The 144179-nt window shown below is 40.4% G+C and overlaps 3 protein-coding genes and 6 non-coding genes across 9 annotated transcripts; 2 read left to right on the top strand and 7 right to left on the bottom strand.

Annotated features, from left to right (window-relative positions):
* Positions 1-11641: 11641 nt before the first annotated feature.
* On the bottom strand, positions 11642-13674 carry LOC132888879 (ladderlectin-like). Its single transcript, XM_060924975.1, has 9 exons — positions 13626-13674; positions 13183-13269; positions 13010-13054; positions 12795-12836; positions 12657-12695; positions 12444-12535; positions 12094-12219; positions 11801-11900; positions 11642-11712 (listed from the first exon to the last, which is right to left on the bottom strand). The coding sequence occupies exons 1-9, from the start codon at positions 13672-13674 to the stop codon at positions 11642-11644; spliced, it is 651 nt and encodes a 216-aa protein (XP_060780958.1).
* An 8831-nt stretch (positions 13675-22505) lies between these two features.
* On the bottom strand, positions 22506-24532 carry LOC132888878 (ladderlectin-like). The gene is made up of 8 exons (XM_060924973.1): positions 24484-24532; positions 23883-23912; positions 23662-23703; positions 23522-23560; positions 23309-23400; positions 22959-23084; positions 22666-22765; positions 22506-22576 (listed from the first exon to the last, which is right to left on the bottom strand). The coding sequence occupies exons 1-8, from the start codon at positions 24530-24532 to the stop codon at positions 22506-22508; spliced, it is 549 nt and encodes a 182-aa protein (XP_060780956.1).
* A 16204-nt stretch (positions 24533-40736) lies between these two features.
* Positions 40737-40823, bottom strand: trnay-gua (transfer RNA tyrosine (anticodon GUA)). The gene is given in 2 exon segments: positions 40737-40772; positions 40787-40823. It is a non-coding gene; the product is annotated as a tRNA-Tyr (tRNA).
* Positions 40824-72097: 31274 nt separating this feature from the next.
* On the bottom strand, positions 72098-72169 carry trnae-cuc (transfer RNA glutamic acid (anticodon CUC)). Its single transcript has one exon. It is a non-coding gene; the product is annotated as a tRNA-Glu (tRNA).
* Positions 72170-72494: 325 nt separating this feature from the next.
* Positions 72495-72567, bottom strand: trnak-cuu (transfer RNA lysine (anticodon CUU)). The gene has a single exon. It is a non-coding gene; the product is annotated as a tRNA-Lys (tRNA).
* Positions 72568-79835: 7268 nt separating this feature from the next.
* Positions 79836-126989, bottom strand: dtx4b (deltex 4, E3 ubiquitin ligase b). Its single transcript, XM_060926173.1, has 9 exons — positions 126562-126989; positions 126135-126349; positions 104654-105728; positions 90944-91005; positions 90223-90384; positions 88107-88168; positions 85725-86045; positions 85543-85632; positions 79836-83052 (listed from the first exon to the last, which is right to left on the bottom strand). Coding segments are annotated over exons 1-9 (2217 nt in total). The 5' UTR covers positions 126564-126989; the 3' UTR covers positions 79836-82824.
* A 7231-nt stretch (positions 126990-134220) lies between these two features.
* trnat-ugu (transfer RNA threonine (anticodon UGU)) lies at positions 134221-134293 on the top strand. Its single transcript has one exon. It is a non-coding gene; the product is annotated as a tRNA-Thr (tRNA).
* A 491-nt stretch (positions 134294-134784) lies between these two features.
* Positions 134785-134857, top strand: trnak-uuu (transfer RNA lysine (anticodon UUU)). Its single transcript has one exon. It is a non-coding gene; the product is annotated as a tRNA-Lys (tRNA).
* A 294-nt stretch (positions 134858-135151) lies between these two features.
* On the bottom strand, positions 135152-135224 carry trnak-cuu (transfer RNA lysine (anticodon CUU)). Its single transcript has one exon. It is a non-coding gene; the product is annotated as a tRNA-Lys (tRNA).
* Between the last annotated feature and the right edge of the window lie 8955 nt (positions 135225-144179).

Here is a 144179-nt window from a genome sequence, read left to right as displayed (position 1 = left end):
AAACAGAAAGCAGCGTGTTCCATGTCTAAACCAGCCAGGACGACAGTAGCCTGACTTATCTGTGGACAATAATACACATCTCTGTGATATACATACAGTGTTTCTACTGGTTTCATAGAATTTACAATTTTAAAAAATCTGTTTGATTGAGCAGTTTTTTCACTTGGTTATTCCAGTTACCTTCAGCAGCAATTAGTTGTCTGAGCGCTTCCTCCTTATCTTTAGCAGAAAAATGATAATATATTATTACAGTCTTATTTATGGTTTTCCAAGCAACACAGGTATGCTTATAGCAAGAACTAATATACCAGTATACTGACCTGCATCAACCAACTTATCAACAACCACCTCAGTAGTTTCCTCTGGAGAAAAGAGCCAGTTTAAGAATGAATGAATGAATGAATGAATGTGTATTTATTTGTATGGAACTACCAGGAACTACCTTTATCTTTTACATGATGATAATAGTAACACAGTCTAGAAAATATTTATTAGAGCATTTTATTTCATCCCAAACTGTTCACTGTTGATGGTCACTAACCTGCAAGTTTCTGATTCTGCTCAGGCTGAGCTACAGAAACAACATAAACAACAGTAACATTACCAACAACACTACACGAGTCACAATACAATTCACTGCATCACTGTTCCAGAGCAGCTGAAGTGTGTTATTCTCTGTAGTACTTCTTGCTGTCTCACCTGCAGCAGTCCTCAGTGTAAAGGCAGCACACAGCAGCACACACACAATCCAAACCTTCATGATGATGGTGATGGTGATCAGTGCAACTATAGAGAAAAGGACAAATAAATACATTTTTACGAATGTGATTCAAATCAAACAATTTCAGTTCATCATGTCCATCTTCCATCTCTCTTTATGATCATAGTATTAGAAGGTTCCATCTCATATTCATTTTCAATCCAAATAGAAGCTTCACAAGATAGTGTTTTTAGTTCCCAATGCAGCTTAGAATGAGTTGAAAATGTGTTTCAATCTCATTAAGAAAAAGAGAAAATGTACCGATTTTTTAGGTCTCAGGTTCTCAGGTTGTATCTCTGTGGCTGATTGAGGGTAATCTGTTGAATGAAGCTCCCAGAGTGCTATATATACCAGTCCATCTCATTAGTTGCACTCAGCTCACCAGGAAACTTTGCTGAACATCCAGGAATATTTACCGCCAATTCCTTCATGGTTAACTGTAAAATCCATTATCAAAGCCAGATCAGATATCTCTATGCCTACTCAAAAGTGATATCGACCCTGTTTTTCTGCGTTGACCTCTGTGCACTGGCAAACTAATTGAGATTGGGTCGCCAAAATAAAAACATTCAAGTGATAAGAAATGCTATGTGCTATTGATGTGCAAAAACACTGTCTTAAAATTGGATAGAGTTCAAACATAAATCACCTTCAGGAAGTTGTTGCACCAGTACAGTAGCAGTAATCCTGGAAGCTCTATAATATTCTGAGTAATCATCTTCACCTTATCTTTATTGTTCCCTTTCATGACAAGTTTTTCTCGACATTGTTATTAATTCAGGACACAAATATATTCTCAATAAACAAACTTTTTTTATATTTGTATGCCTTTAATAATTTGTTTTAATTGTTAAATGAATTGTTCAATTTTTTTCAAAGGATAAGACACTTTTAATATTTTACAGGGTTTATAATATCTAAAATATCAATGGTGATTTCTTTAAAAATATGTTGATTATTATTGAGGGGGTGGCATGGTGGTGTAGTGGTTAGCACTGTCGCCTCACAGCCAGAAGGTCCTGGGTTCAAGTCCAGTGGCCGATGAGGGCCTTTCTGTGTGGAGTTTGCATGCTCTCCCTGTGTCTGCGTGGGTTTGCTCTGGTTTTCCCTTAAGACATACAGATTAGGTTAGTTGGTGACTCTAAATTGACTGTAGGTGTGAATGGTTGTTTGTGTCAGCCCTGTGATGACCTGGTGACTTGTCCATGGTGTTCCCTGCCTCTTGCCCATAGTCAGCTGAGATGGGCTGCAACTTGTCTGCGACCCTTTACAGGATAAGCGGCTATGGATAATGGATGGATGGATGATATTATTGATAGAAAAAATGTTTCATGATCCACCAGCAACCAATTGTTGTTCGAGGGAAATAATCAATGCCATTGTGGTCTGCATAATAATATGGAACATCCATGAAAATGCTTTCCTGTTAAGTTGATTCACAAAGATTTTCATCAAACTGAATGAACTCATTCTTATTTCAGACTCAAAGTGAGCTGTTTATATGTCCCTAAACTGGACACTCTGTAGATAATCTTCATGTATATCCATGTTGCATGTAATTTGATCCAAAGTCATAGGCGTGAGGGGTTTAGTGCCAACCTTACCTTTAAAAGGAAATGCATGTGAGTCTGATCCCCACATTTAGAAATTTAATGGGATTGCTTGTGTTTTCTAACGAGCTTTAAATTATGTTCTTCACTGTAGAATATTATATAGGTGTCACTTGTAAATGGACAGCAAGAAGAAGACTTCCTGACATCAGTTAAGTGGCTCATCATTTCATAATGTCCCTGAACATGTTTCTGCTTGTTGAAAATTCCAAAAAATGCACACGTCATCCACTTGTAAAACAGATATATAATGTCTTCACTTGTCGTCAAATGCTAAATGGATGAAAGGCCATTGTTTCAGAATGAACCATAAAATAAAGCTTTTATCAATGTTTTACTTCAGTTTTTATTGTGTGATCTGCATCCTTGCTGAATTTCTCAGGTTGAATGAAGTAAGTCCACATCCTGTATCTGCCTCAGAATGTTAGTTTAATGTCAACCCTACTTCACAATCATTTTAAATAGGTTTATATGTGTAATATGAACTGTGTTTTCTTTCTGCACTGCAGAATCCCAAAGTCAAAGTCATCAGATATAAATGTTTATATGACTACCATTTTTATTTTTAATGGATTATATATAAATGAGCTTTAGGAAGGTGCTGCAACTTTACAATACCCACAAGCAGATTCCTTTAAGCTGTATAATAGTTTCAATGATGATCTTCACTCTATATTTATGGTTGGATTGAGTGATATCTACACAGTCTCCACTTCTCATCCCAATTGATCACTTAGAGGAGATTTAGGACTGATGTCACCATCACCAGAATGAAGACACAAACTGAGAGAATATCTTTAGGATGAATGGTGTTCATCTCTCCAGTACAATTCCAGAGACTTGTCAAATCTAAGGCAAGGCACACTGATGCTGTTGTGGTGGCTCATGGTGGCCCAGCACCTTAGTAAGGCACTTTATATTGGTTTTTATTTTAATTTGTCACCACTCATGCATTACGGTTGTCATTTGTTTGTTTTCAAAGTGCAATCAACTTAACCACTTTCTTCTAATTATTCATATATTTGAAATGTCTGTATTTAGTGCATGGAAACCCAGCATTTAGAAAGATCACAATCAGCATAATATAAATTTTTGATGCCATTGAACATTCTTGGTTGAATTTCTGTATTCTATGAATGCTGCTGTTGACTACTATCAGGAATGTTAAGTCTCAAGTGGGGGCAGTGATCAGGTTGCAGGAAGAAAAAATGAAATGAGTCTGAAATAACCTGGCAACTGTTTCTGATTTACTGCTTGGTAAAATCAATACCGGGTAACTGGTGCAGTTACGTTTATCCTGTGTTAGTTTCCCCACACTGTCTAATTCTATCTTGCATGTCTAGCGTTATTTATTTTACCTCCTAAAGTTTTCATGTGACATATAATTTTAGCCATAAAATCCTTCTCATGTGGGAACAAAAGACTCATTCAGCGCACTTTTCATTTCACACAAAATGGGCATTACACAGTTACTTCAAGTAGGAAAATGGTTATTTTATTCATTCAGCAACATATAGTGTTCATCAATCAAGTGTTCCCAAAACAAATAAAAAAATTATGTGTATGATAATGAAATCAAATGATTGTTGATCTTCCTATTACCATGTACTCATTAATGTACTTTAGCATTTGCTTGGGTCAGTAGAACAGAAGAATGGATATCTATTTGCACAGTTAGTGTTAGACCAGCCAGCTGGAAAAGAGAAAGCACAAACATTACAATCATGTTTAATCTGAATGAAAGCAGTCAACAACGTAAATCAAGTGAGGACAAACTTTACCATTGTTCCTCATGAAAACACACGGGTAGCTGGATGCACCGCTTAGTGAGTACCAGTTACTGTAGGAGAACTGAGTTCTGTCAATCCAGCGCCATGGTCCCTACAAAATACAAAATCACATGTATTACACACTCATAAAAACAACTGACATCAACATAAATGGCTTAAGTAGTGCCTTTTTGGTCATTTTTATATCATTTTAATAAAGGAACATTTTATCATTTCAGGCGTGTAAATTCTCTAGATTAATTCAGATGCCTTTCAGTGATCATTGTAATTTGTAAGTGTATTACCTGGATGTTGAAGGCACCAAGCCAAGCGTATGGCGTGTTTGTAAGTTGAAGCAAATTCTGCAGGAAGCTATGTTCATCCAGGTTGTGTACAGATGCCAAACTTGCCTGTTCAGCTACACACTGTGTCTAACGACATAATTGGAAAGATAGAAGAAGACAATCAGCACAGCCCTGAAGCTAATCAGACTTTGTCATAAACAAATGCTTCATTTTTAAAACTAGGTTTATTCATCAGTTCTTTCTTACTTTAATTCTACTGCACCTTTAGCTTTCTGTCCTTCATCCACCATCTTTCAAAGGTGTAAACATCTGCATTTTAAGATTTTGGTTATAGTTGTTCAGGTATTTACCTCAGCGTTGTTCCAGGACTGACTTGAACTCACAAACAGAAAGCAGCGTGTTCCATGTCTAAACCAGCCAGGATGACAGTAGCCTGACTTATCTGTGGACAATAATACACATCTCTGTGATATACATACAGTGTTTCTACTGGTTTCATAGAATTTACAATTTTAAAAAATCTGTTTGATTGAGCAGTTTTTTCACTTGGTTATTCCAGTTACCTTCAGCAGCAATTAGTTGTCTGAGCGCTTCCTCCTTATCTTTAGCAGAAAAATGATAATATATTATTACAGTCTTATTTATGGTTTTCCAAGCAACACAGGTATGCTTATAGCAAGAACTAATATACCAGTATACTGACCTGCATCAACCAACTTATCAACAACCAGCTCAGTAGTTTCCTCTGGAGAAAAGAGCCAGTTTAAGAATGAATGAATGTTTGTTTATTTGTATGGAACTACCAGGAACTACCTTTATCTTTAACATGATGATCATAGTAACACAGTCTAGAAAATATTTATTAGAGCATTTTATTTCATCCCAAACTGTTCACTGTTGATGGTCACTAACCTGCAAGTTTCTGATTCTGTTCAGGCTGAGCTACAGAAGCAACATAAACAACAGTAACATTATCAACAACACTACACGAGTCACAATACAATTCACTGCATCACTGTTCCAGAGCAGCTGAAGTGTGTTACTCTCTGTAGTACTTCTTGCTGTCTCACCTGCAGCAGTCCTCAGTGTAAAGGCAGCACACAGCAGCACACACACAATCCAAACCTTCATGATGATGATGATGGTGATCAGTGCAACTATAGAGAAAAGGACAAATAAATAAATTTTTACGAATGTGATTCAAATCAAACAATTTCAGTTCAACATGTCCATCTTCCATCTCTCTTTATGATCATAGTATTAGAAGGTTCCATCTCGTATTCATTTTCAATCCAAACAGAATCTTCACAAGATAGTGTTTTTAGTTCCCAATGCAGCTTAGAATGAGTTGAAAATGTGTTTCAATCTCATTAAGAAAAAGAGAAAATGTACCGATTTTTTAGGTCTCAGGTTCTCAGGTTGTATCTCTGTGGCTGATTGAGGGTAATCTGTTGAATGAGGCTCCCAGAGTGCTATATTGAGGTATTTCACCCACGTGACCAAGTCATGTGATGCTGCCATTTTGGACGGCACGGCTCGAATCAGTTTGAATGCGAGGAAGGCGACAAACGAAAAACATAAAAGAAAAAGGAGCGAGATGCAGAAAACACCTTCACTATCCAGCGAGGTAGGGCATTTACAGGGTGAGCAGAGGGAGAGGTATTTGCAAAAATTGAGGGTATCAGGCTTAGAGAACGACGTTTACCTGCTTCCACCAGGATTGTTCACTTACGTACGGAAGTACACGAAGCCCTCGTCTTTACCTGACTTCGGCCCACATGATCTGTATACCTATGTCGTTAAAAACCCATCGCCATACACAGGTATTGATCTGAAAGCGTATAAGAGTTTGGATACCTACAAATATTTTGTGTCAGGCTGGGTAACATGCCTACATCAGCGGGTCGTCCCTGGAGCCGGTGGTCGCCATCTTATTACAGCTAAGGTTTGTTCACATTTTCATTTACTTTCGGTCCTCAGGATAAACAAAATCTTATTAAATGTCATTGAAATAACTAATTAGTCTGTTGAGACATGGCCCGTTATAAATTTGCTGTTACCAGGAAATGACCAAGAACTGTATTATTAGGGTCGGTGTAGTTGTAGCAGTGTATTAGCAACTAGCTGTTAGCACTAGCTAATGTCAACAAAATCATAGCTGGTATGTTACTGTAGCAATGTTTACGTTCAGTCATTTGGATGACTGTTAAAACCTTTCAGTCTCAAGTTTTTCCTTTACTGGATTTACTAGTTTACTGAGCTAGCGCGCTCGGGCAAGCTGGGAGCTAGCGCGCGCTAGCCCGCCGGCGGCCGGCGCGCGCTAGCTCAGTAAACTAGTAAATCCAGTAAAGGAAAAACTTGAGACTGAAAGGTTTTAACAGTCATCCAAATGACTGAACGTAAACATTGCTACAGTAACATACCAGCTACTGTTGTTGACATTAGCTAGCTTGACGTGCAAAATGGCGGACACCGGGGCGTCATGTGACACTGTGACGTCAGGTGAAATACCTCAATATACCAGTCCATCTCATTAGTTGCACTCAGCTCACCAGGAAACTTTGCTGAACATCCAGGAATATTTACCACCAATTCCTTCATGATTAACTGTAAAATCCATTATCAAAGCCAGATCAGATATCTCTATGCCTATTCAAAAGTGATATCGACCCTGTTTTTCTGCGTTGACCTCTGTGCACTGGCAAACTAACTGAGATTGGGTCGCCAAAACAAAAACATTCAAGTGATAAGAAATGCTATGTGCTATTGATGTGCAATAACACTGTCTTAAAATTGGATAGAGTTCAAACATAAATCACCTTCAGGAAGTTGTTGCACCAGTACAGTAGCAGTAATCCTGGAAGCTCTATAATATTCTGAGTAATCATCTTCACCTTATCTTTATTGTTCCCTTTCATGACAAATTTTTCTCGACATTGTTATTAATTCAGGACACAAATATTTTCCCAATAAACAAACTTTTTTTTATATTTGTATGCCTTTAATAATTTATTTTAATTGTTAAATGAATTGTTCAATTTTTTTCAAAGGATAAGACACTTTTAATATTTTACAGGGTTTATAATATCTAAAATATCAATGGTGATTTCTTTAAAAATATGTTGATTATTATTGAGGGGGTGGCATGGTGGTGTAGTGGTTAGCACTGTCGCCTCACAGCCGGAAGGTCCTGGGTTCAAGTCAAGTGGCCGACGAGGGCCTTTCTGTGTGGAGTTTGCATGCTCTGTCTGTGTGGGTTTGCTCTGGTTTTCCCTGAAGACATACAGATTAGGTTAGTTGGTGACTCTAAATTGATTGTAGGTGTGAATGGTTGTTTGTGTCAGCCCTGTGATCAGGCCCGGCTCTAGGTCTTTGGCTGCCCTAGGCGAGATTGAGTTTTGGCGCCCCCCCCCCCCCCCCCCCCCCGAAAAAAACCCTCTAATAACATCTAAATAACATTTTAATTTAATCACTCTATTCTATTACTATTAAACAATGTATGGTGCATGGACAATAAACAAGAAGTCATTTTTATCTTTTTTCATTATTGTTATTATTGTTATCATTATTCACATAAAGTGTCACAAAGTAAAATGACCACACAAATTCAATACATAACTCCATATAATGGGCAAAAACTCTTCCGCACCCTGTTCAAAGTGTAGTGCATGGACAATAAACAAGAAATTATTTTTAGTTTCTTTTTTGCTATTAAAAGTTAAGTCATCTCTGAAGAATTAACAAATTAAATGAATAAAAAATTCTACAATTCTAAATTGTGCAAACTTAAGCACCCTGTTAGGACATCAATGGGCTGTATTTTCAAACAAAAGTGCTTTATGGGTACTTTGTTATTGAAGTAACATTACAATGGGACTCGTCTGGTCTTCCTAATGGCAAATTCCTTGATAATATCATCAAATGATATTTCTCTTGAGATCTCTTGGTTGATGCTCATCAGAGCAAGCCCATTCAGACGTTCTTGACTCATTGTTGACCTTAAGTATGTCTTCAGCAGTTTTAATTTTGAAAAGCTTCTTTCAGCAGAAGCTACTGTCACAGGTAGTGTAACAGCAGAGGTAAGGAGCGCGTATTTCTACATGCCCAGCCGCATCAGAGGTGTTGTAAAAAAGGTTTTCAACCTTTCATGAGCCAGGGCGCACTTTTTTCAATGAAAAGATCTCAAGGCACATCACCAATAGAAAATGTTGACTGAAACTAAAACGCTGTTGCCAATATTTACAATATACAGTCATTCTATAATTTTCCACGGTACACTTGGTGATCTCTCACGGCACACTAGCGTTCCGCGGTACTAGACTTCGGCAGCACAGTGGTTGAAAACACTGTACACCGCTGATGCACTTGGTAACATCTCCATTCAATAACTCCATCCCTCCTTTTTGGTGGGGTTTTGGTCACCCTTGGCACCCCTGGGCACACTTTGCGCTCTAGGCAATTGCCGGCGCTGCAAAGAGAACACATCTGAGTGCTTGTTTCATTTCCCTGCAGTCTTGACGCACTGAGATTGTTTCTTATTTTCAACGCGTTTATTATATTTTCCTCCAGGAAGCTCTTCGCAACATGGTTGCTTGAATGAGCTGCTAAACTGTCATTTTAATGAGAACACAGATCAACAAAGCAACTTTGTTTTATTTAAAAAAAAAAACGTGCCAGGCACCATTGGAATATCTCACTGCAAAACGTGTTCGGTGCATAAAAGACCTTTACTTCAGCCCAGACTGCTCAACGACACCGACAGACTGCTCCAAGTGCAGCCATATTCAAAACAAGCAACAGATCTATGTCAGTTATCTACGTTATGCAAAAACACTCTTTAGCCAACAACACTTAGGCTATTACATGGCCAAAACAGAGAATAGCCGCGGATGCGCACTTGAGCGCTTATTGTTTCATGATTAACAACCACCACCACACCCCACCCCACCCCACCCCGCTTTTTTTGACAAATCGCACCCTGACTACATGCTTTGCAGTACAATTAAATTAGGCTAAGACATTATAATGTTGACTCATTTTCAGAATAGTGGAAGTCATAATTTTTCTCCCCCCGTTTCTGCGCCCCTGGATGGACGCAGCGCCCTTAGCATTTGCCTATATTGCCTATGCCACGGGCCGGCTCTGCCTGTGATGACCTGGTGACTTGTCCATGGTGTTCCCTGCCTCTTGCCCATAGTCAGCTGAGATGGGCTGCAACTTGTCTGCGACCCTGTACAGGATAAGCGGCTACAGATAATGGATGGATGGATGATATTATTGATAGAAAAAATGTTTCATGATCCACCAGCAACCAATTGTTGTTCGAGGAAAATAATCAATGCCAGTGTGGTCTACATAATAATATGGAACATCCATGAAAATGATTTCCTGTTAAGTTGATTCACAAAGATTTTCATCAAACTGAATGAACTCATTCTTATTTCAGACTCAAAGTGAGCTGTTTATATGTCCCTAAACTGGACACTCTGTAGATAATCTTCATGTATATTCATGTTGCATGTAATTTGATCCAAAGTCATAGGCGTGAGGGGTTTAGTGCCAACCTTACCTTTAAAAGGAAATGCATGTGAGTCTGGTCCCTACATTTAGAAATTTAATGGGATTGCTTGTGTTTACTAACGAACTTTAAATTATGTTCTTCACTGTAGAATATTATATAGGTGTCACTTGTAAATGGACAGCAAGAAGAAGACTTCCTGACGTCAGTTAAGTGGCTCATCATTTCATAATTTCCCTGAACATGTTTCTGCTTGTTGAAAATTCCAAAAAATGCACACATCATCCACTTGTAAAACAGATATATAATGTCTTCACTTGTCGTCAAATGCTAAATGGATAAAAGGCCATTGTTTCAGAATGAACCATAAAATAAAGCTTTTATCAATGTTTTACTTCAGTTTTTATTGTGTGATCTGCATCCTTGCTGAATTTCTCAGGTTGAATGAAGTAAGTCCACATCCTGTATCTGCCTCAGAATGTTAGTTTAATGTCAACCCTACTTCACAATCATTTTAAATAGGTTTATATGTGTAATATGAACTGTGTTTTCTGTCTGCACTGCAGAATCCCAAAGTCAAAGTCATCAGATATAAATGTTTATATGACTACCATTTTTATTTTTAATGGATTATATATAAATGAGCTTTAGGAAGGTGCTGCAACTTTACAGTACCCACAAGCAGGTTCCTTTAAGCTGTATAATAGTTTCAATGATGATCTTCACTCTATATTTATGGTTGGATTGAGTGATATCTACACAGTCTCCACTTCTCATCCCAATTGATCACTTAGAGGAGATTTAGGACTGATGTCACCATCACCAGAATGAAGACACAAACTGAGAGAATATCTTTAGGATGAATGGTGTTCATCTCTCCAGTACAATTCCAGAGACTTGTCAAATCTAAGGCAAGGCACACTGACGCTGTTGTGGTGGCTCATGGTGGCCCAACACCTTAGTAAGGCACTTTATGTTGGTGTTTATTTTAATTTGTCACCACTCATGCATTACGGTTGTCATTTGTTTGTTTTCAAAGTGCAATCAACTTAACCACTTTCTTCTAATTATTCATATATTTGAAATGTCTGTATTTAGTGCATGGAAACCCAGCATTTAGAAAGATCACAATCAGCATAATATACATTTTTGATGCCACCGAACATTGTAGGTTGAATTTCTGTATTCTATGAATGCTGCTGTTGACTACTATCAGGAATATTAAGTCTCAAGTGGGGGCAGTGATCAGGTTGCAGGAAGAAAAAATGAAATGAGTCTGAAATAACCTGGCAACTGTTTCTGATTTACTGCTTGGTAAAATCAATACCGGGTAACTGGTGCAGTTACGTTTATCCTGTGTTAGTTTCCCCACACTGTCTAATTCTATCTTGCATGTCTAGCGTTATTTATTTTACCTCCTAAAGTTTTCATGTGAAATATAATTTTAGCCATAAAATCCTTCTCATGTGGGAACAAAAGACTCATTCAGCGCACTTTTCATTTCACACAAAATGGGTATTACACAGTTACTTCAAGTAGGAAAATGGTTATTTTATTCATTCAGCAACATATAGTGTTCATCAATCAAGTGTTCCCAAAACAAATAAAAAAATTATGTGTATGATAATGAAATCAAATGATTGTTGATCTTCCTATATCCATGTACTCATTAATGTACTTTAGCATTTGCTTGGGTCAGTAGAACAGAAGAATGGATATATATATGCACAGTTAGTGTTAGACCAGCCAGCTGGAAAAGAGAAAGCACAAACATTACAGCCATGTTTAATCTGAATGAAAGCAGTCAACAACGTGAATCAAGTGAGGACAAACTTTACCATTGTTCCACATGATAACACACGGGTAGCTGGATGCACCGCTTAGTGAGTACCAGTTACTGTAGGAGAACTGAGTTCTGTCAATCCAGCGCCATGTTCCCTACAAAATACAAAATCACATGTATTACACACTCATAAAAACAACTGACATCAACATAAATGGCTTAACTAGAGCCTTTTTGGTCATTTTTATATCATTTTAATAAAGGAACATTTTATCATTTCAGGCGTGTAAATTCTCTAGATTAATTCAGATGCCTTTCAGTGATCATTGTAATTTGTAAGTGTATCACCTGGATGTTGAAGGCACCAAGCCAAGCGTTTGACGTGCTTGTAAGTCGAAGCAAATTCTGCAGGAAGCTATATTCACCCAGGTCGTGTACAGATGCCAAACTTGCCTGTTCAGCTACACAGTGTGTCTAACGACATAATTGGAAAGATAGAAGAAGACAATCAGCACAGCCCTGAAGCTAATCAGACTTTGTCATAAACAAATGCTTCATTTTTAAAACTAGGTTTATTCATCAGTTCTTTCTTACTTTAATTCTACTGCACATTTAACTTTCTGTCCTTCATCCACTATCTTTCAAAGGTGTAAACTTCTGCATTTTAAGATTTTGGTTATAGTTGTTCAGGTATTTACCTCAGCGTTGTTCCAGGACTGACTTGACCTCACAAACAGAAAGCAGCGTGTTCCATGTCTAAACCAGCCAGGACGACAGTAGCCTGACTTATCTGTGGACAATAATACACATCTCTGTTCCATGCATACAGTATATCTAATGGTTTTAGAGAATTTACAATTTTTAAAAATCTGTTTGATTGAGTAGTTTTTTCACTTGGTTATTCCAGTTACCTTCAGCAGCAAGTAGTTGTCTGAGCGCTTCCTCCTTATCTTCAGCAGAAAAATGATAATATTATTACAGTCTTATTTATGGTTTTCAAAGCAACACAGGTGTGCTTATAGCAAGAACTAATATACCAGTATACTGACCTGCATCAACCAACTTATCAACAACCAGCTCAGTAGGTTCCTCTGGAGAAATAAGAATGAATGAATGAATGAATGAATGAATGAGTATTTATTTGTATGGAACTACCAGGAACTACCTTTATCTTTAACATGATGATAATAGTAACACAGTCTAGAAAATATTTATTAGAGGATTTTGTTTTATCCCAAACTGTTCACTGTTAATGTTCACTTACCTGGAAGTTTCTGATTCTGCTCAGGCTGAGTCTCATTTGCTGCAGCTACAGAAACAACATAAACACCAGTAACATTACCAACAACACTACACGAGTCACAATACAATTCACTGCATCACTGTTCCAGAGCAGCTGAAGTGTGTTACTCTCTGTAGTACTTCTTGCTGTCTCACCTGCAGCAGTCCTCAGTGTAAAGGCAGCACACAGCAGCACACACACGATCCAAACCTTCATGATGATGGTGATGGTGATCAGTGTAACTATAGAGAAAAGGACAAATAAATACATTTTTACGAATGTGATTCAAATCAAACAATTTCAGTTCAACATGTCCATCTTCCATCTCTCTTTATGATCATAGTATTAGAAGGTTCCATCTCGTATTCATTTTCAATCCAAACAGAAGCTTCACAAGATAGTGTTTTTAGTTCCCAATGCAGCTTAGAATGAGTTGAAAATGTGTTTCAATCTCATTAAGAAAAAGAGAAAATGTACCGATTTTTTAGGTCTCAGGTTCTCAGGTTGTATCTCTGTGGCTGATTGAGGGTAATCTGTTGAATGAAGCTCCCAGAGTGCTATATATACCAGTCCATCTCATTAGTTGCACTCCGCTCACCAGGAAACTTTGCTGAACATCCTGGAATATTTACCGCCAATTCCTTCATGGTTAACTGTAAAATCCATTACCAAAGCCAGATCAGATATCTCTATGCCTACTCAAAAGTGATATCGACCCTGTTTTTCTGCGTTGACCTCTGTGCACTGGCGAACTAATTGAGATTGCGTCGCCAAAAAAAACACTCAAATGATAAGAAATGCTATTTGCTATTGATGTGCAATAACACTGTCTTAAAATTGGATAGAGTTCAAACATAAATCACCTTCAGGAAGTTGTTGCACCAGTACAGTAGCAGTAATCCTGGAAGCTCTATAATATTCTGAGTAATCATCTTCACCTTATCTTTACTGTTCCCTTTCATGACAAGTTTTTCTCGACATTGTTATTAATTCAGGACACAAATATATTCCCAATAAACAAACTTTTTTTATATTTGTATGCCTTTAATAATTTGTTTTAATTGTTAAATGAATTGTTCAATTTTTTTCAAAGGATAAGACACTTTTAATATTTTACAGGGTTTATAATATCTAAAATGTCAAAGGTGATTTCTTTAAAAATAGGTTGATTATTATTGAGGGGGTGGCATGGTGGTGTAGTGGTTAGCACTGTCGCCTCACAGCCGGAAGGTCCTGGGTTCAAGTCCAATGGCCGACGAGGGCCTTTCTGTGTGAAGTTTGCATGCTCTCCCTGTGTCTGCGTGGGTTTGCTCTGGTTTCCACTGAAGACATAGAGGTTAGGTTAGTTGGTGACTCTAAGTTGACTGTAGGTGTGAATGGTTGTTTGTGTCAGCCCTGTGATGACCTGGTGACTTGTCCATGGTGTTCCCTGCCTCTTGCCCATAGTTAGCTGAGATGGGCTGCAACTTGTCTGCGACCCTTTACACGATAAGCGGCTACGGATAATGGATGGATGGATGATATTATTGATAGAAAAAATGTTTCATGATCCAACAGCGACCAACTGTTGTTCGAGGAAAATAATCAATGCCAGTGTGGTCTACATAATAATATGGAACATCCATGAAAATTATTTCCTGTTAAGTTGATTCACAAAGATTTTCATCAAACCGAATGAACTCATTCTTATTTCAGACTCAAAGTGAGCTGTTTATATGTCCCTAAACTGGACACTCTGTAGATAATCTTCATGTATATCCATGTTGCATGTAATTTGATCCAACGTCATAGGCGTGAGGGGTTTAGTGCCAACCTTACCTTTAAAAGGAAATGCATGTGAGTCTGATCCCCACATTTAGAAATTTAATGGGATTGCTTGTGTTTTCTAACGAGCTTTAAATTATGTTCTTCATTGTAGAATATTATATAGGTGTCACTTGTAAATGGACAGCAAGAAGAAGACTTCCTGACGTCAGTTAAGTGGCTCATCATTTCATAATTTCCCTGAACATGTTTCTGTTTGTTGAAAATTCCAAAAAATGCACACGTCATCCACTTGTAAAACAGATATATAATGTCTTCACTTGTCTTCAAATGCTAAATGGATGAAAGGCCATTGTTTTGGAATGAACCATAAAATAAAGCTTTTATCAATGTTTTACTTCAGAATCAGAAACACTTTTATTGCCAGGTATGTGGACACACACGAGGAATTTGACTCCGGTTCACTTAGCTCTCATAGTACAAAACAGATAAAAAAAAGCGTATACGCAAAACAAACAAACAAGCAAACAACAACAACAAAATACGTGCATAGTGCAAAGTAATGCAGGTAAGTCAAGTATGGAATAGTTAAATAAATATAAAGTATACAGTGTGCACAGAATGACGGTGTAAGTGTTCAGATATTTTACGAGTGATATTACTGATACCGTATATGAATCTGGATTTTAGCTGTTCATCACAGAAAGGATTTCCCTTTTGGTGCAATATGGTGCATAGTGCAAAGATGAACAGTAAATTTAAATAAGTATAAATATAAGTAACAGTGAGCACAGAATGACAGTATGAGTGTGCAGATATTTTGCAAGTGATATTACTGATATATGAATCTGGATTTTAGCTGTTCAACACAGAGACAGCCTGAGGGAAGAAACTGTTCTTGTGTCTGGTTGTTTTTGTATAGACCCCTTTCACATGACGTCACCGCGCCGCGAGATTTTGTTAGGCGCCATATTGGAAGACCAAGTACATGCACTCACAATATAAAACAAAGTACGAGCGAGAGTAAAGTGACACGATGGATGATAATTCTGGTTATGTGAGTGCATTACCAGTTGCAGAAAGGGCACGGTATGTGGAGAAACTGGCTGTGATTGATGGGTTTGACCCATATGATAAGACTCGGGGCAAGGGAGAATGGAAACATAAGGAGGACCTGACACCAATTCTGCCATCTGTTTGCTACCCAGACATTGTAAACTATTTGTTGTTTACACCCAGTGCCTACACTCAGTGTTCGAACTATGCCGATATTTTCGGGGGGGCCCCTTTTTTTCCCTTGGGGGTGTGTGTGCTTGCGCTTGTCTCGGAGCGCGGATCTCCAAACACATGAGAAGCCTATCTTACGCACATATCACGCGGACTCCACACCTCCACACGCATTGCGTCTGAAGTCATAACTCATCAGGGGAAATCGTGTCCGCATTGGCATGTTCAAAAAAAAACCTCGCATCAACAATGATACCACACGCAAGAAAAAAAAAAACAACAACAGTCAGGCTACTCAACAACCAACCTGGCAGCAGCAAGCAAGCCCCAAACCATCCTAAATTATTATTATTATTATTATTATTAAATTGTAGAAGTCTGGGAGGCTTGCTCCTCATACAGTTATCAACTTGGGGCCAATTTAGCATGTTTTAAATCTGAATTTCTTGCGTTTGCTTACCTCAAAGTGTCCGCAGATCATGCACAGACTTATCCATTATATCCACAGTTTTTTGCCAAGTCTCACACAGGTTTCTTTCAAGTCTACTGTTGGGCCAATAAATCATAAATAAAACAGCTCAGATTTGTTTGTTTAAGTTGTTTGCCACTCCACTTTATTCTCGTGGGTTCACATACCGCTGCCGTTATTATCCCCTTATCACGAGTTTGTTGGTCTTCCAAAATGGCGCAGGGTCTGTTTACTTCCGGTTTCGGGTGACGTCAGTGAAAGGGGTCTATACAGTGATCTATATCGCCTCCCTGAGGGGAGAAGATTAAACAGATTGTGACCAGGGTGTGATGGGTCCGCAGAGATGTTACCTGCCCATTTCCTGACTCTGGACAAGTATAAGTCTTGGATGGAGGGCAGACTGACGCCAGTAATTTTCTCTGCAGACCTTATTGTCCGTTGCAGTCTGTTCTTCTCCTGTTTGGTGACTGATCCAAACTAAACAGTGATGGAAGAGCAAAGAACAGACTGAATGATGGCAGAGTAGAATTGTGTCAGCAGCTCCTTAGGCAGGTTGAGTTTCCTGAGCTGGCGCAGAAAGTACAATCTCTGCTGAGCCTTTTTGATGATAGTGACTGTGTTTGTCTCCCACTTCAAGTCCTGAGAGATTGTGGAACCCAGAAACCTGAAGCTTTCAACGGCAGTCACAGTGTTGTTGGTGATGGTGATGGGCAGCAGAGTGGGGGGGCTCCTCCTAAAGTCCACTGTCATCTCCATAGTTTTGAGCATGTTCAGCTCCAGATTGTTCTGACCGCACCACCAGACCAGCCGTTCAACCTCCCGTCTGTATGCAGACTCGTCACCGTCCCGGATGAGGCCGATGACCGTTGTATCGTCTGCAAATTTCAGGAGTTTAACAGACGGGTCTCTTGAGGTGCAGTCGTTGGTATAAAGGGAGAAGAGCAATGGGGAGAGCACACACCCTTGGGGGGCACCAGTGCTGACAGTCCGAGTGCTGGATATGATGCTCTCCATCCTCACCTGCTGCTTCCTGTCAGTCAGGAAGTTTGTAATCCACTGACAGGTGGAGGAGGGCACAGTGAGCTGGGTGAGCTTGGTGTGGAGGATGTCTGGAACAATGGTGTTGAATGCCGAACTGAAGTCCACGAACAGAATCCTGGCGTACGTCCCTGAAGAGTCAAGGTGTTGCAGAATGTAGTGCAGTCCCATATTGATTGCATCATCCGCTGACCTGTTTGCCCGGTAGGCAAACTGCAGGGGGTCCAGCAGGGGGTCTGTGATGTCCTTCAGGTGTCTCTCGAAGGACTTCATGACTACAGATGTGAGAGCTACAGGCCTGTAGTCATTCAGTCCTGTGATGGTGGTTTTCTTGGGAACCGGGATTATTGTGGAGCATTTGAAGCATGAGGGGACTTCACACAGCTCCAGGGATCTATTGAAGATCTGGGTGAAGATGGGAGCCAGCTGATCAGCACAGACCTTCAGACAGGAGGGTGACACACCATCTGGGCCAGGTGCCTTCCTGATCTTCTGTCTGCGAAAAAGCTGACACACATCCTCTTCACAGATCTTGAGTGCTGGTGTGGGGTCAGAGGCGAGAGGAGGCAGAATAGCAGGGGGTGTGAATGGGTCTTTAATGTCTGAGGGGGGAGAGGTGTGAATTTGTCGAATCTGGAGTAGAACACATTCAACTCGTCAGCCAGTTGATGGTTCATTGCAGTGTTGGGGGATGGTCTCCTGTAGTTAGTGATATTCTTCAGGCCTGTCCACACTGATGCCAGATCGTTGGCTGAAAGGCTGTTTTTGATCCTTTCAGCGTAGCTCCTCTTAGCTGATTTCATCTCTTTCATCAGTGTGTTTCTGGCCTGTTTGTACAGGACTCTGTCCCCACTTCTGTAGGCCTCCTCCTTGGCCTGGCAAAGCTGTCTGAGTTTTGCGTTGAACCAGGGTTTGTTGTTATTGTATGTGCGGAAGGTCTTGGTCGGCACACACATATCCTCACAAAAACTGATGTAAGATGTCACAGTATCAGTCAGTTCATGAAGGTCTGAAGCTGCAGCCTCAAAAATACTCCAATCAGTGCAGTCAAAGCAGGCTTGTAGTTCCACTTTGGCCTCATCAGACCATCTCCTCACCGTCTTAACTACAGGCTTAGCAGATTTCAGCTTCTGCCTGTAGGTCAGGATAAGATGAACCATACAGTGATCAGATAGTCCCAAGGCTGCACGGGGGACAGAGTGGTATGAGTCCTTTAAAACAGTGTAACAGTGGTCCAGAGTGTTAGTGTCCCTGGTGGGACACTTAATGTGCTGTTTATATTTTGGCAATTCGTGGCTGAGGTTTGCTCTGTTAAAGTCCCCCAAAACAATGAGCAAAGAGTCCGGGTGTTTTTTCTCCACGTTGTTTATCTAGTCAGCCAGGTGTTGCAACGCCTCATTGACACACGCCTGAGGGGGGATGTAAACTCCAACCAGAATAAACGAGGAAAACTCTCGCGGAGCATAAAACGGTTTGCAGTTTATGAATAATGTCTCCAGATGAGGACTGCATGATTTATTTAGAACTGTGACATCAGTACACCAACCTTCGTTAATATAAAAGCAGATTCCGCCTCCCCTCGTTTCCCCCGTGAGCTCCGTTTCGCGGTCCGCTGGGTGCAGGTGAAATCCAGGCAGGTGGAGAGAAGAGTCTGGGATGTGCTCACCGAGCCAGGTTTCAGTGAAGCACAAGGCAGCAGATCTGTTAAAATCTGTGTTGATTGTGTTGAGGAGCAGCAGTTCGTCCATCTTATTGGCCAGAGAGTGGACGTTAGCCAGGTGAATAGACGGGAGCGCAGTGCGAAACCCCCGCTGCTTCTGTCTGACGAGCGCGCCGGCTCGCTTCCCCCGGTGTCTCCGGCGTCCTCGGCGTAATCCATAGAGAGCTGCTGCTCCCCCGACAAGTAACTCTGAAAAACTTTCCGGATTGATGAAAGCCGATGAAAGAATTTTACTGGTGGTTAATCCAATGTTTATGAGTTCTTCTCTAGAGTATGTGACAAGCGAAGAAACGCAAGAAACACAACAAATACACAAAAATGTAGAAAGTACGAGAGAGCGAAGTACGGAGGCAACCGTCCGCGGCGCCATCACTTTTTATTGTGTGATCTGCATCCTTGCTGAATTTCTCAGGTTGAATGAAGTAAGTCCACATCCTGTATCTGCCTCAGAATGTTAGTTTAATGTCAACCCTACTTCACAATCATTTTAAATAGGTTTATATGTGTAATATGAACTGCTTTCTTTCTGCACTGCAGAATCCCAAAGTCAAAGTCATCAGATATAAATGTTTATATGACTACCATTTTTATTTTTAATGGATTATATATAAATGAGCTTTAGGAAGGTGCTGCAACTTTACAATACCCACAAGCAGGTTCCTTTAAGCTGTGTAATAGTTTCAATGATGATCTTCACTCTATATTTATGGTGTGACTGAGTGATATCTACACAGTCTCCACTTCTCATCCCAACTGATCACCTAGAGGAGATTTAGGACTGATGTCACCATCACCAGAATGAAGACACAAACTGAGAGAATATCTTTAGGATGAATGGTGTTCATCTCTCCAGTACAATTCCAGAGACTTGTCAAATCTAAGGCAAGGCGCACTGATGCTGTTGTGGTGGCTCATGGTGGCCCAACACCTTAGTAAGGCACTTTATGTTGGTTTTTATTTTAATTTGTCACCACTAATGCATTATGGTTGTCATTTGTTTGTTTTCAAAGTGCAATCAACTTAACCACTTTCTTCTAATTATTCATATATTTGAAATGTCTGTATTTAGTGCATGGAAACCCAGCATTTAGAAAGATCACAATCAGCATAATATACATTTTTGATGCCATTGAACATTCTTGGTTGAATTTCTGTATTCTATGAATGCTGCTGTTGACTACTATCAGGAATGTTAAGTCTCAAGTGGGGGCAGTGAACAGGTTGCAGGAAGAAAAAATGAAATGAGTCTGAAATAACCTGGCAACTGTTTCTGATTTACTGCTTGGTAAAATCAATACCGGGTAACTGGTGCAGTTACGTTTATCCTGTGTTTAGTTTCCCTACACTGTCTAATTCTATCTTGCATGTCTAGCGTTATTTATTTTACCTCCTAAAGTTTTCATGTGACATATAATTTTAGCCATAAAATCCTTCTCATGTGGGAACAAAAGTCTCATTCAGCGCACTTTTCATTTCACACAAAATGAGCATTACACATCAGTGGCGGCTGGTAGTCTTTCAAACAGGGGAGGCTGGTCGGTTACGATATTTCCAGATTTTAAAAGAAAAAACATCAATTTTGCCCATACTCTTGCCTCTGATCTGGCTGATTGTTGGCAGTGTCACAAACTGTGAAATAACAGGTTCTTTTGGCCCATTAGCCTACTGTCCAATATACATGATGGTGGTGTTGGGGGGGAGGGGTATATTTTAACATTTTATATTTTAAAATTTTGGCATATTGTTTAAAAATTAATCATTATTGAAAGCAGCTCTTTGTCAGGAACCTCAGCAGTAGAGCTGGGTGCCACACATTTCATTCAATGACACTTTCCCTATATTTTACTTATTTTGACTGAGAAAGGTTTTATTGACAGTTTTGATAACCCGTCACTTTTAATCCAGGTCTGTAGTGTGAAATGTTCTCGGCTGTGTTTTTGTTTAAAAATGTTTTCCAAATTGTAGCTGTGTTTAATTCATATCCAGAAAAATATATATCAATATAATATACTCAGCATAAACATTTTAAATAGATTCTATATTTTTGGTCCATCCATGACATATTACTAAAGTAGCCTATTTACTGTTGTTGATGTGGGTCACTTGCTGTTAGTCAATTCACTTTCTCGTACCAGGAGAGCTGAAAGGAACGAGTATTATTCCCTACCTTTTTCACCAAGTCAATTTGAGGTGTTGGTCTACTCTGCTCTTTAATTTTAATTTTTTCCTTGAAAGGAAAACTGGCAAATGGCTTCGCCAAAATTAAATCAGCAATGCTTGGCATCCGTGCGCAGCTTTCTTGCTAGCTGACTAGCCCCCTCAAGTTCAAGTTCAGTCACTCAAATAAACGAAATTTCTGGAACTAAGATAGCAAACTTGACAACACTATATTTACACTTTATTTACAATGAAAATATATACAAACTAAAAAAGCTGGTAGAAACTGTATGTAATGAATGAAATCGAAATGTAAGCTGATCTCTTACAATACACCACAGCACTTGCGAATCCGCATGGGACTGAACTGAAATTCACCGCTGCCTGTCTATATTTGAAACGAGCTGTCAATCAAAGAAAATATCCGGCCGCTTTCACCAATCACCAGTCTCCTCGCGGAAACTGCCATGTCCCTCCCATGTGAGGCTGGGAGTCCGTAGGCGGGCATTTTCTCAGTATTTGTCCAATAACCGTCTTGCATTTTGAGATTGAAAAGCACATAGCTCCCAAATGCCATTGAAGTCCACTGAGGCTGGGAGTCCGTGAGACTCCGTGGGTGGGCATTTTCGCAGTATTTGTCCAATAACCATCTTGCATTTTGAGATTGAAAAGTGCATAGCTCCCAAATGCCATTGAAGTCCACTGAGGCTGGGCTGCATCGCGCTGTCACGAGGGGGAAAAACTAACGCACACATTAAAGTTATAAGGGAATGATTTCGCACTGTAGTGGGTTGAGCACATATATTTCTATGATTCTGGATCTGAAATAGCAATGTTATAAGGTCGGCTACAACATAAGCCTAGCGCAATTCATCCTACACGATGTTCATCATTTTTAGAGGAGGCTGAGCCTCCCTCGTTGTCTTAGAGCAATCGCCCGTGTTACACACTTACTTCAAGTAGAAAAATGATTATTTTATTCATTCAGCAAAATATAGTGTTCATCAATCAAGTGTTCTCAAAACAAATAAAAAAATTATGTGTCTGATAATGAAATCAAATGATTGTTGATCTTCCTATATCCATGTATTCATTCATGTACTTTAGCATTTGCTTGGGTCAGTAGAACAGAAGAATGGATATCCATTTGCACAGTTAGTGTTAGACCAGCCAGCTGGAAAAAGAGAAAGCACAAACATTACAACCATGTTTAATCTGAATGAAAGCAGTCAACAACGTAAATCAAGTGAGGACAAACTTTACCATTGTTCCTCATGAAAACACACGGGTAGCTGGATGCACCGCTTAGTGAGTACCAGTTACTGTAGGAGAACCTAGTTCTGTCAATCCAGCGCCATGTTCCCTACAAAATACAAAATCACATGTATTACATACTCATAAAAACAACCGACATCAACATAAATGGCTTAAGTAGTGCCTTTTTGGTCATTTTTATATCATTTTAATAAAGGAACGTTTTATCATTTCAGGCGTGTAAATTCTCTAGATTAATTCAGATGCCTTTCAGTGATCATTGTAATTTGTAAGTGTATTACCTGGATGTTGAAGGCACCAAGCCAAGCATACGATATGCCCGTGACTTGAAGCAAATTCTGCAGGAAGCTATGTTCATCCAGGTTGTGTACAGATGCCAAACTTGCCTGTTCAGCTACACACTGTGTCTAACGACATAATTGGAAAGATAGAAGAAGCCAATCAGCACAGCCCTGAAGCTAATCAGACTTTGTCATAAACAAATGCTTCATTTTTAAAACTAGATTTATTCATCAGTTCTTTCTTACTTTAATTCTACTGCACCTTTAACTTTCTGTCCTTCATCCACCATCTTTCAAAGGTGTAAACGTCTGCATTTTAAGATTTTGGTTATAGTTGTTCAGGTATTTACCTCAGCGTTGTTCCAGGACTGACTTGACCTCACAAACAGAAAGCAGCGTGTTCCATGTCTAAACCAGCCAGGACGACAGTAGCCTGACTTATCTGTGGACAATAATACACATCTCTGTTCCATGCATACAGTATTTCTACTGGTTTTATAGAATTTACAATTTAAAAAAATCTGTTTGATTGAGCAGTTTTTTCACTTGGTTATTCCAGTTACCTTCAGCAGCAAGTAGTTGTCTGAGCGCTTCCTCCTTATCTTCAGCAGAAAAATGATAATATATTATTACAGTCTTATTTATGGTTTTCCAAGCAACACAGGTATGCTTATAGCAAGAACTAATATACCAGTATACTGACCTGCATCAACCAACTTATCAACAACCAGCTCAGTAGTTTCCTCTGGAGAAAAGAGCCAGTTTAAGAATGAATGAATGAATGAATGAATGTGTATTTATTTGTATGGAACTACCAGGAACTACCTTTATCTTTCACATGATGATAATAGTAACACAGTCTAGAAAATATTTATTAGAGGATTTTGTTTTATCCCAAACTGTTCACTGTTGATGGTCACTAACCTGCAAGTTTCTGATTCTGCTCAGGCTGAGCTACAGAAACAACATAAACAACAGTGACATTACCAACAACACTACACGAGTCACAATACAATTCACTGCATCACTGTTCCAGAGCAACTGAAGTGTGTTACTCTCTGTAGTACTTCTTGCTGTCTCACCTGCAGCAGTCCTCAGTGTAAAGGCAGCACACAGCAGCACACACACAATCCAAACCTTCATGATGATGGTGATGGTGATCAGTGCAACTATAGAGAAAAGGACAAATAAATACATTTTTACGAATGTGATTCAAATCAAACAATTTCAGTTCAACATGTCCATCTTCCATCTCTCTTTATGATCATAGTATTAGAAGGTTCCATCTCGTATTCATTTTCAATCCAAATAGAAGCTTCACAAGATAGTGTTTTTCGTTCCCAATGCAGCTTAGAATAAGTTGAAAAGGTGTTTCAATCTCATTAAGAAAAAGAGAAAATGTACCGATTTTTTAGGTCTCAGGTTCTCAGGTTGTATCTCTGTTGCTGATTGAGGGTAATCTGTTGAATGAGGCTCCCAGAGTGCTATATATACCAGTCCATCTCATTAGTTGCACTCAGCTCACCAGGAAACTTTGCTGAACATCCAGGAATATTTACCGCCAATTCCTTCATGGTTAACTCTAAAATCCATTATCAAAGCCAGATCAGATATCTCTATGCCTACTCAAAAGTGATATCGACCCTGTTTTTCTGCGTTGACCTCTGTGCACTGGCAAACTAATTGAGATTGGGTTGCCAAAACAAAAACACTCAAGCAATAAGAAATGCTATGTGCTATTGATGTGCAAAAACACTGTCTTAAAATTGGATAGAGTTCAAATATAAATCACCTTCAGGAAGTTGTTGCACCAGTACAGTAGCAGTAATCCTGAAAGCTCTATAATATTCTGAGTAATCATCTTCACCTTATCTTTATCGTCCCCTTTCATGACAAGTTTTTCTCGACATTTTTATTAATTCAGGACACATATATTTTCCCAATCAACAAACTTTTTTTATATTTGTATGCCTTTAATAATTGTTTTAATTGTTAAATGAATTGTTCAATTTTTTTCAAAGGATAAGACACTTTTAATATTTTACAGGGTTTATAATATCTAAAATGTCAAAGGTGATTTCTTTAAAAATATGTTGATTATTATTGAGGAGGTGGCATGGTGGTGTAGTGGTTAGCACTGTCGCCTCACAGCCGGAAGGTCCTGGGTTCAAGTCCAGTGGCTGACGAGGGCCTTTCTGTGTGGTGTTTGCATGCTCTCCCTGTGTCTGCGTGGGTTTGCTCTGGTTTCCACTGAAGACATAGAGGTTAGGTTAGTTGGTGACTCTAAATTGACTGTAGGTGTGAATGGTTGTTTGTGTCAGCCCTGTGATGACCTGGTGACTTGTCCATGGTGTTCCCTGCCTCTTGCCCATAGTCAGCTGAGATTCATTCTTATTTCAGACTCAAAGTGAGCTGTTTATATGTCCCTAAACTGGACACTCTGTAGATAATCTTCACGTATATCCATGTTGCATGTAATTTGATCCAAAGTCATAGGTGTGAGGGGTTTAGTGCCAACCTTACCTTTACAAGGAAATGCGTGTGAGTCTGATCCTCACATTTAGAACTTTAATGGGATTGCTTGTGTTTTCTAAAGAGCTTTAAATTATGTTCTTCACTGTAGAATATTATATAGGTGTCACTTGTAAATGGACAGCAAGAAGAAGACTTCCTGACGTCAGTTAAGTGGCTCATCATTTCATAATTTCCCTGAACATGTTTCTGCTTGTTGAAAATTATAAAAAAAAATACACACACCATCCACTTGTAAAACAGATATATAATGTCTTCAAATGCTAAATGAATAAAATGCCATTGTTTCATAATGAACCATAAAATAAAGCTTTTATCAATGTTTTACTTCAGTTTTTATTGTGTGATCTGCATCCTCGCTCAATTTCTCAGGTTGAATGAAGCAAGTCCACATCCTGTATCTGCCTCAGAATGTTATTTTAATGTTTTTTCTTTTTTTTTTCTTCTTATTGCTTTATTGGGCATGACTTCTCACATCAAATTACAAAAATACAAAAATAAATGAGCAAAATAAATAAATAAATAAATAACTGACAAGAAAGCCACCCAAAGGGGTCGGCACGAACGGGACCCGAAAGTACCCATGCGAGGCACCGCCCAAATAATTAAAACTATGTATAAATGAATAAACACAAGGTAAGCTAAAAAAGGACAATTAACATGATACAGATATTAAACTCTAACGATGACAAGGGCACGATCTCACAAACGACCAAGTGCACGGCCGATCGACATCGAAAGTGTTTTCCAGAAGGTGGAACAAGGTTTGCCTGACGTAGGTTTGAAAAGAGGTCGGAGTAGAAAAACAGATTTTAGGGGCATAGTTACAAGTAGAGTTCCACAGTTTGACAATTCTATTAAAATAGGAAGCCTGAAAAGTAGACGTTTTGCAGGAAGGAGTCTTCAAATTTAGCGAGTTGCTCTGTCTTGTACGGCCATGTGACACAAATGATACAAAGTTATGTACATTTAGATTGGTATGTCCGTACAAACATTTGTAAAAAAATACAAGGTCTTTCAGTTCCCTATCATACGCTAATGGTAGAAGATCAAGCTTAAAAAGCCTGTCCTTGTAGGACATCTCACCTACACGAGATCTTAAAATCCAACGCGTGGCCCGCCTTTGCACCCGCTCTATTTTGGCCATCAGATAGAACTGGCTGGGCGACCAAACCTGGGTCCCAAAATTGAGTTGTGACTTGACGTATCCAAGATAGAGTGTCCTTCTAGCTGACATGTCCGTTAACAACGGGCAGGTGCGCTTTAGGAGCCCAAGCAGTTTATTCGCTTTTGCAACGACAGCATGAACGTGGTTTTCCCATGACAGTTTGCAATTAACTATCACACCAAGATCTTTCTCTTCAATAACGCGCTTGAGCGGAGCATCGTTAAGAGTATATACGTGGTTGATAGGCTGCTTTTTTCGTGTGATTGTTAATACCTTGCACTTTAAAGTGTTAAACTGGATATTATTGCGTCTCGACCAGTCGTCCAAGTTAGATAGACTGTCTTGTATGACCGCGCAATCTCCAGCAGATTTCACAGCAGCGAAGATTTTTGTGTCATCGGCGTTAAGTGCAGAATGAACGCCGGCCTTTATTACATCTGGTAAGTCATTAATAAATATCACGAAAAGTAAAGGTCCAAGCAGACTCCCTTGGGGCACCCCAGACGTGACGGGAGCCCATTGTGAAAAAGCACCCTGAAGTACGACCCGTTGCACTCGGCCTGTTAGATAGTCCTACAGCCACGATAAAAAACGACCGGAAACCCCGTACGCGCGTAGCTTAGCTAGAAGGATTTTATGGTTCACGCTATCAAATGCTTTTGCAAAGTCAAGATAAAGTACATCCGTTTGGATGTTCTTGTCTAAATTCATGTCAACCCTACTTCACAATCATTTAAATAGGTTTATATGTGTAATATGAACTGTGTTTTCTTTCTGCACTGCAGAATCCCAAAGTCATCAGATATAAATGTTTATATGACTACCATTTTTATTTTTCATGGATTATATATAAATGAGCTTTAGGAAGGTGCTGCAACTTTACAATACCCACAAGCAGATTCCTGTAAGCTATATAATAATGAGATGAGATCATCTTCACTCTATGTTTATGGTTCACTAGAGTGATATCTACACAGTCACCAAATAACAGTCCAATAAATATATGTTATTTACCAGCTGGGAGGTCCGTATCGTGAAATACCGTGACCAAGGTCTTATTCAAGGCCGAGGTCACAGTATTTCACCATACGGACCGACCTTAAGCTGCTAAATAATATATTTATTTTTTTCTTTACCAAATTCTAACAGAAAACGAGAGCGCCCGAAAGGGAAAACCAAGCCGAGGCGAGCCACCATTTTGAATCCTCATTCACGGCTGTAATGCAAATTGCTTCCTGCTCGGTATACAAGTGCACTTCCATGGCAGGAAAAAAACTACATTTTGCCGCCTATCTAGTCCCCTATGTAAAACCCCGATTCCAAAAAAGTTGGGACAAAGTACAAATTGTAAATAAAAACGGAATGCAATGATGTGGAAGTTTCAAAATTCTATATTTTATTCAGAATAGAACATTGATGACATATCAAATGTTTAAACTGAGAAAATGTATCTTTTAATGAGAAAAATTAGGTGATTTTAAATTTCATGACAACACATCTCAAAAAAGTTGGGACAAGGCCATGTTTACCACTGTGAGACATCCCCTTTTCTCTTTACAACAGTCTGTAAACGTCTGGGGACTGAGGAGACAAGTTGCTCAAGTTTAGGGATAGGAATATTAACCCATTCTTGTCTAATGTAGGATTCTAGCTGCTCAACTGTCTTAGGTCTTTTTTGTTGTATCTTCCGTTTTATGATCCACCAAATGTTTTCTATGGGTGAAAGATCTGGACCGCAGGCTGGCCAGTTCAGTACCCGGACCCTTCTTCTACGCAGCCATGATGCTGTAATTGATGCAGTATATGGTTTGGCATTGTCATGTTGGAAAATGCAAGGTCTTCCCTGAAAGAGACGTCGTCTGGATGGGAGCATATGTTGCTCTAGAACCTGGATATACCTTTCAGCATTGATGGTGTCTTTCCAGATGTGTAAGCTGCCCATGCCACACGCACTAATGCAACCCCATACCATCAGAGATGCAGGCTTCTGAACTGAGCGCTGATAACAACTTGGGTCGTCCTTCTCCTCTTTAGTCCGAATGACATGGCGTCCCTGATTTCCATAAAGAACTTCAAATTTTGATTCGTCTGACCACAGAACAGTTTTCCACTTTGCCACAGTCCATTTTAAATGAGCCTTGGCCCAGAGAAGACATCTGCGCTTCTGGATCATGTACGGCTTCTTCTTTGAACTATAGAGTTTTAGCTGGCAATGGCGGATGGCACGTTGAATTGTGTTCACAGATAATGTTCTCTGGAAATATTCCTGAGCCCATTTTGTGATTTCCAATACAGAAGCATGCCTGTATGTGATGCAGTACCATGTAAGGGCGCAAAGATCACAGGCACCCAGTATGGTTTTCCGGCCTTGACCCTTACGCACAGAGATTCTTCCAGATTCTCTGAATCTTTTGATGATGATATGCACTGTAGATGATGATATGTTCAAACTCTTTGCAATTTTACACTGTCAAACTCCTTTCTGATATTGCTCCACTATTTGTCGGCACAGAATTAGGGGGATTGGTGATCCTCTTCCCATCTTTACTTCCGAGAGCCGTTGCCACTCCAAGATGCTCTTTTTATACCCAGTCATGTTAATGACCTATTGCCAATTGACCTAATGAGTTGCAATTTGGTCCTCCAGCTGTTCCTTTTTTGTACCTTTAACTTTTCCAGCCTCTTATTGCCCCTGTCCCAACTTTTTTGAGATGTGTTGCTGTCATGAAATTTCAAATGAGCCAATATTTGGCATGAAATTTCAAAATATCTCACTTTCGACATTTGATATGTTGTCTATGTTCTATTGTGAATACAATATCAGTTTTTGAGATTTGTAAATTATTGCATTCCGTTTTTATTTACAATTTGTACTTTGTCCCAACTTTTTTGGAATCGGGGTTGTATACAAAATTGAGTCATTCAGGATTCAGCCATGTTTTTGCTTGGCATTAGCAAATTACAGGTTTTTAGCTTTCTCCTGAAATGTTTTCTTTTATTTCTTCTTCCTCAGAGTAGTAAAACTCGCTTTTGCTGTGAACACTGTCGTTATCACTATCCATGCTGTAAAATTAATGCTATTTTGAATTCTCATTCATGGCTGTAATGCAAATTGCTTCCTCCTCAGTATACAAGTGCACTTCCATGGCAGGAAAAATACATTTTGCCGCCTATGTAGTTCCCTATTTATACAAATAGGAGTTATTCAGGATTCAGCCATGTTTTTGCCTGGCATTAGCAAATTACAGGTTTTTATCTTTCTCCTGAAATGTTTTCTTTTATTTCTTCTTCCTCAGGGTAGTAAAACTCGCTTTTGCTGTGAACACCGTCGTTATCACTATCCATGCTGTAAAATTAATTCTCTTCTCCTGAGAAATGCTGGAAAAATGTATAAGATTTTTGATAATCTTTTAAATAAATCTTATAAAAAAAAGATAAATGTTGACAAAAAATGCAACTATGTTTGTTGTTGTTGTGAATGAGCGAGTCGCCAGAGGTCCGTAACTGGGGTCCGTAACTGAGGTCCATACCGTAGGATACGGACCCGCTCGCCAGCCAATCAGAGTGCAGGATTTGGACCGCGAAAAAAATATGTATTATTTAATATATACATAACCAAGGTACTATTATATTACTCTTAAATATATGATTAATAACTGAAACACAGACTATAATATATGTACAGTGGTGCTTGAAAGTTTGTGAACACTTTAGAATTTTCTATATTTCTGCATAAATAGATTTTCACACAAGTCCTAAAAGTAGATAAAGAGAACCCAGTTAAATAAATGAGACAAAAATATTATAGTCATTTATTTCTTGAGGAAAATGATCCAATATTACATATCTGTGAGTGGCAAAAGTATGTGAACCTCTAGGATTAGCAGTTAATTTGAAGGTGAAATTAGAGTCAGGTGTTTTCAATCAATGGGACAACAATCAGGTGTGAGTGGGCACCCTGTTTTATTTAAAGAACAGGGATCTATCAAAGTCTGATCTTCACAACACATGTTTGTGGAAGTGTATCATGGCACAAACAAAGATTTCTGAGAACTTCAGAAAAAGCGTTGTTGATGCTCATAAGGCTGGAAAAGGTTACAAAATCATATCTAAAGAGTTTGGACTCCACCAATCCACAGTCAGACACAGGGGCGTTAGAAGCATTTTTAATGAAGGGACACACTGGTGGGGGGTCTGGGGGTCCTCCCCCAGAAAATATTTTATTAATTAGATGCCATTTCCTGCATTCTGGTGTATTTTTAACAGGTTGTTAAACACCTAATTTTACCTACAAAAGTCACTTAATTCAATGACTATTTTAGAGACTCAACAATAAGTCCTCATTCAACTATCCATATATTAATCAGCCTGTTTTTAAACCTACTGCTATGCCTAAGATAAGGGCAATTCCATGTAAATGTCAACCTCACCATGCAAAATTAAAGCAACATGTAATACATCAAAACCACTCCCAGAGATATCACCTAGGCCTGTATTTTACAGATGTGAATAAGTTGAACCAATTTGTAACCAACCTAATATGTCACTGTCAGTCTTTCTTTCTTATAATGTAAAACCCAAGCTAAAATCAACTTTGATCATGTACAATTCTATATTATTGCCACAAGCCACAGAAATGTATGCTAAAATCCACAAAACAGCAAAACAATAGCCATCCTAAATATTATTTAAGAACTTTGATAGTTTTAGCTGATATTTAGAGAGTTTTTCAAAGGGTTATGGTGGTTAAATTGCTGATTTTCTAAACATATGCCATATCTATTTCAGACGCGTCACATCCATAATGGAATTTCGTCACATCCATAACGCTGACTTTTCCTTCCGAAACTCTGCATGAAATACAAAATATTTTAAACAAAGATTTTTTTAATATTCACCTTGGACCCCTCTATCAAATGGATATCTCCATTTCGACATTAGGTTTACGATTTCACAGAGTTTGATAAAAATGTACAGTCACCCAAGAAAAGTGATACTTTTTCTGTCACATCCATAACGCATCTTTTATTGGCATTTTCTGGCATGCCCTAGATGTACTATGGGAATTGTTCTTGTTCTATCACTTCTCCAGTATGGTACAGCCTTAAAATATGCAACACCTGTTTAAATACTGGGAGACAATAAAACATGCACTGGGTCATTTGTTGCCATTTTGAGTTCAAGTGTCACGTCCATAACGCTGGAATTGCTCATAACGAGATGAATGTGACACAATTTATCACCAACAATGATTTTATGGGTGCATTTTACTTTTTACTTTGTGTTTCCTTTTTTTATTTAGTTTTAGATGTAACACAACATGCCACTGTGCCAAGCAATAGTGACACTCAACTGTATGTTTAAAAATAAGAATATTCATAATTTCACACGGGGTGGCACGGTGGTGTAGTGGTTAGCGCTGTCACCTCACAGCAAGAAGGTCCTGGGTTCGAGCCCCGGGGCCGGCGAGGGCCTTTCTGTGTGGAGTCTGCATGTTCTCCCCGTGTCTGCGTGGGTTTCCTCCGGGTGCTCCGGTTTCCCCCACAGTCCAAAGACATGCAGGTTAGGTTAACTGGTGACTCTAAATTGACCGTAGGTGTGAATGTGAGTGTGAATGGTCGTCTGTGTCTATGTGTCAGCCCTGTGATGACCTGGCGACTTGTCCAGGGTGTACCCCGCCTTTCGCCCATAGTCAGCTGGGATAGGCTCCAGCTTGCCTGCGACCCTGTAGAAGGATAAAGCGGCTAGAGATAATGAGATGAGATAATTTCACACAATGAACAGGCATGACATGGCATCATGCAAACTTCATAACACAAAATCACAGTGTCAAGCAACGGTGACACATAAAAAATAACTTCACACAATGAACAGGTGCAATTTTGTTAACCACCAACAGTGACTTTAGTGGGTGCATTTTACTTTTTTCCGATTTAGTGATACTCATAACAAAAATGACACGGCATCATGCAGTCTTCATAACACAAAATTACACTGTGTCAAGCAATGACACATAAAAGAGAACTTCACACAATGAGCAAGTGCAGTTTTGTCAATAAGGTAGGCCTACTGGGTTTGAGTTAAATGATAGCTAACATTAAGCTAGCTGATACATCTCCTAACATTGACTAGCCAGCTAACTGCACTAACATTTCCATTGGGACCAAAAAACCCCTGTCCTGTGGGGAAATTTTGACTTACTTTCCGCTTCTTTGTAAAGAATTTCCTTCATGTCACCCTCACAGTTCCCCCCCCAACACACACACACACACACACACACACATACTCTCAACATTCATTCGCATACTGAACTCAGGGACTGCACATTTCACTTTACCTCGCTCATTTGCACTATTCCGCACTACCTCACCTTAACAGCTATTAGTTTATTGTTTATACTGTTTATTTCATGTTTACCTCTTATACCTCAAGTGCCCTTAACTGTTTATTTTATGTCCTTTTGCTCCAATTTATGTGTGTATATGTGTGCCTATAAAAAAAAAAAAATCCTTCTCACCCCCGGCTTTGGGGGGGGGTGGTATCCATGTCATCCTCAAGCTCGGGTCCTCTACCAGAGGCCTGGGAGTTTGAGGGTTCTGCGCAGTATCTTCGATGTTCCTAGGACTGCGCTCTTCTGGACTGAGGCTTCAGATGTTGTTCCTGGGATTTGCTGGAGCCACTCTCCCAGTTTGGGGGTTACTGCCCCAAGTGCCCCCACTACCACGGGGACCACGCAACCCTTGACCTTCCACATCCGTTCCAGCTGTTCTTTCAACCCTTGATACTTCTCAAGTTTCTCATGTTCCTTCTTCCTGATGTTGGCGTCAGCTGGGATCGCCACATCTATCACCACCACCCTCTTCTGCTCTTTGTCCACCACCACTATGTCCGGTTGGTTAGCCAGGATCTGTTTGTCAGTCTGGAAGCTGAAGTCCCACAGAACCTTGGCCCTGTTGTTCTCAGCCACCTTCTGTGGTATGGCCCATTGGGACTTGGGTACTTCTATTCCATACTGGTTGCAGATGTTCCTGTATACTATCCCAGCCACTTGGTTGTGCCTCTCCATGTACGCTGATCCAGCTAGCATCTTACACCCTGCTACTATGTGCTGGACTGTTTCAGGGGCTTCTTTGCACAGTCTGCATCTTGGGTCTGATCTACTCTGGTAGATCCTGGCCTCTATGGCTCTTGTGCTTATGGCCTGTTCTTGTGCTGCCATGATTAGTGCCTCTGTGCTGTCTGCCAGTCCTGCATTATCCAGCCACTGGTAGGATTTCTTGATATCAGCCACTTCCTCTATCTGACGGTGGTACATGCCATGTAGGGGTTTGTCCCTCCAGGTTGTCTGTTCCTCCTCCTCCTCTGCACTCTATCCCATATATATATATATATATATATATATATATATATATATATATATATATATATATATATACAGTTAGGTCCATAAATATTTGGACAGAGACAACATTTTTCTAATTTTGGTATTTTGGTTCTGTACATTACCACAATGAATTTTGAACAAAACAATTCAGATGCAGTTGAAGTTCAGACTTTTAGCTTTAATTCAGTGGGTTGAACAAAATGATTGCATAAAAATGTGAGGAACTAAAGCATTTTTTAAACACAATCCCTTCATTTCAGGAGCTCAAAAGTAATTGGACAAATTAAATAATTGTAAATAAAATGTTCATTTCTAATACTTGGTTGAAAACCCTTTGTTGGCAATGACTGCCTGAAGTCTTGAACTCATGGACATCACCAGACGCTGTGTTTCCTCCTTTTTAATGCTCTGCCAGGCCTTTACTGCAGCGGTTTTCAGTTGCTGTTTGTTTGTGGGCCTTTCTGTCTGAAGTTTAGTCTTTAACAAGTGAAATGCATGCTCAATTGGGTTGAGATCAGGTGACTGACTTGGCCATTCAAGAATATTCCACTTCTTTGCTTTAATAAACTCCTGGGTTGCTTTGGCTTTATGTTCTGGGTCATTGTCCATCTGTATTATGAAACGCCGACCAATCAGTTTGGCTGCATTTGGCTGGATTTGAGCACACAGTATGTCTCTGAATACCTCAGAATTCATCCGGCTGCTTCTGTCCTGTGTCACATCATCAATAAACACTAGTGACCCAGTGACACTGGCAGCCATGCATGCCCAAGCCACCACACTGCCTCCGCTGTGTTTTACAGATGATGTGGTATGCTTTGGATCATGAGCTGTACCACGCCTTCGCCATACTTTTTTCTTTCCATCATTCTGGTAGAGGTTGATCTTGGTTTCATCTGTCCAAAGAATGTTCTTCCAGAACTGTGCTGGCTTTTTTAGATGTTTTTTTAGCAAAGTCCAATCTAGCCTTTTTATTCTTGAGGCTTATGAGTGGCTTGCACCGTGCAGTGAACCCTCTGTATTTACTTTCATGCAGTCTTCTCTTTATGGTAGATTTGGATATTGATACGCCTACCTCCTGGAGAGTGTTGTTCACTGGGTTGGCTGTTGTGAAGGGGTTTCTCTTCACCGTGGAAATTATTCTGCGATCGTCCACCACTGTTGACTTCTGTTGGTGTCCAGGTCTTTTTGCATTGATGAGTTCACCAGTGCTTTCTTTCTTTCTCAGGATGTACCAAACTGTAGATTTTGCCACTCCTAATATTGTAGCAATTTCTCAGATGTTTTTTTTTTCTGTTTTCGCAGCTTAAGGATGGCTTGTTTCACCTGCATGGACAGCTCCTTTGACCGCATGTTTTCTTCACAGCAAAATCTTCCAAATGCCAGCACCACACCTCAAATCAACTCCAGGCCTTTTATCTGCTTAATTGAGAATGACATAATGAAGGAATTGCCCACATCTGCCCATGAAATATCCTTTGAGTCAATTGTCCAATTACTTTTGGTCCCTTTAAAACAGGGTGGCACATGTCGAGGAGCTGAAACTCCTAAACCCTTCATCCAATTTTAATGTGGATACCCTCAAATGAAAGCTGAAAGTCTGGACTTCATGTCCATGTCCATTATATAACTATAACTTGAATATGTTTCAGTAAACAGGTAAAAAAAAAAAAAATTGTGTCAGTGTCCAAATATATATGGACCTAACTGTGTATATATAAAACCCCGATTCCAAAAAAGTTGGGACAAAGTACAAATTGTAAATAAAAACAGAATGCAATAATTTACAAATCTCAAAAACTGATACTGTATTCACAATAGAACATAGACAACATATCAAATGTCAAAAGTGAGACATTTTGAAATTTCATGCCAAATATTGGCTCATTTGAAATTTTATGACAGCAACACATCTCAAAAAAGTTGGGAAAGGGGCAATAAGAGGCTGGAAAAGTTAAAGGTACAAAAAAGGAACAGCTGGAGGACCAAATTGCAACTCATTAGGTCAATTGGCAATAGGCAGGGGTGATAGCGTTCCGGCGCGCCGTGGCTGGGGGAAAAAAAAAAAATCTAGTTCGCCCAGTGTCCTGTGTCATTCTGAGATGCACAGATAGACAGTAAAGGGAATTCGGAATTCCCTTTACTGTCTATCTGCGCATCTCAGAATGACACAGGACAATGGGCGAACTAGATTTTTTTTTTTTTCCCCAGCCACAGTACGCCGGAAATCCGGCGCGGCACCGGAACGCTATCACCCCTGAATAGGTCATTAACATGACTGGGTATAAAAAGAGCATCTCGGAGTGGGAGCGGCTCTCAGAAGTAAAGATGGGAAGAGGATCACCAATCCCCCTAATTTTGCACCAACAAAAAGTGGAGCAATATCAGAAAAGAGTTTGAACATATCATTATCTACGGTGCATAATATCATCAAAAGATTCAGAGAATCTGGAAGAATCTCTGTGTGTAAGGGTCAAGGCCGTAAAACCATACTGGGTGCCCGTGATCTTCAGGCCCTTAGACAGCACTGCATCATATACGGGCATGCTTCTGTATTGGAAATCACAAAATGGGCCCAGGAATATTTCCAGGGAACATTATCTGTGAACACAATTCACCGTGCCATCCGCCATTGCCAGCTAAAACTCTATAGTTCAAAGAAGAAGCTGTATCTAAACATGATCCAGAAGCGCAGACGTCTTCTCTGGGCCAAGGCTCATTTAAAATGGACTGTGGCAAAGAGGAAAACTGTTCTGTGGTCAGACGAATCAAAATTTGAAGTTCTTTATGGAAATCTGGGACGCCGTGTCATTCGAACTAAAGAGGAGAAGGACAACCCGAGTTGTTATCAGTGCTCAGTTCAGAACCCTGCATCTCTGATGGCATGGGGTTGCATTAGTGCGTGTGGCATGGGCAGCTTACACATCTGGAAAGACACCATCAATGCTGAAAGGTATATCCAGGTTTTAGAGCAACATATGCTCCCATCCAGACGATGTCTCTTTCAGGGAAGACCTTGCATTTTCCAACATGACAATGCCAAACCACATACTGCATCAATTACAGCATCATGGCTGCGTAGAAGGAGGGTCCGGGTACTGAACTGGCCAGCCTGCAGTCCAGATCTTTCACCCATAGAAAACATTTGGCGCATCATAAAACGGAAGATACGACAAAAAAGACCTAAGACAGTTGAGCAACTAGAATCCTACATTATAATAATAATAATAATAATAATAATAATAAGTTAAATTTATATAGCACCTTTCAAGAAACCCAAGGATGCTTTACAATAATAGACAAAGAAAGAAAAATAAAAAAATAAAAAATATATATATAATAAAAAAAATAATAAAAAATGAATAAATAAAAATATAATAAAAAATAAAAAGTAAAAAGTCCACCAAGTAGGGGTCAGGATGTAATTCCCGTGGTGTAGCAGCCACAGTCCCACCAAAAGGCGCACAAAAACAAGTCCCACATCTCCAGCACCGCCGCCGCGACGCCGTCAACAGCATCGCTCGAACACCACGCCATGGACCCACAAAGCGAGCAGAGAAGCTCCGCCACACAGAGCGCTGATGTGTCCCAAACCGCCTGCACAGCCGCCGTGACACCACCAAGCAACATCGCTCGGAACATCACGCCAAGCGTTAAAGCGCAGAGCGCTGGACAACCATGATGTAAATTGAGCAACGAACTCACTGCAGTCCAGAGCTGGGAGCGCAGGCATCGCCCACGGCGAACCAAGGCCTGGAGGGAACCGACGCCCAAAACTAGGTCCGGAGCTACACCACCACCGGTGGAGAAAACACTCAAACAAACATCAAACTACACAAACACACAGAAAAAAAAAATAGAAAAAGAAATAAAATAAAACAGAAAAGCTCCAGTATATATATATATATATATATATATATATATATATATATATATATATATATATATATATATATATGTGTGTATATATATATATATATATATATATATATATATATATACACACACACACATTAGACAAGAATGGGTTAACATTCCTATCCCTAAACTTGAGCAACTTGTCTCCTCAGTCCCCAGACGTTTACAGACTGTTGTAAAGAGAAAAGGGGATGTCTCACAGTGGTAAACATGCCGTTGTCCCAACTTTTTTGAGATGTGTTGTTGTCATGAAATTTAAAATCACCTAATTTTTCTTTTTAAATGATACATTTTCTCAGTTTAAACATCTGATATGTCATCTATGTTCTATTCTGAATAAAATATGGAATTTTGAAACTTCCACATCATTGCATTCCGTTTTTATTTACAATTTGTACTTTGTCCCAACTTTTTTGGAATTGGGGTTGTATATTATATGTATATATGTATATATACCTGCGAGTGTTTAGTCTATGTCTCAGTGGCGGCTGGTAGTCTTTCAAACAAGGGAGGCTGGTCGGTTACGATATTTCCAGATTTTAAAAGAAAAAACACATCAATTTTGCCCATACTCTTGCGTCTGATCTGGCTGATTGTTGGCAGAGTCACAAACTGTCAAATAACAGGTTCTTTTGGCCCATTAGCCTACTGTCCAATATACATGATGGTGGTGTTGGGGGGGGGGGGGGGTATATTTTAACATTTTATATTTTAAAATTGTGGCATGTGGCATGTTGTTTAAAAATTGATCATTATTGAAAGCAGCTCTTTGTCAGGAACCTCAGCAGTAACAGCAGAGTGTTCTGGAATAGACACAAGCACTGACCTTGGGGAGCCAAACACAGAGCTGGGTGCCACACATTTCATTCAATGACACTTTCCCTATATTTTACTTATTTTGACTGAGAAATGTTTTATTGACAATTTTGATAACCCTTCACTTTTAATCCAGGTCTGTAGTGTGAAATGTTCTTGGCTGTGTTTTTGTTTAAAAATGTTTTCCAAATTGTAGCTGGATTCATATCCAGAGAAATATATATTCCAATATAATACTCAGCATAAACATTTTAAATAGATTCTATATTTTTGGTCCATCTATGGCATATTACTAAAGTAGCCTATTTACTGTTGTTGATGTGGGTCGCGTATTATTCCCTACCTTTTTCACCAAGTCAATTTGAGGTGTTGGTCTACCCTGCTCTTTAATTTTAATTTTTTCCTCGAAAGGAAGACTGGCAAATGGCTTCGCCAAAATTAAATCAACAATGCTTGGCATCCGTGCGCAGCTTTCTTGCTAGCTGACTAGCGCCCTCAAATTCAAGTTCAGTCACTCAAATAAACAAAATTTCTGGAACTAAGATAGCAAACTTGACAACACTATATTTACACTTTATTTACAATGAAAATATATACAAACTAAAAAAGCTGGTAGAAACCGTATGTAATGAATGAAATCGAAATGTAAGCTGATCTCTTACAATACACCACACCACTTGCGGATCCGCATGGGACTGAACTGAAATTCACCGCTGCCTGTCTATATTTGAAACGAGCTCCTCGCGGAAAGCTCTGCCATGTCCCTCCCACTGTGAGGCTGGGAGTCCGTGGGAGTCCGGTGGGCAGGCGTTTTCGCAGTATTTGTCCAATAATCGTCTTGCATTTTGATATTGAAAAGCGCATAGCTCCCAAATGCCATTAAAGTCCACTGAGGCTGGGCTGCATCGCGCTGTCACGAGGGGGAAAAACTCACGCACACATTAGGCGAACTGGGGAAAGTTATAACGGAATGATTTCGCACTGTAGTTGGGTTGAGCACATATATTTCTATGATTCTGGATCTGAAATAGCAATGTTATGAGGTCGGCTATAACATAAGCCTAGCGCAATTCATCCTACACGATGTTCGTCATTTTTAGAGGAGGCTGAGCCTCCCTCGTTGTCTTAGAGCAATCGCCCATGCTATGTCTATTTTTTTTCTAGAGTGTTTATACTGTTTATATTGTTTATTTCAGTTATTCTATTTTTATTTATTCTATTGCCTGTTTGCACCGTGGGTCAGAGAGGACTGAAATTTCCTCTGTGCTGTATGTCGAGCATGTATAGCATATTTGACAATAAAGTTGACTTGACTTATGTCCATTGTGTCTGGGGAGGGAGCAAATATTGCAAACAATTCATCATCAACCAAGAATACCCCATTAGGCTAAGTGACAATGGAGTTTCATTGTTTAGTTGAACATTAATTTAACGTGGCCTAGGGTCAATTTTGAGGGCATATAACAAAAGAATAAGGTTTTAGCAAAAGCTAGACATTGTGAGGTGGCAATGGGGCTGACGTCACCTCCTCCACTTCCGAGCAGCTGCACCAAAATGTCTCTGCTCGCACTGAGATTCACTTCACTTGTGTGCGGTGAGTTGCTGTAGGTAACGCCCGGAAAACCCGGAGTGGATTTTCAGTGGTATGTGTATTCTCTTATCAATCAAGTGGAATGGATTCTTTCACGAAGCAATAGAAACGGCGCTGAGTGAACTAATATTTTATGTTAAATGGGGGGTCCAAACGAAGAATTATGAAATGTAAAGGGGACAAACGGAGGAAATTCAAGACCATTTTAAAAATGTAATTTCGTCGCGCAGTTTGTAAAACGTAAGCAAAAACGTCACAACTCTTCAACTCGCGGAAGTCAGCCCGTTCAGAAAACTTCCACTTCCAAAGTGTGTTCCTGTTTATATCGTAAACACGTCCCTATTTAAAGGCAACACAAAACATGTAGACTCCTTCGAGCCGGATTCGAACCAGCGACCTAAGGATCTCCGTGCAAACCTCTACAGTCCTCCGCTCTACCAACTGAGCTATCGAAGGGCTATGGTAAGCAGCTCTTGTCATGATATATGAAGACACTTATGAATAATGTCGGTTAGATTAGAAAATTCTCAGGGCGATAAATATGCACGTTTGTTGCAAAATTGTCTATACATCATTGTGTACAAACCCACCATGGGAACTACGATTAAGGTTCACCCAATTAGATGAGCCTTTCAGCAAAGAGCAGCAAACTTTACTGCGCGAAGCATGCCATAAGACATTTGGCTAGTTAAAATATTTCGCCGACTAGTGGTCGAAAGGGGGATTTGAGTTGACTTGAAATCAATAAACTATGAAGTTCACGCCCTCTAGCGGATAAAGTCATACATTAAAACAGATTGAGTGAAAGTAAGCTCCGTCCTCAACTAAAAAGTTAAGTTTTGAACTTTTGACGCGCGTCATCCAATATGGATGACGGAGAACTGTGGCCTTTCTTCTAGGATGATATATCCTAGAAAAGATATATATATATATGGCGGCACGGTGGTGTAGTGGTTAGCGCTGTCGCCTCACAGCAAGAAGGTCCTGGGTTCGAGCCCCGGGGCCGGCGAGGGCCTTTCTGTGTGGAGTTTGCATGTTCTCCCCGTGTCCGCGTGGGTTTCCTCCGGTTTCCCCCACAGTCCAAAGACATGCAGGTTAGGTTAACTGGTGACTCTAAATTGACTGTAGGTGTGAGTGTGAATGGTTGTCTGTGTCTATGTGTCAGCCCTGTGATGACCTGGCGACTTGTCCAGGGTGTACCCCGCCTTTCGCCCATAGTCAGCTGGGATAGGCTCCAGCTTGCCTGCGACCCTGTAGAAGGATAAAGCGGCTAGAGATAATGAGATGAGATATATATATATATATATCCTAGAAGATATATATATACTCTCAGTTCATATCATATTAATTAATCTGAGCTGCAAGTTATATTAGTTTAATAATTATTTTCCGAATCACGAAACATTGATGTTTCGCAATTTCTTCACTTTTATACTTGGCTTTGATTAAATGAGCCAAGAGAAATTACAAACACAAAAAAAGATCTATCACAACACACCACTACGCAATACAATTCTAAATGACTAAAACGGTTCATTAAACATGGAAGGGGCATCAGAAGCATTTTTAATGTGGGGGAGACACACTGGTGGGGGATCTGGGGGTCCTCCCCCAGAACATTTTTTATTAATTAGATGCCATTTCCTGCATTCTGGTGCATTTTTAACAGGTTGTTAAACACCTAATTTTACCTACAAAAGTCCCATAATTCAATGTAGAGACTCAACAATAAATCTCATTCAACTAGTCCATATATTAATCAGCCTGTTTTTAAACCCACCGCTATGCCTAAGATAATGAGATGAATGTGACACAATTTATCACCAACAATGACTTTATGGGTGCATTTTACTTTTTATTTTGTGTTTCCTTTTTTTATTTAGTTTTAGATGTAACATGCCACTGTGCCAAGAAATAGTGACACTCAACTGTATGTTTAAAAATAAGAATATTCATAATTTCACACAATGAACAGGCATGACATGGCATCATGCAAACTTCATAACACAAAATCACACTGTGTCAAGCAATGACACATAAAAGAGAACTTCACACAATGAACAAGTGCAGTTTTGTCAACCTACATGCAATGGTGGTACTACAGTAACATTTACAGATTAGTATAACAAATAGATTTATAGATATAACTCCTTCTTACAGGATAAAGCGGCTAGAGATAACGAGAATGAGATGAACTCCTTCTTACATTGGTGCCACCACAATTTCTACCACTTCATAACTTTTATCCCCCTTTCCTTCACAGTCCACCTGGAATAACATCCATCTCTCTCCATTGCTTTCCTTTCTACTATTCCTTTCTACTATTCCTTCCCCATGCACTGATTTCCCATGTTACTTTCCAGAAAACTGGCAAAGACCAGACAAAACAAATTCTTCAAATCACAACAGGGAATCAATAAATATCACCAGAGTAGACTTGACATCATTCTTGGCATTACAATAAGGTAGGCCTACTGGGTTTGAATTAAATGATAGCTAACATTAAGCTAGTTGATACATCGCCTAACATTGACTAGCCAGCTAACTACACTAACATTTCCATTGGGACAAAAAAAAACCCTGTCCTGTGGGGAAATTTTGACTTACTTTCCGCTTCTTTGTAAAAAATTTCCTTATGTCCATTGTGTCTGGGGAGGGAGCAAATATTGCAAACAATTCATCATCAACCAAGAATACCCCATTAGGCTAAGTGACAATGGAGTTTCATTGTTTAGTTGAACATTAATTTAACGTGGCCTAGGGTTAATTTTGAGGGCATATAACAAAAGAATAAGGTTTTAGCAAAAGCTAGACATTGTGAGGTGGCAATGGGGCTGACGTCACCTCCTCCACTTTCGAGCAGCTGCACCAAAATGTCTCTGCTCGCACTGAGATTCACTTCACTTGTGTGCGGTGAGTTGCTGTAGGTAACGCCCGGAAAACCCGGAGTGGATTTTCAGTGGTATGTGTATTCTCTTAATCGATCAAGTGGAATGGATTCTTTCACGAAGCAATAGAAAAGGCGCTGGGTGAACTAATACCTGTATTTTATGTTAAATGGGGGGTCCAAACGAAGAATTATGAAATGTGAAGGGAACACGTCCCCTTCACATTCAGTGGTGGTGACGCCCATGAAACATGGTAACACAAAATAATACATTTATTATACATTTACAATAAATACATTTATTGTAGTGGTTAACGCTGTCGCCTCACAGCAAGAAGGTCCGGGTTCGTGGCCGGCGAGGGCCTTTGTGTGCGGAGTTTGCATGTTCTCCCCGTGGGTTTCCTCCGGGTGCGCCGGTTTCCCCCAAAGACATGCAGGTTAGGTTAACTGGTGACTCTAAATTGACCATGAGTGTGAATGGTTGTCCTGACAGGGCTGACACATAGAATTGCATGTGCAGTATGATGACAATATAGCCTACATGCCATTATGCACAATTTATCAAACTTTCGGAAAAGAAACCAAATGAACCTACAACCTCCTTGGCTAATTCTAAGCATAAGACACCCCAAAAGACTCAATATATTACAAAACATACAACATATCGTCTTTTAAGCTCAGGACTTAGTCAAGACAATCACAGAAAACTTTTCTGATGTCACCTCAATGAAAATTAACCAAATGAATAATGTACTAGTTAGTTTGTAATCGTTTTGCTGCAGGCTACACACATTATCATGATGAAATTGTGTGAAATTATATTGTGTTATGTAAGCTAGTTGGACAGAAACCAGAATATTGTCACCATATGTGTAATAGCATAGCAAGCAACACAGGCTAACAAACATAAGTATTATACTGGCCTATAGACCCCTATATTGAAGATGTCAGAAGTCTCTAGTTTGAAGAAAGCTACAACTAAAAAAGTTTTACTACTGGTTTACTTGGATAATCTAAATCAGAAAGAAGCAAAGGGTAGATATACAACCCCGATTCCAAAAAAGTTGGGACAAAGTACAAATTGTAAATAAAAATGGAATGCAATGATGTGGAAGTTTCAAAATTCCATATTTTATTCAGAGTAGAACATAGATGACATTCACAAATTGATTACTTATTTACGTCTAAATCAGACTGGCACAGAGTCAGGGACTGTAAGATAGGGATCAGAGATGTATCTGACCACTCGGGGGTGTACCTAACCCTGCAACTAACTAATCAACGGAAAAATACACTTTGGAGACTTAATACGAGCATCTTAAATGACAAAGCAGTACAGAAACAGATTCAACAGTAATCTCATCTCATCATCTCTAGCCGCTTTATCCTGTTCTACAGGGTCGCAGGCAAGCTGGAGCCTATCCCAGCTGACTACGGGCGAAAGGCGGGGTACACCCTGGACAAGTTGCCAGGTAGATTCAACATTAATTTGAAACATATTTATAAAATAATGATAATGGAGAGATGTCTCCAAATACTTTATGGGATGCAGCGAAGGCAGTCGTTCAAGGTAAAATTATTGCCCTCACAGCCTCTTGGAAAAAGGAAAAACAGAGAAGACTTATTGAACTACAAGAGGAAATGAAATCATTAGAAATTAGACACACTGAACAAAAAGATCCTCAGACACTAAATAGAATAAACAAAATTAAACAATATATAAATGGTATATATGATGAGGCACGGGCGCAGACAGAGGGGGGGACGGGGGGGATTCGTCCCACCCAGATTTAAATTCACCTTGTTCAGTCCCCCCCCCCCCCCCCCACTTATAGGGAGGAAAAAACGTCTATGCTGTCTTTCTTTGCATAAGGCAAACCTCACGGAAAAATCAAAAGACTAATTACCATTCGGTTTATTGAGGTGCACAGCAGTACAGACGTAGTTGCAACTGCGCAGACTGCACAGGTTGCGAGCTCGAGCTTGGTTGCTATGGTTACCCACAACAAGTTTGACAGGCATATCGGGGACAGCGCCTCCTAGTTCAGGACCCCAACACGGCATGATGAAGGGTGCCAAAAGGCAGAAAACGATTGCATCGTTTTTTCAAAAAAAAAAAAAAAGACTGTAAGTAAACTGTGCCTTACTTTATCATATCACCTTGCAATTTTTTGATAGTCTGTTCAAAGTAATGTCGTAGTGAAAGTAAAATCGTACAGAGTAGAGATGCCTTTCTGGTAGCCTCCTTCTTTCGGTGGCAGCCTGTAGATACAGTGCTCAGAAGGCAGTTTTAATGTTTAATCTGGCGTTCCCTGCCATAATTTCAGCGAGCATATTGTTTCATAAGGAAACTTTGCGAAGAGTTGTTGACTGACTGCCGCTCACGCAACACACAGGCATAGTTAGAAAGTCAGGATGCACTGGTTTACACTTTACACACACACACGTAGCCCAGCCTCTCGCTATGTTTAACAGTTGGAACTTAGCGGTTTTAAAACTAGTTTTGCAGTTTTGCAATTTCTGTGCGTGATGATAATGTGTAAACTTTGGATTTCCATAGGCTATGTTAAAATGTTATCATTGTCCTGGCCTGCAGGTAGTTCCTGGTGATGGCAGTGAGGGAGGTGAAATAACATGTATACACACTACCGTTCAAAAGTTTGGGGTCACCCAGACAATTTTGTGTTTTCCATGAAAAGTCACACTTTTATTTACCACCATAAGTTGTAAAATGAATAGAAAATATAGTCAAGACATTTTTCTGGCCATTTTGAGCATTTAATCGACCCCACAAATGTGATGCTCCAGAAACTCAATCTGCTCAAAGGAAGGTCAGTTTTATAGCTTCTCTAAAGAGCTCAACTGTTTTCAGCTGTGCTAACATGATTGTACAAGGGTTTTCTAATCATCCATTAGCCTTCTGAGGCAATGAGCAAACACATTGTACCATTAGAACACTGGAGTGAGAGTTGCTGGAAATGGGCCTCTATACACCTATGGAGATATTGCACCAAAAACCAGACATTTGCAGCTAGAATAGTCATTTACCACATTAGCAATGTATAGAGTGTATTTCTGATTAGTTTAAAGTGATCTTCATTGAAAGGAACAGTGCTTTTCTTTCAAAAATAAGGAAATTTCAAAGTGACCCCAAACTTTTGAACGGTAGTGTGTGTGTGTGTGTGTGTGTGTATATATATATATATATATATATATATATATATATATATACACGCACACATACATGCATACACAAAATGGAATCATTTGCTGACAGCTCAGCCCCCCCCCCCCCCCCCAGTTCAAAAATCCTATCTGCGCCCCTGTGATGAGGAAATTGAAAAACAACTCAAATTTACCAAACAAAGGTATTATGAGACGGGGTCTAGGGCGATGAAACTACTTTCCTGGAGGATACAAAACCAACAGGGAAAGAATACGATTTATAAAATTAGGAACCCCAAGACACAAAAGGTATGCAGTAAATCAGAGGATATCCAACATGCTTTTGAACTATTATAAAGACCTGTATACCCAACCGATCATGGCAACAATAGAGACTTTCCTAAGTTCACTAGACCTACCATTTATAGGAGAACAACAGAATAAATAAATTATTGCTGAGATAACAGCAGAAGAACTGAATAAGGCCATCTCAAGATTGAAAGCAAATAAGGCTCCGGGCTCAGACGGATATCCGTCCGAATGGTATAAAACATTTAAACTTCAAATTACACCTGTGCTGCTTAACTGTTTTAATCATACGTTGAGAACAGGGGAAGCCCCCCATTCATGGAAGGAAGCAGTTATCTCTATCATCCCAATGCAGCTCATACAGACCAATATCAGTCTTGAATGTAGACTATAAATTATTCGCTTCAATTCTATCTAAGAGACTGGAAACTATTGTTCCGGAGCTGGTAGATTTAGATCAAACAGGCTTTGTGTTAAATAGACAGACACAGGATAATTTAAGCAGAACATTACAAGTGGTGAGTCATATTACATCAGAAAACATCAGTGCAATGTTGGTCAGCCTAGACGCCGAAAAGGCATTTGACTCGGTGGGATGGGAATATCTATACAGGGTACTTGCAAGATTCGGCTTCAAAGATGGCTTTATTAAATGTATTAGAGCGTTCTTCTTGCCAACAGCCAGGATTAGAGTTAATGGACACCTGTCGCAAACTATTTATTTAGAAAGAGGGACACGCCAGGGCTGTCCCCTGAGTCCGACCCTATTCGCATTATTTATTGAACCCTTGGCTCAAGCAGTTAGAGAGGACTCCGAGATAAAGGGGATTACAATTAAAGGAGAAGAACATAAGACGTCTATGTTTGTAGATGATGTTCTGCTTTTCAAGATTCAAGATTCTTTTTATTCATCCCGAGGGAAATTTGTCTTGGACATACACATAGCTGCCGCATAACACACAACACATGACGGCACAAAAAAAAAAAAAAAACAATACAGACATAAAGTGCCATCGCAGAGATGTATAAAGTGCGTACTTAAAGTGCATACCTAGTGCGGCCCCATACATACATACATAGCATTACAAGACTGATAGTTTGTTAACGACATGAATTCAATAAGTTCACAGACATTGGAATAAAAGAGAACTTATACCTGTTCAAAAACCTTTTTTTGTTTTTAACTGGGACTCTGTATCGCCTGCTAGAGGGTAGCAGCTCATACTCTGGGTTCAAAACGTGATGGGTCCTCAATTATTTTCCTGGCCTGCCTGAGTACAGATTCTTCATATGTTGCTTGGAGGGTGGGGTAATCCCTCACCCCCACTACTTTCAGTGCAGAGCGGGTCAGTCTGTTGATTTGGGACTTTACTCTTACTGTTAGATTTCCAAACCAAACAGTGATTGCATAGCGTAGTACACTCTCAACAACAGCACGATAAAAAAGTAACATTATCCTCTGTTGAACACCAAACACCCTGAGTCTACGTAAAAAGTGTAATCTCTGCTGGATCCTAGTACACACATTATTAACATGAACATTCCAGGACAGATTGTTATCAAAGTAAACACCCAAATATTTGTAAGAGTCAACCTGAGCAATATTGGTATCAAAAATGAGTAATGGAGTGTGGTCTCCTACATGACTGGGGTCAAAGACCATTTCTTCTGTTTTTTTCACATTTACAGTGAGGTGGTGCTCCTCACACCACTGCACGAACCTATGTACCTCTTGCTTACAGACAGAGGTGTTTAGATCCCCATCTAACAGACACAAGATGGCGGTGTCATCAGAACATTTAACAAATGAAACAGTAGGGTGTCTGCTAATGCAATCATTTGTGTATGCTATGAACAAGGGGGGAGAACTCACGCAACCTTGAGGAACTCCTGTACTTATTGTTTTTAACTGAGATATTGTTTGGTTCACTCTGACCTGTTGTGTCCTGTTTGTTAAAAAGGAGTGGTACCACCTGATGATATATGGATTAACAGACATGTGTTGAAGTTTACTAAGAAGGATGTGTGGCTGCACGGTGTTAAATGCAGAGCTGAAATCAACAAACAGTAGTCTGGCATAAGTCTTAGGATTTTCAAGATGTTGCAGGATTGAATGTGTTATGGTCAGAATTGCATCATCAGTGCCACGGTTGTCTCTATAGGCAAACTGATATGGATCTAGTTGACCTTATAGGTTTGATTTCAGCTTCCCCACCATCAACTTCTCTAGACACTTAACTACAATAGAAGTCAAGGCTACTGGTCTGTAGTCGTTGTTCTCTTGAGGGACCGCTTTTTTGGGGAGAGGGATGATAGTCGCCCTCTTCCACAGAGATGGAACTGTATGTGAGTCCACTGACCTTTGATAGACAGGAGCCCAAGCTGGTGTCAGTTCTTCTGCACATGTCTTTAATAGGAATGGCGAGACACCATCTGGGCCGGCTGCTTTGTTTGTATCTAATTTTTTAAACAATTTTGTAACAGCCAAGTAATCTATGTCTATTTTTGGAACACCACCGTGTAATGATATGGTGCTAATGACCTTATCACATTCTGAGGTATGATCTTGTGTATCAAACCTGAGGTAAAAGTTGTTCAAGTCATTTGCCATAGCACTATCATTAGTTGTGTGCAATGGTTTCCTGGTAGGGGTCATATTTGTGATCGATTTCATAGTGTCCCACATTTTTTTGGTGTTATTTGCATTAAAGTCCTTTTCAATGATCTCCTTATATCGTCACTTTGCTGAGGTTATTTTCTGATTTAGTTCCTTTTGTACTAGTCTTTGTTGTAGTAAGTCCTTGTTTTTGAAGGCAATCCTTTTGCGTCTGATGCAGTCTTTAATGTCCTTGTTAATGTATGGCTTGTTGTTTGGGTATATCTTTATTGTCCTGTGCGGTATTTACCACCTCCACACAGAAGCTGATGTATGAAGTGATGACATCTGTGGATGTATTCAGGTCAGGTTCATGAAAGATATCCCAGTCTGTGCTTAGAAAGCACCCTTTGAGGGTTTCAATACTGTCCATTGACCAGTTTTTAACAGTTTTCACCAAAGGTTTGCACCTCTTTAGTGCAGAGCGGTAAATGGGAATAAGATGTATAATGTTGTGGTCTGAATTGGACAGTGGTGCCTTGGCTATGGCTGTATATGCATTTTGAATATTCCCATAACATTTGTCCAGTATTTTATTAACCCTGGTGTGACATGTAATGTACTGTTCAAACCCAGGTAGAGTCATTTCCAGTTTGCAATGATTGACATCCCCCAAGATGAGTATGGGAGCATCAGGTGTACACTGTAGCTGTCTGTGTACGCAGTCAGCTACAATGCCTGCAGCTCTCCCTGCGTTGGCACTAGGTGGTACGTAGACAGCACAAATTAAGATGTTTCCAAACTCTCTTGGAAGGAAGAATGGTCTGAGGCTCAGGCTCAGCAGTTCAATGTCCGGGTTGCAGACCGACTCTTGTGTTGTATACTGCCTGCACCACTTATCATTTATATAAACACATAGTCCACATAGTTTTTATCACGAGCCCAGACTCAAGCATCCCTAAATTGATGTCCCTGCTAAATAAATATAATTCATATTCTGGATATAAGCTAAATATTCAAAAACGCAAACCCTCACATTTAATTATACTCCTCACCCAGATACAAAAGGGAAATACAATTTCAAATGGGACTTGTAATGATATGAACAATTTGATTGGTCATCCTGAGTGATGTGATTCCCTATGAGCTAGATAGGTGGCGCATGCGCATATAGAAGCTTAGTGTTAGAACATGTAGATTCAGTGGTGAATACAGTTCTGAGTGTATGCCTGTAATATGAGTGTGCAACCAGTTAATAGATAAAGCTCGTTCTCTTCAAGTACCCGTGTGTTTATTGAAGAACCCACAACACAAACAAAACATGGTGTCAGAAGATGGACTTGAGGAGAAACTTCGACATTAAGAGTGAATTGGAAAGGATTGACTGAAAACGTCCGATGCTAGTCTGGTGAGAACATAGCAAGCTAAATCAACCGAGGATTGTTAGCCTGTTTTCCGCGGGAGAAAAAGAGCATAACAAAGATGCAAGTGCTACAACCACCACCCAGTCTACAGCTGACAGGTAATGTGGCTGAGAATTGGAGGAAGTTTAAGCAACGTTTTCAATTGTACTTATCAGCTATTGGTGCCAACGATAAGAGTGCAAAGATGAAAGCATCAGTGTTCTTACATGTAGTGGGCGAAGATGCGCTAGAAGTCTATAACAACTTTCAGATTGACGCAGAAGATGACAAAATGAAATTGGATAAAATACTGAAGAAGTTCGAGGAGTACTGTATTCCGAAAAGAAACGTCACGTTTGAGAGGCACAGATTCTTTACATGTGTTCAGAAAACGGGAGAGTCAATTGATCAGTATGTAACCGAGTTGAGGAACAGAAGCAAGACGTGTGAATTTGGAGGACTGACAGACTCGTTGATAAAAGAAAGACTTGTTTGCGGAATTCCAGATAATAGTCTATGAGAAAGGCTACTGAGAGAAGAAAAATTGGGCTTAGAGAAAGCAATTACTATGTGCAGAGCGGCGGAAACAGTCAGAACGCAAGCAAAAGAACTGGTCGGTGCGAGTTGCAACGTCGATGCAGTGAGAAGAGAAGAACGAGGAGCAGTCAGGAAGAAAAGCGGCGCTCCCGACGTCAAGAGTGAAACGAAACCAGCGCACAGAGACGTGCAAGGAAAGGCATGCAGTCGATGTGGCACGCAGCATCCTCCCAAAAAATGCCCTGCGTATGGTAAAGTGTGTAATAATTGCAACAAAAAGAACCATTATGCAAGACAATGCAAGAGTCAGGCACAACAGAGCAAAGTGCATACAGTGAATGAGAGTGACTCTAAGGAATTCTATGTGGATGTAGTAACAGAAGAAAATACAGACAAGAAAGATTGGATGCTGAACCTGAAAGTGAATGACGCAAACATTGTGATGAAATTAGACACTGGAGCTCAAGCAAATGTGATTTCAGAGACTGTGTTTAACAAAATCAGACCCAGACCTAAATTACATGCAACAAAAGTGAAAGTGAGTGGATATTCCGGAGCAGCAATACCTGTTAAAGGAAAATGCATGGTCAAAGTGACACACAAAGACAAAGAGCATACACCGGCGTTCATAGTAGCGACCGGGAATGTGCAGACCATATTAGGATTAGCTGCTTGTGAGAGACTGAATCTAGTAAGAAGAGTGCTAACAGTGGAAAATGCAGATACAGAGTATGACGAACTGATGGAAGAGTACAAGGACCTGTTTCAGGGTCTAGGCTGTCTTCCTGGAGAGCACACGATCCAAGTTGACAAGACAGTGCCACCAGTCATCAATCCATGCCGAAAAGTGCCATTTGCTCTTCAAAAGCCCATGAAAGAAGAATTGGACAGGATGGAAAGACTGGGAGTGATCGAGAGAATAGACGAACCAACCGACTGGGTGAGTTCTCTGGTCACTGTGAACAAAAAGAATGGCAAGCCTAGAATATGTATGGACCCAAGAAATTTGAACAGAGCTATAAAGCGAGAACATTTCAAATTACCCACGAGAGAGGAAATAATGTCACAGTTCGCCAACGCAAAGTACTTTAGCAAACTGGATGCGTCTTCTGGATTTTGGCAACTCAAATTGGACAGTGCAAGCTCAAAATTGTCACGTTTAACAGTCCTTTTGGCAGATACCGATTTTTGAGATTACCATTCAGCATAGCCTCAGCACCTGAGGTGTACCATAAGACAATTCATATGATCTATGAGCATCTGGAAGGTGTAGACACATCAATGGACGACATAATCATATGGGGAAGTACGAAAGCTGAACACGACAAGAGACTGAAAGGTGTCCTAGAAGCGACAAGAAAAGCAAACTTAAAACTGAACAAAGAGAAATGCCAGCTGCGCTTGAAAGAACTGACATTTGTTGGAGACATACTGAGCAGCGAGGGGGTTAGGCCTGGTCCCAGAAAAGTGTCAGCAATAGAAAACATGCCAAGGCCACAATGCAAGAAAGATGTGCAGCGGTTCAATAGAATGATAAACTACAAGGGAAAGTTTATACCCAATCTCTCTGAACGCATTGAGACAACTAACCGAAATGAAAACAGAATGGGAGTGGAGTCATGAACATGAAAAAGCATGGAAAGACCTGAAGACACAGCTTACACTTGAACCGGTACTGAGATTCTATGATCCAGCCAAACCCATCAAGATCTCATCCGATGCATCACAGAGTGGACTAGGAGCTGTTCTTCTGCAGCTGTACGATGAATGGCAGCCAATTGCATATGCATCACGCTCAATGACAAACGCGGAGACGCGTTATGCACAAATCGAAAAAGAGCTGTTGAGTATAACTTATGCCTGTGAGAGATTTCACCAGTTTGTGTCAGGACAGGAAATTAGTGTGGAAACTGATCATAAACCATTGATCGCACTGTTTCAAAAGCCACTCAATGACTGTCCACTGAGAATCCAGAGAATGATGATTCGCCTTCAACGCTACTCTTTGACAGTGACATATACACCAGGGAAGTTGATGTACACAGCCGACACCTTGTCAAGAGCAGTTGACCCAAAGGAACCGGTGAGCAGTAACATAAATGATGATGTGAATGTTTATGTGGACATGATCACAAGTGCCTTACCTGTTTCTGATGTCAAGATGGAACTGATAAAGACAGAGACAAACAAAGATCAAACTTTGAAAAGACTACGTCAAATCTTCAAAGATGGATGGCCCAACACAAAGCAAGATTGTTCACCTGATATAACAGAATACTGGAATTGCAGAGCAGAGTTGTCCGTAGTTGACGACATCATCTACAAGGGCAGTAAGATCGTCATTTCAAAGAGTCTACGACATGACATGCTTAAGAAGATTCATGCAGGGCATCTTGGAATTGAAAAGTGTCGTAAAAGAGCTCGCGAGGTGATGTACTGGCCGCGGATAAATCAAGACATCGCAAATGAAGTGTCTGATTGCTCAACATGTCTGAGATATCAATCAAGCAATCCAGCTGAACCACTCAAACCGCACACAGACCATACCAAAAAGTGGGTGCTGACCTGTTTGAATGTACTGGAAGAGACTACATTGTCGTGACAGATTACTACTCGTTATACCCAGAGGTTAATAGACTGAACACTACAACAGCAGAGGCAGTAATAACAGCCATGAAAGCCATTTTTGCGAGACATGGAGTGCCAAGTGAGGTCTTCTCAGATAATGGACCGCAATTTTCCAGTGAGAGCTTCAAACGCTTTGCTGAGGAATGGAACTTTGTGCACACAACATCGAGTCCGCATTACCCACAGTCGAATGGACTAGTCGAAAAATCAGTTCAGACTGTGAAGAGACTGCTGTACAAAGCCATGGACAGTGGAACAGACTACTACCAAAGCCTGCTCGTGTACCGCACAACACCGCTGGAGTGTGGTATGTCACCTGAAAGACTACTCATGGGACGCAGACTGAGATCAAACCTGCCTATTCAGGAAAAGCTGCTGAAAACAAAGGAGGGAGGAAAGGTGAAGAGGTACAAAGAACAGCAGAAAGCAAAACAAAAGTTCTACTACGACAGAGGGACACAGAACTTACCTGAACTGCATACTGGCGACAAGGTGCGACTCAAAGACAAAACCAACACATGGGCACAGAAAGCAACTGTCCTGAAAGAGATTCAACCAAGATCATACAACATTCAGACAGAAGATGGTGCTGTGCTGAGGAGGAATCGCCATGACATCCTGGGGCCAGCCAAAGCAGATCAGCCGTCTGATGAAGCAACCGAGCAACGTCAGCATCCAGAGAATCCATCATCCGAGGCAACAGTTCCGGCTCCGTGTCCAGATCCTGCTCCGAGTCCAGAACAACCCCTCAAGAGATCTTCAAGGATTATAAGACCACCTGAGAGACTGATTGAACAGATTTAGTATAGTAGTTCAGTCAGGATGTGGTAACATTTTTGAAATTTAGTTTTACATAGTTTGATGGATTTTCAGATTAAAGTAAGTAAATTACAATAGAGTAACTGTAAGGTTAAAGTAAGTTCAAAGGTTTAAAGGTGCATGAGCTATCATTTTAAAAGCATAATACTTTTACTTAAGGGCGGCACGGTGGTGTAGTGGTTAGCGCTGTTGCCTCACAGCAAGAAGGTCCTGGGTTTGAGCCCCGGGGCCGGCGAGGGCCTTTCTGTGTGGAGTTTGCATGTTCTCCCCGTGTCCGCGTGGGTTTCCTCCGGGTGCTCCGGTTTCCCCCACAGTCCAAAGACATGCAGGTTAGGTTAACTGGTGACTCTAAATTGACCGTAGGTGTGAATGTGAGTGTGAATGGTTGTCTGTGTCTATGTGTCAGCCCTGTGATGACCTGGCGACTTGTCCAGGGTGTACCCCGCCTTTCGCCCGTAGTCAGCTGGGATAGGCTCCAGCTTGCCTGCGACCCTGCAGAAGGATAAAGCGGCTAGAGATAATGAGATGAGATGAGATGAGAATACTTTCACTTAAAGAAGGGAGATGTAATGATATGAACAATTTGATTGGTCATCCTGAGTGATGTGATTCCCTATGAGCTAGATAGGTGGTGCATGCGCATATAGAAGCCTAGTGTTAGTGTTAGAACATGTAGATTCAGTGGTGAATACAGTTCTGAGTGTACGCCTGTAATATGAGTGTGCAACCAGTTAATAGATAAAGCTCGTTCTCTTCAAGTACCCGTGTGTTTATTGAAGAACCCACAAGACAAACAAAACAGGACTCGCCCAAATTAAAATATTTAGGAATAAAGATATGTCAAAACTTTTTGAAAACAATTACGGCCTCATTAATAAAGAGATCAAATCGGACATCTCTAGATGGACCCTCCTCCCACTAGATATGAGTAATAGAATAGAAATAATTAAAACGAATGTGTTGCCACGGCTTTTTTATCTCTTCCAGTCATTGCCTTTGGAGGTACCCCAAAAACAATTTGATGAGTGGAATGCCTGGATCTCAAGGTTCGTTTGGAACAGTAGAAGACCTAGGGTTCAGTTCAAGACACTGCAGCTGAAAAAAGAGAAGGGAGGAAGAGCTTTACCATGCTTACAGGATTATTATTACGCTGCGCAGTTGAAACCTTTGGTATACTGGCGTGCTCCAAATTATGAATCCAAATGGAAATACTTGGAAATTAAGCAGATAAAAATTCCAATACAATCTATCATAGGAAATAAAAGCCAAGCTGAAAAACATTATAACAGCTTGAATCAATGGACTTTATTTACTCTTAAGCTATGGTTTAAGGTTTTGAGGAAGTTACAAATAGAGAAACAGGCTAGGGTCTTGAATTGGGTAGCATATGATCCAGAATTTGAACCTGCTAGATTGGACAGTGGGTTGGAAGAGGTATCACTTCTTTTTGTTCCCTCACCTCAAACAGTAAATTTCAGAGCTATGAATTAATTTCAGATACATTTGGACTGGAAAAGCAGGTCTTCCACAGATATCTGCAAGTTAGAGACTATTATAATAAAAAATTACGAATCAAAGAGGAGAGGAAATACAATCTGATTTCTATATTTCATGATGTATACCAAAAAAAAGACAATAAAAAGTTGGTCTCAAGAATATATGGAAGTATACAAGCCTCTAAAAAACACTCTACGATATCCATTAAACAAAAATGGGAGAGGGAGTCAGAAACACAAATATCAGAAGAGATCTGGATGGAAATATGTGAGACACAAGCGACCACCGCAAACTCGAGATTGTCAAGAGAGTTCTGCTGGAAGAATGTAGTGAGATTTTTTTTATAACTCCTAAATTAACAGCACTGCAAACAGGCACACAGAGCAGAGGCTTCTGTTAGAGACAATGTGGAACCTCTATGGCTAATCACTTCCATGTTTTTTGGGCCTGTCCGAAAATCCAGTCATACTGGAGGGAGGTGGCTACCGAGATAAATAAAATAATGGGGTGGATTTAGACTTCTCTGGCAAGTAGTAGGAAAGCTATAACCAGAAAATGGTTGCAACCTGATCCTCCAACATTGGACCAGTGGTGCAGGATCATTAAAGAAATTTACTGTATGGAGAGACTTACCTTTGTTTTAAGACTTCAGTTGGAGAAATATACAGAACGCTGGGAAAAATGGATTGTGTATGCATCTTGAAAAGTATGACATTACACCATGATGTACGTGTAAAGTAATATTTTGTTTTTAACTGTAACACCCATGATGAACTCATGTTCTTTGTATATGTAAATAAATAAATTTTAAAAAAGTTTAAATTCAATATGACATATCTGTGAGTGGCAAAAGTATGTGAATCTCTAGGATTAGCAGTTCATTTGAAGGTGAAATTAGAGTCAGGTGTTTTCAATCAATGGGATGACAGTCAGATGTGAGTGGGCAACCTGTTTTATTTAAAGAACAGGGATCTATCAAAGTCTGATCTTCACAACACATGTTTGTGGAAGTGTATCATGGCACGAACAAAGGAGATTTCTGAGGACCTCAGAAAAATGATTGTTGATGCTCATCAGGCTGGAAAAGGTTACAAAACCATCTCTAAAGAGTTTGGACTTCATCAATCCACAGTCAGACAGATTGTGGACAAATGGAGGAAATTCAAGACCATTGTTACCCTCCCCAGGAGTGGTCGACCAACAAAGATCACTCCAAGAGCAAGGCATGTAATAGTCAGTGAGGTCACAAAGGACCCCAGGGTAACTTCTAAGCAACTGAAGGCCTTTCTCACATTGGCTAATGTTAATGTTCATGAGTCCACCATCAGGAGAACACTGAACAACAATGGTGTCTATGGCAGGGTTGCAAGGAGAAAGCCACTGCTCTCCAAAAAGAACATTGCTGCTCGTCTGCAGTTTGCTAAAGGTCATGTGGACAAGTCAGAAGGCTACTGGAAAAATGTTTTGTGGACAGATGAGACCAAAATGGAAATTTTGGTTTAAATGAGAAGCGTTATGTTTGGAGGAAGGAAAACACTGCATTCCAGCATAAGAACCTTATCCTATCTGTGAAACATGGTGGTGGTAGTGTCATGGTTTGGGCCTGTTTTGCTGCATCTGGGCCAGGACGGCTTGCCATCATTGATGGAACAATGAATTCTGAATGATACCAGCGAATTCTAAAGGAAAATATCAGGACATCTGTCTATGAACTGAATCTCAAGAGAAGGTGGATCATGCAGCAAGACAACGACCCTAAGCACACAAGTCATTCTACCAAAGAATGGTTAAAGAAGAATAAAGTTAATGTTTTGGAATGGCCAAGTCAAAGTCCTGACCTTAATCCAATCAAAATGTTGTGGAAGGACCTGAAGTGAGCAGTTCATGTGAGGAAACACACCAACATCCCAGAGTTGAAGCTGTTCTGTATGGAGGAACGGGCTAACATTCCTCCAAGCCGGTGTGCAGGACCGATCAACAGTTACCGGAAACGTTTAGTTGCAGTTATTGCTGCACAAGGGGGTCACACCAGATACTGAAAGCAAAGGTTCACATACTTTTGCCACTTACAGATATGTAATATTGGATCATTTTCCTCAATAAATAAATAACCAAGTATAATATGTTTGTCTCATTTGTATAACTGGGTTCTCTTTATTTACTTTTAGGACTTGTGTGAAAATCTGATGATGTTTTAGGTCATATTTATGCAGAAATATAGAAAATTCTAAAGGGTTCACAAACTTTCAAGCACCACTGTAGATGACATATCAAATGTTTAAACTGAGAAAATTTATCATTTAAAGAGAAAAATTAGGTGATTTTAAATTTCATGACAACAACACATCTCAAAAAAGTTGGAACAAGGCCATGTTTACCACTGTGAGACATCCGCTTTTCTTTTTACAACAGTCTGTAAATGTCTGGGGACTGAGGAGACAAGTTGCTCAAGTTTAGGGATAGGAATGTTAACCCATTCTTGTCTAATGTAGGATTCTAGTTGCTCAACCGTCTTAGGTCTTTTTTTGTCGTATTTTCGTTTTATGATGCACCAAATGTTTTCTATGGGTGAAAGCTCTGGACTGCAGGCTGGCCAGTTCAGTACCCGGACCCTTCTTCTACGCAGCCATGATGCTGTAATTGATGCAGTATGTGGTTTGGCATTGTCATGTTGGAAAATGCAAGGTCTTCCCTGAAAGAGACGTCGTCTGGATGGGAGCATATGTTGCTCTAGAACCTGGATATACCTTTCAGCATTGATGGTGTCTTTCCAGATGTGTAAGCTGCCCATGCCACACGCACTAATGCAACCCCATACCATCAGAGATGCAGGCTTCTGAACTGAGCGCTGATAACAACTTGGGTCGTCCTTCTCCTCTTTAGTCTGAATGACACGGCGTCCCTGGTTTCCATAAAAAACTTCAAATTTTGATTCATCTGACCACAGAACAGTTTTCCTCTTTGCCACAGTCCATTTTAAATGATCCTTGGCCCAGAGAAGACGTCTGCGCTTCTGGATCATGTTTAGATACAGCTTCTTCTTTGAACTATAGAGTTTTAGCTGGTAACGGTGGATGGCATGGTGAATTGTGTTCACAGATAATCTCATCTCATTCTCTCTAGCCACTTTATCCTTCTACAGAGTCGCAGGCAAGCTGGAGCCTATCCCAGCCGACTACAGGCGAAAGTCAGGGTACACCCTGGACAAGTCGCCAGGTCATCACAGGGCTGACACATAGACACAGACAACCATTCACACCTACGGTCAATTTAGAGTCACCAGTTAACCTAACCTGCATATCTTTGGACTGTGGGGGAAACCGGAGCACCCGGAGGAAACCCACGCGGACAACATGCAAACTCCACACAGAAAGGCCCTCGCCAGCCACGGGGCTCGAACCCAGGACCTTCTTGCTGTGAGGCGACAGTGCTAACCACTATGCCCACGTTCACAGATAATGTTCTCTGGAAATATTCCTGAGCCCATTTTGTGATTTCCAATACAGAAGCATGCCTGTATGTGATGCAGTGCCGTCTAAGGGCCCGAAGATCATGGGCACCCAGTATGGTTTTCCAGCCTTGACCCTTACGCACAGAGATTCTTCCAGATTCTCTGAATCTTTTGATGATATTATGCACTGCAGAAGATGATATGTTCAAACTCATTACAATTTTACACTATCAAACTCCTTTCTGATATTGCTGCACTATTTGTCGGCGCAGAATTAGGGGGATTGGTGATCCTCTTCCCATCTTTACTTCCGAGAGCCGCTGCCACTCCAAGATGCTCTTTTTATACCTAGTTATGTTAATGACCTATTGCCAATTGACCTAATGAGTTGCAATTTGGTCCTCCAGCTGTTCCTTTTTTTATACCTTTAACTTTTCCAGCCTCTTATTGCCCCTGTCCCAACTTTTTTGAGATGTGTTGCTGTCATGAAATTTCAAATGAGCCAATATTTGGCATGAAATTTCAAAATATCTCACTTTCGACATTTGATATGTTGTCTATGTTCTATTGTGAATACAATATCAGTTTTTGAGATTTGTAAATTATTGCATTCCATTTTTATTTACAATTTGTACTTTGTCCCAACTTTTTTGGAATCGGGGTTGTACATGGAAATTAAAGTTTATTAATGGTTATGTCTCGTCTCGTCTTCTTCCGCTTATCCGGGACCGGGTCACAGAGGCAGCAGTCTGAGCATGGAAGCCCAAACTTCCCTTTCCTCAGACACCTCGGCCAGCTCTTCAGGAAGAACACCGAAACGTTCCCAGGCCAGCCGAGAGACATAGTCCCTCCAGCGTGTCCTGGGTCTTCCCCGGGGCCTCCTCCCGGGGGGACATGCCTGGAACACCTCCCCAGGGAGGCGTCCAGGAGGCATCCGAAAGAGATGCCCGAGCCACCTCAGCTGATTCCTCTCAATGTGGAGGAGCAGCAGCTCTACTCCGAGCTCCTCCCGAGTGACTGTTCTTCTCACCCTATCTCTAAGGGAGCGCCCAGCCACCCTGCGAAGGAAACTCATTTTGGCTGCTTGTATCCGCGATCTTGTTCTTTCGGTCATTACCCAAAGCTCATGACCATAGAAGAGAGTCGGAATGTAGATCGACCAGTAAATCGAGAGCTTCGCCTTTTGGCTCAGCTCCTTCTTCACCACGACGGACCGGTAAAGTGATCACATCACTGCAGAGGCTGCACCGATCCGCCTGTTGATCTCATGCTCTATCCTTCCCTCACTCGTGAACAAGATCCCGAGATACTTAAACTCCCCCACTTGAGGCAGGACTTCTCCACCAACCTGGAGAGGGCAAGCCACCCTTTTCCGGTTGAGAACCATGGCCTTGGACTTGGAGGTGCTGATTCTCATCCCAGCCACTTCACACTCGACTGCAAACCACCCCAGTGCATGCTGAAGGTCCTGGTTTGAAGAAGCCAACAGGACAACATCATCTGCAAAAAGCAGAGATGAAATCCTGTGGTTCCCAAACAGGATGCCTTCCGGCCCCTGGCTGCGCCTAGAAATTCTGTCCATAAAGATTATGAACAGAACCGGTGACAAAGGGCAGCCCTGCCGGAGTCCAACATGCACTGGGAACAGGTCTGACTTACTGCCGGCAATGCGAACCAGACTCCTGCTCCATTCGTACAGGGACCGGACAGCCCTTTGCAAAGAGCCCCGAACCCCATACTCCCGAAGCACCCCCCACAGAATACCACGAGGGACATGGTCGAATGCCTTCTTCAGATCCACAAAGCACATGTGGACTGGTTGGGCAAACTCCCATGAACCCTCGAGCACCCTATGAAGGGTATAGAGCTGGCCCAGTGTTCCGCGACCAGGACGAAAACCGCATTGTTCCTCCTGGATCTGAGGTTCAACTATTGGCCGAATTCTCCTCTCCAGTACCCTGGAGTAAACCTTCCCTGGGAGGCTGAGAACTGTGATTCCCCTATAATTGGAGCACACTCTCCGGTCCCCTTTCTTAAAAAGAGGGACCACCACCCCAGTCTGCCACTCCAGAGGCACTGTCCCCGACCACCACGTGATGTTGCAGAGGCGTGTCAGCCAAGACAGCCCCACAACATCCAGAGACTTGAGCTACTCGGGGCGGATCTCATTCACCCCTGGTGCCTTGCCACCGAGGAGCTTGCTAACCACCTCAGTGGCTTCGGCTTGGGTAAGGGATGAGTCCACCTCTGAGTCATCAGCCTCCACTTCCTCAATGGAAGACGTGACGGTGGGATTGAGGAGATCCTCGAAGTATTCCTTCCACCGCCCAACAATGTCCCCAGTCGAGGTCAACAGCTCCCCACCCGCACTGGAAACAGTGTTGGCAGAGTACTGCTTACCCCTCCTGAGGCGCCAGACAGTTTGCCAGAATTTCTTCGAGGCCGACTGATAGTCCTCCATGGCCTCACCGAACTCCTCCCAGTTCCGGGTTTTTGCCTCCGCAACTGCCCAAGCTGCGGCACGCCTGGCCTGCCGATACCCTTCAGCTGCCTCAGGAGTCCTGGAGGCCAACATGGCCCGATAGGACTCCTTCTTCGGCTTGACGGAGTCCCTTACTTCCAGTGTCCACCATCGGGTTCGGGGATTGCCGCCATGACAGGCACCGGAGACCTTGCGGCCACTGCTCCGAACAGCCACGTCGACAATGGAGGCAGGGAACATGGTCCACTCAGACTCAATGTCCCCCGCCTCCCTCGGAAGCTGGGAGAAGCTCTCCCGGAGGTGGGAGTTAAAGACCTCCCCGACAGAGTACTCAGCCAGATGTTCCCAGCAGACCCTCACCATACGTTTGGGTCTGCCAGGTCTGTCCGGCTTCCTCCTCCACCAGTGGATCCAACTCACCACCAGGTGGTGATCAGTTGACAGCTCAGCCCCTTTCTTCACCCGAGTGTCCAAGACATAGGGCCGGAGATCCGATGAAACGACAACAAAGTCGATCATCGACCTCCGACCTAAGGTGTCCTGGTGCCACGTGCACTTATGGACACCCCTATGCTCGAACATGGTGTTCGTTATGGACAAACCGTGACTAGCACAGAAGTCCAATAACAAAACACCACTCGGGTTCAGATCGGGGAGGCCATTCCTCCCAATCATGCCCCTCCAGGTATCACTGTCGTCGCCCAGGTGAGCGTTGAAGTCCCCCAGTACAGCAATGGAGTCCCCAGTCTGAGCACCTCTCAGTACCCCTCCCAGGGACTCCAAGAAGGCTGGATACTCTATACTGCTATTCGACCCGTAGGCACAAACAACAGCAAGAGCCCTCTCCCCAATCCAAAGGCACAGAGAGGCGACCCTCTCATTCACTGGGGTAAACTCCAACACATGGCAGCTGAGCTGGGGAGCTATAAGCAAGCCCACACCAGCCCGCTGCCGTTCACCATGGGCGACTCCAGAGAAGTGGAGAGTCCAGTCCCTCTCGAGGACCTGGGTTCCGGAGCCCAAGCTGTGCGTGGAGGTGAGCCCGACTACCTCTAGCTGGTACCTCTCAACCTCCCACACAAGCTCAGGCTCTTTCCCCCCCAGTGAAGTGACATTCCATGTCCCAACAGCTAGCTGCTGTGTTCAAGGATCAGGTCGTCGAGGCCCCTGCCTTCGACTGCCGCCCAATCCACACTGCACCAATCCCCTATGGCTACCTCTGTGGGTGGTGAACCCACAGGAGGTCGGGCCCACATCACCGCTTCGGGCTGAGCCCGGCCGGGCCCCGTGGGCAAAGGCCCGGCCACCAAGCTCTTGCATATGAGCCCCAACCCTGGGCCTAACTCCAGGGTGGAGCCCCGGCTGTGCCATACCGGGGTGACGTCACGGTCCTTGATCGATTGTTATCCATAAGGGGTTTTGGTGAATTTAGTGGTTATGAGCCATCCAAAATTCCTTGAAATGATTGGAGTGAAAATGTAGATTTGTGGCCTTGCGTTACCTACATAGATGTTGGAATGTACCTTCTCATTGCAGTTTCTCTGTTTTAATCAAAAGCAAACTCATCATTTGCTGGTGGTGTAGTGGTTAGCACTGTCACCTCATAGCAAGAAGGTTCTGGGTTTGAACCCAGTGGTGGCCTTCATGTGTGGAGTTTGCATGTTCTCCCTGTGTCAGCATGGGTTTCCTCTGGGTGCACCGGTTTCCCCCACAGTTCAAAGACATGCAGTTAGGTTAACATGGGGTGCCCTTGGGCAAGGTACTTATCCCCTGACTGCTCTCTGGGTGCTGTAGTGTGGCTGCCCACTGCTCTGGGTGTGTGTTCACTGCTTCAGCTGGGTTAAATGCAGAGGATGATGCTGCGTTCATGTGCTATGGGAAGATGATATTTTCCAGTTGGGAAGTGGTATTTACCAGTGTGTTGTGTTCACATGCTTTTGTTGTTGTTGACAAATTAAAGATGGTGGACCAGATTCAGAATCAGGCCTGTTATTTGGCTAAAACAATTATAGATTGCCTTGTTCATCAGCTGCAGCAGGAATATGAGTTATCAAAAGTCAAAAGGTAAATAATGCTGAATATTTCCTGATCATGACAAGTAGAGATTTTCTTAACACATTGAATAACTAGAACCAAACAAAGGGAACTCGCACACCTGTATGCCGATATAATAATGCACTTTTATTGCATATTAAAACAAACAAAAAGTGCTACCCAAGTGAAAAGTGCAAATGTTTCGGTCACAATCAGACCATCCTCAGTGCAAACAATAAAAAAAAAAGTACATAAACCTTTTAATACATTTCCCATATGTCGTCCAATTGTGTCGAGCATAGGCTCACTAACTGAACCCCTCTCGAAGTTTGTTGATGCGCATTTAAGACCCCTTGTGGAAGCTTTACCCTCCTATGTCAGAGACACTGGGGATTTCATTGAAACACTGACACAAGTTGATTTAGGGGAAAGTGAAACATTTTTAATCACCATGGACGTTACTAGCCTTTATACCAATATCCCTCATGATATTGGTCTTGCGGCGCTGCAGTTTTTTTTAAATACTCGCCCTCAATGTTCCCCGCCAACTGATTTTCTAACTGAAATGGCAAAATTGGTTTTAACCAAGAATTATTTCTTGTTCAATAATGACTTTTTTCTTCAGGTGAGGGGGACAGTGATGGGCGCAACATTTGCTCCTGATTACGCTAATTTGTTTATGGGTTTCTTGGAATACAAACATGTACACACAAATAACCCATTTATTGATAATATATTGATGTTTAAATGCTATATTGATGATCTTTTTGTCATCTGGAAAGGCACAGAAGAACAATTAATAGAATTCCACTGTTAGATGAACAGCTTAGTGGACACCATTACATTTAGCCTGGAATATGATAAAAGTCAGATACATTTCCTTGATACTTGGGTTAAACGTAAAGATGGGAAATTGTTTACGACACTGTATAAAAAACCCACGGATAAAAATAGCTGTTTGCATGCCTCTAGTTTTCATCCTGAGCCCACCAAACGTGGGCTCCCCGATAGTCAATTTTTACGTGTAAGGCGGATTTGCCAGAGGGACGAGGATTTCCTGATAGAGGCAGACAAAATGTATGAACAGTTTATCCAGCGTGGTTATGCCACTGATGTCCTTGATTCTGCCTTGGGCCGGGTGAAATCTGAGGGCAATTCAGGTCGCACTTGTTCAGGTGCAAAACCACTGCGCAAAGATCCTCCTCTCGTCTGCTGCACCACGTACACACCTTTTAGTCATCAGATAAAAAATATTGTTAAACAACACTGGCATGTTCTTCAAACTGATGTTGTATGTTCTGAACTTTTTCCCCAGCCGCCCCTTTTTACATACTTTAGGTCTTCGAACCTTAAAGATAGGCTGGTACATTCAGATACTTTTGATCATTCCAAACGCCCGTGCGCACGACTGGATGACATTACTGTTTTTTTCCCCTGCCGTAATTGTGTGTCTTGCAGTAATATTCATAAAACGGATTATTTTATCAGTTTCAAAACAGGAAGACGCTATAATATCAGAAAATTTATAACATGTAATTCTGTCAATGTGATCTACCTCCTAAGTTGTCCCTGTGGTCTACAATATGTGGGGTGTACCCGCAGACCGTTGAGAATCCGTCTCAATGAGCATCGGAGCACGATATATAGAGAGCTTGCATGTGACGTCACAGCCGATCCAGATTGTGACAGACGCCATCTTGTAGGTCAAACGCCATATTCCGCCTTCTACTTCTGGGTCTACTTCTGCTTTTACTTCTACCTTTTCTTCTGGAAAACCCTACTATATACAATTCTACTACAACGGCTGCGGCTACAAGCTCTCCCTACCTGTGCACGGTTTTTATGTTTTTTGTGTGTATTTTTGCGTGTTGTTCGTCTGTACCGGACTTCAATATCCACTACAACCGTATGGACTTACTGGACATTGGTTTCCAGCAGAAAATGACGGTTTGTAGCGATTTCCATCGCATGCACAACATTCCGGACGAGAAAAAAAAAACATTCCGGACGAGACCAGATTGCGAGACCAGCAGGGTCTCCGTGGATTGTATGAGGTAATCATACACGTCCGGGTATTCCGCTGGCAGTTCAAAATCCGGTCGTGAAAACTCCGTCCGGAAAGCCATAAGGGTCACAAATCTGTAGATCGTTTATTTTAGACATGTATCTAGTTATCTGTTCATTAGAAAAATGAGCCGTGTAGTCCGTCGGTTGAAATTGATCCATTCTGTACATGAGTGCAGCAGTATTCAGCGGTGTTTTTGACCGACACGATGGCGGTTGTGTACTTTCCGGTCACGTGACTGCAAGATCTCTATAGGGGGGGACTTTAAATCGCCAGTTGCAAGACACTTCAATGAAGCTAAACATTCGGCTAATTTTCTCAAGTTTGTTGGCATTGACCTCCCTAATCGTCGTAGTAGCTGTACTAGTCAGTTTTTACTTAGATGTGAGGCCAGATGGATTTTTTATTTAAAAACATTGCAACCGAATGGATTGAATGATGATTTTGACTTGACTTGTTTTCTATGAATAGTTTGTACACTTAGTCTTATGTTTATTGTCTGATGGGGTTTTTTTTTCTGCGTTTATTTTATTTTTTTTAAATTTAATTATTTTTTTCTTTTTTTATTTATTTGTTTATTTTTTCATCTCATCTCATTATCTCTAGCCGCTTTTATCCTTCTACAGGGTCGCAGGCAAGCTGGAGCCTATCCCAGCTGACTACGGGCGAAAGGCAGGGTACACCCTGGACAAGTCGCCAGGTCATCACAGGGCTGACACATAGACACAGACAACCATTCACACTCACGGTCAATTTAGAGTCACCAGTTAACCTAACCTGCATGTCTTTGGACTGTGGGGGAAACCGGAGCACCCAGAGGAAACCCACGCGGACACGGGGAGAACATGCAAACTCCACACAGAAAGGCCCTCGCCGGCCCCGGGGCTCGAACCCAGGACCTTCTTGCTGTGAGGCGACAACGCTAACCACTTCACCACTGTGCCGCCTGTTTATTTTTTTATTTTATTTATTTGTTTTTTTATTATTTTATTTTATTTATTTATTTTATTTTATTTCCTTATGACATTTGTTATGACTATAAATTATGTCATTAGTTAAAGGGCTGATGACACGAACATGACTCTATGCAATTTCTTAAATAAACTATACAACATGGCAAACATGTTAGATTTCTGTTATAATTACGTGAAAAGAAGCTGTTGTTACGCGAATATCCAACTTTTAATTGCACAGCGCAAGAAAACTGGGTCCGTGGCTCGCGGCCATATTGTGACGTCAGCGGAAGAACACGCTGCACTTCACTGGCTGTCTACTCAGTGGAAATGGCGCATGAAAACGCCGGTGAACTCTCTAGCTCTTCCTCTTCTGGGAGTCTAGAATTGTGTTGTGAGTGGGATAGATCGGAAGAATCAAGTGATGACGAACACGGCTGCATCGAACCGTACAGGTTTGAACCTGTTACTGTGCAATCTGAGAGCGACTCCGACCCCGAGGCAGACAGCCCAGCATTGAACACCACAAGGTTGGATAACAAGGATTGGTAGGTCAACCCGTATTTGTTCAAAATGTTACGGAATCAATATTTTAATATTGTGTATTGTTGTCTTGCATGTGTAAACACTGCTTATATCATGTAAGCCGTATGCTACACTGAATACATAGTTTCTAATGGAGCATGCAAACGGCTAACATAATAAGCTTACGACTATGCCTGATCCGTGATACATTTAGGATAATATTGGCAGGCACGTCTTCTAGTTTATGGCTTCTTAGTTTTATCCTTGAATGAAGCAAAATATTTGATAACCTACATCGGCGTAAGCAAATGACAATCTGTAGCCTACTTGTCTGGCTAAGTTAGCTTTCCCTCAGTGTTTGCTTTGAGAAACAAGCTTTCACAAGCAAATGCATGACTGATATCACGCCGACTTTATGATTACATTTATGATTATCATGAATGTGTACTCTATGAGCGCTCTGGAGCAAGTCACTTCCAAGATGGCCGCGCAGACCGCATGGTTACTATTTTTAGCATCATGTCGGAGCACTCTATAGCTCTACGTACCTTTATCTTATGTCGTTTCTCAACACATGTTCTGACAGTTGAACTGTCTTTGGAGGAGTCACCTTGTCCCAGGCGACTGCTGGATCCGGCATAGCTACTAGGAGACCCCCTCCGGAATACTGTAGGCACTGCTGATGGTAGCAGCACACGTTTGTGCTGAACTGAACACCCAAGAGATTCCTTTAAGCTGGGAAGGGTGTCAAAACAATCCAAATCGAAGTGTTCAGAGCACAGGACGGATGTTGGTGAGGGCTCCCACTTGTCACGAGTGCGCCTGACTTGCTTCACCCACTTCACATGCAGCTCGGGATCTCTGGGAAACTTGAATAAACTTACCCCATCCTTGTGGGTTTTGGAGCAAAAGCCGGCAACACAACGCGAAGGCATAATAACTATATATAACTATATATATAATAATGTATAATAATAATACTAATAATGATAAACTGAACACCTGTCGCATCAACAACAAACTGGTAAGTGAGAAGGAAGATTCTTTTGCTGACGTCATATAGCCCCTCCTCCTCTTTCGTCTCCTGGGTGCTGCAGCCCCGTCAAATTTGCTCAAATAGCCGCGTTTTTTATCATAACTTGTAAAATAGGCGCCTTCGTGAATTAATATATGGATCATCGGGAATTACTTTTTATGTTATAAAACATCGCCAAAGATGTCAAAAACGTGTCATCAGCCCTTTAAATCATAACAGGAATGGTACTGATGATAGGATGTCTTTATCCATGCACCTTAACCTGTATTCAAGCTTGGTTGTAGGCCTATTACCTGTTTTCTGTGTACGTGGCCTTGTCTATATATGGGTGTGTCTTTATTTTTAATTGTTTGCACTGAGGATGGTCTGATTGTGACCGAAATGTTTGCACTTTTCACTTGGGTAGCACTTTTTGTTTTAATATGCAATAAAAGTGCATTATTATATCAGCATACAGGTGTGCGAGTTCCCTTTGTTTGGTTCTAGTTATTCTATTGGAACTTACGCACCCACCAGGTATCAATTTTAAGGCGCGGTACCTTCATTGGAAAGCACTTAACACATTGAATCCCATGCAGTTTTTGGAAATTTGGCTGTAGCCACAATGAGAGTAGCCAGTATCTAGATCACTGTTGGCGTTGTTTGGACAGCCACAGAATATTTTGTATTAGGCTATAATATACATATTATACATAACATGACTCGTTTAAAAGGTGAGAGTCAGCTTTCCGTAGGTGAAAACCACTTCCTTCTTGGTTCATAAGCTAGTCTTGTACCGCTCGCCGCCATGTTGAAAAGGTTAAAGTTCATCTCATCTCGGCAACTCGTATATCAAAATTTTCTACGAGTTGCCCAGTGGAAAATACCACAAGAGGGGGCGTTCATGTGTGCTTTCCATGTCGGCGTTTGGTATTTACCATAATTCCCATAGCACATGAACGCACCATGAGTCTCACTTTGCTTGAAGTGTGCATGTGACAAATAAAGGTTTCTTCTTCAAAAGAGAAGAGCAGGGAGGATTGAGAATTGTATGACTGTGGTTTCCCAGATAGCAGAGGGTCGTTGATTCGACGTGGAATCATCGGCATGTTCTTCGACCTATACGCCGTCGAATCACCGTCGATCACCGACGTTGATTCAACACCGCTTTGCTCATACGAGTTTCCGTTGAAACGACGTTGAAAAGTGGCTGGTGGTCGACAGAGAATAGACCCCCTTTCACCCTTTATTCAACTACGTATTTCGGTTGATTTATAGTTGAATTTTCGGCGATGATTCATCCAACTTTACTTCCTGTTTTATGTACAACAGTAAGGCTACAAATTAAGCAAAACAGGCTAAATTAAACTAGCTAACAATAAAGCATCGGGGCTCTTGCCTAGGATGAACACACACATGCATACTTCAACCATGAAAGTGAAACTTAATTTATATCAATGTGCGTAGGCTACGTCCTGTTTAATGTACAACAGGATATAAAAATGCATGCAACAATGCACCTCTCCTAATGTTTGTCAAGCTATCTAATGAGGCATAACTTTTAACATTTATAAGGAACAGAACACACTTGAACAAGTTCTTAGAAACATTTTATGATTTATTTATAATTGTGGCCTATTCCTCCTGCGGCGCAGACACCTGTACATGGAAACAGAAAAACATAACCAAAATTAATTTGATGCAGCATTGATAAAGAAAGTCAGCAGTAGGCTATGGGTTTCTAAATGCCACCCTACCTCATTATTTGGACATGGGGAAAACTATATTTAAAATCCAAAGAGGGATGGAGGGAGGAAAATTAAAACAAAAGAAATAAATGAAGAGTAGAGAATATTTGATAAAATTAAGGATGTTTTTTATTCAGTAAACATTTAAAAAAATGTTCTACAACACTCTAGCCTAGTGACTTACCAGTAACAAAATAGACTAGAAGTATTCAGATCCGCTCTGCATAAAGCAGCTAAATCCTCTCTCTGTCTCCTGGCAGAAAGCTCCTTGGTTTACTTGTTGTCTCAATCACAGCTGGTATTCTGTAGAAAGACTTCTTTTCACCTTTCCCATCAGCTTTGTTAGAACCCTAACACAGCACAAAAGTTTACCATTGTAGGTTTTTGATGAACCAAGTGCCTCGTGGGTTCACATACCGCGCGCTGCCTTTATTTCCCCCAAATCACGAGTTTGTTGGTCTTCCAATGTGGCGCAGGGTTTGTTTACTTCCGGTTTCGGGTGACGTCAGTGAAAGGGGTCTAATGGGGGCATTACCGCCACCCACTGGATTGGGGTGTAAAGCAGTCTGAACAAAACGTGTAAACATAAACATAGGAGAAATGAACCCGTTTTTCTAACTCGTCCTCACTTAGTCTACTTTTCTTTTTTGATTAGTCTGGATTTGATATTGTAAATTTAAATGTGAATCAATGTATATTCATCGGACATGAACAAATGAATAAATCTTCAGTAATCGCTCTTGAGGGGCGTGTGTGTCCGGGGCGCGGTGTCGCGGGGGGGATCGAACGAACCCTCCGATCCCCCCTGGCTACGGGCCAAATTAGTTGCTCATCCTACCAATGTTGAAAACTGGCCGGCAAAAGTGACGATGGTTCAACGTCGTATATTCAACCTTCTCTGACGGTCGACAGATCAACCTTTACCCACGTTGATTCAACGGTGATAAATCGACCCTCTCAGACGGCGGAGAAATCGACGTTTCACGGCGCCGTTTCAACGTTGATTTTCTGACGTACAACGGAAACCGACCATTCTGACCAAAACTCTACGTCGTTTCAACGACCCTCTGCTATCGGGGTTGTTTACACTTGATACTAATTCTTGTAGCGTCCTTGCAACCACTGCAAAGACACATACAAAAAGTCCAAAATGCGACTTACCTGGGCAAAAATGATACAGGATTTTTCTTATGGTGTCTTGATCCCCAGATCTTTAACCCAGCCACATATAAACAGTTGCTCGCCTCTGTACTCTTCCAAGTTTCATCTGTTTTTCAATGTAACATATCTGCAGCACCAGGTAGTTTGAGATGTCAGGGAACTCAACAGATGGATTATTTTTCAAATTATGGTCCTTTGATACTTCTCTATAAGCCCAACCCTGGAAACCTTCCATGGAAGTGGCTTTTAAACTGAGAGAGACCATGTGAAGAGAGATTGCGTTTAGAAACAGGTCAGTATCCTTGCGTCTTTGTAGACAGTCTTAATGAATCATATAAACTGTGTAGCACGTTTTCAATTGTAACACTGTGGAAAATAAAAATATATACCAAAATGTATGTGTTTTCAAGAGGAAAAACTTGACTTCACTTATTTTGAGAGCAGTAAAAACAACATTCCCTGACCGGGAATCGAACCCGGGCCGCGGCGGTGAGAGCGCCGAATCCTAACCACTAGACCACCAGGGATAAAAGTTACGGTCTTCACGTAACATGATCTAGGTAAGTCAAGTAGGTGCTGGTGTTTGTTTATGAATATTTTCTTTTTTTTGCTATTATCATTGTAAAATATAACGGTCTAGGTTGTATTTGCTGATATTATGACAAACTGATGTTTCTCACGGTATCGTTACTCTTTTGTTCATGACTAAAGTTTACACAGATTTATTTAGCACAATGTTACCCAGTATCATAACGTCGCGACCAACACAGTGTACATGTGTACAAATGGGAAGTAACAACCTTGACAAGTAATGCATATTTTATATATATATATATAAAAAAAAAGACAACTCGCCCAACGTGGGGCTCGAACCCACGACCCTGAGATTAAGAGTCTCATGCTCTACCGACTGAGCTAGCCGGGCTAGTGCCTAAGCACCTCATAAGTCATATAAATGAAATACAGCCAGTTTGTGGTCGTATTAGCAGCACGGTAAATGAAGCTAATAAGGCTAACAATTTTATGATGGTGACGCCACGGCGTTCTGTTGCGTTTTTCACTGAGCATGAGGCGAGAATACACCCTGTTTGTCTTCTCTCACACGCACGTGCACATACACACACCCAGAGGCAAGTAGAGCTGACAATATATCTACTGGTTTTTGTTTTGTTTTTTTAAGTGGATGGAAAGCAAGTTTACCCAGAGGAACCCACAGGGACATTGAAAGAACATTAAAAAAAACTATGAATAGACAATAACCCAAGGCTTGAAGCAGGGACTTTGGCGTTGTAGTAGTGGGGACTGCTGTACTGCCTTGAGAGAAAATACCATTTTACAGTGGTGCTCGAAAATGTTTGAACCAGTGGTGTCGTCTATGTGATATGCAGGTACACTAGGAAAGGTCAATGACTTCCGTATACCCTCTTAAAAATGCGCAAGGATACGTAACAACATCATTTTGTGACAGAACTTTCACACTTTCATTCATTAAAATCATCGTCTGTCAGCACTAACCTCTTGGACCTCTGGGGCTTCCATCACCTGTGATCTGTTGCCATGCAACAATAACGCACTTGTTTGGTGGTCAATCTCATTTGAACACATAAAGTTAACGAATGCGAATCACAGAACTGAATGATGAAACGAAAACAAAGTCAAACGACACTCTTTGAGTGTTTTCGAAAGCTTGCCCGTGAAGCAACTGCTGCTTCGAGTGACACGAACTTTAAGGTTGGAGAAGAAAAAGAGCCAGATGAGCTTGAGGACGTCCTATATCGTACTACAGAGAACGAGCCTGACGCTAACGTTACCTGTTAAGTGAAATTAGCATACCGTCGCTGTCAGGTCAAAACTTGCTATGTGACATTTTTCCTTTTTTACAGGAGACGTAAAAAACTGAATAAAACTCTGAAATAACAAGCTGAGAAGCCAGTAAAAGTTTACTTGTTCTATTATTTGCTTGGTCAGTTAAATATCCATCAAAATAGCTAATTGCAGCATTATATTAGCGTAAATTGCAAAAAAAAAAATCATCCTTGAGAATAAGAGGTTCTGCATGGCAGATATTTGCGCACACACAAGGTTTTAGACATGCAAAACCTCCCATGTGCAATCTGAGTGACATATACACTACGTTCAGACTGCAACCTGTTTGACTTCAAACGTGTCAAAATAAGTTAATTCGTGTTGTATTAAAACTCCATCCTCGTACCCACATTACTCCTGCCCACTTAATTCAACTTAATTGGTTACCAATAGAAAAACGTGTTGTCCAACTAAAGCTAAATCATGTTCATCAAATTGTAAATAATACCTCCCCTTCTTATCTCTCTTCGTTTTGTACCAATGTCAGCCAAGTCCATAACATCCGAACTCGAGCAAGTGTCGGTTCACTGGCCTTACCCAGATTTAAGACCACACTGGGTAAGAGTACATTCAGGTACACGGGAGCTGCAGACTGGAACAGCCTACCCGCAAGTGTTCAAACGCTCACCAATAAACAAACGTTTAAGAAACAAGTCAAAAGGTTTTTATTAGAATCATTAAAAATGGACTCTCTCGTGTACTTTTAATGTTTGTAAATTGTTATTCAGTTTCTGTGATAACAATTGTGATATTTTGTGATATATAAAATGTGATAGTTATATTTCTTAAATTTATTTATTAATAATATTATTAATGTTATTTTTATACACTTTGTTTACTTATACATTTTTGTAATTTTTGTCCTCTATCATATTGTCACCATTTTGTAATTTTTTATGAGGACCACAATGGAAATAAGTCATTTTATTAGACTTTTTTGTGTCATCCTCGTTTTTTTTTACGTCTTTACAATAATTAAATGTGTACTTTATTGTAAATGTACATGTGGAAAACCTAAATCAAATCAAATCAACCTGAAACGACCCATATCCGATTTGTTGTGAAATCCGATTTTTTTGTTAGGCCGTTCACATTACCAATTATATGAGACTTGTATGCGATCTCCAATATGAACGGAAAACGACCCAAAAGTGTCCCGCATGCGCAAATTGACACGTATAAGCACATCTACGTAATACATAAACAAAAAAAAGCGCACTCTTCAAGTTTGCAAGTAAAGCATGGAGATGAGGCGAGACCTGGCGATGTGGTTTTTGTGGCAGCGGCGGAACTCACACAATAATCTGATTAATGTGGGCAGCAGACTAATGAGACCGAAGGTGTCAAATTACTGGAAATTTCCAGAACAATCTTATAATCTTGTAATACAGGATGATTTAACATCCAGGTCCCTACCAAATCCACCATTAGCTTCAGTGCTTAATTTGTAAAGTGGGAGGTCCCGGAGCGCAGAGGATGAGTGGCTCTGGTGCGGAAAAAAAAGAAGAGGGGGGGCTTCTGGGCATGTATTGTAATAACACTGCAAATTAAGTTCATCTGCGAAAAACCCCGCTCACACTCTGCACTTGAGATAGGGACAGTGTTGATCGCGGCCAAGAGGCCCTTCAGTTCATCTGGGATGAATTCTCCATTACTTTCCCTGAATTCCCTGAATGCCCTGATGACATGTCGTGGGTCATTGATGCAAAACTGCTGGCAGAGCGCTTCCACTTCTTTTTCCCCGAACAGCGCGTCTTCCTCCCACGGCCACGGAAGTGTGCACCCTCCTCTTCCGTAATATACAAACAGATATTTTGTGGATGTCGTTTCATGAGAGAAATCACCAACAAGACAGATATCAAAATCAGACATTAACACTAAATAAACTTGCATTTATTTATTTATTTATTTAATTTTTTGCTTTTGTTTTTATTTTGTTACATAGTCAAGAGAGGTGGCGGATCACCGGATCCAGTGTAAATAGCTGCCGGAGCCAACGTCCGAGGTTCCGGAGCGCGCTCCGGCTTGCTCCCCCTCAAATTAAGCCCTGATTAGCTTGATCAATTCTATAAAAGTTTATTTAAATTCTGAAAACTGTACAAATGTTGTTGTTTTCCACCAAAGAGGTGGGATTAGCCAACGCAGAACAGTGACGTTTGTCTCTTGTTGATGACGTGTAGGTCGCATGAATGCGACCTGTCCGGTCAGACTGCAGTCGCATGTGAAAATAACGGATATGCATCGGAATTAGGACCACATATCCAAGCGGCCTGGGTCGCATGTGAAAAAATCGGATCTGTGTCGTTCAGATTGTCAATAACAAATCGGATACAGATCGCATATGGGCAAAAAAATCGGATATGGGTCGTTTCAGGGTGCAGTCTGAATTGTGTGCAGAATCTGCTATGTGTGCACATAGTTGATATTGCACACAGTTTATTTGGACCCATCACATGAAAGGGATTGAATCTAGTCTCTTCTGGATTATCCATTGGTCCTTCCATTTTCTAATTAGCATAAATGGAAGCACGAGGTCAAAATTGACCAATCAGCATAGAGAACCCAATTTGACCTAAATTGTCACATAGCAGGTTTTGAACTGACAGCAATGAACGTTATCATTAATGTAACTGTAATAGCAGGAGATTGTTGGTATATTTAAATGTATCTAGAACAGCTAACTTGAATAACGTTAGTGAGTACAACCCTGATTCCAAAAAAGTTGGGACAAAGTACAAATTGTAAATAAAAACTTAATGCAATAATTTACAAATCTCAAAAACTGATATTGTATTCACAATAGAACATAGACAACATATCAAATGTCGAAAGTGAGACATTTTGAAATTTCATGCCAAATATTGGCTCATTTGAAATTTCATGACAGCAACACATGTCAAAAAAGTTGGGACAGGGGCAATAAGAGGCTGGAAAAGTTAAAGGTACAAAAAAGGAACAGCTGGAGGACCAAATTGCAACTCATTAGGTCAATTGGCAATAGGTCATTAACGTGACTGGGTATAAAAAGAGCACCTTGGAGTGGCAGCGGCTCTCAGAAGTAAAGATGGGAAGAGGATCACCAATCCCCCTAATTCTGCGCCAATAAATAGTGGAGCAATATCAGAAAGGAGTTTGACAGTGTAAAATTGCAAAGAGTTTGAACATATCATCATCTACAGTGCATAATATCATCAAAAGATTCAGAGAATCTGGAAGAATCTCTGTGTGTAAGAGTCAAGGCCGGAAAACCATACTGGGTGCCTGTGACTTTCGGGCCCTTAGACAGCAATGCATTACACACAGGCATGCTTCTGTATTGGAAATCACAAAATGGGCTCAGGAATATTTCCAGAGAACATTATCTGTGAACACAATTCACCGTGCCATCCGCCGTTGCCAGCTAAAACTCTATAGTTCAAAGAAGAAGCCGTATCTAAACATGATCCAGAAGCGCAGACGTCTTCTCTGGGCCAAGGCTCATTTAAAATGGACTGTGGCAAAGTGGAAAACTGTTCTGTGGTCAGACGAATCAAAATTTGAAGTTCTTTATGGAAATCAGGGACGCCGTGTCATTCGGACTAAAGAGGTGAAGGACGACCCAAGTTGTTATCAGCGCTCAGTTCAGAAGCCTGCATCTCTGATGGTATGGGGTCGCATTAGTGCGTGTGGCATGGGCAGCTTACACATCTGGAAAGACACCATCAATGCTGAAAGGTATATCCAGGTTCTAGAGCAACATATGCTCCCATCCAGACGACGTCTCTTTCAGGGAAGACCTTGCATTTTCCAACATGACAATGCCAAACCACATACTGCATCAATTACAGCATCATGGCTGCGTAGAAGAAGGGTCCAGGTACTGAACTGGCCAGCCTGCAGTCCAGATCTTTCACCCATAGAAAACATTTCGCGCATCATAAAATGGAAGATACGACAAAAAAGACCTAAGACAGTTGAGCAACTAGAATCCTACATTAGACAAGAATGGGTTAACATTCCTATCCCTAAACTTGAGCAACTTGTCTCCTCAGTCCCCAGACGTTTACAGACTGTTGTAAAGAGAAAAGGGGATGTCTCACAGTGGTAAACATGGCCTTGTCCCAACTTTTTTGAGATGTGTTGTTGTCATGAAATTTAAAATCACCTAATTTTTCTCTTTGAATGATACATTTTCTCAGTTTAAACATTTGATATGTCATCTATGTTCTATTCTGAATAAAATATGGAATCTTGAAACTTCCACATCATTGCATTCCGTTTTTATTTACAATTTGTACTTTGTCCCAACTTTTTTGGAATCGGGGTTGTAGATCAATAAATGTGAGAGAAGGGGCGCGATAACTTGGATACTGTGTGTGTGTCTGTGTGCAGTCGTAAACAGAACACAATGTTTATATCTCCTTGTTCCAGATGAAGAGGCAGATGAGAACTCCTGGCCAGCCTTGTGGACTGAAAGGCAGGCTAGGGAATTTAAGAACAGGCATCCTTGATTTGAGAGGAGGGACAGAAAGTTGGGTAATATCAGCACAATGGTTTTGAAGATAAGTCTGCTTTTTCATAATATTCTGTAATAAATGAGTGTTGGTGATAGAACTGCAGAACTATTCATTGTTTTATCCCCATCCATCCATCATCTGTAGCCGCTTATCCTGTTCTACAGGGTTGCAGGCAAGCTGGAGCCTATCCCAGCTGACTATGGGTGAGGTACACCCTGGACAAGTCGCCAGGTTATTGCAGGGCTGACACACAGAGACAAACAACCATTCACACACACATTCACACCTACGGTCAATTTAGAGCCACCAATTAGCCTAATCTGCATGTCTTTGGACTGTGGGAGAAACCGGAGCACCTGGAGGAAACCCACGCAGACACGGGGAGAGCATGTAAACTCCACACAGAAAGGCCCTCACCGGCTGCTGGGCTCGAACCCAGGACCTTCTTACCATGAGGCGACAGTCTATCTCTCTCTTTATATATATATATATATTTTTTTTTATACTGCTACTGATAACTATTCATTATTGTTAATTATTGTTAATCTCATTGGCTATTGAAAGTCTTGTGTTACATATAATAAATTGACATGTTGATAACACATCACCAGTCTTTCAGAATGCTTTCAATGTACATACTGTATGCATTAGTAAGTGTGATGGTGCTTATGAGATGTTGCTTCGAGACAGGTGTCACTCCGGGACGTGTTGCTCTGGGACGGGTGAGTACAAGTATAACACTAAACCCACTACAAAAAAATTAGACTACACCACTGGTTTGAACCCTTTAGAATCTTCTATATTTCTGCATAAATATGACCTAAATTTTAACATAAAGTCCAAAAAAGTACATGGATAGAACCAAATTCAACAAATGAGACAAAATATTATACTTGGTCATTTATTTATTGAGGAAAATTATCCAATATTACATATATGTGAGTGGCAAAAGTAAGTGAACCTCTAGGATTAGCAGTAAATTTGAAGGTGAAATTAGAGTCAGGTGTTCAAAATCAGTGGTATGCCAATAAGCTGTGAATGGGTGCCCTGTTTTAATTAAAAGAACAGGGATCTGTTACAACACGTTTGTACATGTATTTCATGGCGTGAACAAAGGAGATTCCTGCAGACCTCAGAAAAAGAGCTGTTAATGCTCATCAGACTGGAAAAGGTTACAAAACCATCTCTAAAGATTTTGGACTCTATCAATCCACAGTCAGACAAATGGAGGAAATTCAAGATCACTTTTACCATCCCCAGGAGTGGTCGAACCAAGAGATAGGAACCCAGGGTAACTTCTAAGTAACTAAAAGGCTCTCTCACATTGGCTAATGTTCATGAGTCCACCAACAGGAGAACACTGAACAACAACGGTGTGCATGGCAGGGTTGCAGGAGAAAGCCACTGCTTTCCAAAAAGAACATTGCTGCCTGTGTACAGTTTGCTTAAAAAAATAGACAAGTTAGAAGGCTGTTATGAAAATTGTGTGGATGTACCGTATGAGATCAAAATAGAATGTTCTGATGAGAAGTGTTATGCTTGGAGACAGGAAAACACTGCATTCCAGCATAAGATCCTTATCCCATCTGCGAAACATGGAGGTGGTAGTGTCATAGTTTGGGCCTGTTTTGCTGCATCTGGGCCAGGACAGCTTGCCGTCATTGTTCCACCAATGACTTCTGAATTATTCCAGCGAATTCTAAAGTAAAATGTCAGGACATCTGTATATCAAGAGAAACTGATATATAGATATACAGACAACTGAATATCAAGTGAAAGTGGGTCATGCAGCAAGCGAGCAACCCAAAGCACACAAGTTGTTCTAGCAAAGAATAGTTAAAGAAGAATAAATTTAATGTTTTGGAATGGCCAAGTCAAAGTCCTGACCCAAAGTCCTGCATTTGCAATATTAAACATGCACAAGGAAAAATAAACAGAAATGCAGTTTGCAAGGCTAAGTATAATGTAATAAAGTAGAAGAACAAATAATGCACACTTCAATTGTGCACTGTATTTATTACAAAAGAGTCATACGAGAACTCAAGCAACTATCACTCATTCTTTATTTTTTTAATGTACCTCAAAATTGTTGTATTTACTTCCCCCATTAGTATATACACATATTTTGTTGTTTTGATCCTGCATTTTATCCAAACTTCCTGCAGTGCAGAAAATACAATAAAAAAGCTAAATGTCATCCATTTCACATGTCTCCCAAACATGACTGTAAATGACTTGAGATTTCTGCTGTTCAGGTGTTAACGGGAAGAGGAAGCTGACTCTGCTCAGAGAATATGACATTTTACACACTCGGAGAATTCTACTTTTAGGTTCCTTTTCACAAAGAAAAGACAATAACAAATACAGAAGATTTCTGTACACCTCAGAAAAACTGGTGAGTTTTATAACCTAGTACCTTAAGGTGTGAAATATTTAACTTGGAATGGGATTAAGTAAAGAAATGCAGGTACCACTGTACTAAATATGTACTGAAAAGAAATGCATGCAGAAAATAAGAAAATAATTGTACCATAAATTTGGTCAGAAAACACACACACACACGCATACATACACACACGCAAACGCAATCAAGCACAAATGCATGCATAAGGGTGACATCTGTGCTCATACATGCATGTTTTCACTCTTACAGAGACACAATTATGGCACACAACTGGGTCAAAGACAGAAAGACACAATAAGTCAGCTACTGACTGAACACACAAACTGGATAACCAACAGGGAGGGTATGGAAGGCAGTGCAACACAGCTTGGATCACACACCAAAAAATCCAAATTGAACACTGAATCAACACTGAGGCCACACTTGCATTAAACTGTAAACAGATCCTAACCATTCAGTTGTGAATCTAGAGAATGAGTATAAATATTAAATTTAAAGGTATTTAGATTTGCAGTCTTAATACACTATATAGTCAAACTAAATATGTAGACACCTTACCATCATATAAGTGCGCATTCAAAAACCATGGGCATTAACAAAGATTTAGTTGTGTGCCCCCCTGGTTGCTGTTATAACAGCCTCCACTTACTCTTGGAAGGCTTTCCACTAGATTTTGGGATGTGACTGTGGTTATTTGTGCCCATTCCTCCACAGGAGCATTAAAGATGTCAGGGAATGGTGTCAAGTGAGGCCTGGTTTGCAGTCAACATTCCAATTTATCTAAAAGGTGTTCAGTGGGGTTGAGGTCAGGACTTTGTGAGGCCACTTAAGTTCTTCCGCACCAACCCTGGCAAACCATGTCTTTATGGACCTCGTTTTAAGCACGGGACACTGTAATGATGAAACAGGTTTGGGTCCTTTGGTTCCAGGGAAGGGAGATCTCAATGCTACAGCATACCAAGATATTTTATACAATTATGTGCTTCCATCTTTGTGGCAACAGTTTAGGGAAGACAGAAATACGAGCATGATGATCAGGTGTCCATAAACTTTTGCCTATATAGTTTGTTCATGTTTTGAACAAATATCTATTGATACTTAAATTCCAAACTGCTGCTTGAGCTTCCATTCTTTCCTCATAACCTGTTCAATATAACCTCTTTGTACTAGGACTCTTCTATTACACCAACACTAAACATAGAAAAATCCTCCAGCTCCATTTATATCAAGTGTTCTTTACTGCTATTAATCTGAATGTGCTGTATCATATACAAATTTGTCCTTTAACACTCTATCACTATGAAAAGCCAGGACATTAATCATACCCAACACCTCAATGAGGCACTAATCTTCTTCAGTTTATATATATATATATATATATATATATGGCTGCAAAGAATGTGTGTAAACCTGGACTGAAAATGACATTTGATTTTTTTTTTTTTTGCTAAACACCAACAGAAATTGTTTTAGTTGTTTTTCAGTCCACACTAAGCATCCTCTTATTCTACAGGAACTACACCGTAGGTGTTTACAACTCTGTGACAGGGTAGTTCAACAGACTCAGCACTCTGAGCCACACCTGCATACCATCATCCATGACTCTTACAAAAATAATGCAATAAAAATTATAGGAAATAAATCTAACACATGGAATGGTATTACATGATAACAGCAATCATGATGCATGTTAAGCACTCAGGTCTCAGATTATATAACTCAATCATATGAAATGTTCATATAAGGAATGTTTTTAAGAAAAAGCGAATTATTTGAGGGCACAAGGCTTTCCTCTTACCTTCCCACAAGCACAGAGACACACGCACAAACCTTCATGATAGCTCTACCAAAACAGATACCTAATTTATTAACTTATGAGATTAAAACTACATTCTTTGGCCTTTCTTATTCTCATTCTTTTGCTTAGGCTCCCACCACAATTTTAACTACCCCTCCATTTCCCATCTCTCTATTCAGTATACTTTCTTTTCCTTCTGTTGCTGAACCTTTGCCATTTCCTTTCTTTCAGTGCTCCCTTTTCTTGCTATCAGTATTAGTGCTGCCTATTTATTAATTAATATTAATCAATAAATTAGAGGGCCAGGAATGCCTGATTTAGTCAAACCACAGCTTTCATTCATTTATGTATAACATTTAGTCCACAATTGAGCAAATGTCACTTCAGTTTTGTTCTTTTTCCCCTCCTTAATTCAAACACACAGTCACTTTTGGATGCACACATGTACAGACATATACACTTTGTGCCTCAGAAAAGATTTTTCCCAAAACACAACGTTTCCCAAAACCCAACAAAAAAGCCTCACTGTCCTGGTATCCCCCTCCTATTTTAAGTCCACGTCTCATAGCTACAGCTTTCATTTGAACCCTATACTCTTTCCTCGGTCTGTCCTGTTCCTCACAGTTGCTGTCCATCCTCCTCTGTCATGCCTTGGGCCTTCAGCTCCTCTAACACATTGTCCAGGTAGCCAGTATCAGGGTAGCCATGGCCTGTGAGGTTGGAGCCAAACTCGGTTTTATGGTGGATCTCATTCCAGATGACTGTATCTGACTCGCCCGTGGTGCTAGACGTACCAACTGAGAAGATCAGCCTCCTATCCCATGCTACCAATAAAAGTCTCAACACCTATGAATGCAAATGCATAACTTTAATCATAATGTAGTAGAGTGGCAGCTACAATTATCAACAGTCCATAATTATTGACATCTTTTCAGATTTACCAATAAAAAACAATTTTACAAAGGTGAGTTTCAGTTACAACAGTTATTATTGGTTAATTAATTAATCAACCGGAAGACTCCCCTCCCCTTTGATCTTGTCATCTGATGACACAGCTCGTTACCGGAGATGGAATTGTTTTTAGCACAATCAGCAATTTGAGGAAAACCCGGACGTTATCATTGCAGGTAAGCATGGTGGAAAGATCATGGACATGTTTTTACTTATCAAATTCACCGATATTTCATGATATCCTTGTTGAAACCTACTTTGTTTCTTACTCTTTCATTTGACAGTTGCCATTTGGTATCTAAACGCATGTTTGAGAAGTTACGTGAGGTGTCGATAATAGTGATCATGTTTACCGGTGTCCACCATTATCGACACCCTGTGGAATTAAGTGACATTTACAACTGTTATGTATCAATCTTTGTGTAACATTATTGAAGTAGAAGAAGTACTTTAAAAAAATTAAAATGCTGTGATTTATAATAATTTCTTTTCTGATTCATAACAGAATTGAATGCTTATAGGGTATTTGGAATCCTATTGCAATAAATAGAATTAGACCACAATTAAATTCCTCGCATATAAAAAAAATTACATGCTTGAAATATTCAGATTTTTCTATTCCATTCAGAACTTTTTTTTTTTGCAGTTTGTTGTAAATATCTACCACATATTATAATATCAGTAGACATTTTATATTTTTAGATGTAAAAATATAAAGTTTTGGTTCGAGGAATGACATGCGATCTTTGACCGGGATTTTCATGTGGTCACAATGTCAATTGCCTGTTGACATTTATTGGTAAACTACAAAACTAGAAATTAATACAAACAACGAATGATTAACAAAATGTGATCTACAACAATACTTAGAAAGTGGAACAAAAAGATTTTCTGACACAGGTTAAACATTAGGCGGCACGGTGGTGTAGTGGTTAGCGCTGGGTTCGAGCCCCGGGGCCGGCGAGGACCTTTCTGTGTGGAGTTTGCATGTTCTCCCCGTGTCCACGTGGGTTTCCTCTGGGTGCTCCAGTTTCCCCCACAGTCCAAAGACATGCAGGTTAGGTTAACTGGTGACTCTAAATTGACCGTAGGTGTGAATGTGAGTGTGAATGGTTGTCTGTGTCTATGTGTCAGCCCTGTGATGACCTGGTGACTTGTCCAGGGTGTACCCTGCCTTTCGCCCGTAGTCAGCTGGGATAGGCTCCAGCTTGCCTGCGACCCTGTAGAAGGATAAAGCGGCTACAGATAATGAGATGAGATGAGGTTAAACATTATCAGTTCATTTGTTTGCAAACATTAGAATTACTTCCTCATTTATGTAAAGCACTGACATTGATATATTTATATAAAAGATATTTTGGACTAAATATAAGTCGATGTCAAACAATTTTTAAATAAAGACTATGTTTTGTTAATACTACATACAGATTATTTTTTTAATAAATAATCATCTGGATGTCGATAATTGTGGAATGGTGTCATGTGGTCTGATACGTTAAGTAATAGGGAATCAACTCAGTTTTTTTCAGTGGAAGTTTGAGTAATTATTCATGCACAATTTATGTATTGAAAGTCTTTTCAACTTTTGCGATAGCCAAAAGATCGTGAAGGTGTCGATAATTGTAGCCACGCTCTAGTACAGAATACTGAAGAGTTAAACTGTCTTGCTGTTAATGGGATTTGAAAGGCTAGGTTACATAAAAACAAGTAATAAAAAACATGGTACATATACAGTACCAGTCAAAAGTTTGGACACGCCTTCTAATTCAATGTTTTTTCTTTATTTTTATTAGTTAAAAGGTACTTCATGTCTTAAAGTAATGATGGATATTGTTTCACTTTACTTAGTTGAGCAGTTCTTGACATAATATGGATTGCTACAGTCGTCAAATAGGGCTATTTAGTGTATTTTTATTATTTACCATTTATTGTTTGAAGGTCTCAGACACATTAAGACGGCAAGAAATTCCACTTTTGACAAGGCACGCCTGTTAATTGAAACGCATTCCAGGTGACTACCTCATGAAGCTGGTTAGGATAATGCCAATAGTGTGTAAAGCATCATCAAGATAAACGGTGGCTACTTTGATGAATCAAAAATATGAAATATGGGGGGGGGGTTCGACACTTTTTTGTTTACCACATAATTCCATATATGTTCCATATGTCATTTCATAGTTTTGATGTTGTTAGTACCATTCTACAATGTAGAAAACAGTCAAAATACAGAAACACCTATGAATGAGTAGGGGTGTACAAACTTCTGACTGGTACTGTACATACAGTACATATACATACTATACTACAGCACATATAGTAACATACAGTGATTAAAAATATTGAGTTATTATGATTGTTAACAGAATCGAAAAACAGTCAACAAACCTTCCGTCCTTTCTCACTGTCTGGAAGATAGCAATGGCGTGGAAATCCTCTTGCTGTGAAAGGCTTTCCTGGGTTTGGGTGCTCAGAGCCCTTCAACAAAAAATGTGTTACATATATAGCATAAATATCTTACTCTTTTTTTAAAAGATTTTTTTTAGTCAAGCAGTACATGAATATATTACCTGTATACCAGGTGGTATGTTGTATATTATGCGAATAGTTTTGCAGTCAGGGTGTCCTGGGAGTGAGTGAGGGATGACATGGTATTCCATCTTCCCAGGTGGCTGGTTGCCCGTCTTCACACCATAGATTGTCTTGCATGTGGGACACTGCAAGCTTCCATCTTTGTTGCCATTGTTGTACATGGCTACCAGGCACTGCAGATGGTACTGATGGCCGCACTGTGTCAGTCGACCCACTGACTCTGCGCGGGACACAGCACCCACACCTGGGCCTTTATAACCAGAGGGGCCAGTCAAAGGCTCCATACAGATAGTGCAGTCCTGAAAGGAATCAGTGATATTATTATATTCATTATATGTACACTACCGTTCAAAAGTTTGGGGTCACCCAGACAATTTTGTGTTTTCCATGAAAAGTCACACTTTTATTTACCACCATCAGTTGTAAAATGAATAGAAAATATAGTCAAGACATTTTTCTGGCCATTTTGAGCATTTAATCGACCCCACAAATGTGATGCTCCAGAAACTCAATCTGCTCAAAGGAAGGTCAGTTTTATAGCTTCTCTAAAGAGCTAAACTGTTTTCAGCTGTGCTAACATGATTGTACAAGGGTTTTCTAATCATCCATTAGCCTTCTGAGGCAATGAGCAAACACATTGTACCATTAGAACACTGGAGTGGTAGTTGCTGGAAATGGGCCTCTATACACCTATGGAGATATTGCACCAAAAACCAGACATTTGCAGCTAGAATAGTCATTTACCACATTAGCAATGTATAGAGTGTATTTCTGATTAGTTTAAAGTGATCTTCATTGAAAAGAACAGTGCTTTTCTTTCAAAAGCACAACCTAGCACCTACCTACCTCTCTAGTCTTCTCACTCCATACTTACCCACCCGAAATTTACACTCCTCTGATACACTCCTTCTCACCACCCCCTCCACAAATCTCCGATCTATGGGTGATAGGGCTTTTATGGCCCTTTTCCACTACCTTTTTTCAGCTCGCTTCAGCCCGACACGGCTCGTGTTTCGACTACCTCAGAACAGCACGACTCGGCTCGCTTCAGCCCTGCTTAGCACCCAAAACTCGCACAGTTTTGGAGTGGGGCTGAAGCGAGCCAAACCGAGCCGAGTGGGGCTAGGGGCGTGAGCAGACACTCCCCTGTGCACTGATTGGTGAGGAGGAGTGTCCTCACATGCCCACACATGCCCCGCGAGCACGCTGGGATCTGTAAACACCGCAAACCCGGAAGAAGAAGAATTACGAATTACGAGAATTTCTGAAGCCTTATGCGCCTCGCCTCATCTATACGCTCTTCCCAGTATCTGTTGGCGTTGTCGGTGACAACAAGCCACAGCACCAAGACCAGTAACACTAACGACTCCATGTCCTCCATGTTTATTGTTTACTATCCGGGTCGTGAGACTACCGCTTAAAAGATCACTGATGTCACTGTTTGCGCCGCTTAACGACATCACGTGACATCCACCCACTTTCGTTAATTCCACCCAATGTGTCCACCCACTTCCAGCCAGCACAGTTCAGCGCGGTTGTAGTCGAAATGCAACTCCAATAGCCCCGCTCAGCTCGACTCAGACCAACTCAGTACGGCACGGCTCAGCCCAACTCAGCCGCGTTGGTAGTGGAAAAGCGGCATTGTGTGGCTGGCCCCAAACTCTGGAACAGCCTCCCACTTTCATTGCGTCAATGCACCTCCCTTTCATCTTTTAAAACCATGCTTAAAACTTATCTTTTTACCCTTGCTTTCTCATCATAATGCTGAATGATTGAGGTTATTATTTTTAGTAATAATTTTTAATTTATTATTATTATTTTTAAGTGTATTGTTGCATCATCTGTGTTTTTTACTTTGTTGTTGATTCTGTGTCATGCTTCTGTGCCTTTTAACTAGTTCTACTTTGACTTTTACTTACAATTTTTACACTCTTTGTAAAAAGTGTCCTTGGGTATCTTGAAAGGCGCTCCAAATAAAATTTATTATTATTATTATTATTATTATTATTAAAAATAAGGAAATTTCAAAGTGACCCCAAACTTTTGAACGGTAGTGTATGTATCATTGCATTTATACACTCCTGACACTCTATTCACATTCTTTAAAAATGTGCAAGAACACAAATCTCGGACACAAGATTAATATCAATATTTGTCTCCTTCGTAGCGCATGATACTAGCTAAGTGAAATCATAAGACCAAATTTTATCAACTGTCAGTTGAGACATATTGCTTGGGAGTAAGGTTGCTTGGTAAGGTTTATGTGATTTCTTCAAAAGTTCAGGTCAATGATCATACATGAGCCAACACCAGGTCACCAGAAGAGCAAAGAACAGATGAGAGATTGGTGTGTCATATACCTCTTCAGGAGGATTCCTGACTTTCTGTAGGTACCTTTTCACAACCTCCTCTGGAGTCTTGCCTAGAAAAGAGAAAATGTGTGCTTAAGTACAGTTTCGGGGGGAAAAAATAAAACCATTTATGTTTATATAGGATATCTTTTGGAATTATCTGCAAGAAAGGATTCTAAAATGTGATCTGAGTCTCATGAAGTCTTAATAATATGTGTCAGAAAACAGAATCCAGGGACACATGTCTGCCCGGGGGCATTTTGAGTTATTGACAGATTCAGAAAGTACAGTTTCTAAGCTTTCCAATGATGCCTTCCATGTGGAGATCTGACAATATTTGAAGAATGTGTGGCCTTTTGAAAGTGTATACTTCTTAAAACAGAAAAGGGAGAAAATCGCCCTCAAAGTTTTCCATCTCAGCTACTCTGGGTGCAGGGCGGGCACATAATGGTGCTCATTTGCATGATATTAACCCATTGACGCCTGAAACGCCTGCAAAAAAACGTCTGCAAATGCCTAAGCCAGTTTTTAGAAAAGGTCCCCATCTGCCTGAGGGTTTTCTGAAATAAAAATAATTAATTGAAAACGCCTATGAAAAATTCAATATCTCAGCCTCTGAAGCACATAAAGACATGAAATAAGTTGCATTTAAAAGATAAAATTCTCTGCTTTTATTGGATCATGCTCATTCAGTATTAACACCAACACATTTGTTAACACATAGATGAGTCTTGAAAATAATGACAAATCAACAATGCTGCGTTATGCAGCAACCGGCATTTGGGGCAATGTTGCGTTATGCAACAACCGGCGCTAGGGGCAATGTTGCGTGACGCAGCATCCGGCGTCAGTGGGTTAAGGAAAGCCCTACCCCTTACTAGCTAGCACGATGCCACTTTCATGTAAACAAAGATCACCACGTCAATTTTCCTTCCATGCAAAGTATGCCCACAACAATTATGAAGTACAAAAATAAGTCCTAAAGTATACTTTAACGTTTTGTGGTTGAAAAATTACTCACACCATAAGAAAGAAAGATAGCACAATGATAACACAACACTAGTTTCATGTAAAGCCTCGGTCACAACCGGCCGTACCGTGCTCCTAAGGCCGGTCTACATGCAAAAAACGCAAGAAACGCACGAGAGCGCGCATGAAACGCACGAGAGCGCGCGTGTGGTGTGCTGATTTTCGAGCCGCAGACCGGCCGCAGAGGTTCTTTGTCATGTCAAACAAACTCTACGGGCGCTTACGTTTTTTTCAGGTTGTAAGACAAACTTACGGCCAACGCGCGTCTTTCTCCGTGAACAAAAAAAAAACCCGCAGCGATTTGGGAAACGCCAAAAATCGCACGGCCAAAAAATCGTACGTCCGGTTGTGACCTAGGCTTAACCAAACCACAACACTCTACGTTACATGCAAAAATAACCACACAGCCTTAGATTAATAAACTTACCCCATCAGAAAGAGAAACGTCGCCTTGCACACACCAATGCCTCCGATGGAATGTAATCCTAGAACGGTCCGTGTATCATCCGATCATTCAAGTATTCCATTCAATCTGGAAAACGAGGTTGCGGTTTTTTTTGCTAGAAATGGTTATCTCCAATGTAAATACCGTGTGTCTGTTTGCTTCGCGGTGTTTCAGCTCCTCTGCACTCTGTTTAGCTTGCTCATTCCATAGTGAAATTACACGCCTCTATGCAGCTTTAGTAGCCACGAGCTCAGCTCATATCATACAGCTGATTCGCGGAAAAAAAAAAAAAGACTTAAATCATCATGTGAATGGCCCATATGGTAATTTACCCACAGCCCCCAGCAGGCTACAGTCCTGACAAAAACGAGACAATTTGCAACAAAAAATGTATGCTTTTCCAACAAAACAATCTATTATCTGAAATACTGATTGCATTCTTCAAGATCTCAACTTGCATATGATGGAAAAAAACAAAAATCACAAATTTCGAAAAAAAAAAATGCTTCTTTTGCGATTATCTCGGATTAGTTTCGGCCGACATGTGTCCCTGGATTCGGTGAGGGGTCACATATTAGTTTGTATTTGAACACACAAAGTTGTAATCTATACGTATTTGGAACTTAACTGTGTGTATATGATAAGCCATACCTTTGCGAGCCTGTTTTTTGGTGGTTTTCCGGCAACAGTGTCCAAGACCGGGGATGGGTTTGATGTCACTCTTGCTGACAGGAGGAGGGTGGAGCACCAGTTTAGGAGGACGAGTCAAACACACAGGTAGTCCTGCTGCACTCATCAGAATACCTGTGATTCCTGGAACACATATACAAGGGCTGTAACGATATATGGTGGCACGATACATCACAGTGCAAATACATGACTACAGGCACTTTTAGCCACATTTGGAGCTCTATTCTTGCTACAGAGCTCATTAGATTTCAGTCACTGATTTTCAAAGTACCCAGGTCGGACACTTTATATTCAATCAAAATTTTGGGGAGAATTTATACATTTATTTATTTTTAAGATTTGGTGAACTTGTAGTACATTTTGTTTAGAATATTCAACCTCTGTGCACAGCATGTACAAACAAAAAGGCACACTGTTTTGCATTGTTTATGATTCGGAAATAACAAAGCCAGTATTGTGAATCGAATCAAATCAAATCATGACCAGAGTGTATCCTTACACCCCTAACATAGACTGATCCTCTCTGCTCTACCCTTTTTTTTTTTAAACTAACAACTGAAGATTTGCTACTGTTTGAAATTTATTCTTGCATCACTCAGCATGTGCATACATTTCTCTCCTGCTTTTCTGTTTATTTCTTTGTGTTAACATGTCAGTTGTACTTATATTTTTACAGCCTTACCTGCTAAAGCTGGATGGATGGGACTGGAACCATTGAGGTTCTTCACTGGCACTGTTGGCACGCTAAAGGCAACAAAAAAAAACAAAACAAACAAAAAACACGTCAATTCTGATATATACTGTATGTCAATTCTGATATATATATATATATATATATATAAACTAACAAAAAGCCAGTTTCCGATAACAAATTTTCCATCCCACACAGGGATCTTCTTCGGGCACTGTATTTAAATGTACAAACAGCAGTACACGGCGTGAACTCCGTGTTGTTATATATAACAGCAGTGAACTCCGTGTACTGCTGTTTGTACGTTTAAATACAGTGCCCGAAGAAGATCCCCGTGCGGCATGGAAAATTTGCTATCGTAAACCGGCTTTTTGTTAGTTTATATTTAGTGCCGTTCCTGATGCTGTTTCGTTGTTATATATACAGTGCTCAGCATAAATGAGTACACCCCCTTTGAAAAGTAACATTTTAAACAATATCTCAATGAACACAAACAATTTCCAAAATGTTGACAAGACAAAGTTTAATATAACATCTGTTTAACTTATAACGTGAAATTAAGGTTAATAATATAACTTAGATTACACATTTTTTCAGTTTTACTCAAATTAGGGTGGTGCAAAAATGAGTACGCCCCACAACAAAAACTACTACATCTAGTACTTTGTATGGCCTCCATGATTTTTAATGACAACACCAAGTCTTCTAGGCATGGAATAAACAAGTTGGCGACATTTTGCAACATCAATCTTTTTCCATTCTTCAACAATGACCTCTTTTAGTGACTGGATGCTGGATGGAGAGTGATGCTCAACTTGTCTCTTCAGAATTCCCCATAGGTGTTCGATTGGGTTCAGATCAGGAGACATACTTGGCCACTGAATCACTTTCACCCTGTTCTTCTTCAGAAATCCAACAGTGGCCTTAGATGTGTATTTAGTCATGTTGGAAAAGTGCACGACGACCAAGGGCACGGAGTGATGGTAGCATCTTCTCTTTCAGTATACAGCAATACATCTGTGAATTCATGATGCCATCAATGAAATGCAGCTCCCCGACACCAGCAGCACTCATGCAGCCCCACATAAGGACACTGCCACCACCATGTTTCACTGTAGGCACCATGCATTTTTCTTTGTATTCCTCACCTTTGTGACACCATACAGTTTTGTAACCATCAGTTCCAAAAACATTTATCTTGATCTCATCACTCCAGAGTATAGAGTCCCAGTAGTCTTCATCTTTGTCAGCATGGGCCCTGGCAAACTCTAGGCAGGCTTTTTTGCACCTGGGCTTTAGGAGAGGCTTCTTTCGTGAACAGCATCCATGCATGCCATTCCTCTGCAGTGTACGCCATACTGTGTCATGGGAAATAGTCACCTCAGTTTGGCTTTCTACTTCTTTAGATAACTGCAGTGAACTTGCATGCCGATTTTCTTCAACCCTTCTCATCAGAAGATGCTCCTGTCGAGGTGTTAACTTCCGTGGACGACCTGGACGTCTCTGTGAGATGGTTGCAGTTCCAGCTTTCTTAAATTTTTGTGCCACTTTTGCTACAGTATTCTGACTGATAAGTAAAGCTTTGCTGATCTTCTTGTAGCCTTCACCTTTGTGGTGGAAAGAAATTATTTTCTTTGGGGAATTCTGAAGAGACAAGTTGACCATCACTCTCCATCTAGTATCCAGTCACTAAAAGAGGTCATTGTTGAAGAATGGAAAAATATTGATGTTGCAAAACATTGCCAACTTGTTCATTCCATGCCTAGAAGATTTGGTGCTGTCATTAAAAATCATGGAGGCCATACAAAGTACTAGATGTAGTAGTTTTTGTTGTGGGGTGTACTCATTTTTGCACCACCCTAATTTGAGTAAAACTAAAAAAAAATGTGTAATCTAAGTTATATTATTAACCTTACTTTCACGTTATAAGTTAAACAGATGTTATATTAAACTTTGTCTTGTCAACCTTTTGGAAATTGTTTGTGTTCATTGAGATATTGTTTAAAATGTTACTTTTCAAAGGGGGTGTACTCATTTACGCTGAGCACTGTATATGCACACACTGTATATACACACACCTTATTTAATTTGATTCATTTGTTGTGTTAAAGTTTAATGTTTTTATATACGTATACACACGTATATAAACATTCAACCTTAATACAACACATGAATCAATTAACTAATGTACATACATAGAGTTAAATAATGATTTTCACAAACTGGCAGGGTGTCAACAGATACATCTGACATAGCTGAAACCCCATGTTGGCTGCATTAGCAGACCTGGCTTTAAATAATTAAACTTACTCATAGAGCATTCCAACTGCTGTCTGTCTACAGACCCAGATCGCTAATGCTAGTAAGAATACTAATACCCATAAATAGTAACAACTTTTTTCAAGTGTGGCTGCTCTGTAATACTGTCCACATATAGCATTGGTACAGCTGTAATACTATCCACGTATAAATTCTGGTGTTCTACTTATCGTGGTTTGCTAATACACTTTGTTTCCTTTAACAATTTCCATATCTTCAAGCATAAGTATAGTACTTACTGAATATTAATTAAGGAGCACTGTCATACTTCTGGTATATCCATTTCTATCCAAGTTACTTAGTTAAATAAAAGAATAGCCTTGCACATATTAAAAAATACAAATACAAACAAAATTGAAAATTTAAAAAGTATTTTTATGTCTGAATCACATGAAACACACTGGCAACTACACTCAGCATATCTCAATGTCTTGTGGTTGTCTTCTCTCCTACAGGCTTAATTCATTACTTTCCATCTGGTGACTGACCGGACAGCACACAAGCATCACATCTGCAACGGATTGTGTGTACGTCACAAACTAATGCAATAACAGCTCTTATAAACACTGTTCTACATTTAGACACACACACAAGCATACAGATATTCTAAAAAGTTAGAATCAACAGTCTTAGAAAAGAATTTCCAACAGCCTACCATGGTTCAGACCTACTGCTTTAGAGGGAGACAGTTTGGGATATGCATTACTTTAAAAAAAAACATAGGAAGGTATTAAAATGAGTTTACAAAACACAGTAAAGGGCAGAATGACAGACCTTGCTGTTCATTTGGGTGGCTTTTTAATATGGAACTTGTGACCGATGAGAGAATCCAAATTTTGCTACTTAATGATGATCCCAATTAGCCTTTTTTTTTTATCAGCAGCTTTACAATCTTTGGATTAATTATTGCTACAATGGATCACAACATGCAGATGGATCAAGAGATGCGTACATTTGTGTACAAATTTCAGATTGTTCCCTTCCTCACATGTATATTTTAATGGAGGAAGGTTGACACAAATGGTTCAGGTATCTTACTGATACAAGTTTATGAACAAATAGTTAATATAATGTGTTCTGAATGCAAAACTTTGTATTTGTTCCCCAACAGTTATTATAATTTTTCATATTATTATTATTATTATTATTATAGTAGTAGTAGTAGTATCATCTGTTTATTAATACAACCTAATGTATTAGCAAAGTGCTTAAATTGCATTTTGAATAATTGGACAGGTGCAATGTGAGACAGATAGGTGCTGGGGAATGTTTAGTTATATTTGATCCTTCATTAATCCAAGAAGCATTAGCTCATTGTCCCAGCTGCCCCACTGATACACAGATGTTAAGTGCGGACTCCTACCATCACACCCACTGGTTGCAGAGACATAACCAGAACCATGGTAAGTAGATATAATAATTTGTGATTTATGTGGTAAGAATAAAGGAGTAGATTGAAACAGCAATATAATGTATACGATTAACAAACAGAAGGTGAGGTAACAAGTAAGGAATAACAGCATGTGATTAACAAGTATGGCTTTCTGCTGTTCACAAATAAGTGCTTGCTGAACAGCTCTTATATGAAAGGCAGACTGGATTCTTTCACTTATATTATGGTGTTGAAATAGACTTACTGCTACTCAAATAGGAGAGTTACTTTACGAATGTGTATAGCCAGTTCTAAAATCATTAACAAATTATCCGACTCCTCTTCCACCTTTCTTTATTACTCACACCTCTTTGTATTAATTGCAGATAATTGAGTAGTTAGTTCAGCACTGAATAAAGGCTTAAGAGACAAGAGTTTTCACAATTTTTTGCACAAAGCCATCTGCTAAAATGTGAATTAATTCAAATTACACTTAATAACAATATCATAAAAATGTGGTAAATATGAGTGGTCAAAAATTGTTATTGAAAAAATATTGTTATTGGAAAAGAAAATTATATTTAGATCCATGCCTGTACAAAAGAGGTTTGAGATTAAGATTCCGTGCTAATGATAAAACCCAAGTTCTCAGATTATTTAGTGACAGCAATTATTATTTAACTAGCAGATGATAAATATAACCGCCAGCAGTCAAATGTTTCATTATATGTACTATTAATTTAACTTCAGTCACAATTAAATAAAAAATGGCCCTGTTATGGATAGAAAGAAGTAGCTATACAAATAGAGCATTGTTCATAACATCTAAAGCAGAAACCAAATAAAGATTTGAGGTTAGTTGACATTCAGAATCAGTGTCAGAATGAATCTCTCCCAAGGTCATAGGCTTCTCACAGAGGGGCAAACCCAGCCATTTAACAACTGAATCATAGAAACAAAGCTGTATTGAAAAACAAGCTAGCATTTCAATATGACAAGACAACATTCTCATTTTGCCTCTCTCTCTCTCTCTCTCATACACATACACGCACACGCGCACACGCGCGCACACACACGCACACACAGAGCTATGGTGGTTCCTGTTTATATGCTATAACACAGTCATAAGAATGGATCCTTCACCATTATCATAATCTTCATTGACTAAATCACATAACTCCCATTATTTCAGTTTAGACGTGAAGACGGTGACAGTTTTCGCCTTTGTCTGCAAGGGTCTAGTTAAGCCTTATTGTTTGGGGAGTTGGGGGAGGAGAGAGCACTTTAGAGAGTCCAGTGCTTCGGTGTGGAAACGCATGAGCACATGCAAACAATAGGAATCCAATTAATTCCATTTTCTACTGGTTTAGACCAAATATCACAAAATTCCTGCCTCAAATTTCTTGGAAGACACAGAGAGAAGACATCTTTGTTCGCATTTAAAAATACATTACAGTTTCTGTACATTGGCAGAATAGGAGGAAAATCAGGATTATTCAACTATATATGTATGAACCTATTGCTGGGTTTCAAGTGATGTCACATCCACCTCATTAGTTATTCAAAACTTTAGCTGGTGGTCTACCAAAGCTCAGTTGACAAAGTGTTTGTACGAAGAAGGTGCATTGCTCGCATGAAAAATGCCTTATGCTTGCGTTGTTTTAGGTTGTCCGAATCGATCAAACTGTGAAACTGATAAAAGTTTCTTCAGGGTTCCCCATGAACTAATAAAAAAGGGTGAACAAACACGGGATTTCACAAAAAGACGTCGAGAAAGGTGGCTTTTGAACCTCTCACTGAAATCAAAGGGAGCCGAGTCAAAGCATGCTCGAGTTTGCAGTGATCACTTCGTGAAAGGTTTGTATATCCCTCTCAGCTATGTCCTTAGTGTTTTCCAAGTACTTTTCTTGCTATGTGTCATTATTTTATGGTACTTTTTTTAGTCACGAAGCGCTAAAGTCCTCAGCTGTTTCTTTGTTTACCCCTCACTCCTCACAAAGTCCATATGCATGAAGGTCGCGACAAAATTCTTACCCAGCCATACATTTACAATGCACTGTGATCACTTCTCCATCTTGTTTAACTAAGATCCAGGTCTTTAAAGGGGTTTCTGGTGATCTTTGTGAATGATTTACCTGAGAGATAAGAGCAAACACAAGTGAGAATCAAGCGAACTGTTGTTTGTTTACACTTCAACTTGCAGCACTTCGTTGTAAAGACGTGAACGAAAAGCTTAAAAAAAACATACTTACACGGGCAAAAACAATACAGGATTCATTCGGCAGTGACTTGATACCGAGGTCCTTTACCCAGCCACATACAAAAAAGTTGTAAGCCTCCATACTCTTCCACGTTTTCATCTATTTTGCAGTGTAGAAGGACGTCTGCAACACCAGATAGTTCAAGATGTCGGGGAACTCAACTAACTGAAGGGTAGTTTTCGAGATCGTATGACAAATCCTTCTTTCCCAGACTGTAGGGGTCTATTCCATTGCACATAGCAATCTTCTGAATATATCTAAAGCGAGCAGTGGCTTCTAGATTACGAGCATACTCATAAGTTATTGCTAGTGTTTGCACTACAGCAGCCATTTAGACCACCAGCTATTTCACTTCAGGTAAAACTGCTAAGAAAAGTCACATGGCTGAAACCCAGCAACTGAATGATAATAAACCTATCACACCAAGCTTCATTTGACAGGTTGCTTTTGCCTGCTAATTTGCTCAGATCTGAAGAGACTATTCATAAACGAATCCATAGTTTTGACCAAAGCATTGTGGGCTGGATGAACGACAGCCTTACCTTAAGGTTTATTAAGTACTTTATAGTGTAAGGGAAAAATTCTGGCATAGTAAATGAAGACACTGGAAAGTCACCGACTCCATGCTTTGTATATTATATGTTGTGTGGCAACAAGACCAACATCAGCCTAATTAGAAAGCAATTTCCTAGAACTATAAAGACACCTTATTTCGTATGTTAAATTTCCTCTGTTCTTCTCAGCAGGTATTTAACCATTTCTGCATGTTTTACCATGAGCAGTGGGAGGGGTGTGTGGGTGTGTGTGTGTGTGTGTGTGTGTGTGCGTGCGTGTGTGTGTGAGAGAGAGAGAGAGAGAGAGAGAGAGAGAGAGATAACCTAAGCAATCATTTCTGTTTGCTTGGATATGTTTAAAGTTCCCTTGCTTTTTATGAATGGGATGAGTCAATTAAACTCCTTCCTGATGATAATTTCTGGTCCTTATTTCCCTGTTCCCTACTGTGCTCAAACAATTTATATACAACATTCTTTGTTGGCTTTGGCTATTATTTTATTTCTGTAGGTTCTAGACAATCACGTTTTACCAGCTTTCTAGAAGTAGCTAGTCAGTTATTGCACCTCTCCTCCCTAAACATGTGTAACGTGCTCAAAACAACCCAAAAACTCATAATTGAAGAAGGCGTATATAGTACAATGCAATAATGATTGCACTTTCATCCCTTCACATACATATGCACATACTTGATGAAAGCAGCATTGTGTTGCTAATGCTGACTAGGCTTTGCCATCCCAAAAAAAGGTTACCATAGAAACCCTACAGGAACACACAATGAGGGTGGGGGTGGGGGAAAAGCCTGGGAAGTGGGTGGAGATGAGAGGGACGGACAGAAATGTGGGAGGTGGACAGACTAAGCGATGTTCAATCCCCCTCCCAGATTCCCCTCACAATCCTCTTTTCAGTGTTTTTTCCCCTTCGCTTACTTCAGCTTCATTCCTTCACTGTTCAAATGCTCAGTCCTGTCCCCAGATGGTCATCAAGCTGAGATGCGCTGGATGATTTAGCAGTGTGAGAAACACACTCCCCCACACTGCACTGCATCAGTGTGCACATATAAACATTCAGCCTACAAACACTCCCTCAATAACTTTTCCTCACACACACACAGCAATAAGGGAAACATGCAACAATTTGTATACAGACATTCACAAATGTGCAACATGTGCAAGACACAGCCTTATTAACTGCACACATACTGCTTCATGAAAACTGTACAAAAAAAACCCCAACAAGCGTCACCTGAACAACCTAAGAAATGGAAATGAGACCATGAGAATCTCTTGGTTCTCTAAACTCTAACCAGAGATGCATGACAGAAAATGATTCATATGAAAAATAAAAGTGTTACAGTTTAATAGTTTCACAGTATGATAGCCTAGTCTGAAAATGTCACAGTTAAAAGGTATCACAGTGAGATAACAATGAGATCATACACTGTGAATAAACATGAAACTATGACATTGTAACAACAGTAGTTCACAAGCAACATTATCATCACAACCAGTGTTCCAACCAGTTTATTTTACCAGGGCGCCACACCCTACCCTCCAGAACTTACGCCCTGCCCTCAAATATCAACGCCATGCCCAAATTTATATACGCCCTGTTCATAATTTTCCAGAACTTTCCAAGCACCCGGCACATACGTTCCACCACAGAAAGAAAGTGTGCCCTAACGAGTACTAACGAATGTTGCCGAATTCCAGTGAAAGTGTTGACCAATCCCAGTACACTATTAGCATGCGTGATAGTTATGCTCTGTCGACCATCCTGTCTTATTACAATGAGTCAGTGAAACAAGGTAAATGCAAGTCTAAGGCCCTGTCCACACGGCAACGGATTCAGGTGACTCCGATACAATTGCTTATCGTTTAGGCCTGGCGTCCACACGGCACCGGCGTTTTGGGTGCCCAAAACGCAATCTTTTTGAGAACGGGTTCCAGAGTGGAAAGATCTGGCAACGTTGCCGTTGTGAAGTCGTCTGGATGAGTAGAACGGGTTTGTTTACGATGACGTCACAACCACATGACTGTGAGTGCTTCATGCCGGGTAGAAGTGTAACGAATATCACCAGGAAAAAGCCTTACAGAGCACTAGTGAGAGTGAAACACGAGCTTGGATATTATTATTATTATTATTATTATTATTATTATTATTATGTTCAGTGTTAGTTCACAGTAGTAATGCAAGAAGCAGAATAGTGACAGTAATAGTGAAGCAAAAACATGCAATTGTACAAACACTGCAACTCTACAGCAAAATATTCATTTATGAAATGGTCTGATTCTTAACACCAGTAGTGCCAATGATCTTCTCATTGCGATGCGAGTTGTCAACAAATCCTATAACTTGGTTCATGAAACGCGCTTACAAAATATTTTCACTGTGAATATTTGTGTAATGGTGCAATCCCGCCAGCAAAAATAGGGGAAAAAAGGAGCAATCTCACCTCTTCAGATGTTGATTTAAGTCCGACAATACATTCCTCAAAAAGGGCGTAGAGGAGCAAATTAATCCAATTTATTCCGGACCATTAAAGACGCTGCCTTCCGCGTAGAATCATACGTCATCCTCGCCGCCATATTGGAGAGTTCAAAGCGGAGAATAAAGATTAGCTGCGTTTAACTTTACCAACAGGTTTGCTGTCCAAACGAGATCACATGGGATTACCTTTCACAGGTGAGACTGGAAAAATACTTTTCATTGTATTTGGTCATTATAATGTAATTTTACAAACAGATTTTCCTGACTTTGTGGCTAATATGAAGTCTCGCGCATAATAGTTTATGCGCATGCGTCCTTACTTCTTCTATTGTTCTGGTGTCTCCGAAGGGACCGTCTTACAGCGCCCCTAGAGGTGTGGCATGTGTATTGCATCGTTTTCAGCAAGCGTTGCGTTGCCATATGGACCTGATATTTTACTGATTGTTGCCCATTTGGACGCGATATATTTTTAAATAACATCTCGTTGCCGTTGTCGTGTGGATGTAGCCTAAAATGCAGCGATGACTACAAACCCACGAAAGAGAAAATAATTGGTTAAAGTGGCAAAGGGGCTCACAGAACTTAGCATCTCTGTTTGCTAGAACATAAGTAGATCTAGAAGTTCTAGGACAGAACAAATTTAATCAAAAAAGTTACAACTGATAGATCTAGACACTAGATATAGATCTATGGAAAATATAGTCACTAACCTTAACATTAACGTGTTAGACTAGATCATCCCAGACTAATATTAATTATTGATTAATGCTATTAGTATTACTATTATTAGTAGTATTAGTAGTCAAGGCTAATTGCAATTGGATGGCAACCATTTAATTTTTAATTTTAAATAGGCCTAACTGTTACAGCAATAAATCTAAATGTTAGATCTTTACAGTTAGGTTGCTGTACACTAATAGGTCTAATGTTATTGGTCTATATTTGGCCCATGATCTTGTTTTAGGTGGTGATGATTTACAGATCTATAGTCTCTAATATTTTTGCGCTAATATTAATTAAAACTAACAATCCCAATGTGCCATATTATCAGTGACTTGTGCAAAACACTGACAAATGATCAAAGCTAAATTTATTAGATCAGCACTGACAACAGTCAGCACTAATGAATCCTTTATCATCTTTCAAACTTTTCCTTCAAATCAGTGTAATGTATTTAAAAATTTTGCACAAATTTACTGATTATTTGAACTATTTGAACAGCAGACAACTGGCTGAAAGCCAAAAATAGGAGACTGTGTAAAATTGACAGTAACAAATAGAACAGTAGAGAAATTACATTCTTGAATGTATGCATTGTGTAAAACTGTTGCAGTCACTTAAAACGCCTTTGTTAGAATTATGTCTTCTCTCTCTCATATATATATATATATATATGAGAGAGAGAAGACATAATTCTAACAAAGGCGTTTTAAGTGACTGCAACAGTTTTATATATATATATATCTCATCTCATTATCTGTAGCCGCTTCATCCTGTTCTACAGGGTCGCAGGCAAGCTGGAGCCTATCCCAGCTGACTACGGGCGAAAGGCGGGGTACACCCTGGACAAGTCGCCAGGTCATCACAGGGCTGACACATAGACACAGACAACCATTCACACCTACGGTCAATTTAGAGTCACCAGTTAACCTAACCTGCATGTCTTTGGACTGTGGGGGAAACCGGAGCACCCGGAGGAAACCCACGCAGACACCATGCAAACTCCACAGAGAAAGGCCCTCGCTGGCCACAGGGCTCGAACCCGGACCTTCTTGCTGTGAGGCAACAGCACTAACCACTACACCACCATGTCGCGCACATATATATATATATATATATATATATATATATATTTTGTGTGTGTACTTCTAGAAAATATTATGAAGCATTGTATTAAACTGGTTAACTCAGAAATTACAGATTTGCTTTCTTTATTTTACAAATGTAATCTACCTTGCATTGTCTCCCAGTATGGCTTATTTTGCGTCATAGATTCTTTGTCTATAGCTTGGGTGGCCAACCCGCGGCTCGCGAGCCGCATGCGGCTCTTTGCCCGGTGTCATGCGGCTCTTACGTTCATATCGAAGTTTGTGTTTTTTTTTTATGTGCGTGTGCGCTTTGCTTGAGTTCAGTATGGTATTTTCGTCAAATACATCTTCGCTTTGCTTGGGTACATTACGGTATTTTCAGGTCATGTCAAATGCGCATGTGCGTGAGATAATCGCTAAGTTTTTGGGCAAGGTGTATCTTGTGTCAAGTAGCCTCTCAAAATGGCAATGAAAAAATGCACAGCAAAACGAAAATATGAAGACGAACATAGGACATTTTTAACAGAGTGGGAGAGTTTATACTTTTTTGTTGAACGTAATGGCAAGCCATTCTGCCTTATATGTCAGTCGTCATTAGCTCATTTCAAAGCTTCCCGCCTCCCTGAATAAGCAAGGAGCCAGATATGCAACACTAATTGAAAACCTGCACGAAAGCTTTGTAACCCGGTTCCGTGATATACAACTGAAAAGGCCACAGATTACGTTCCTCGTCGACCCATTCAATGCGGAGATGGACTGTTTGAAAGCCCCGCTTGTCACAGATGAGGCTGCGGCTGAGTTGGAGATGATCGATCTTCATGAGGAAGACCAACTGAAACCTGTTTTAAGGGAAGGCACCATTGAGTTTTGGAAAAGTGTGCCATTGGGAAAATACCCGAACGTGAAACAGGCTGCGCTTAAGATACTGTCAATGTTTGGGTCAACATACGTCTGCGAGTCTGTGTTCTCTACCATGAAACACGCATCGTTCTGTTCTGACTGACACCCATGTGAAAGAACTGCTTCGAGTGGCAATGACGGAATACAAGCCAGATTTGAAGAGGATTGTTCAAGGCAAGGAATGTCAGAAGTCCCACTAAGCAACATGCATAGTAAGTGCACACAATACTGATTGCTGTAAATGACTGGCCTGTGGTATTAGTACTGACTGAAGGAGTAAATTTCTCTCATGTTGGCGTGTGACATTTACTATTAATCTGGCTGAGCAGAGGTGCGTGCTTGAGCGTGTGTGTCTGTGAGGGAGAGAGAGAGCGAGGGGGGTCACATGTATGGTACACATGTGTGGTCATGTGTATGGTGTGGCTTTTTTTTGGTAATGCCATGAGTCCCACTAAGCAGCATGCATAGTAAGTGCACACAATGTTCATTGTTAAAAATGACTGGCCTCAGCCTGTGGTCTTAGTACTGTAGGAGTAAATATGTTGGTGTGTGACATTTACTATTAATCTGGCTGAGCAGAGGTGTGTGTGTGTGTATGTGTGTGTGTGTGTGTGTGTGTGTGTGTGTGTGTGTGTGTGTGTGTGTGTGTGAGAGAGAGAGAGAGAGAGAGAGGAAGGGATGGGTGATGTTCATGTGCCCATGTGTATGATGTGGCTCTTTGCGGTAATACAGTAAAAAATGTGGCTCTTGGTCTCCAACTGGTTGGCCACCCCTGGTCTATAGTGATGTTTGCAAAACTCCCCTAGATACATGAAAAATTGTCTGCAATAATGATTGGTACCCTGCCCTCTTGGAACGCTAGCTGGAACACTGACAACAATGAAAGGACACTAATGGCCCTTTTCCACTACCCTTTTTCAGCTCACTTCAGCTCGCTTCAGCTCACTTCAGCCCGACACGGCTCGCGTTTCGACTACCAAAAAACAGCACGACTCGGCTCGCTTCAGCCCTGCTTAGCCCCTAAAACTCGCACCGTTTTGGAGTAGGGCTGAAGCGAGCCAAGCCGTGCCGAGTGAGGCTGGGGGCGTGAGCAGACACTCCCCTGTGCACTGATTGGTGAGGAGGAGTGTCCTCACATGCCCACACACGCCCCGCGAGCACGCTGGGATCTGTAAACACCGTAAACCCGGAAGGAGAAGAATTACGAATTACGAGAATTATGAAGCCTTATGCGCCTTGCCTCATCTATACGCTCTTGCCAGTATCTGTTGGCGTTGTCGGTGACAACAAGCCACAGCACCAAGACCAGCAACACTAACGACTCCATGTCCTCCATGTTTATTGTTTACTATTCGGGTCGTGAGACTACCGCTTAAAAGCTCACTGATGTCACTGTTTGCGCTGCTTAACGACATCACGTGACGTCCACCCACTTTCGCTAACTCCACCCAATGTGTCCACCCACTTCCAGCCAGCACGGTTCAGCGCGGTTGTAGTCGAAATGCAACTCCAACAGCCCAGCTCAGCTCGACTCAGCACGGCACGGCTCAGCCCGACTCAGCCGCGTTTGTAGTGGAAAAGCGGCATAAGAGCAGGGGCTAGAATTAAAATCATGCAGAGAATTTAACCAAACAACAAAAGTTATTTTCTCCTGCAGAGGAAGAACCTGTAGGTTTTGTCTAAAGTCTATTTTCTGTGCATTAACATGTTATAAAGCAACATAACACCAAACTAAGCATTTTACAATCTCTTTAAAGAAATGCACTGATGCTCTCAAACTAAATGAATGACTCTGCCTGTAGAGGAACCCAGTTAACAATGGATAATTGTCTCGAACAACACAAACTGGCCCGCAAACCATTAGGAATTAGGTTGACACTATTGCAGCCTGGCAACATGAAAGCAAAAAAATTGACCTAAATAGTAAATAAATGTGATGCTATTTTGTATCATTGGAAATAGTGTGCAGTGTAACAAGACAATAGTAGCTATATCTCACCCAGAGGCGATGAGTGCCCGGGATTGTGCCATAGCAATTCTTTGCAGCGCTGGCCGGCTTAGTGCTGCCAGACTGGCACGAGGGGGCAAAGGAGCGGCACAAGCTGCAGAACGTTGAGGTGGAACGGCTGTTGATGCTGCTGATGAAGATGAACATGATGTGCTGCTTGTGGCCACAGTGATGAGTGTTGCAGTTGGCACCGATGGAGATGATGTTGTTGAGGTACAGCTTGGCATGGATAAAGACTGCTGTTGGGATGTTGGTGGAGGTGGTGGAGGGGGCAAAGATGGAGGAGGTGGGCGATTGGAGGACAGTGAAAGAGTGGCAGTGTTTGAAGTGAGCATGGACAAAGACTGAGCAAAAGCAGCAGCATTCTTGCGCTCTTGTGAGAGGGAGCGGTTCAATGACAGCCCATGAGGCAATGTTTGTGAGTATGAATTTGATATGGATGAGGTTGTAGAGGAGTATGGAAGTGTCCCTTGGCTGGATTTAGGACTGATTGCTTTTGTGGGTGGCAGTCTTCGTCCTAGCGTTTGGGATGCCATGGCATTTGATTTCACGCTCAAGACAAGCATGCACTGTTGGCAGGCACACGGCTGTCCAGGGGAGGAAAGAGATGACATTGAAAGTGTTCCGCTAGGGTAGAGTGGACCACCATTTCCACTTGAGCTAGAGCCAGAAACTCCAACTCCCAGAAGTGCTCCAGTTGAACCTCCCCCTGCAGTGCTTCCACCACCAGCTGCTCCTCCAGGCCCAGTGCCCCAACCTTGAGAGGATTTCGGCAATGGCCCAGAGACAAGTGGATAGGTCATGTCTGAGCGTCTCTGGATGCGGCGGCGTCTCTGTGTTTGCTGATTGATCTGAGTCATGCTCTGAAAGTCTACAAGATAGCAGAAGCCAAGCGGTGCCAGATCCAACCATGGCTGCTGGCGATCCCGTGCCGCCTGCAGGGCAATACACACCTCCATGTCGTATGGTGTCCAAGAACCCGCATCATTCTCCCACTCCCATAGCCAGCCCTGACCTGGTGCTGAAGTAGGATCATAGAAACTTCTACGTACTGGCCTTAACGTACCTGTAAGAAGGAGAAAGAGAGGTCAGATGGTATTCGTTTAACTGTTCTAGAAACAATTTACCAGTAGAGTATTCATTGCTTTGTTGTATTTGTTAAGCTAAACACCACTGGAGAGACTAGCTAAATGCCAAAATCTACACAATGTGCTGACTGCCTAGGGAAATTTAATCAGCATTTCATAATGATTCAAGATACAGTTTTTATTACAACCCCAATTCCAAAAAAGTTGGGACAAAGTACAAATTGTAAATAAAAACGGAATGCAATAATTTACAAATCTCAAAAACTGATATTGTATTCACAATAGAATATAGACATCATATTAAATGTCGAAAGTGAGACATTTTGAAATTTCATGCCAAATATTGGCTCATTTGAAATTTCACGACAGCAACACATCTCAAAAAAGTTGGGACAGGGGCAATAAGAGGCTGGAAAAGTTAAAGGTACAAAAAAGGAACAGCTGGAGGACCAAATTGCAACTCTTTAGGTCGATTGGCAATAGGTCATTAACATGACTGGGTATAAAAAGAGCATCTTGGAGTGGCAGCGGCTCTCAGAAGTAAAGATGGGAAGAGGATCACCAATCCCCCTAATTCTGCGCCGACAAATAGTGGAGCAATATCAGAAAGGAGTTCGGCAGTGTAAAATTGCAAAGAGTTTGAACATATCATCTACAGTGCATAATATCATCAAAACATCCGGTGACACTCTGAGGAAGATGACAGTTACGTACGTCAAAACATGTCAGGTAAACAAACCTAAAACTAGATGTCTGATAAAAAAGAAAAAAATAACCATATCTAATATAAGACATAATGAACGTAATCGAGAGAATATCATCAAAAAATTCAGAGAATCTGGAAGAATCTCTGTGCGTAAGGGTCAAGGCCGGAAAACCATACTGGGTGTCCGTGATCTTCGGGCCCTTACACGGCACTGCATCACATACAGGCATGCTTCTGTATTGGAAATCACAAAATGGGCTCAGGAATATTTCCAGAGAACATTATCTGTGAACACAATTCACCGTGCCATCCGCCGTTGCCAGCTAAAACTCTATAGTTCAAAGAAGAAGCCGTATCTAAACATGATCCAGAAGCGCAGACGTCTTCTCTGGACCAAGGATCATTTAAAATGGACTGTGGCAAAGTGGAAAACTGTTCTGTGGTCAGACGAATCAAAATTTGAAGTTCTTTATGGAAATCAGGGACGCCGTGTCATTCAGACTAAAGAGGAGAAGGACAACCCAAGTTGTTATCAGCGCCAGAACCCTGCATCTCTGATGGTATGGGGTTGCATTAGTGCGTGTGGCATGGGCAGCTTACACATCTGGAAAGTCGCCATCAATGCTGAAAGGTATATCCAGGTTCTAGAGCAACATATGTTCCCATCCAGACGACATCTCTTTCAGGGAAGACCTTGCATTTTCCAACATGACAATGCCAAACCACATACTGCATCAATTACAGCATAATGGCTGCGTAGAAGAAGGGTCCGGGTACTGAACTGGCTAGCCTGCAGTCCAGGTCTTTCACCCATAGAAAACATTTGGCGCATCATAAAACGGAAGATACGACAAAAAAGACCCAAGACAGTTGAGCAACTAGAATCCTACATTAGACAATAATGGGTTAACATTCCTATCCTTAAACTTGAGCAACTTGTCTCCTCAGTCCCCAGACATTTACAGACTGTTGTAAAGAGAAAAGGGGATGTCTCACAGTGGTAAACATGGCCTTGTCCCAACTTTTTTGAGATGTGTTGTTGTCATGAAATTTAAAATCACCTAATTTTTCTCTTTAAATGATACATTTTCTCAGTTTAAACATTTGATATGTCATCAATGTTCTATTCTGAATAAAATATGGAATTTTGAAACTTCCACATCATTGCATTCTGTTTTTATTTACAATTTGTACTTTGTCCCAACTTTTTTGGAATCGGGGTTGTAAGTATTTTAATACATTTTTAGTTTTAATTAGAGAATTATATTATATTATATATATATATATATATATATATATATATATATATATATATATATATATATATATATGGGGCCGTCTCAGAAACTGGTCTCTCATTTGGGGCACTATGGTCAAAAAATACATTTTCTAATTTTACTATTTTTATTTGCATTTACCTAACACTCAATGTTTCTTTTGTCATGTTTAATAAGAATAAAGATAGTATCTTGCTTTATCTGGCCTCCACTGTGGAAAATTTTTTTGATTACAAATCAAATGCTTTTGTAAAACTGATTTACATATAAAATAACTACATCATGAAGAATTAAAGCCCCTCCTTCACAGATGAGTGAAAATATTGAATAAATTTCCTCTTTTTGATCGCTTGGGTTAAAAATGCCAAGTTATGATGACTGAATTGATTATTCACTTAAATATGAATAATATGATACATTTTGGGTATTTGATATGGTGAAATAGAACAATAGGACACAATGGAAAAATCAAGAACACACCAGAAAGATGAGAATAAGGGCGCTGGTAAAAGAACAGCGACTGTACCGGCTGAAGGTCACGTGGGGCTCTGCTGCGGCGCGCAAGCAACGGGACATCACTACCGCACCAGACGAAGCGCGAGGTGGGGCAAAATGACTGGCCGTAGATTCTATCAAAAGTTCGATCTAAATTGACCACGGTTGCAAAAGATTGGCCAAAAATACGCAAACACTACAAAATATAAAAGTAAGATGAAAAAGAAACTTTCTATTGCCTTATACTGCAAGACTAAACCAAAATAAAACTGTCAAAACTCACCTTTTCAGTGATAATGTCCGAACAGATCACCCACGTAACAGAAAGACCGCAAATGGAAGCACGATCAACTTCTAACTGTTGGAATGGAAAATTCCATTCTACACATGCAAATTGTTAATGTGTGTCCTTCCCCGCACACAAATAACACGCTACAGTAAAAAATAGACCACAACTCATTTTATAGCTCAGAAATTCATACAAGACCAGCTACCATTGTTACATGTTCTGTAAGAAACATTCTATATCTAACTTTCAGCTTTTATTTTAAAAAACAAAATCGCAGATTTATAACTACATTTTCATATGGCGTAGTGATTTTAAGTTACTACTTTTGGTGAGGTAGTGACCTTGACCCTGAGGCTTTCCGTTTAGATCAAAACACACGACTGTATTGGTTTTGTGTATTCGGAAAATGGAGTTACAACAGTGATCAAATATTTTGCATGATGTTTTATTATGGTTATGATTATTCTGTGAGCGCACCAATCCTTAGGTGTATAAAGTTACAACTTAAAATACAATTAGTGATAACTGTAGACATTTCAGTGGACTACAACCTTTTTAAGGGAATGCGACGTAGTCAACCATTTATCATGTCCCAGATCAAGCCGCCATTTTTCCACAAATTTGCAGAATTTTTGCCAAATTCTGAATAGAGTATTCACATCAAAGATTTAGTTTTATCTGTATTAATTCTTTCATCATTTTATTTCAAATTAAAACCAACATCACCATTCAAAACCGTAGTTTATTGACTGTGAGTATATTTAGTGGGGTACCCCCAAAGTACCCAGTTTCTGAGACAGACCCATATATATATATATATATATATATATATATATATATATATATATATATATATATATATATATATATAAACTTTTTTTTGCACTGTGCATTCGGAGATGCTTTTCTGCTCAGCACGGCTGCAAAGAGTGATTATATGAGATATTATATCCTTCCACTTTTTGCAGCGTATGTGTTTGGGTATCAATCACATTTCTGTTTTGTGTAATTACAGTAATGACAATATGAGCAGTCACATGAGTGGCTTTTTGACAAAATAAAAATCAACTGATTTTTTTAGTTTTAATTAGAGAATGCTATATCCTCACCATGGCTGACACCTTACAGTGCCGGTGGGGTTTGTGTGTCTCAATAACCCTGAGCTATGCCGGTTGGGACTTCGGTCCCTGGTAGGTTCAACCTTGCCGGATTGGTCGATGGGTAGAGACCAGACGAAGATCAGTCAACCTTTTTTGGCCCTCCAGTTGACTGGGGGTTAGGCATTAGGCTAATCACCTATTCCTGTACAAAATTATTGATTACCGAAACCTCAAGGAACAGAGCAAATGGATCCAAAGTTGGAGGCATTGAAATTGGACCTCACATGAGTAAGGAGGGGGTGAGTGAACATGTGACGTACTTGGGCCAAAACCAGACGGAAGCCCAAGAACCAATGAAGCCAAGACTAATGACTCCAAAGTCACAACTAAGGATAGGTAACTGGAATGTGAGGACAATGCATGCTACAGGGAAGGCCGTGGAGGCAGCGCGTGTGATGAGGGATATGAAGATGTAAATCATGCGAATCAGTGAGTGTCGATGGACGGGCTCCGGCCAAGTGGCACAGGCGAGACAGTATTGTACTCTGGGAGGAACGACGACAAGCATCTATTCAGTGTAGCAATAATGATGGAAGCGAGCGCAAAAAGGGCACTGATAGACTGGTCACCTATAAGTGAGAGAATTATCAAGGCAAGGTTTTACTCAAAGTTCATTAAGTTTACCTTAATACTTGTATACGCACATACAAATGACGTGGAAGTGCAGGACAAGGACAGATTCTACGATCAGCTAGGGGAAGTGATTAACCAAGTCCAACGGCACGACATGTTGATCATAACAGGAGATATGAATGCAAAAGTAGGGAATAACCCCAACGGTTTGGAGAAAGTAATGGGTAGGCATGGCTTGGGCTCAGTTAAGAATGACAATGGAGAAAAGCTGATCGAGTTGTGCAATTTCAAGGACTTAGTAATAACATTATTTCCACATAAAGATATCCATAAACAGACATGGGTATCACTATATGGTAAGACAGCAAACCAGATCGACCACATACTAATCAACTGCAAGTTCAGAACCTCTGTTATGGACATCAGGGCACTTAGATCAGCCGACATAGGTAGCGATCATTAACTGATAAGAACAACCATAAAGCTTAAACTTAGCAAAGTCCTAAGGAGAGAAAACATCAGGAACAAATCTGATACGCAGCAGCTCATAGATGAAGAGGTGAGGATAAGGTTCAAAATCCAGTTAAGGAACAGGTTCCAGGTCCTAACAACCGAAGAGAACGAGGTAAGTGGAGAAGAAGAAGAAGATTTGGAATGGAAGAGTGAAATCCTGGAGAAAGTCTATGTTAAGACAGCAGGTCATAGGTTATAAGAAAACACGGAAGAAACCCTGGATAAGTTTGGAAACATGGTCCTTAATTGATCAAAGGAGAACCATCAAGCAGAAGATGTTGAATGCCAAATCAGATAGGCTGAAGGAGAAATGGCAGACCGACTATAGGAGCAAGGACAAGGAGGTAAAGATGCAGGTACGATGTGACAAACGGAAGTGGTTAGAGGAAGTTGCTCAAAACGCTGAAACAGCTGCACGGAAACAACACATGAGGACGCTTTATCACCTTACTAAAACCCTTTGCAACGAAAAACCTAAGCAAACCGCTGCAATAAGTGACAAAGGAGGAAATATTCTTCAAGATAAAGAGAGTAAGAATAAGAGACGGCTGGAGCATTTCAACGATATCTTTAATAGAGAGAGTCCAGGAAACCTGATTAGTGAGGACAGCATAGAGTTAACTGAAGTAATAGAAGAGATAGATATATCTGCACTAACTAGAAGTGAGATAAGGGGAGCTATCAATAGCTTAAGGAACGGCAAATCATCTAGAGTGGACAGAATACCCGCGGAGTCTCTAAAAGCTGACATCAAGTTTGCAACAATAGTGGTCAAAGATATTATGGATATTGTCTGGAGAGAGGAGAGAGTACCATCTAAATGGAAGAGGGGGCTGATTTTTCGGCTTCCCAAAAAGGGGAACCTTCAACATTGTAAGAACTGGCGAGGAATTATACTGTTTCCTATTGTCAGCAAGGTGCTGAGCAGCATTACAATCAGCAGGGTGCGTGAGGGATCAGAGGCTAAGCTTAGGATGGAACAAGCCGCATATCTTTGTGGGTGGGGAACTACAGAACACATCTTCACATTGAGGAACATCATCGAGCAATCGATAGAATGGCAGTCGTCGTTATATGTCCACTTTGTTGATTTCGAAAAAGCCTTTGATTCTATTCATAGAGAGAGCCTTTGGGTTATCATGAAGGGTTACGGAATACCACCTAAAATCATTAACATTGTGAAGGCCTTTTATGAACATTTCGAGCGTGCAATCTTACACGATGATGGGGAAACAACTGAATGGTTCAAGATCAGAACAGGAGTCAAGCAGGGGTGCAATAGGTCGGGTTTCCTTTTTCTGTTAGTTATCAATTTTGTTATGAGGCGAGCACTAAGAGAAGGCAGCACAGAAATAAGATGGAATTTCACCACCAAGCTTGAAGACCTTGACTTTGCCGACGATATAGCGTTACTATCATCGAGTAAAAATCACATACAAACGAAAACCGACCAAGTGATCGAGGAAGCGGAGAGAGTTGGACTTAGGGTTAACGTGAAGAAGTGTAAGTTGTTGCAGATTAACGCCCGCAACAAGGAGGCAGTTAAGATAAATGGTCAAGAAATCGAAGAAGTAGAGAAGTTTGTGTACCTGGGTGCCACCGTTTCCAACACTGGTGGCGGAACGGAGGATATCAACAACAGGGTGGTAAAAGCAAGAGGATATTTTGGAAGCTAAGAATGATCTGGAGTAGTAAGAGTATCAGGAAAACAACAAAAGCTAGACTGTAGAAGACCCTTGTTAAGCCAGTACTGATGTATGGATGTGAAACTTGGAAAATGAATCAGTGACGACAAGAATACTGATGCGTTCCAGAGTAAGTGCTTAAGACAGATTTTTCGGATACGATGGCAGGGCAGAGTGCCTAATGTTGAGATCTTGAAGATGGCAGATATTGAACCCCTTAGTTATGATGTCAGGAGAAGAAGGTGGAGATTCATAGTAGGGCTGAACGATATATCGTTATCGTATCTATATCTAGATATGAACATTCAAGATATTAATCCACAGTGTTGCATTACTGCCATCTACAGATTTACCTTGACCGTGCACTGACAGTTACATCATTCTGTCGCTAAACGAACAGCTGATCACACCGAGGTGCTCACTGACCGCTGATATTTATTAGTTTGGTAGTGCGTTTCCTTTCCTTCGCAACATAACGTCTTTTCTTCTTACTTTTCATTACTGGAGTCGGTCTTTCACATTTCATTCGCACACTCACATCCTCCATTTTTCTCTCCTGTTTCAAATTTGTATCCCACAATGCCTTGCGCAAATGGGAAAAGCCCACCACATGATGCAGTTTCTTGAATTGGGTCATGGTGAAGCAAGACAAAATAGCAGAGAATTTAGGGCCACATGGCCCTAAATTCATTAACTGTTCTATTGTAAAAAAAAAATTATAAAATTGGAAGTCTGTGATTCGAATTCAGTAGCTTTCGGTCCACTAAACAAAAATAATTGGGTGTCAGGGAAAATCCTTTCATTACTTAAACTTAAAAATCTGAAAGGCAGTCTACCTTTAAATGTTAAATTTCTAAAAGTCTGAACAGGCATCCATGTAATTTTTAATCTATGGTAAAGGCAAGTAAATGGTATATATTACAGAAGACATGAAATATTTGTACATTACTGACCTTTTTGAGCACAGTCATATCACAACTGCATTTTTATGTTGTATAATAATGAATATTCTCATGATATAATTTTCTGGCTATAACCCTGAACCATATCTCACACCGGTTTCTTACAGGACAAACAAGGAAAACATTTATTTCAGCTATTAATTATCAGGATATTATTGCTATTGTGCTATCATTTGAAAAAGCCACAAATTATTGAATTATTATAACATGTTATTACAGTTAAGCTACAGAACTACAGAATATTATTTCTATTTCAAAAAAGAAAATATATTTAAATAAAAAAAAAGTTTTGGTCTACAGTCAAGTAAAATCCCAATAATTGGTTGTACATGAATACACACAATAGATCAAACTAGTTCTTGTTTGTATATCGGCATACCCAGATCAAACACACTCAAGCAGTAGTTCTGTTGCTATTCAACAGAGAGAATAGTGAGATTAGTGACCTACAGTCACAATTTTAAAAAAAAAGTGTCCATTAAGCCAATTGAACACGTGATTTTTTTTTATTTGCACCACTTTACCTGGTCAGAATGAAACTGCAAGACAACAACTCGTATGATTTGACTCTCTCCAAACGTTTCCGTGTTCATCACATTTGCTAATACTGTAGCCCATAACCACTTCCTCCTTGCCCCTTTTGTGCCGTACTTTACAGTGATCTTTGTGTTTGGTAAGATGACCTTGTTTTATTTCATTACTAGATGAATGGAATGGTATTCCCTTGATCATTATGTGCCTATTTTACTTCCTCCCCATGAGTCAGCAGCACTGGAGAAAGGATGAACCTTAAGAGTGAATGAAAGACCTAAAGGCCTCCAACAGCAGCTTGCTGTGATAGTAAACAAAGCTTTCACATCTGTCTGTAAGCATTGCTCATGCTCAAAAGCCAGGATTTTTGAAATATTCATTTGATGCATTTCAAAATAGTACAGTTTCACCACACTAGCAAGCTGATTATTAATTATTTTTTAGTACTTTCCTGTTTGGAAAGAGACTTAACCGGAGACACACAAAAAGCAATAAACTGTCTATGAATGTAGTTTCATTTTATTTATTTGGTGGGGGGAGAAGAGAACAGTTACATCTGAAATGTCTACAAATGTGTTATTTACCTTTGGTGGACTTTCTGTGCATGTTCTAATTTATACAATATTTCACACTGGACATTCAACCACAAGAAAGAAATACAGTGGTATGCAAAAGTTTGGGCACCCATGGTCAAAATTGCTGTTACTGTGAACAGTTAAGCAAGTTGAAGATGAAATGATCTCCAAAAGGCATGAAGTTAAAGATGACTCATTCCCTTTATATTTTAAGCAAAAACAATTTTTTTTTATTTTCATCTTTTAAATTTTCAAAATTACAAAAAAGGAAAAGGGTTCAAAGCAAAAGTTTGGGCACCCTGCATGGTTAGTACCTAGTACAGTGGTGCTTGAAAGTTTGTGAACCCTTTAGAATTTTCTATATTTCTGCATAAATATGACCTAAAACATTATCAGATTTTCACACGAGTCCTAAAAGTAGATAAAGAGAACCCAGTTAAACAAATGAGACAAAAATATTATACTTGGTCATTTATTTATTGAGGAAAATGATCCAATATTACATATCTGTGAGTGGCAAAAGTATGTGAACCTCTAGGATTAGCAGTTAATTTGAAGGTGAAATTAGAGTCAGGTGTTTTCAATCAATGGGATGACAATCAGGTGTGAGTGGGCACCCTGTTTTATTTAAAGAACAGGGATCTATCAAAGTCTGAGCTTCACAACACATGTTTGTGGAAGTGTACCATGGCACGAACAAAGGAGATTTCTGAGGACCTCAGAAAAAACATTGTTGATGCTCATCAGGCTGGAAAAGGTTACAAAACCATCTCTAAAGAGTTTGGACTCCACCAATCCACAGTCAGACAGATTGTGTACAAATGGAGGAAATTCAAGACCATTGTTACCCTCCCCAGGAGTGGTCAACCAACAAAGATCACTCCAAGAGCAAGGCGTCTAATAGTTGGCAAGGTCACAAAGTACCCCAGGTTAACTTCTAAGCAACTGAAGGCCTCTCTCACATTGGTTCATGTTAATGTTCATGAGTCCACCATCAGGAGAACACTGAACAACAATGGTGTGCATGGCAGGGTTGCAAGGAGAAAGTCACTGCTCTCCAAAAAGAGCATTGCTGCTCGTCTGCAGTTTGCTAAAAATCATGTGGATAAGCCAGAAGGCCATTGGAAAAATGTTTTGTGGACAGATGAGACCAAAATAGAACTTTTTGGTTTAAATGAGAAGCGTTATGTTTGGAGAAAGGAAAACACTGCATTCCAGCATAAGAACCTTATCCCATCTGTGAAACATGGTGGTGGTAGTATCATGATTTGGGCCTGTTTTGCTACATCTGAGCCAGGACAGCTTGCCATCATTGATGGAACAATGAATTCTGAATGATACTAACAAATTCTAAAGGAAAATGTCAGGACATCTGTCCATGAACTGAATCTCAAGAGAAGGTGGGTCATGCAGCAAGACAACGACCCTAAGCACACAAGTCATTCTACTAAAGAATGGTTAAAGAAGAATAAAGATAATGTTTTGGAATGGCCAAGTCAAAGTCCTGACCTTAATCCAATCGAAATGTTGTGAAAGGACCCGAAGCGAGCAGTTCATGTGAGGAAATCCACCAACATCCCAGAGTTGAAGCTGTTCTGTACGGAGGAATGGGCTAAAATTCCTCCAAGCCGGTGTGCAGGACTGATCAACAGTTACCGGAAACGTTTAGTTGCAGTTATTGCTGCACAAGGGGGTCACACCAGATACTGAAAGCAAAGGTTCACATACTTTTGCTACTCACAGATATGTAATATTGGATCATTTTCCTCAATAAATAAATGACCAAGTATAATATTTTTGTCTCATTTGTTTAACTGGGTTCTCTTTATCTACTTTTAGGACTTGTGTGAAAATCTGATGATGTTTTAGGTCATATTTATGCAGAAATATAGAAAATTCTAAAGGGTTCGCAAACTTTCAAGCACCACTGTAACACCCCCTTTGGCAAGTATCACAGCTTGTAAACACTTTTTGTAGCCAGCTAATAACCTTTCAGTTCTTACCTGGGGGATTTTCACACATTCGTCCTCACAAAAGGCTTCCACTTCTACAAGTTTCTTGGGCTGTCTTGCATGCACTGCTCTTTTGAGACCTATCCACAGATTTTCAATGATGTTTAGGTCAGGGGACTGTGAGGGCCAGGGCAAAACCTTCAGCTTGTGCCTCTTGAGGTATTCCATTGTAGATTTTGAGGTGTGTTTTGGATCATCGTCTTATTGTAGGACCCATCCTCTTTTTAACTTCAACTTTTTTACAGATGGTGTGATGTTTGCTTCCAGAAATTGCTGGTATTTATTTAAATCCATGCTTCCCTCGACCAATGAAATGTGCCCTGTGCCACTGGCTGCAACACAACCCCAAAGCATGATCGATCCACACCCATGCTTCAGAGTTGGAGAGGTGTTCTTTTCCTAGAATTTGGCACCCTTTTTTCTCCAAACATACCTTTGCACATTGTGGCCAAAAAGTTCTATTTTGATTTAATCAGTCCACAGGACTTGTTTCCAAATTGCATCAGGCTTATTTAGATGTTCATTTGCAAACTTCAGACGCTGAATTTTGTGGCTAGGACACAGAAAAGGTTTCCTTCTGATGACTCTCCCATGAAGGTCATATTTGTTCAGGTGTTGCTGCATAGTACAACAGTGCACCACCACTCCAGAGTCTGCTAAATCTTTCTGAAAGTCTTTTGCAGTCAAACAAGGTTTTTATTTGCCTTTCTAGCAATCCAATGAGCAGTTTTTTCAGAAAGTTTTCTTCATCTTCCAGACCTCACCTTGATCTCCACTGTTTCTGTTAACTGCCATTTCTTAATCACATTACAATCTGAGGAAACAGCTACCTGAAAACACTTTGCTACGGTACATTCTTGTAGCCTTCTCCTGCTTTGTGAGCATCAATTATTTTATTATTCAGAATGCAAGGGAGTTGCTTAGAGGAGCCCATGGCTGTTGATTTTAGGAACAAGTTTGAGGAGTCAGAGAATTTATACAGCTTTGAAATCTGCATCATCTGACCTTTCCTAATGAAGAATTTGAACAAGCCACAGCACAATAAGCTAATTAAGGTCTGGAACCTTGGTAAAAGTTACCTGAGAACTCAAATGTATTAGGGTGGCCAAACTTTCGCATGGTGTTCCTTTTCTTTTTTCACTCTCCAATTGTACAAAACAAAAATAATACACAAATCTTGCAGAAAACGCTGAAAAGAAATGTATCGTCTTTACCTTTATGCCTTTTGGTGATCAGTTCATCTTCTGCTCACTTAACTATTCACAGTAACAGACATTTTCAGTAAGGGTGCCCAAACTTTTGCATGCCACTGTATAACATCCCAGCATATTACAAGAAGAAGAGGAACTTTATTTATCACGTACACTGAAGCACAGTGAAATTCCTCTCTGCATTTAATCGATCTGAAGCAGTGAACACACACATACACACACGTGTGAGCAATGAGCACACACACACACACACACACACACCCAGAACAGTGGGCAGCTATGCTACAGCGCCCAGGGAGCAGTTGGGAGTTAGGTGCCTTGCCCAAGGGCACTTCAGCCTAACCTTCAGGCCATGGCTGCTCCATGTTAACCCAACCGCATGTCTTTTGAACTGTGGGGGAAACCGGAGCACCTGGAGGAAACCCACGCAGACACGGGGAGAACATGCAAACTCCGCACATCGGCCAAACCCAGAACCTTCTTGCTGTGAGGCAACAGTGCTCACCACTACACCACCGTGCCACCTAATAACACTTCTGAAGAGACAAAATCTGAAAGTGGACAATAAGTGCATCTGAAATTATCTTTTAAATTCACAAGTTCTGTTTAATTTTAATGGACAATAATTGCTAAACAAGAGATTGACAATCAACAATCAACATTTTATTTTTTTAATCAGTTTTTTTTTTAAAGAGCAAAAAGTTTGTTTGTCTTTTTGGATCATCATTATCCATCCATTATCTGTAGCCACTTATCCTGTCCTACAGGGTCGCAGCCAAGCTGGAGCTGATCCCAGCTGACTATGGGCGAGAGGCAGGGTACACCCTGAACAAGTCGCCAGGTCATCGCAGGGTTAACACAGACACAGACAACCATTCACGCTCACATTCACACCTACAGTCAATTTAGAGCCACCAATTAGCCTAACCTGCATGCCTTTGGACTGTGGGGGAAACTGGAGCACCCAGAGGAAACCCACGCGGACACGGAGAGAGCATGCAAACGCCACACAGAAAGGCCCTCGCCGGCCGCTGGGCTTGACGCCAGAACCTTCTTACTGTGAGGCGACAGTGCTAACCACTACGCCACCGTGCTGTCCGATCATTGTTATTCCTATTTTAAATATATTTGTTTCTGTTCTTTTTCTGAAAAACATATCCATACAGCCAAACGAACTGGATGTGCAAAAAGTGCACAACAACCACAGTGGTAAAGTACAGTGGACAATAGATTTTGTCTACTGACCCCAAAAAGAATTAAACAATTCTAAAACTATTTCAAAGTGTCTCTTCAAAGACTCATTTTGAAGAAAAAATAATATCCCCCCATTAATGCAACTATATCAACAGATGGTCATGTCTGCTTTCACATGCCAATCAATGTGCCCTCAGTGATAATGGGATAGAAATAGCATCTGTATATGGATGACTGTATCAAATGTGTGTGTGTGTGTGTGTGTAAGGTCAATGCCTTAGTATATCATATAGTGTGACATTAAGTTCAGGATCCCAGGACCTCTGAGACAAGACAAAGCCTGAAAGCAGGTGTACAGAGCCGTCCATCTGTTCAATTGTGAAGAGCGTGTTGCTTCTATGACCTCCTGTTCCTCTAAACCACTTCTCGCATGCTGACTGTGAGAGCCCTTTATCTCGTTTTATTGCAATTCAAGCAGTAAAAATTGTGAATTGTAAATTTTCATAGCATCAGAAACTACATGCAGAGAGACAGCCCTTTTTAAGTGTGACTGAAAATCTGTTCAAACACAAAGATACAATTTTCAACAAAAGAAAATGAAATAACTGTAAAGTTACTAATACTCATGACAAGCAAACAAACTGTCCTAGTTTGCCCAAAATATAACCCAAAATTGCCTTTGGTTATATTTGACACAAAATAATTCCTTTAAATCATTTAAGTTAGTTCTAGAAAGAATGAGTGATAATGATTGCATTGTCACTCATTCAACTTTCTTGAGATTTTCACAACTAACAGCTTCACACAAATAACTTATAAATAATAATAACTTTTCAAGACAGGATTCTGCAAATGTTTTTCAATCCATTGACTATATTTTGCTCTGAAAACCTCATTGTATCATCACGTACAAAAGTCTTGCTGGAACTAAGAGGAGCCAATAAGGGAGTGCACACACTAGGAACGACTGCCTCATACCGCTCCCAAGAGAGCACGTTCCCCCTCTACACTCCCCCGCTGGCCTGCACTTGCTTCTGGACCTGAGTGTACTTATATCACAATGAAACTTTACTTGCCAAATACAATTCACATTCATCTTTAAGGTGAGAACCAGACCTGTTATGAACCCAAATATTCTCCAGTGAATTGGAAAGTGCACGCCATACCATTCAAAGTCTGTGCAGTTAGCTGACTGCACTGTGCACAAGCCCAGCTGAACCACATCCGAGCGCACCTCTTCCATGCAGGCCAAGTGAACCGTACCTGAGCGTGGTACGCAGTGATCACTCTAGTCAAACAAACCTGACTTTGGGGGTCAAATGCAGCAGAGTGCAGAGTGCAAATCACCTAGTGTGAATACACCCTAAGAGTGTTACCTTCAAGATCTTAGAGGTTGTGAACAGAAGTGTGAAAATGGATCCCACAGAATATGGAGCATCTGACACTGAGACTAGCTTTGCATTAGCTTTGAAAAAGTCCTAATTACTAGACAGATGCTGGAAGATCACCAACCAACAAGCAAATAAAACACTAATAAGCCATTATCAGTGACAACAATAATCCTATAAACAGCCATAGGATACCATCTCATGATTTAAGATATTTTTAGCCTTAGCAAGCATACCGAGTGCTTTTATTCAGATATCCTTAGGCAATATAAGGGCAAAATGTCAGCAGTTATCAGCACAGGCCACCAAGATATTACCAAAGAAATATATTTTGCCCCAAATACGTAATACTGTGTCATGGGAAAAAGAAACAGTCTACTTTCTGAGAAGAAGGAACTAGTCTGTGGTGTCACCACTATTTTAAGTTGAATAACACAGCACAACACACTGTCAAGTCTGTAATATACATTATGAGCCTTATAAACAGTGCTGTGTGGTCTGTGGCTCAATTCTAACCCAAGTGTTTTTGGAAAAAGGTATTCACAGTTTGACATGTTTCATACAGCATTTTCCACAACCATTTCATTGGTCACATTTACATTTTTTAAATAAATATATATTCGGGCAATTAAATGCAAATTTACAAAATACTGTATACAGTATGTCATAAGTATGCACAAAAGCCCAGCCATCTTGCATTGAAATTAATATGAATCTTAATCACAGCGGTTCCCCTCCTCCCTTAATTTAATACTCATTCCTCACATTCTCACTCTTTTCTATTTGACAAAGACTTGTGTGAAATAGTATACATCAAGACAACAGCAAACAAAGGCTCCTCTGACAATAAACAGAGGTGGAGGATTTAGTAGAGAAAGATACAGAGAGTAAATAATCATACTAACCCAGATCACAAAATTAACTGTGTCAGTAGAAAACCAAATTCTAATTCTGTGCTTTCCTCAAAGCATTCACATGAAAATGATTAGCAAAAAGGAAACCTAACCCAGCTTTGCATGTGTCAGTGTGCACGCATTCATGTATGAATTTGTCTGTGTGTACGCATGATTAATCTCTGGCTTTCACTGGAAAACACGCAGGGCTGAGGGCTGCTGAAACTCTATACAGCCTGTTGCGCAATCAGAAGGAGAAACTTAAAGCCCCTCTGTTTTCTTCTTCTGTTCTCATTTTCAAATTATTCCCCTAACCCCCCTCTCAGTCCCTGCATAGCACTCCCCCCCGGGTGTCTTTGTTCTGCATTTTTCAACTTGAATGTGGTCCATCTCCCAGGCCCATGTTTGCAGGAGAAACTCTCCTTGATTAAACTTCAGCATTTGTGTGAGTGTGTTTAGTATTTTTTTTTGGGGGGGGGGGGGGGGGGGATTTGGGATGGATCTTGCTGGTTCGGACCAGCTGGGTATCATGAAGGCTCTTGCACAGTTGGATCACATCTTTAACCCCTTTGCCAAACAGAGTTAGAGAGCTATGCTCCTTCTGTTTCAAAATGATTGGGGTATGTGTGCATGCACATGTCTGTCTCTCCGGGTTTCAACACAAAAGGTTTCAATTTTTCATTTGTTTTTCTTTTTTATATTTTCTGTTACTCATGCCACTAATGCTAAAAAAAAACAAGCATTCTTTAAGCGTCCTATTTTTAATGAAATTCATGTAACTGGTTTTGAATGTCACTGACTCTTTTATTAAAAAAATCTCATAAGTCCTTGTGATTCTAAACTGAAAAAGGACAGAGAAGAAGAAGAAATTATGTGTATAGCACTTTTATTACAGAGAATGAAGTGCGTGATCTGATAATGTTATCAAGAAGTTACTGATACTCAAAAAGTACAATTATTTGTACTTTTTTTATTTGTAACAAGTAATTCAAAATTGTACTCTTCTATTCTTCTTCTCTGTCCTTTTTCAGTTTAGAATCACAAGGACTGCGACCCTGTAGAACAGGATAAAGCGGCTAGAAATAATGAGAATGAGAAAAAAAAAAGTCAGTGACATTCAAAACCAGTTACTTATAAAATCTCCCATAAGCCCTTGTGATTAAAAATGCTAGCATGATACAAATGAGTGGAAATGCTTATTAATCATTGGCAACAAGCAAAAATTATTATCCCATGGCTTAATGAATTTTGAATTGTACTTTTTGAGTATCAGTGACTTCTTGATAACATTATCAGATCACGCACTTCATTCTCTGTGATAAAAGTGCTATACACAATTTCTTTTCTGTCCTTTTTCAGTTTAGAAAATGCATTATTGATTGATATACAACTGTGAATGAACTGGGGCACTATGTTCTTTGTGCACAGTGTACCAATGGTTAAAAGATTATATGTTAGTTTTATTAACTATCCGTAAAAAGACTTAAATGCTAAGGTTACTTGTGGATATAGCAGTAATAGAGAAGGCCTTTTGGATTATTACGTCCTACACAGACTAATCTCTGACACTTTAAAGACTTAATAAGCCAGAAAAGTGTCTTCACTCTCTGGATTGGGTCACTTCAGCAATTATGCACAATGGTGTTCATTTGGGAATGATCAGGGCCATATTACACTTTCTTTCATCCTGGAACAGGTATATCTTTCTTTTGTCTTTAAACAATGTTGTCCTCTGATCACATAATTAGCACGCTCGCTATGGCTAATCTTTCTGTCTTGGTAAATTTCTCCCCTCCTGTTTGCTCTGCAGATTCTGTCCCACGCTCTCCACTCACATCTGTTCCTCCAATTCAACAAAGAAAAGTGGGTGATGGCTTCTTTTCCAACCACCCCTCACTCGCAAATGTTTGTAGCCCCCAACCCCCACTCGAAAGCTGACTTGTGTTCCTTTCTCTGCCTCTGTGCCTTTCTGTCTCTCCCACAATAAATCCCAACTCAAGGCAAAATTCCCACAAGATCCCCTGTCATGCAAAAAGAAAGCAATTAAAAAGTAAATAATATAGAACGCTGATTATTATGATGCTTTCAAATTAAAAAGACTGTGCTTAATGTGTTTGAAATACTGTCTCACTTTTCATCTGGTCTCTCCACTCTGCTCATTGTGACTCATTTTGTCTTGTCAGATTTCCCTCCAGAGCAACAGCTGCATACGTAAGACTCATTCTAATAGGACAAAAATGTGGCTTGAAGAAAAACAGCTGTTTTATGGTATCACATTTTTTCATTCCCTCTAACATGATAGACCAGGGGTCAACTGGTGGACTGTGGCTCAGACATGGACCCAGCCCATTAACAGCCTGCTTAACAAGTACTTGGAAAAATACTATATCAGTCATTAAATGGATGGAAAAAAGCTGGTCCTAGTTCAGCAAGTCAAGTTTTCTAAATAAGAACAGTTTGTCTTCTATAACAGATCTTCTGTTGTGTCTTCTCCAAACATATATTCACATAAATTATTTAGCTGAAGGCAGCTCATCAGGCCAGAGATTAGCTACAGGGCTCGAGACATGAAAAGGGAGAATTTTCACAAACGCTGATAGATTGTTTTTCAGTTTATTCACCCTCGCTGCTGTGCTAGCAAACTGACACCATGACTTGAATAAGAAAAAAAGTTGGCAAAGAAATATGTGCTTATTCTCATCGCATCATCTCTAGCCACTTTATCCTGTTCTACAGGGTCACAGGCAAGCTGGAGCCTATCCCAGCTGACTACAGGCGAAAGGCAGGGTACACCCTGGACAAGTCGCCAGGTCATCACAGGACTGACACATATGGCCCTTTTCCACTACCCTTTTTCAGCTCACTTCAGCTCGCTTCAGCTCACTTCAGCCCGACACGGCTCGCATTTCGACTACCAAAAACCAGCACGACTCAGCTCGCTTCAGCCCTGCTTAGCCCCTAAAACTCGCACCGTTTTGGAGTGGGGCTGAAGCGAGCCAAACCGTGCCGAGTGAGGCTGGGGGCGTGAGCAGACACTCCCCTGTGCACTGATTGGTGAGGAGGAGTGTCCTCACATGCCCACACATGCCCCGCGAGCACGCTGGGATCTGTAAACACCGTAAACCCGGAAGAAGGAGAATTACGAATTACGAGAATTTCTGAAGCCTTATGCGCCTCGCCTCATCTATACGCTCTTGCCAGTATCTGTCCGCGTTGTCGGTGACAACAAGCCACAGCACCAAGACCAGCAACACTAACGACTCCATGTCCTCCATGTTTATTGTTTACTATTCGGGTCGTGAGACTACCACTTAAAAGCTCACTGATGTCACTGTTTGCGCTGCTTAACGACATCACGTGACGTCCACCCACTTTCGCTAACTCCACCCAATGTGTCCACCCACTTCCAGCCAGCACGGTTCAGCGCAGTTGTAGTCGAAATGCAACTCCAACAGCCCCGCTCAGCTCGACACGGCTCAGCCCGACTCAGCCGCGTTGGTAGTGGAAAAGCGGCAATAGACAACCATTCACACTCACTTTTAGAGTCACCAGTTAACCTAACCTGCATGTCTTTGGGGGAAACCGGAGCAAACCCATGCGGACACGGGGAGAACATGCAAACTCCGCACAGAACCCTTGCTGGTTCAGTGCAGTGAAACCCTCACCGGCCACGGGGCTCGAACTCGGACCTTCTTGCTGTGAGGCAACAGTGCTAACCATTACACCACTGTGCCGCCTTGTGCTTATGCTCTCTGTGTTAAATTCAAACCAGTCATTTTTCCAGAGTCCATGCCTCTAGTCAACAGTTATCAGGTGTAATACCATAACAAAATATAAGCACTTCAAATAATATTATTTATCGTAATAAACTAATAGTTCATGGTTAAGCATTACGAGGTGACTGTTTTCGCCTGCTCTTTCGCAAGCAAGATTTGTATAGGTAATCGTATGCAGCGTAGTAAAATCAAGGATTAATTTCATGAGTGATTTCGAAGTTTTGAAAAATTCAAAACTTTGAAATCACGAGTGAAATTGATCCTTAATTTTACGAGGAACTATACAATTACTTGTTTATAATATATAGGGCCAAATTCATACTTCGGAAGCCATTCAAGTTCACAACATTTGTCATTCACGTTTTTTGAACCAATCAGGGTGCCAGACTATCTTGCACGTTTTAATCAGTTTCTAAAGCGTCTTTCATCATGACACGGCGACACAACACGAGGATTTTGATTCTTCGTCAAACATAGCGAAACGCGGCATTGCTGAGTCAGCAGAGTCAGCCATTTTGTTGACAAAATTTGCTCATTTTTGTAACCGTAACCAAGCAACGAACTAGCCAATAGCATTTCAAAAATATGGCCCCCTGTTAAGGAAAAAAAGCCCTCCTTGATTGATTGACCAATCAGAATTGAGTAATGTGGCCCTATGTATTATAATTAATGTAACTGGACCTTCGCAAATTCCAGTTGAATAGCCCTGTGATGGAACACTGCAACACACACACACACACAAAACAACATCGAAGGTTCACTCCAACTTCTCTGCCGACTATCAACTTATCATGACTGTAACAGTTAACTGGAAAGGGTGTGAACTACAAATCTACTAAACTGTTGCAACACATCAACACATGACTGCTCATGACAAAAGCAGTGTCTCGCTGAGACCTGTGAGGTGTTTCTTGTGCTACGATCACTTTGTAGTGCTTTTGTACACCAAATTCTAGGCTACGAGACTTGTGTTAGAGGAGAAGTATCTCCAAAATTAAAACCTAACACAAGAACAAGGCTTAATGGCTTAGACTCTGCGGGGATTTATGGATTACTGGAAATGTTCAGACATATTTCAAATTCTCTAATTAGCCCCGTGACAGCGTTGAAAAAGCGGGCTTCGAGGAGAAATCCCTTGTCTTACCTGTGTCCTGCCTGAACTGATGCATTGACTGTAAGTCGATGATGTAGGGCGAGAGGCGGCTGTCGGCTTGGCCTAGCACGACGCTCCCTCCCCGCGATTCGCTTCGGACCACCGCCTCGATGTGATGAGACACAGCCGGGCTGTAGGGCCTCCAGCGGCCGTGCTCGTTCAGCCATTCCCATACCACCGCGGCCGAGGCCAGCAACATTGTGTCCCTGAAAGCACCAAATCGTATCGTATACACACACTTCAGATTTCAGGCCACTGCCCCATATTCCCGAGCCTCGACAGGCATTGATAAACAATTATAACGTTAAGCTCACCGACATCACTGCAACATACTGTTTAAAACTGACCCTGTATACAACAAAAAGCGTGCAGAAATACTGTCAGACATACTACCGACACACAAAATGACTGAACTCACATTTACTTAGCTTAGGGCACGTCAGGGAGAGAAAGAGCAGCATCTGGGCAAAAATCTCCGTTTCATTTTCATGGCGGCAGCTCCGTTTAAGTGGTGTCAGTAACAAGCGATTAAAACAAGCATCGGGTAAACCATTCATCCGACTCATTCGTGTAGATCCTCATTTCGAGTTTCCCGTCCGTTCATCAGAGCCGACGAGTCGGTAGCGCAGTGGCTCAAATCTCTTAAGTGTGTTGACATGTAGCTCAGCCCACTGCTCAGTGTCTCTGCTCTGAACAGGAGGAAACGCGCCGAGATGAACCTCCAACGCTTCTTCCCCTTACAGTACTGACACAGGAGCAGGACAGACCACCGAGTCCCAACATGTCACCAAATATCAACGGTTCTAGACACATAAAACTTACCCGCCTTCAGCTTTTCACACACGTAGGCGACACAAGACAAACCGGTTTAGCTGGTCTTGGTTTTTTTTGTTTTTGTTTTTGTTTCCCCCCCACCCCAGAAGTCGTTGAAATATAACTTAAAGCAGTTACTCTCGAAGTGTAGGAGAGCAAACAACAGACGAGATGGTACTGTTTTAGCCATGGGTACTTGTAGCCTATCCCAAATTTCACCATTAAAAAAAACAGCACGTTTTGGTATTCAATTAATCAGCATGGCATAAAAAGCATAAACACATTTTTTTTCAGGAGGGAAAAGAAAAAAAGGTTTTTCAGTAACTACTGACGATCCTGGCCATGGTACCCTATGAACACTGTGTGAGTGTGAGGCATGATGAGAGGGCCTAGATGAGATGCCAGTCCATTAACGGCACTGTGCACATAGTTTGCACAGTCATTTATGACTGGGGCAATTTAGCACAGCAAATCCACTTACCAGGGAAGTTGGAGGAGAACCTGCAGGAAATCCACACAGTTGGAGAAACTCCATACAGACAGCAACCCAAGCTCAGAATTGAACCGGAATGTCAGTGCTACCCACAGTACCTCTATGCAACCTATAGACTAAATACACTTAGTTAACACTTTTACACTTATCGTGCTTATACTCATTGGCCATTTTATGGGGCAAACTTACCATAAAAATTAGGGCAGCATGGTGGTGTAGTGGTTAGCACTGACACCTCACAGCAAGAAGGTTCTGGGTTCGAGCCCAGCAGCTGGCAGGGCCTTTCTGTGTGGAGTTTGCATGTTCTCCCTGTGTCTGCGTGGGTTTCCTCCAGGTGCTCTGGTTTCCCCCACATGCAGTTAGGTTAACATGGGGTGGCCTTGGGCTGAAGTGCCCTTGAGCAAGATACCTAACCCCTGACTGGGCGCTGTAGTATGGCTGCCCACTGCTGTGTGTGTGTGTGTGTGTGTGTGTGTGCATTCACTGCTTCAGATGGGTTAAATGCAGAGGATGAATCTCACTGTGTTTGAAGTGTGCATGTGACAAATAAAGATTTCCTCTTCTAATACAGATACTGACTGTAGCCCATCTGCATTATGTACTGTTAGTCCATCAACCACCACCACCGTGTACAAGGACCACCACAGGACCAGACAGTAAGTGTGCTGTGATGGCACATATACATCAGGTGTAACAGGGTTGCTGGGTTTCATCAGTATATACTGACCATTTTATTAGACACAGCTACCTTGTTCGTTCACCCTGTGTGTTTTTTTTTTTTTTTTGTCTATGCATAGTTTGTGTTAATCATTGTCTAGCCCTTCATCAGTGTCAGTTTCTGACAATAGAATTGCTGTTAGCTGGAGATTTTTGGTTTGTGGACTGTTCTCAACCGATGACAAAAGTACCTGTGATTTTTTTTAAAAAAGTGCTTTTTTTAATGGTTAACTCCACTTGGAATGTTGATCTTCACTCTATAGATTACTGTCTGGGTCAGATTTGTTAACACCACACTACGTTTACCTTTATCCATTTAAAATAGAGCTTGGTTTGTTGTGCTAGGAAGGAATCTCCACAAGATTAGAGGACGAATTAGTACTCACAAACTCAGAAAAATTTGAGGGAGGACAGGAAAACTTCTGATTTGTGTTCATACACTGCCTAGCTAAAAATATGAGGGTTGTAGTTTTCATGTAACATTAGCATATAGCTGTGTTTATGTTAAACTTTAGCACATCTCTATTAATATTTAATAAAACTATAGTGGAAGGTGCATTTTGTCAATTGTAATTAATTCAACTGAAATATAATGTAAAATGTATGGTTTATGATTTCCTAGGATGCACAGCATGTCATGTAGGTCATGGATGATTATTAATAATTTATTATAATGCATAGGGCCAAATTAATCAATTCTGATTGGTCAATCAAGGAGGGCTTTTTTCTTTAACGCGGGGAAGTATTTCTGAAATGCTATTGGCTAGTTCGTTGCTTGGTTATGGTTACAAAAATTAGCAAATTTTGTCAACAAAATGACTGACTCTCAGCAATGCCATGTTTCACTATATTTGACGAAGAAATGATAAACCAATTGAAAGCTGCAAGTGAAAATGAAATACCAAAAAAAGTATGAATTTTTGGCTTTCCGTGTTTAAGAAATGGGCCACAGAAAGACAAATAAACGACTCTCTAGTGGCATATGAATGCTGTGAGTTAGACATGGTGCTATCGCAGTTTTATGCAGAAGTGAGGAAAGAAAATGGGGAAAACTACGAACCAGACTCTCTTAAAGTAATGCAGGCTTTTGTAAAGAAGTTCCAGTAAAATTTTGTAAACCACTTTCAAAATCCTCGTGTCGTGTTGCCATATCATGATGAAAGACGCTTTAGAAACTGATTCAAATGTGCAAGATTGTCTGGCGCCCTGATTGGTTCAGAAAACGTGAATAACAAATGTTGTGAACTTGAATGGCTTCTGAAGTATGAATTTGGCCCTATATATTATAAACAAGTAATCATATGGTTCCTCGTAAAATTAAAAATCAATTTCACTCGTGGGCGGCACGATGGTGTAGTGGTTAGCGTTGTCGCCTCATAGCAAGAAGGTCCGGGTTCGAGCCCCGTGGCCGGCGAGGGCCTTTCTGTGCGGAGTTTGCATGTTGTCTGCGTGGGTTTCCTCCGGGTGCTCCGGTTTCCCCCACAGTCCAAAGACATGCAGGTTAGGTTAACTGGTGACTCTAAATTGACCGTAGGTGTGAATGGTTGTCTGTGTCTATGTGTCAGCCCTGTGATGACCTGGCGACTTGTCCAGGGTGTACCCCGCCTTTCGCCCATAGTCAGCTGGGATAGGCTCCAGCTTGCCTGCGACCCTGTAGAACAGGATAAAGCGGCTACAGATAATGAGATGAGAATTTCACTTGTGATTTCAAAGTTTTGAATTTTTCAAAACTTCGAAATCACTCGTGAAATTAATCCTTAATTTTACTCGGCCCCATACAATTACCTATACTAATTGATAATAATTGATTTTTTATTTATTTCAGTTGTTGCCTTTTAACCTGATGCCTCAACATAAATCATCAGATCGGTACATCTCTAGTAAACAGGGCTATTCATATACACTGAGCACTTTATTAGGAACAACTGAACACCTACCCGTTCATGTCATTCTCTAATCTGTCAATCATGTGGCAGCAGGAATGCATAAAATAATACAAAGATGGACCAGCAGCTTCAGGTGATGATGTTTAAAGTTACAACCACTCGATGATGTAATGACTTGCATGTGAATTGGTTTAAAGTGAGGAGGACTTGCGCAGCATCATCTGCACTCTCTCGTCTAGAGACATCCGGATCCAGTGGCAGGACATAGTCAAGACGGCTAGGGATGAATCCAGATGCAGGAGTTGCCAGGGACTTGTCGAATTGGGACAGCTACGGGGTTCCACTCCAATATTTCTGTTAGGGTTGTTTCCCTTAGCCTTTGGCTATCCCAAGCAACCCGCAAGGCAGTGGGACCCAACAACGTCACTGTGTTGGGAATTTTTTGTTAAACCGCCTATGAAATAGGTGGTGGGTTTAATTTCAGGGGTCCTCCTCCCCTAGATCCGCCATGTTTTGCGATGGTAACGGGGCACCACGAGTAGGACACATGGTTGGTCTTCACCTTGGCAAGGATAGTGTGATCAGCTCCTGAGTGATCATGTGTTGTACTTCACAAGGTGCTGGATGTAGGGAGACCAGTCTAGGATGCCTGTTTGGCCACTAGGAAAGGTGCTACTCCTCTGGTGATCCTTAACCCCCAAGCTTCAGGTAATGTTCACATCAACCATCACAATGGGGAAAACATGTGATCTCAGTGATTTTGACTGTGGCATGATTGTTCATACCAGACAGGCTGGTTTGCATATTTCTATAGGTCAACAGACATCAACAGAGAATGGGCAGACTGGTTTGAGCTGACAGAAAGGCTATATTAACTCAGATAGCCACTCTGTATAATTGTGGTGAGCAAAAAAAAAAGTATCTCAGAATGCACAACATATCAAACTTTGAGGTGGAGGTGCTCCAACAGCAGAAGACCACGACAGGTTCCACTTGTCAGCCAAGAACAGAAAGCTGAGGCTGCAGGCTCACCAAAACTGGACAGGTGAAAACTGGAAAAATGTAGCCTGGTCTGATGAATCTTGATTTCTGCTGAGGCACACAGATGGAAGGGTCAGAATTTGGCACTTACAGCATGAATCCATAGACCCATCCTGCCTTGTGTTAACAGTCCAGGCTAGTGGAGGTGGTTTAATGGTGTAGGGAATGTTTTCTTGGAACACACTGGGCCTGTTAATACCAATCATTGCCTGAATGCCACAGCTTATTTGAGTATTGTTGCTGACCATGTGCATCCCTTCATGACCACAATTTACCATCTTATAATGGCTACTTCCAACACGATAATGCACCATGTCACAAAGCAAAAGTCTTCTCAAGCTGGTTTCATGAACATAACAATGAGTTCAATGTTCTTCCATAGTCTTCCCACTAACTCGATCTGAATCTGATAGAACACCTTTGGGATGTGGTAGAACAGGAGATTCACAACATAAAAGTGTACCTGGAAAATCTGGAGGAATGTATGATGTAATCTTGTCAGTATGGATGAGAGTCTCAACGGAATGCTTCCAAAATTTTGTGGAATCCATGCCACAAAGAATTTAGGCTGTTTGAAAGCAAAGGGAGACCCTTCCCAGGATTAATATAGTGTTCCTCATAAAGTGTTATTCACATGGCTCATGCTTTTGCAGGGGGCCCCTGTGTTCTGCAACTTAGCTAAAATAGTTAGTAGGCTCACTAACTATGTTAGTAATTCATTTATACATGTGCAATAAATGCTTTATCCTGGATACGGGGCATACTTAAGCGAGAAGGGGTCACAATCAACCTACTGGCATGTTTTTGGGAGCTGGGAGGAAACCCACGCAGACACAGGGAGACCCTGGAATTGTGAAGTGGCAACATGAAGTGGCAACAGCTTTGTTAGTCATGAACAAAACAGTTGGTTTAGTATTCTGACAGGTATTACTTCAGTTAATTTAACTTCTACGAATATTACTGTTAACTCTGACAAGACTGAAGTATTTGTGCTAGGACCACATGCAGCTAGAAGTAAGTTTTCTGATTACACAGTAACTCTGGATGGCTTTTCTGTTTCTTCACGTGCAGCAATAAAAGACCTCAGAGTGATTATTGACCCCAGTCTTTCATTCGAAACTCACATTGATAACATTACCCGGATAGCTTTCTTTCATCTCAGAAATACTGCTAAGATAAGAAATTTAATGTCACTACATGATGCGGAAAAACTAGTTCATGCTTTTGTTACCTCCAAGGTTGGATTATTGTAATGCCTTACTGTCTGGATGTTCCAATAAGTGCATAAACAAGCTTCAGTTAGTTCAAAATGCAGCAGCAAGTCTTTACTAGAACTAGAAAATATGACCACATCACCCCTGTCTTATCCACACTGCATTGGCTCCCAATCAAATTTCGTATTGATTATAAAATATTACTATTGACGTTTAAAGCATTAAATGGTCTCGCACCATAGTACCTGAGTGAACTTCTGGTCCTCTATGACCCGCCACGCCTACTTAGATCAAAAGGTGCAGGCTATCTGCCGGTACCTCGTATAGTGAAGGCTACATCAAGGGGGAGAGCCTTTTCTTACAAAGCCCCAGTTATGGAACAGCCTTCCAAGTAATGTTCGGGAATCAGACACAGTCTCAGCATTTACGTCTAGGCTGAAAACATATCTGTTTAGTCAAGCCTTGTGTTAATGGTGTTTATGAGGTAAAGGTGTAGATCTGGAGGGTCCTCAGACATAGAGTGTTTTGGTACACTGTAAAACCCAATAAGGTCACTGAGCTAAAAAATTTTATTGAAACCGATTAAGTAAAAATTTTTGAGGTAAGTAACTAAATTTTTTAAGGTAAGATTTCTTAAAAATTACACTATTGTTACACTTAATTGTAATTTTTAAGAAATCTTACCTTAAAAAATTTAGTTACTTACCTCAAAAATGTTTACGTAATCGGTTTCAATAAAATTTTTGAGCTCAGTGACCTTATCAGGTTTTACAGTGTAAACTGGGATGTATGGATGCTGTCAGTCCCCACTCGCTTGCTCACTTGAGTTTGTTGACAATGTAGTGACTGGCTGCTTTATGTCCCGGCTCCCTCATGCCTGTGTTACCTTCTGGCTCTCCCCTTTTAGTTATGCTGTCATAGTTAGTTGCTGGAGTCCCTGCCTGTACTTAGTGCAATATGTATACTGTTCCTACTTATTGAGGTGACATTGGGCTTACCTGTGTCCCCCCCCCCCCCCCCCCCCAAAAAAAAAATAAAATAAAATAAAATAAAATGTCCCTCTGAGTTACATGTTGGTCCTGGGATCGAGATGCTGACCTCTTCTGCTCCTCGGACCTGCCTGATCCATCCTGGTGCCCTGTGTCTGGTTAGAGTCTCAGCACACTGCTCCTGTGGAGGACGGCCCTATGTACAGTTTAAAGTCACACCTGGAAGACGCTCTGGACTCTTACAGTAATGTTTTTATGGCTGAGGACTACAGCTGACTTGCTAACTTTAGGACTGCAGTTGTCATGAACAGTTTTGCACTCAAGTTTCCATCAATGAAGAGTTTATAACATCGATGAAACTGACTTCATGTTAAAACTGTACATGTATCTGATAAAATGGTCAAACCAGTGCATACGAGGTAGCATGTGCTTAGTTAACTAATCACTAAGTGTATGGTGCTATCCAGTAGTCAAGTATATAGTACCATACCTGGAGTACAGACAGAAGTTTTTTGAGGGCACTATAGAATAGTGTGTTTCAGTAAGAGGAAAGGAGATATTTTCTGTTGCATCAGGGAAATGTTTTATCGATACACTGGGGGGGGGGACCCCACAAAACCTGAGACGTGTTAACGTGTTCGCAAAAATACGACGGCCAATACGTAAAGCTGGAACTATAAACTCCGCTAGATGGCGCCAGTGACTTAAAAGCAGATTCATTGTTGGCGATTACAAAAAGGTAAAATGTTTTGGTGTGAAAACGAATTCTGTTAAATTGGTTAATAAAACTGATGACACTTCATACATCATGAGATATATTGTGAGATGGCTATGACAGAAGTTATAATTTATTAAACCTAGATTTAACAAAAATTAAAGATCAAATATTACTGTCTTTAAACAATCTTGCCAAAGTTGATGCACGGCTCCATAGCTCAGGGGTTAGAGCACTGGTCTTGTAAACCAGGGGTCGCGAGTTCAAATCTCGCTGGGGCCTACTTACATTTTTAATTACATTGTTATAGGATGATGTGGTTGCAACATCTCATCTCAAATAAATAAATGATTTTTTAAAAATCCACACTATTTGTAATGTTTAATTTTTTAGGCTTTTGCAGAAAAGAAAGCTGACCTTATCACTGAATACAGCTCTGTTGAATTATTGGATCTGAGAGTTGGTTTATAATTTAAACGCACGCTTATATTAATGCACTTGGTCGATCATGCTTATAGAAATGTTACGTGATTGCAATAACGTAATATTGCAATGAATCTGGTGAACGATGACATAATTAAAATCTAACAACTAACAGAATTTTGTTTTTTAAGGAAGAAAAATACACAAATATAGTGACACTTTCTGTAAGAACGGTCGATTAGTTTTATCCAAGTTTCACAACATTTAAATATCATGTTATTAAACAATAATCTATTACAACCACTTTTCGGTGTATTCTTCATAAATATATTCAAAAGAGCTACAACCGAGCCCGGATAGCTCAGTCGGTAGAGCATCAGACTTTTAATCTGAGGGTCCAGGGTTCAAGTCCCTGTTCGGGCGAATGCATTCTTATTTTTAAATTTAAAACTCGTTCAATGATAGACACTCGTTGCTAGGTACGCAGGCAGAAGCTAGCAACGCAATCCAATGTGAGATTGGAAAGCAGCGTAGCGATTGGCTTGTGAGATTGGACAGAAGCGTAGCGATTGGCTGTGACATTGGAGAGATTGGACCCAGAGAAACAGACTGTCGCTCGCCAGGTAGCTCACAGTCTCACAACGGTGTCTAAAATTTTATACACAACTGCAGAACATTAGATTCCTCAAGTCCATATTGAGTTTTATAAAATACACCCGCCCAACGTGGGGCTCGAACCCACGACCCTGAGATTAAGAGTCTCATGCTCTACCGACTGAGCTAGCCGGGCTGTTAATGAGAGTGACACTGTTATACACACATTGCTTGATTTAGTACAGTATATTTATCGAGAGTATTTCCACTTGATTGTAATCACAAGGACATAATCAAGTAGTCAAAGTAATTATAGTTTAAGTGCTGTCAAGTTCGATTATAACAAATAGCTTTCTTTCTTGGCCTTACGGTGGCGCTTGGCAAGTCTTGGCACTGTTAGCCCTGTCGCTTCACAGCAAGAAGGTCCTGGGTTCGAGCCCCGGGGCCGGCGAGGGCCCTTCTGTGTGGAGTTTGCATGTTCTCCCCGTGTCTGCGTGGGTTTCCTCCGGGTGCTCTGGTTTCCCAAAGACATGCAGGTTAGGTTAACTGGTGACTCTAAATTGACCGTAGGTGTGAATGGTTGTCTATGTGTCAGCCCTGTGATGACCTGGTGACTGTGATGACCCTGCCTTTTGCCCATAGTCAGCTGGGATAGGCAGTTTAGATAAAGCTGCTGTTTTGAACATGAACTGGGCTCCAGGAACATCCTTGAGACCCAAATTGTCACTGACTGACACACATTTGTAAGCTTAGTGCTTACAAATTTCAACTCAGTCTTCATCACAGTATGTAAAAATAAATAAGAATTTCCAAATAAGTCAAGTCCTGCCACAGATCATTCTCACAGGTGCAATTGAGAAAGTTGGTGCATATACAATTAGGTGGAGTCCAAAAAGGTATTGAATTTGACCTTACTAAGTCATAAGGTAGTCATAACTTTGATGATACAAATCTAATAATTTCTACAGTAGGATTTGTGGTGGCTGAATTGTTAAGGCTCTGGGTTATTGATCAGGAGGTTGGGGTTTAACCACTGCCAAGCTGCTACTTTTGGGCCCTTGAGCAAGGCCCTCAACCCTATCTATTTCAGGGGCGTTGTATCATCTCTGACCCCAGCTTCCTGGCAAGCTGGAATATGTGGAAAAAGAATTTCACTGGCTTGTAATGTATATGTGACAAATAAAGGCTTCTTATGACAGGACACACATGAAGGTTCTTTATACTGAAATGTCACAGCTTCTTAATGATATTTCCTTCTTGTAACTGAAATATAAATAAAAAGCTTTACAATTGTTAGGATTTCAATAAGACATATGAGGAAATAAAAGCAAAACATATAAAGCTTTGATGCCAATCACTGTTGAGAATAGTCATCTGGCAGCTATTCAGCTGTTTACAATTGGTTAGGATGTAAATAGCGTTGTTTTCTACGGACACCTTGGTGCTGGTCTTGTCTCTGGGTGGTGCTAAATACACTTAAGTGTAAATACAACCGCGATTCCAAAAAATCCCCCCCCCCCCCACACACACACACATTAAAAATGCTTCTGACGCCCCTGACCGTGTAAAACAAATAAAAACAGAATATGAAGATTTGCTAATCATGGAAAGCCTTTATTTCCCTGAAAATAGTACAAAGCCAACTTATCAAATGTTGAAACTGATAAATTTTGTTTTTGAAAAAATATATGCTCATTTTGAATTTGATGTTAGCAAAACATTTCAAAAAAGTTGGGACAGGGGCAACAAGGACTGGAAAAGTTATGTAATGCTAAAAAAAAACCCTAATTTGGTTCATTGGCAACAGGTCAGTAACATGATATAAATGTACCACAGAGGCTGAGTTTCTCAGAAATAAAGATGGGGTTCACCGCTCTGTGAAAGACTGAGTGGGCAAACAGTGCAACAATTTAAGAACAACATTCCTCAAAGTAAAATTGCAAAGAATTTGGGGATCACATCACTTACGGTACATAATATAATTAAAAGATTCAAAGAATCTGGAGAAATCTCTGTATGCAAGAGACAAGGTTGAAAACTGACATTGGATGCCTGTGATCTTCAGGCCCTCAGGCGACACTGCATTAAAAGCAGACACGTCTGTAGTGGAAATCACTGTATGGGCTCAGGGACACTTCAGAAAACCATCGTCTGTGAAAACAGTTCATTACTGCAGCCACAAATGCAAGTTAAAACCATATATAAACAATATCCAGAAACACCACCACCTTCTCTGGGCCTGAGCTCTTTTATGATGGACTGAGGCGAAGTGGGAAACTGTCCTGAGGTCTGACGAATCAAAAGTAGAAATTATGGACACCACGTCTTGCAGGCTAAGAGGAGAGGGACCATCTGGTTTATTATCAGTGCACAGTTCAAAAGCACAGCATCTGTGATGGTATGAGGGTGCATTAGTGCACATGACATGGGTAGCTTGTACATCTGGGAAGGCATCATTAATGCTGAATATACAACCCCGATTCCAAAAAAGTTGGGACAAAGTACAAATTGTAAATAAAAACGGAATGCAATGATGTGGAAGTTTCAAAATTCCATATTTTATTCAGAATAGAACATAGATGACATATCAAATGTTTAAACTGAGAAAATGTATCATTTAAAGAGAAAAATTAGGTGATTTTAAATTTCATGACAACAACACATCTCAAAAAAGTTAGGACAAGGCCATGTTTACCACTGTAAGACATCCCCTTTTCTCTTTACAACAGTCTGTAAACGTCTGGGGACTGAGGAGACAAGTTGCTCAAGTTTAGGGATAGGAATGTTAACCCATTCTTGTCTAATGTAGGATTCTAGTTGCTCAACTGTCTAGGTCTTTTTTGTCGTATCTTCCGTTTTATGATGCGCCAAATGTTTTCTATGGGTGAAAGATCTGGACTGCAGGCTGGACAGTTCAGTACCCGGACCCTTCTTCTATGCAGCCATGATGCTGTAATTGATGCAGTATGTGGTTTGGCATTGTCATGTTGGAAAATGCAAGGTCTTCCCTGAAAGAGACGTCGTCTGGATGGGAGCATATGTTGCTCTAGAACCCAGATATACCTTTCAGCATTGATGGTGTCTTTCCAGATGTGTAAGCTGCCCATGCCACACGCACTAATGCGACCCCATACCATCAGAGATGCAGGCTTCTGAACTGAGCACTGATAACAACTTGGGTTGTCCTTCTCCTCTTTAGTCCGAATGACACAGCGTCCCTGATTTCCATAAAGAACTTCAAATTTTGATTCGTCTGACCACAGAACAGTTTTCCACTTTGCCACAGTCCATCTTAAATGAGCCTTGGCCCAGAGAAGACGTCTGTGCTTCTGGATCGTGTTTAGATATGGCTTCTTCTTTGAACTATAGAGTTTTAGCTAGCAACGGCGGATGGCACGGTGAATTGTGTTCACAGATAATGTTCTCTGGAAATATTCCTGAGCCCATTTTGTGATTTCCAATACAGAAGCATGCCTGTATGTGATGCAGTGCCGTCTAAGGGCCCGAAGATCACGGGCACCCAGTATGGTTTTCCGGCCTTGACTCTTACGCACAGAGATTCTTCCAGATTCTCTGAATCTTTTGATGATATTATGCACTGTAGATGATGATATGTTCAAAATCTTTGCAATTTTACACTGTCGAACTCCTTTCTGATATTGCTCCACTATTTGTCGGTGCAGAATTAGGGGGATTGGTGATCCTCTTCCCATCTTTACTTCTGAGAGCCGCTGCCACTCCAAGATGCTCTTTTTATACCCAGTCATGTTAATGACCTATTGCCAATCGACCTAATGAGTTGCAATTTGGTCCTCCAGCTGTTCCTTTTTTGTACCTTTAACTTTTCCAGCCTCTTATTGCCCCTGTCCCAACTTTTTTGAGATGTGTTGCTGTCATGAAATTTCAAATGAGCCAATATTTGGCATGAAATTTCAAAATGTCTCACTTTCGACATTTGATATGTTGTCTATGTTCTATTGTGAATACAATATAAGTTTTTGAGATTTGTAAATTATTGCATTCCATTTTTATTTACAATTTGTACTTTGTCCCAACTTTTTTGGAATCGGGGTTGTATATAAATACACTTTTCAGAGCAATACAGTATGCGGTCATCCAGACAAAATCTTTTTCAGGGAAGGCCTTCCTTCTTTCAGCAAGACAATGCCAAACTGCTCTCTGCACATATTAAAGCTGCATGGCTCTGTAGTAAAAGAGCCTGGGTGCTAAACTGGTCTGACTCCAGTGCAGACCTGTCTCCCATTTAAAACATTTGCTGCATTATGAAGTGCAAAATACGACAAAGGAGACCCCAAACTGTTGTGCAACTGAAGTTGTATATCAGGCAAGAATGGGACGACACTTCTCTTTCAAAACTACAGCAATTGGTCTCCTCAGTTCCCAAACATTTACAGTGTGTTGTTAAAAGTAAAGGTGATGCAACATAGTGGTAAACATGCCCCGTCCCAGCTTTTCCAAAACGTGTTGTTGATATCAAATTCAAAATGAGCATATATTTTTTTAAAAATAAAATAAAATTTATCAGCTTCAACATTTGATATGTTGTCTTTGTACTATTTTCAATGAAATATAGAGTTTCTCTGATTTGCAGATCTTCACATTCTGTTTTTATTTATGTTTTACACAGTGTCACAACTTTCTTGGAATTGGGGTTGTAGTCACATTGGCTATCCACCCCAGTTAGCTTTGTTGGCTACTGGCACCTGGGTGCAAATAGCATCTGCCTTATTTTAATTTAGTAATACTGGCTAAATCATTTATGTGATTTAATCATCAAGCATATAACAATCACTTACAATGTCTTGAGTTCTCAGATACATTTTTTGTATGCTCCATTCAGTTTATTTTCCGCCAGGTCATCATCTGTACAATAAAAACCACCAGAACCATTCCCATCAGTCCAACACCCAATACGGCTGCAAATATTCGGTATGAGATCTGTGTTTTTTCAGTCACTGGAGGAAGAGTGGAGAAGGCTGCAAAAATTAAAATAAGGTAGTTACTAAGCCTGTCTATCAAAACTGGACTAAGAGGTTTTCCTAAATAACATGTTTGTTATATTTTTGGTTATTTTTCAACTTGGCAAAGGACTTTCCTGATGCAGTTCTTGGTGTTCAAAATATGTTTCTATAATCGAACCCTTTTTTTAACCACTGAAAGTGAAAATGTTATTACATCCGTTTCAATATGGCTTGTTGATTGTTTCTTTTCTGGCCTCATGCAGCCTAACAAAGGTTCTTTATATCATAGTATTCCATGTGCACACTATGAATTTAGCTAATTTTGATGTTTTATAATATACTGTATAATAAAAGTATGTTACCTTCATTAGAGACACTTTCATTTCTTATGTCTCCTGAAAAGATAAAGGATACAATGAAACAAAAAGAAATAGAAATTACATAAAGACAATGCCACTTTGCTAAAGTAATATTACCATATATGTGCACTCCTTCTTCAAACTCCATGCGTTTTCCTTCTACAATTCCGCAGTAGTATGAGCCAAGATCGTTATTCAAGACATTGAAAATTCTTAGCCCAAAAAACTTGCCCACCAGACAAGCTTCAAAATGGGTCCTGTTGTCATTCAGAACTTCCGTTAAGCTTCCATCATTTTTGAGGCGTACAACCATCAGAAGCCTTGGTCTTTCCTTCATGCTTACTCTCAGCCAGAAAATTTCATGATGCAAAGAAATGTTACACTTTAAGACGACTGGCTGTCCAAGTTTAACCTGTTTTCTTTCTATTGCCCCCAAAGCCCTCAATGGCAATTCAAGGGCCACTGGTGAAAAAAAAAAAATATATATATATTTGAGTCCATGTTTAAACTCCAATTTGTGTTATTTACAACATTTATGTTTACAATCAACCCGATTACCAATAGATTTTAAATGATTTTAATGTATTAAACTTACCTGATAACGCCAGTACCCAAGACAAAAGCATTGTGTTTGCAAGTTGTTTCATTTCTGAGAAATTTCCAAACAGCTTCATATAAACGGAAGTGTTTTTGCCACTACCCCTCCCCCTCAGTCCTTTACCTGTTCTTTTGTAAACTTTTGATGCTTATGCAACTCTTTGTACATGCTCACAAACAAAGGAAAAATGATTGAGTTACACTAAATGAATGTTAAATGGTACCTTGCTTCATCTTTCTTAGAAAACGATTAAAAAAAAACAAGCAGGTTTCCTAAATGAAGTGATAAGTCAGGGGGTTTTTTTTGTTTTGTTTTTTAACTATCTTAAGGCAGTAAATAACCCAGAAAAGAAGACAGAAAATCTTTTACTGGCTTACAACAAAGTGTGGTTAAGAAGTAGGAGACCCAGTCAGTTTGTGATTTGAGGTTATGTTCATACTTCTAAAGTGTCCCTTGGTGAACATTCACTCAACAGAACTGCCGAGTCTTTTTTGTGGTGAACACAGAGCAACACTTCATTCTCATGGCCACGTCTCCAAGTACACAGGAAACCAAGATATAAATAGCCTATGTTTTTCTTACATTTTGAATTTTCTTTATTGGTGTTTCAGAAGTTTTAAATACTTCAGAAAAAGTGGATATTTAGTTATTATTAACAAATCAGTTCCTTGTAATGAAACTACATATAGGATGTGAGTATTTATGAATACTTAAATAAAAAAAGAACTAAAACAAAAAAAAAAGAACCAACACTGATCCTTTAACAAAATGAAAACTGCCCTGATAATTGGCTGTACCTGGCAGCCTTCTTTTTTTTTTTTTAAAGCAGCAGGCATGCGTTTTATTTACAACCCCAATTCCCAAAATGTTGGGATGCTGCATAAACTGTAACTAAAAACAGAAATGTGAAGATTTGCAAATCATGGAAACCCTATATTTCATTGAAAATAGTACAAAGACAACATATCAAATGTTGAAGCTGAGAAATTTTGTTTTTTGAAAATATATGCTCATTTTGAATTTGATGTCAGCAATACATTTCAAAAAAGTTGGAACAGGGGCCTGTTTACCACTATGTTGCACCACCTCTATTTTTAACAACGCTCTGTAAACGTTTAGGAACTGAGGCGACCAATTGCTATAGTTTTGAAAAAGAAAGGTCATTCCATTCTTGCCTGATATACAGTTTCAATTGCTCAACATTTCAGGGTCTCTTTTGTCGTATTTTGCGCTTCATAATGCAGCAAATGTTTTAAACGGGAGACAGGTCTGGACTGTAGGCAGGCCAGTTTAGCACCTGGACTACGGAGCCATGCAGTTTTAATATGCGCAGAAAGCAGTTTGGCATTGTCTTGCTGAAAGAAGGAAGGCCTTCCCTGATAAAGATTTTGTCTGGATAGCAGCATATTGCTCTGAAACGTGTACATCTCATTCAGCATTGATGATGCCTTCCCAGATGTACTGTACAAGCTACCCATGTCATGTGCACTAATCCCCCTCATACCATCACAGACGCTGGCTTTTGAACTGTGCACTGATAAACCAGATGGTCCCTCTCCTCTTTAGCCTGGAGGACCTGGTGTCCATAATTTCTAAAAATAATTTCTACTTTTGATTCATCAGACTTCGGGACAATTTTCCACTTCACCTCAATCCATCGTAAAAGAGCTCAGGCCCAAGAAAAGGTAGCGGTGTTTCTGGATATTGTTTACATCTGGTTTTAACTTGCATTTGTGGATGCAGTAATGAACTGTTTTCACAGATGATGGGTTTCTGAAGTGTTCCTGAGCCCATACAGTGATTTTCACTACAGACGTGTCTGCTTTTAATGCAGTGTCACCTGAGGGCCCAAAGATCATGGGTATCCAATGTCAGTTTTCAGCCTTGTCTCTTGCATACAAAGATTTATCCAAGTTCTCTGAATCTTTTAATGATGTTATGTACCACAGATGATGTGATCCCTAAATTCTTTCAATTTTACATTGAGGAACGTTATTCTTAAATTGTTGCACTGTTTGCCCACATAGTCTTTCAGAGAGGTGAACCCCTTCCCATCTTTACTTCTGAGAGACTCCACCCCTGTGGGATGCTCTTCTTATACCCAATCATGTTACTTACCTGTTGCTAATTAGCCAAATTAGGTTTTCTTTTAGGATTACACAATTTTTTTCAGTCTTTTGTTGCCCTTGTCCCAACTTATCTGAAACATGTCGCTGACATCAAATTCAAAATGAGCAAATATTTTTCAAAAAACAATAACATTTCTCAGTTTCAACATTTGATATGCTGTCTTTATTATTTTTAATTGAGTTTTCCAAGATTAGCAAATCTTCACATTTTGTTTCTATTTACAGTTTACACAGTATCCCAACTTTTTTTTTTGGAATTGGGGGTTATTTAGTTTTATTAGTGTACTATAGGTACTACATGAACTCATCTGCAGAACCTCAGAAGCAATGGGAGACAGAGTTCCAATTTGAATTTGGAACTTTATTTTAATCATGCATTCTCCCACAATAGCATTCTAACAAACATGGCAATTTGTCAACATTTTGCCAAGCATCAAACGAAGAACCACGGGCAGTGATGAAGACATACAACTACAAAGACACACAACCACTTCACAAAATCTCAGGGCAAAATTTACATCACAGAAAAGAGGCACTATTTTCCATAAAACGAAGAGTGGAGATGCATTTTATAGTTTTCATAACCGGAAATTTTGTGCTACAGGATATGGTTGCTCAGTTTCACAAAGCTGAAGACATTGAACAATAACATATTCGACAAAACCATAGAGCAACTTTCAATCTGACATTCCATTAATTTTGCAGCAACTTCAAGTCATCGGCAAATATTTCTTAGCTAAGATGATAAAAACAAACAAAAAACTTTTTAAAAATATGAAAAAGATAAACAGTCAGTAATGTACATAAATATTTTTTTACATTTCTCACTAAGGTGGAGCTACATGTCAGCACTGCCATTAGCTTGAACAGATGATCAAAAATTCTCGTAGGGTTTTAAAGGACAAAACAGGATGGTTCTACAGCTGAATTTCAGGAACACTGATCGTTTACTACTCATTTTAGAACACAAACATGTATTACTCTCAATTCACAGAGGATTATCAAGTAAGTTATGATGAACATGAACAGCATTAAATATTTAATATTAAACCAGTCACAAAACAATGCACACAAAACCCATGT

This window comes from Neoarius graeffei, chromosome 7 (genome assembly GCF_027579695.1).
Source record: "Neoarius graeffei isolate fNeoGra1 chromosome 7, fNeoGra1.pri, whole genome shotgun sequence".
Lineage (NCBI taxonomy): Eukaryota > Metazoa > Chordata > Actinopteri > Siluriformes > Ariidae > Neoarius > Neoarius graeffei.
This window is presented reverse-complemented; position numbering and strand designations above follow the sequence as displayed.

Bases quoted from the DNA above. Each gene is read 5' to 3' on its own strand.
- LOC132888878 (XM_060924973.1), bottom strand. From the start codon at position 24,532: ATGAAGGAATTGGCGGTAAATATTCCTGGATGTTCAGCAAAGTTTCCT. The intron at 23,704-23,882 runs GTTAGTGACCAT...TCTTTTCTCCAG, and splicing joins GCAGAATCAGAAACTTGCAG to AGGAAACTACTGAGCTGGTT. The intron at 23,085-23,308 runs GTAAATACCTGA...TTATGTCGTTAG, and splicing joins AGTCCTGGAACAACGCTGAG to ACACAGTGTGTAGCTGAACA.
- dtx4b (XM_060926173.1), bottom strand. The intron at 85,633-85,724 runs GTAATATATTCA...TTTTTGTTGAAG, and splicing joins ACATACCACCTGGTATACAG to GGCTCTGAGCACCCAAACCC. The intron at 83,053-85,542 runs GTTTGTTGACTG...TTGCATTCATAG, and splicing joins ACAGTGAGAAAGGACGGAAG to GTGTTGAGACTTTTATTGGT.
- LOC132888879 (XM_060924975.1), bottom strand. From the start codon at position 13,674: ATGAAGGAATTGGCGGTAAATATTCCAGGATGTTCAGCAAAGTTTCCT. The intron at 12,837-13,009 runs GTAAGTGAACAT...TTATTTCTCCAG, and splicing joins GCAGAATCAGAAACTTCCAG to AGGAACCTACTGAGCTGGTT. The intron at 12,220-12,443 runs GTAAATACCTGA...TTATGTCGTTAG, and splicing joins AGTCCTGGAACAACGCTGAG to ACACACTGTGTAGCTGAACA.